At 39.5% G+C, this 144,179-nt stretch overlaps 1 long non-coding RNA gene across 4 annotated transcripts; it reads right to left on the reverse strand.

Moving 5' to 3' along the window:
• Positions 1-34,582: 34,582 nt before the first annotated feature.
• LOC127952328 (uncharacterized) lies at positions 34,583-103,456 on the reverse strand. Of its 4 annotated transcripts, none has more exons than XR_008152905.1 (4): positions 103,364-103,456; positions 62,993-63,565; positions 50,027-50,081; positions 34,583-35,110 (listed from the first exon to the last, which is right to left on the reverse strand). It is a non-coding gene; the product is annotated as an uncharacterized LOC127952328 (long non-coding RNA). The 4 variants fall into 4 exon arrangements; XR_008152904.1 differs by lacking the exon at positions 103,364-103,456 and adding an exon at positions 81,576-81,971; XR_008152902.1 differs by lacking the exon at positions 103,364-103,456 and adding an exon at positions 81,685-81,968.
• Between the last annotated feature and the right edge of the window lie 40,723 nt (positions 103,457-144,179).

Below are 144,179 nucleotides of genomic sequence, written 5' to 3' on the forward strand. Positions count from 1 at the left end.
AAAAATGGGTAACACTTTAGTATAGGGAGTAAATCTCAAGGCAAAAGTCGTAGTTAATAGGTAATCATGAGTTGGACCGGAAAAAGTAACCTGATACACAACGCTACTTGTAGTAATGCATTACCCCATCACTCGATCCCAGACAGCGTTCTGATCTAGAACCAGTTTACCAAGCCCAAAACCTTAACCTTTAAAAGTCACGTAACACTGGATTAGGTCAGCGCTAAAGGGAAAGTCTGCTCTGCTTTCAGTGTAAGCAGACACATGGGAAATACTCAGACCCGATTCCAAGGCATATGACATTTGAAAAGTACAGATATGAAGCTTTCCTCCTGGGAATGCGAGGGGAAAATACAGGCTGCAGCACAGGTTATAAAATGCTGATTCATTCCAACAAGCGTCGCAGTTCAAAACCTCGAGTAAGGAGAAAGATCTTGAGTTTCAGTTCTGCGCAGCCTTGACATTTTCCCCCTCATGCTTTGAGAAAGCCCTTTCAGTTTTACACTTCTCACAAGATAAAAATCATACCATTTAGAGTTGGTGTGTAGATCCTCAATTCATGAAACACAAGAACATTTCTGTGCAAACCATTCACACAACATAAATGGTCCCAACACAAACCTACATAAATAGTCACCCATGTGAAAGATGAAAGGCAGAGCAAATTTATATAACCGTTTAGTTAAATTAGCTAGTTGCTTATTAGCATGCATATCACTAGAATATTGGATGTTTATTAATTCTTACAAAGCACATATTAATGCAATACCATATTCTCGATCCTTTAACCCTAAACATAACTTCTACATCTACCATACTTACTATTAATAAGCAGAGGGAAAACTAAAAGTTAACATTGATTATGTTCCCTAATCTAATTTCTGTTGAAATCTCGAGTAAATATTTTGTTAAACCATTCTTAAGTACCATATTACGTAACCATTCTTGCATAAATTGCTGGTTTTACGAATGATTTACCCATAAATCAGTTCTGCTTTTGTTGGGGCCCAGTGAAAATATGACTGGTAAATCTGACGTTGGGTATAATAATGCACTGTAAAGCTGGCTGAAGTGACTCTCTGCGGGTTTCCTGCGTCTGAGGCAGTGGTCACCTTCTGTGGAACTGAAACTGTTGCCTTTGCCCTTCACACGTGATCCAAACTGCCCTTGATGAGCTTCTCTTCGCTGCTTGAGTTGACGCACGAGGCCTCTTGTTGATCACTAGTGATTCCAGCACGCCGCCGCCGCTGGGTTCCTGGACTCGTCGTTTGTCAGAGTGATTGACGGATGATGCCCCACGCCGCTGACTGACGAGTAAACACTTTCTCTGGCAGCACACCGAGCACACATCTTGACTCAATTTGACACAAGTGTTTTCTGAGCTGCTGTCGAGTTTGACTGCGCTCATCTCCAGGAACACGGGCAGGGATTCAACCGTGGGTCAGAAAGAGGAACACTCCCCTTCCACCCGTCTGCTCCCAAACGTTTTAATACCTCGCAAATTACACCAAGTTTCACTGCCGTGAAACCGAACCCTAACACTTTTATTTTAGGAGACAGGCCACTTATTGAAAAGCGAGTGGGAGCAATCCCAGCGCACATCATGAACGCTGTACTAATGGAAGAGGCGACTGGAAAAGAGATGCTCAGATTTATTGCCTGGTTTCTACACTTCCCTCAGACTACACATGAGCGTTAGCTTGGCCAACCAGAAGAATCTTTTTTGGTACATTTTATTGCTAATTTGGTATTTTTGGAGAGTTTGACACATTGACATTCACCACTTGAACCACTCAATGCAAAACCAATGCAACAGAAACAAACAGGCATAATCTGTAGAACAAACACTTGATTTTGTAAAGCAGCACTAAAGGTAATGTGATTTTCAGCTCCTGACACATCTCTTGACCTGCAGCTCTGTGGAAGGGCTTGGCGGTTGACAGGCTCTGATGGATTGGGTTTCACTGGCCAGCACTGAGCTGGACTCATCCATCAGACGCTCGTCAGATGACTGCTGTTGTGTGGAGGACCAGACACTGCTGGAACCACATGGGAAACAGATTCACGTCACACATTACACATCAGATGTGGATGTGATGCATGAATCACATTAGAGAAGGCGTTAGAGCTACACATACTTGGAAACTTGTGGATGAAATTAGCATGGTAGGCAAATGGGCGTACTCTTGAACTAGTCATCCATAAATATTACAGATACAGCAGTCTGGGTTATAATAAAAATCATGTTTTTTGCTGGTCAAGCCATGTGTCAAACAGGACTTTTAGCAGACTAACTGCCTCAGTATTTTCAGGCTTCAGCCAAACCTTGTTCTGCAGGCGTCCAGTATGATGGTGATCTCTGGATACATGAGTCTGTGTACTTCCCCACTGGATATCGTCACTCAGAGTGGTGCATTACCCAGCGGCCTGAGCCTGACAGGTGGCGCTGCTTATCAGCCGTCCAACACACGCCGCTCTAGATCACACGCGTCATATTTCCATATTAGCTGAAGGCACCTGGACTCATGAGCGAGTCAACAGCAGCTGAAGGCCTGCATTTGTCTCGGACCCCATCCACATCGCAACGAGAGTGGAGCATTTCACTCAACTGATCCTCTTTTACTGACACAATCACAGACTCAGGTTACACTTTACACATTCTGGTGCAACTAACTCTCGTTGGAGTACTAGACTCTTAACAGTCAGCAGAGACTGTCATAATAAAGTCTTAGCTTCTTTTGGGAAGCTTTAAGTGTCTCGTTTAAGCTCAGGAGTGGGAAGATGTGAGTTTTCTGACATTTGAAATGGTTTGGGATTTGGACAAACCTTGGCACATATCTCATCCCAACCCAGCTTGATTTTTGATTTGTTATGTAATCATTATTTTATTCATGGCTTATGTATTGGTCTATTATGTACAAGTCATGCCAATAAAGCTCAAATAGTAGACTTGAATTAAAAAAGGGAACTGAGCAAAATCTAGGGGTCAGAATATCATAGAGATATCAAGCAGGTTATTTTGATTTGGGTCAGTCACAAAGCTCTAGAAACCACCCTAAAAACACCAGAAACAAACCGAAAAACAGGCCCGGGTGGTGAGCGACCTTAATAGACAGCTTCAGAAGATTACTAACTATTAAAAACATGAATTCTGCTGGAGGAGTGTGAATGGATGGCAGTGTTGGACAGAGCTCTTTTCTATGCAGGGTATGGGTCTGTGCTGAGATCGGTGAGGGATTCAGACAGCCGTCAAAACCTCTTGAAGAGCATCTGTTTACACACACACACTGGAGGCCAAGTAGTGCAGAGAGCATGCAATGATTTCATAGCAGCTCTGGAAATAGATATTCTCTCATAACAAGGAGTAATCCATTACAGATGCTGAGAGAACAATCGCCGCTCAACGCTGCAAGCCTAACGGTAACGGTTTGATCTGCACTACCTAGGGGTCATTTAAGGCATCGTGAGTGCATGTGCTCCTAACGCAAACGTGTTTCCGAACAATCATCAGACAAATCCTGTTTTTGAGTGTTAATAAAGAGATCAGGCTATCCCAGAATGCATTTCAACAAGCTCAATGGAAAATCCAGTGCTGAAACATACAAAGGCATACAGAGTCTTAATTTGCTTTCCATTTCATGTCATTCCTGAAACAAATTATACATTTGCTCTCAGCTTTTATTCTGTTCAATTCTGGAACTGCGAAGGTTTCCACAGTTTTAATAGAGCAGATGAACATTACATAAGGAAGTGAGACGACAGAAATCAAGCCCCGCTGATCATCGGTATTAAACGTTTCCAGCTGTGAAGGTTAAACTGCAATTTGACACCATTAATGTCATTTCAAAATGCGTCCAGTTCCTGATATGGGGGAAATAAAAGCGAGCGATGAGGTAGTGTTGAATATTCATTTCTCTATTAGCATTTCCCTCTGTGTTTCTCACAGTGTACAGGGTTTGGTGAATTCCCATAACCCCCGTCCCGTTGAACCCTCCCACATATGACACTACAAATTAATCAAGACCCCAAAAAACCCTCCAGCCACTCCATCACAATGAGCCTCACCCCCACCGGCCCCGCGCCTGTCTCTACTGGCAATTAAAACTCACAGCAACTATGTGCTTTAACTCTGTGTGTGTGTGTGTGTGTATGTGTGAGAGAGAGTTTTTATTTGGTCATATTTTATAAACAAGACTGTCTCCAGAAGTAAGCTATATCTGACTAAAACTATCTTGAACACTCAAAACAACTCATTCAGCATCACTATTTACATGCTAGATTTTACAATGATAGTAAAGTCATTAAAAACTAATAAATAACGCACATGCGTGTATGCAAATGATGTGGTGAAAACCTTTCGATGAGTCTAGACTCCAGCTCTACACACTTGCTCAAGCAGCTTCATTATCTCACATTATTTCTTGCTTATACCACCATTAAAACAGAAGATTGGCGTCAGTAAGATTACAATTGTAATTTAATTTAATTGAGCAAAAGTGACTGTAACTACACTCCTAATGTAAAAAAACCCCATTAATATCATTTAAATATGGCTCTTCACAACATTAAATAAAAGCGAAAAACTAGTGCTGTCAAACAATCGCGATTAATTTCATCAAAAAAAGGTTTTGTTAATATAAATATATGTGCGTGTGCTGTTTATTTAATATGTATGTATAAATACAAACACGTACATATATATATATATATATATATATATATATATATAGGAAAAATATGTTGTTTATATATAAAATATATATGGTATAAAATATAATAATATAAATATATATATATTAGTGCTGTCAAACATTTAATCTCGATTCATTGCTTTCAAAATTAATTTTTTGTTTACATAATATACATTATGTATATACACACGTACATGTATATATTTAAGAAAAATGTTATGTTTATATAAATATATACATATAAATATTTTCAAAATATATGCTGTATGTGTGCGTATTTATATATACTTATTAAATACACAGTACACACACATATTATGTAAACAAATACCTTTGTTTTGGATATGAATAATGGCAATTAATCGTTTGACAGCATTAATAAATGTAAATATTTTCAAAATATACTGTATGTGTTTGTATTTACATATGTGTAACAAATAAACACAGTACACACATGTTATGTAAACAAAAACGTTTATTTTGGATTCAATCAGTCGTGTTTAATCATTTGACAGCACTATATAAGACTAATACCTATCTTTTATTGGAAAATTAAACAACATCTTTCAAACTTTAATAATAACCTTAATCTTTTAAAGAGCTGAGAAGAAAATACATGTTATAAAAGTCACCTGTCAAGTTTGTGTCTCAACATTTGAGAGTGTATTATGCACATTATTTTTTTGACAGACATCCATGTCTTAATATTCAAACGATGTAGATTTAAAAACAAGTGGATTGTATAATAATAATAATAACTATTTATTTATTGGCTTGAAAGTATTCAGTGAAGTGTGAGCGAGTGTTTTTGACAGACATGAGAACATGCATAAGGGATAAAAATATGTTTGATTTTGGGGTAATTATAAAGCATGCTGGAGACATTGCAGATGCTTTTTGCATAGTTTATTATACTTATTTTACGGAACAAAGTTTATTTCAAAGCTTCCATAAATGACGTTTGGCTTGGATAGTCAAAAAAATTTACATTCAGCCATCGCAAATGCATTGACTTCTGAAAATCAAGTTCATATTTTACCAGGAAAGGAGTTGTTTTGTTGTCTCATATAACACAAATCTTTTATTTAAACCCATGAATTGTCTTGTAAGTAATATAGAAAATTTTACATTTTTAAAACTATAGCACCATTATAACCTCTTACATACCATTGACTAGAATCACTTGATGTATTCTTTATTTGTAAGCTAATTTTTATAATAAAAGTTACTTTTGTATACCAATGTATGTTTGTGTACAGGTTGAGTGAACATGTCCGTGTGTTTTCTCTGTGTGTGTGTGTGTGTTATTGTTGGCAGTGAGGGGGGTTGGATCAGCTGTGTGCTGTCGAGTGTGTGTGTGTGTGTGTGTGTGTGGGCATGTGTAGGCTGTGTGTGGGAACCCCGCGCTCCTCTCTTCTCATACATTGTTCCGCTGCTCCTACAAACCGTTAATTCTACAAAAGATGCTCAGGCTATTGTAGAGCAGGACAGCTGAGGAGAGGACGAGGGGGGGGGGTGTGGGGTCCCCCTCCTGCCCCTCTGCACCGGCCCACACTCAGGCCCTCTCCAGCGGATTTGCTCCGGCTGGATTTTCTCCTACAAATGATGTAAGAGGCTCCCGCCACTGCAGCTCATCCGAGAGATGTTACATTTTCATTGCAGCCCGGACGGCAAAGAGCTCACTAATGGAGCCCATTGTGATGCAAATGACGATTACTTTTTTAATTAAGACCGGGGAGTGCAGAACTAGAGAGTGAGACGGGTGAAGAGGTGGAGCCGAGAGACATCTCATCTAGGATACTTTAAACTGCAGCGACTCACAATGTGAAGTTAACAGCTCTAGAAAGAAGCTCTGAAATGGTTTCTACCAACTTTAGAACAAACACTAATAGAATGTAAACTATAGCACTGAATTAAAAACAGATAGAAGAAATAAATGATGGTTGAAATTAATCTGTGGAGTGTTTTTTGAACCAGTTCACTAAAATGAAACAGACAGACTTCCAAAGTTCTTTTCTTGAGATGTCTCCTGAATAACAAAATAGTATATGATAATAAAATACAGAAATATCGTTAAGTTATGTTTCTGAATAAATAAAGCACACATCTGTTAGCCTAGCTAGCCTATCCTACAAATAAAAAAAAAATGAATTATGAAATATAATTTCATTTCAAATGGATAAGGAAAATAAAGTCGGATTTTTATTGCACTTTCTAGCAAAATGTATTCTTTGAGCTTTGAGAAGCATTACCAGCCTACTGACCAGTTTGACCATACTTTTATTTATTCAGCAAAGTATGCATTTATTTTGGCCTCTGGTTGTATTTGTGAGTAAACTTTCTATCTATATGCATTTATTTTTGATTAACCCAAACAGCTCCCATGAATAAGATCTCAACAACAAACTTCAAGCTGCAGCGCTGCACGCCAGCCATGGTAAACACTGTAAACACCGGGCAGTTTCTCCAGGGCAGGCGGAGCCCTGAGACTAAGGTAGCATGATGATAACGGCAGGTTAAACCCTGAGAACTTTCTCTCCCCCTGCAGATTAAGCCTCTGTCTGTTTTTGTCCCCAGCACAAGAGCCTGTGGCATTCCATGGCAGCAAAGCCCTGCGCGCCGTCACATGGTGGAGATTAGCCAAACTAAGACCTCAATAGAATGCTCACTTTACCCCCACCCGCCTCCATCCACACACACAAGCGGCCCGAAAAATAATACGTCTGCCTGCGTCCAATGCAGGAGTCTAGACACCAAAATGAAGCGATTGCGGAAGATTTGGGTTAATTGTGCCAGATCGTTCATTGTGGCATTGGTGGTGGCACACATGAATATACATCGAGAGGCATGTTTCTCACAGGTGGGAGGGAGGAGACGACATCAATCGGCCATCCTAAAGCTGCTTTAACTGAAGATTCAAGAACTGCTGGTGGCGTCATCCAATCGCTCCACAGTGCCCCATTTGCTAGAGGTTTGGAAAACCATGCTGCATCACGCATCCACAGAGACTGAGAGTTAATGCTAATTGGTTCTCTATAGGGCAGCGCCTCCTGCCCACTTCTAACTTGGCAGATGAATCCACCTGAGTCGGAGTTTGACCCTGACATGTAGATGATGCATTCATTGCTAACGATGATAAATGGGGCCATCGAGGTGGATCATTTATCCAAGAATTGACAAACTTCTTTAATTCATGGTTTCTCCAAAGAACATGTTCCCTCTAAGTTTTTTTTTTCTTTTTTCTAATTGGCAAATTTTTCGGCCCCCTGAGCAAAAACACACAAAAAAAGTTACTTTTAACTTTAATGTGATGTTTATACTTGATTTGACCAGTGACGAACCTAAATTATGCAAATTTTTAGGTTGCCTGAATAAACTTGAATAATATGAAAAAAATGAAACAGCTACTGCTCATGAATTCCCTTTTTGAATTTATTTATGAGGTTTATAATATAAATGCATAATTTTTTAATTTAATTTAATTTAATAACAGACTAGAATTGAAAACAAACCGCAGCATTCAAAATGAACTCTGCAAGCTGAATATTTTCAAAAAAGTGTACATTTATGTTTTTCTGATATAGTTATCTAAACATGCCCATGTAGGAGAGTTTGAAGACTACTGTACCCGTGCGTGACTGTAAATGTCTCTGAGTTTTGTTACCATTCTGTACCCATCATCTGCTATCTCCTACACTTAATCAAGCCACTTTTCTTTAAAACATGATGACCTTTTAATTCATATTTCATTGGGTTTGCGTTAGCTTTCATGCTCTTTTTCGTCCGCAACCATTAATAAACATCATTCTCTCTCTATGAAACCTGTTAACCCGCATTCACCGGTTGTAACTCTATTGCGGTTTAGCTGAGAATTGCAATTGTTTAGCATTTACTAGAATTCAATCAAATGGCTTTCCTAACTTATTTTTGCTTGTGCGTGACACATTTAGATGGGACATTGATTGAGTTTTGCTTCGTCTTTGTTTTCCACTAATTTGCTGGCACTACTGGAGTTCCTCTGGTGCCCCACATTAACCCTGTTTATTTTCAACAGCTCCATCATTCTTGATTTTTCTTCCCTTCAGTCCGTTCCTCCCTCTCCAGCCGCTGGCTGCTTTATGCGACTGTACCGGCCAAGGCTGCAGCGTCTGGCACTCTTCGTTCAGGTTCAAAAGACACCACGAGAGCCTCCACCAGCACCAGTTCTGTTGAGCTCACGGGCCAAGCGAGGGCAGTCCTGTGACGTCTGTAAATCACAGCGCTCACATCCACTGCGAGAAAAACAAGCCTTCTCATGGGTACATTCTGACACCGCAGAAGGTCCTTCTCTCCACTTTGGCAGCGGAGCACCGTTCTTAAAACCCCTTCATAAGTCATATTTGTGATGTGTGCTTTTGCAATGAGAGCCTATAAAGTCAGGCAGGGCTAATAAAGGTAGATGGATGGCAGTGATCGGCTTGGATCAGGGAGACTGTGGGCGTGTGAAAGGCAGTAAGGGAGTGGACGTGAAGGCTTTGCTCTTTTCTCACATTGAGTGTACGTCTCTTCTCGGCTGTAGCTTTGAACAGACAAGCCTTAATGATCGCCTCTTTGGCAGTTGACCCATTTCTCCCCAACTAAAGGCTGGCTTACCCAGACGAGTCACATATATTGTTTCTGCTTACCACATGGTAATCCTAATTTATTATGTCCTCTGGGAATGAGATTACAAAGCCTGGGCAATTGACGATTGAAGTAACTGGTATTTGAATAACTTCAACTATCGACCTTGCGGCTGACCTTAAATTACACCGTACACGCATGCTTGAAACCTTGGCAGAAACGCAAATGTTTGCCAGCTCAATTGCACACACATACAGTAGCATAGGAAAGTGTGGTCATGGTACAAACACAAATGGTTGGCCGCTAACACATGACATGGGGTGAAGCCAGGTACATGACCATGGGAAGTCAGCAACTGATAAAATATAATTGCAGGACCCAGTTAACACTGAATATTAAAAAACAAACTCTGTATTACCTCACCAACTACAGCTACAATGCTGCATTGTTTCCTTAATGAAATGAATTCACCTAACTGTAATGTACCCCGGTGGTAAAGCCAAGGGTACAGGCACCATCAGGAGCCGCTGGTGTCTGCGGCCCCTCCCTGTGTTTGGGGCTCCTGGATGCAGGACACTGGAGCTCACGATGCATTAGTATGCTTCACACATGCCACGCTTTGCTGCCTGTTTGTTATGGGCTGGGTTCTCACCGTAAATCTGCCTTGGGAACCCCCAAACAGCCAGAACATTTTAACGTGTCTAAAAACAAGCAAAACAAAACAAAAAAACGACACGCATGCGTTTACTCATAAATATGTATGGACTAAACAAACACAAACAATCTCACAACTGTCAAGTTTGATTATGGCCCAAAAACGGGGAACCCCACCAAACCCCCCCTCTGGTAGGCATGCTCTAGAGAAATATGGCAAAAACGCACAATCTGTTCACATGAACAATTAATTTCCCTTTCTAGGAATTACTAGGAAGATGATATAACCTCTTCTGATGTCTCTTTTGTTAATCCTAGAAACTGTCTACTTTGACCTTTAAACCGAGAGGCTGATACAGTCAAATTCGTGGGAAACTTCTCTTTCGCAGGAAGTTGTGGGGAAATGTCCGAGTGTCTGTGAAAGCCTGTAAGACTTTTAGGGGAAAAGGTTAAGGTCTCAGACATCCAGACTGGCTGAAGGAATATCCAATACCACATACTAAGCACCTCAAAAACTACGTAGAACTTCTCTTCATGTGCACTGGAACAGCTAACGTGACTGACCGATGCATGTGACAGGCAATGGGCTTTCTGCTTTCTAGAGCTTGCCTGGAGGAAAGCAAGGCAAGGGACATTATCCGGGTATATCAGGGAAGTGAAAGCTGTCGAGCGTGAGGCTGATGTCAGAGGCTGCTGATGCCTGAGTGACGGTGGTGAAAGGGATAGTCCGTCACGTTGACACTGCACTGATCTCTTGCTTCATTTTTTCTATCCTTCTTAAGCAGGAAGTTATGCCTTTGAAATGTTATCATTAACTAGACTTATTGGAGTTTATTTTTATATATGTGTTTTTTATTTAAATGGATGTGAAATGGTCTTTGCATATTTCATGAGACAGTTAATCTCTGGATTTGCATTTGAATCATATTGTTCAGTGAATTTGCTCGAGAGGCTTTGTGCTCTTATTCAAAGCAGATCATTCCATCCAATTACAGATCCAATCACTAATTCCCAGTTCGTTATGGAAGCAGAAAGTAAACAGACAAGAAACAGATGGATGAGGGTTTTTCCTGAAGTACGTTTTCCAAATGGAACTAATTGGTATTCTTGGAAAAGAGCCGCAGAATACACTTGTGTGAGCACAATTTATGACTGTCGACATCAATCGCTGATCTCTGAACAGTCTTGGCTCCCTGAGGCCAGCGTTTCTGGGGCCGTCCTCTCAGGCTAAAAACAGTTTTGTCCATTCGCACATTGCGCTATGATCAACATACAGTATATAGCCCATCCAAACCACTTTCCTGTGCAACTGGAAACAACAGAACATATGCAAGAATACCGAAGCTGGGGTTGGCTTCCCGCTCTCACAATCGGACAAATTGCGAAGAATGGGATTTAGGAGGTTTGGACTCTGGTTTGGGCTCCGGTTTGGGCCCAGGCGGCAGGCTGATTATGGGATCAGGCCTGAGCTCCAATCGAAAAGAAAAACAGAATCGCAGGGCTCCTGCTGTCAGGACCGAGTTCCTGTTATACTTGTTCTCTCCCACGCTGTAGAGCGCTGGATATAGTGATCAGGCATTGTTACCTGACTGTACAAGGAAATATTTAATAACAGCACTAAACTATACTGATTACAACTCTGTACATATTAGAGGTGTAACTAATACCTCTGCTTTCTATTTTTTTTTATCTCCAGCATGAGCACCGCAGCACAGAATGTGATGCATCGTGAAATGGACTGGTCTCTGGACTTTCGTTCACACGTCGCACCTGGATGATGCATCTCAAGCCACAGTGCGCCTCTGTGTTTTTATGGAGTGATTTGAAGGCCAGTGGGCAGATTTGGTCAGGATGACGCTGCCAATAATATATACACAACATTACCTCACCATAGTTGGCTGTTGGGCAAAGGCTTTTCCATTTTTAGTGTTGTGACACACCGAAATATAGTGAAATTAATGCCTTGCTGGCATTACATTTTATGTGGGATTTACATGGTTTAAGCCTGTCGTATCATATAGATCTGAATGTTGGCACTAGAGGCCTTGTGGGCAGTGTGCCGATGTTTAGCGCCATTACATATCGGGCGTCCCGAGTTCGAATCCCAGCTCACAAGTTTGACCCAACCATCTTCTCTCTCCCACTTCACTTCCTGTCTACATACTGTACTATCCTAATACAAGCATACATGCAACAAAAACATTAAATAATGAAAAAAAAAATGGCTCTGAATGTCAGTATGATGTGTTTTGGCCCCGTTTGACAGATGAAGCATGACAGCTAATGCAGCATGCAGTTGTGCTCAGATTGGCACCTACCTGATTCACACCTGCAATGCCCCATCCACCTGCAGAAGGGTTACACAACATTACCGACTCACAGGAAATAGAAAAGAAACCAGCATAACATAGAATCCCGTATCCTTTGTTTTATGCTTTGAAAACAAAAGCTTTTCTACTACACTGGGCTACTGGTGTTAGAGCCGTGCTCTTGACTTCAATTGTACCATCTCCATTCCCATGGTGCCGTTTCACCTGCCGACACACCTGACAGACGAGGTAGAGCCCTGATGGACTGTGAGAGAAACCCTCTAGACTCCTTCGGGACAAAGACACAGTTCAGCGGGGCAGAGTGGACTCTGGGATATGGTGTCTTTCCCATAGCAAACAAAAGCGTGAAGGAACCGGAGCTAAAGGCACTCGGATCGGTTACAACTTTAATGAGCACCTTAATATGCAGAATTACCCAGCAGTGGCCAATCGTCAACACGAGAAAAGGGTTAGATAATGCAGAGATTGTTTGCATCTGAGACAAACATCCGTTTTCTCAGAGAGCAATAAGAGTCCAGATATCTGCATCTGTATATCGAGCACAACAAAGACAAACCTCCATGATCTCAGCTCGGAGAAAAAGCCTCAAGAACGCTGGCTCTTTTGTTCTCTAGGCTCTCTGAGGGCCCAGATTGGTCTCAATGCAGAACAATACGGCCCGTCCCGAGCTCTCTGCCCCTCTGTAATATCGAGAGAGCGATCTAAACCCCTCCTCCTTTGGCTCGCAGATATGCTGAAGAGATAACGCCTCGCCATCTCTTCCGTTAACATTCAACCCAAACATGCAGCTCATTTGTTCTTCTTGTGAGTTCCACTCAGAGGACGTGAAATATGTTGTCAGAAACACAAAGAGTTGTGCTCTCGGATGCTCTTGTGTTGTACCCTAAGGGCTTTTTGCGGGACGGTGGTGTATTTGACGCTCGCATGTCTCCTCTTGGTAACATATGGAATGGAGAAGGTATGTGTTTGTGGTACATGTATCTGACAGCTGTCTTCTGTAAGAACGGCTATGCGAAGATAAACTTCACCTTCAGCTTAGCATATTATTAAAGAAAACATTCCAGTCGCCATGGAGATTTGTGCTGCAGGTGATGATGGATCTTTGTCGAGGCAGAATTCCTCTCGACCGAGAACCTGTCTCTCACTCTGTTCATACTTGGCACGCGTTCAATCACTCTCTCTCTATCTCACTCTCTTTGCAAAGACAGGCAAAAGCAGGTAGGGCAGCCTTGGGTTTCAGGACCCACCCTCACCTCTCACTTCCTGTTGCACGTACGCTTGCTGGCACTCCAGAAAATTCCTCACACTAAACGCAAAACCTCCACTGCATTGAAAATGACATAGAACTAATGCAATTGCATGTCTGCACAAAATCTGACAAAAAAATGTAATCAACTTGACATTATTACTCTTTTAAAAACTTTTTATTTTTTCCCCCACTCTGTGTATGTATCAGTCCAAAAACAAATGCATGTTCTCCAGAGTTTAGTCATAGATAGATAAGAATATTTGAGTTACCACTCTGGCAGATAATTTTACTTGTTTTAAACAAAATGCACTTTTTTTCTGGAAACAAGACTAAATATCTTATGTCATCTTGCTTATCTGGTAATTGCATCTTAATTAATGAATTTATAGATATTTTGACTAGAAACCAGACAAATATACAAAGATAAGCCTTTTTTGCAATGTAGACTTGTTTTTGTAATGCTGTGAATTATCTATGCTTTAGTTCGTCATTGTTCATGTTTTAGACTTGTTACATAAAGAGCATATATGCAACATGACTCAACCGGACCAACCTGAAATATACGCTTCTTTATTGCTATTACAACATTAATGGGACAGATTTTATTCCTTGATATTTCCTCATGCAACTGTATGAATTTGGCCTTGCATGCCCAAAATAGCTACCTGGAGGTGTTGCCAATATGGCCACAACTGAACTGACTCGCATCAAATTCAAGTTCACATCATTTTGTGCTTCAGTTCAAATGTGACTTTCTTTTTTAAGACATGCAATTTTTTTTCTTTTCTATATATTTTCTATCATAGTTTTTCCTAACAGTATTATGTGTGTAATACAGATTGTAAACCGATCATTCCTGGTATACGTTTCTGATCATGAAAAAAGAAACTCTTTAAATTTGACACTGGTTTTGACCTTTTGCCAAGAAGCTATGCACATGAAAAAAAAAAAGATCTTGTAATTGACCAGTATGCACGGCAAGATCACAAACACAAGAAATTGTTAGTTCCTCACATGCACGAATGGCGACATTCTTATAGTAATGATCATGCCACACCTGAAAATGATCTTGAATCTGACACCTCAGAGGACATAAGAGCATCTGACCATCCTTTGCACTGAGAACGCAGCGCCTGTCAACTAACCAGAGTTGCATGACTCTCCTCTCCCAGAGCCGACTCACTTCAGTGGAAAAGATTACGTGCGTGGCATAACATGTGCTTACACTTAAGAATGCAAAAAGAGCAGGACTTGAGAAATGAACGTTCGCAGGACACGATATTTGGGGCGGCTCCAGGGCTGTTTGTGGCACTCTGTGGACTCTTGTAAAGGTGGTAGAGATCTGCCCTGCCAGCGTCACAGGGCCAAGCAAAAGAGAACAGGATGTGCTGCAGAATCAGAACAGCCTGTTCAGTGTAACTGATAGCGCTCCGTGAAACACACACTAACGCTTCAGTCATTATCTGTCATGACATGAATGATGCTTCAAATCATGCAGCCGGTGGAGAAGAGGTGTACTTTTAAGATGCCTGAGAAATGGTGACAAACAACCCATTAAATCAAGAACAACTAAAGGGTGAAATACACTACACAATTTACAAGTGGATGCTAGTTGTGGGAAGTCAGGGCATGTTGGTGTATGATATCTTGTGTTTTAAAAATATGTTCAGATTTGAAAAATTGCAATGAATTTCAGCATTGAAGCAAGGAAAGTAGGCAGTTTCTGATGCAAAAGCCATAATGCTTTGTGTTCCTGTGATGTTCATGTTAAGAAATGTATTTTTCTTTTAGTTCTTTTAGTCCTAAACTCTTAACAGAGACATGAAATAGATCTGTCACACCAAAACGAACACACAGCCAAAAGAGGTTTGCAACGCCGCCTCGTCGCTACTAAAAATGTCTCTTTGGTCTGGATTTATCTCTGGCCGGCACTGTAGCTGGGGAACAGGAGCAGCCAAAAACTCTCTCAGGAGCAGCTTGGAGGCCTGCACTCTCTCCGCCGCGATCCTATCTGACTTGGTAGCGTCCCAGTGCCGCGTGTCGAGAGTGCCATCAGAGCAGATCAACGTGGATGCTGAGGGATTTGCTGCCACCGCGAGCGTAAGCTGGATTTATGAATCATTTTTCCACCGATGTGAAATCATCAGTTGAAGAGGAGGATGCCAGCCGATCCAAGCCAACAGCGCTCATCTAAATCTCTCCTTAGCCCTTCATTTGAGACTTGAGGCAGCACTGGAAAGACTGAAATCTGAGGACAGATTTAGAGAGATTTTAGGAAGAGGCCTTTTATGAAGCCCACAATGAAATTGTTACATTCTCTCATCTGCGGTGTGGAACTGCTGAAGCATCCAATCAGTTAACGACTGTCAATCTCATGCATGCAGACCCCACGATACGATCACGTCACACAAACCAAGCTTTATATTTGGTGACAGAATTAATTCTCACAAACGAGTCTCGGCAGCACGTCTGAAAACCCTCTGATTACACATGGCCTCCGGCAGCAGACGGGACAGGTAGGAGCTCGCTGGAAGAAACCAGCCCGGTGGCACCAAGTCTAAACGCATCTCTGCCTTTATACATAAAGAAGTCCAGGTTTAAGATACTCTGGAAACATCTTCCTGAATTAGACACTCCATGCACACAATACAGGAAACGGCGAGTTGCGCTGCCAGAAACCATCTGACAAACATCGGCCGTAACGTGCCACGCATTTATGATTTCCATTTCTAGAAGCACAAATGAAGGTCTGCTACAGTTTCACCTTAAATAAGAAACATATTAGGACTTTAATGAAGTTTGCAGAGATGGAATAGAAAATGCAAGAAAAAGCAAGGCCCGTTTTTAGCTATTTAGCTCGTTAAACGCCTTGAAAATACATTATTGTTCAGTAAAGGTTCATAGCTACGGTACATTTTGGGCTTTGGGCACCATTCAGGCATCTGAAAACTAGATTCGGTAATGCTAAAGTATGCGATAATTATCTTAGTGTCCAAATCCTGATAACCGTTTCATAATTTATGCCAGTTACAATATATTGATCATAGTAGCTTTGAGCTACGTGTGCTGAGTGAAACAGGCCTTTACGCTGCAAAAAAGGCTTTGCTCAGCTGCACGAATTCCCTGAACTGCTGCCTTGACTGCACAGGTATGAAACTCGAGCTGGCATGAACTTGTTTATCTCTTTCAGAAGCTGATGTGGTGACACTCGCTGCTTCACTGGCAAGCGCTCAGATATCGCCAGGACAGCATCTATATAAACGTGTCCTCCGTTTGAACCGCCATCTTCAAATCAGAGCGAGGGGAAAACAGCCCTCATGGCACCAGGACAGTTCTACACATCCACAGACAAGAGACTGTTTGTTCCAGACTGAAACATGACACTTCATATGCAGAAAGAATGTCTTACCGTCTGTCTTGCTTTCGTCCTTTCCTGAAAAGATTTACAAACACAAAGGGAGCAAACACTGGCTCCTTCATGTCTGAAAGGTGTTGTAAGTGCTGGGGGGTGATTGACAGCTACAGTTTGAAGCGAGTGTACTGTACAGTACAGTACAGTACGTGTGATTTAATTCCTTCCTTTGTTTGTATATCCAGCAAATAGGAGCCGGTGTTTTCTGCAAGTACAAAGCATTTAATGGAAACTTTGAATCAGGTTTCTGTAGTGCAACTGGAAGATCACCATCAATATTCTTTCTTCTGACAGAATGAATGAAAAAAGCTGACGAATGAAGAAGGTTTAGGCTTTTAGTCACATGTAAAACTGCAGCACCCATACACACAGCTCATCAAGTTGAAACATTAATGTGCACGTATGTATGTCAATTCAAAATATACTACTCTGGTCTCTAGATACGACTGGAGCCCCTTTTCAATCTAAGTCTAAAAGATTTTCTAGCTTTTAAGAAAAGCACTAGTAAACCTCTCCACAATGAGGCACAGGACTTGAGGGATAATTCGCGTGTGCTGCTGGGGATTGTTCCAGTCCCTTACCCTAAATATGGCTAATAATAACACTGATGTTTGCTTTAGCAGGCACCAAAGATAATGTTTATCAGATTGCTTGGAAACTGGATTGGGAAAAAGAGCAGAAATCTGTGATCTGCATTAAATGACTGTCTTCTGACCCCCATACAGGAGAAACATCCGTACAGGTGAATAATGAAGTAAAGAGTGATGGTGCAGCGGCTAATGGCCCGTCCTTATACTGCATGGATCCCATATGTGAGGCGCGTCCCATGCTGAGAGGATGAGAGACGTTGAGGTGTTGTAAGCTAGGGAAAGATGGGTTCCCATACATCAGTCCTGGACAAGGAGGTCAGCTGAGGCCATACCAGACTGTACTCTCACTCAAGAAAACCCAGATGAGGAGCTTTGTGTGTGGTGTGCAGAATTCCCAACTAGCACTCCTGAAATCCTGAAACAAGACCAACGGGCTGAACATCCAGCTGAGTGGTGGTTGGGTTGGAGGAGTAGATTGTCCAAGCTCAGGTGCTATAAACACATCTTGGTTATATTTGGGCCATAATTAGCCTTTGGGACAACTCATCTTCAGCAGATTCTTTACAGTATTTAGCAGCATGTTTGTTTCAATATAGCCAAAAGTATCCATACCAGCAGCTCCAAGTGGAGTTTTTAATGTAATTCCGGGAGGAGTACGCCCATCGAATCCTCCAGTTAATATACAGGTATGAAAACAGGCCTCTTACCACTTCTGATGATAGTTCTTTTTTCGTCATCCCTCCTCCTCCCCATCTCCACCTTTCATGCATATTTATCTTTCTATCTATAGGGGGAGCTCTCTGAGCCCTCCATTACAGCCAATTCGGTTGACCACTAATGCTAAGATTATATGGGCACACAAACTCGTGGATGTGTTCTTATTCCAGCGAGCGCTGCAAAATATTGAATCACTTTTGAAATCTTCAGATGTTTTCCCCATTTTGGCCTGTTTGGTTCTGCAACCAGTGTTAATTGAGTTCATCTCACGTAACATTAACCGCAGGAGGAGAGAGTGAGCATGTGGGGTGATGGGGTGAGAGATCTTACTGTTTGCACTACTTAAAACTTCACACAAAGGGAATTGCACAATGTTCTTTGCCAACCGGTTGGACAGTCAATAATGGATAAGAGGAGAAATGAAAACAAACAGGCTCATTCAGAGTTATTAATCTCCTGAAATCCATTCAGTTGGCATTTGATGAGATTTGCTGCTATTTTAATCTGGTGAGATCAAACGAACAAACACACAACTAGTTTGCTCTTCGCTCATATGAGCAAGAAGACGTAAAAGGTTAAAGTCCACCGTGGATGTGCTTGATTCAGACTCTGGAAACATGTTGTCATGCGTTATCACTCTGTCAGAGTCTTTCAGCTTGTTCTCAGAGACGCCGTGAATGCATCAGGTGACATACATGTTGAGCATGTGCCAGTGGATGGACGAGGGGAATATAATGAGGGTGGCTGCACACGGGTGGCTACGTGCTCCAGGAGAAGTAGCAGAGGGGCCTAGCATGGGGCTGATGGAGAGGAGGAGCACATGGTTCTGAAGACCTCACAACGGTCTGTTTACACAGTAAACGCACTACCGTAGCCCAGCACTTCATGCCTCAGGGAAGCAGGATTTTAAAAAAACATCCACACAAGAATTGGGGCGAGTCCCCTCAGTGCATAGGGAAGAAAACGGGAACATCTCAAAATATCTCTTACTTCATAGAAGTAAACAGAAAAAAATAAAAAACTGTTAGTCAAAACTCAGAGATCTCAACAAGAACTTAAAGAATTCTTCGCTTATTCAAACTTAATGTCTGAGCCCTGATATTCACGTTAGTTTTGTAGCTGTTACTGCATGTCAACAATCATCTCATTTGTGCATACCGCTGTCTCATGAAATAGATAAATATATCGTAACTAAAGAAGTTTGTTTCCGCCGCTAAATAAAAAAATAAGTTACTGTTTATCTCACAAGTATCAGAGGCTCTTTCTCGCAATTGTGTTTATATCTCACATTTCAGACTTTTCTTCTCAGACTGAGAGTTACGCAATTGAGAAGTTATGAAATCAAGACTGTGAGTTACCATCTTCACAATTTGAGTTATAAACTTGCAATTGCGAGTTAACATCTTGTAGTTAAAATGTTTTTCCTCAATTTACTCGTAACAGCAAGTAATAGTCACAATTCTGAGAAAAGAAAGATATAAATAATTATGAGAAGAATAGTCTGAATATTGAAATATAAACTTGCAATCCTGACTTTTGTCACCGTTCTGGCTTCATTTAATATTTCTGACTTTTTAATCTCACAATTCAGTTTTTTTTTCTCACAATTCTGATTTTTAATTGCATAATTCTGACTTCATCTTACAATTAAAAAATGTGTATCTCACAGTTCTGACATTATCTCACAATTCTAATATTTTTCCTCACAGTTCTGATTTTCTATCACACAATTCTGACTTTTTAATTTCACAATTCTGATTTTATCTCATAATTCAGACACAAGTTTCACTGTATCTCATAATTTTAGTATTTTTTTCTCACAATTCTGACCTTTTTATCTTACAAGTCTGACATATATAATTTCACAATTCTGATTTAATCTAATAAGTCTCTCAATTCAAATAAAAATATCTCACAATTTAAATTTTGAGATAAGAAGTTTGCAATTACTTATGTATTTGCTGTTGCAGATAAAGGCTCCCATAGATAACTGCAGAACTCCATTAGGTCAGTTACATTTTATTTGGTCTACTCAAAGTCCCTTTTAGGCTAGTCATGTCACTTGGCGGCCATCTTTGAAACAGCTTTCGGGCATGCAGTTGCAGCTCTTCTCTCTTTGAGTGAGGAAACATCAAAATCTGCATTTTTCTCCATTCAAAACTACGCAAGGGACACATCTTGGGTATTCTATAGTTTTCGGTCTATTTTACACATTCAGCTGACTGTGGGAAGACACGTACCCATCCCACCAGAGCCCTTGCCCTTAATCAGCCCACCAGCACCAAACTGCCTTCTGCACTCCTCAATGACATCACTCTTTCCAGAGCCACTATCACCATCATTACCCACAACCCTTTGCGGCAGCATGATTATCTAGGTGGGAATAATGCCTATGATTACCTGCGAGCAATTTGCTCGCTCACAAGTTTATACAGCATACAGGAAGCTGGAGAAGGCCCTGTATGGACATGCCCATGTGCCGGCCCACTTGGCAAGAACAGTCCCGTCACATCTACACTGTGCTGAGACAGAAAACACCTCCGGCTCCTGTCACTGCAAAAAGACCAAATCAAACTGGCACAACATGCGCTCTACCGCACTGGCAATCTCACGTATCGGCCGCACACACACACACACACACACTTAATGCCACAGTCATGGCGTAATGTCAAATGCACACACAGTAACGCAGGTCTGCCGATTTACAGATACTAATGCACAGCTATGAGTCATTTTCCGCCCCAGACAGAACCTTATCAGCATGTCTTACAGTCCCGATCAAACTCGGAGTTATCTAGACCGCCGTCCTGTCCCGTTCTCTTATTATTGTTTAGGATGATGTGTGAAGTCTTCCTGACTGTGTTCTTTGGTTACTGAAGCAGCAACCAGTTTATTTAGTTGAGTGTTGCCACATAGAAAGCAGATTCTTGTCTGCACAGGTGGATGACATCATGACAGCCGAGCGCCGGGGGCACACGAGTGAGGAAACGAGAGGATCGCAGCTGGAGGCCTCTGACTGACGAACTCAAGTGTGAGATTTGAGCTATTAAACACACACAGAGACTTACTTCTGTGCTCATTAGAGCAATGATCACTAACCTTTGTGAATGAAAGTACACTTATAGTTCACATTTATATGAAATGCAGTTTGATTTTTTTGACTCACTTGGCGTTTCATAATCACTTCTTCTTTTTTTTAAGTTGTACGTCGTGTATTTAAGTATTTGTAATTACGGATTTGTAACAATAACGTTGACTTAACGGTGTTCTAAAAATGAATATTCTGTCATCATTTACTCACCCTCATGCAGTTCCAAACCTGTAAGGGTTTCAAGATATTTTGGTAACCAAACAGTTGACAGTAGTCAATGACTTCCATACTGTGGAAAAAAGACTGCGCAAGTTAATGGCAACCAGTAAATGAAAACAATTGATTTGATTTTTGGGTGAACTAGCCCTTTAAGTAACATGGCAATGAGAAAGCAGTTTCTTTCATTAATATTAAATAAAATATAGGTTTTTAAGTACACAAGGTGTAACCCAATTTGCATATTGCATAATGCTATGCCTTTTTTAAATATGTAATGTGATGAGTACAAAATCCCAGAAGTGAGAAGTGCTCCTTAAAAACCTGGTTCTAGAAGTAAAAACTCCATAGGAATATTTTAAGCAATAACCTGTTTGCATTCAGCATTTCTATCTCTCATATTGTGATCTAGTACGCTGTAGTACAGTATCATGCAACTAGCTTAGCAACATGCTAATGTTGGAGGAATCAAAAATGTCATGGTGCAGCAACACATCGATAGTTTGATACCATGGTATGCATGTTGTACTTTAAGATACTTCAAAGAGTAAACCTAGCTTATCTAAAAATCTGGTTGGCTCCTTTCTACTGGACAAACATGAATGAACATTTATTGTGTTAAAATAATCACGAAGAATCAGATTTAGAGATGAGATACGGATGAAGAGGAAAGCGTCAGAACGATGAACTGAGGAATATCGGAGGTTTTGTTTGTGACTCTGACTCTTGATAGTGTTTGCAGACAAGGCTGAGATGCACAAGAATGAAACAAAACATGAAAAACAAGAAACCTACCCTGAAAAAAAAAAAACATCCCTGAAAACTTCCTCTCGTACCTTTAGCAAACACATTGATCTCGGGTGTAGAGACTTCTGCACAGTTCAAAGGGTGCATGTGTGTGTTTAAGTCTTAGCATGTGTGTGTGTGTGCGCATGAGTTAGCATGATCATAAATTACTGATCCAATGCCACCGTGTGTGGCTCTAGAAGTCTGCATTATACATATAACCCCAAAAGAGTAACTCTCTAACCTCGTGATATACCAGCAGAAGAGTATTTACTACTAGTTATAAGTAACTTTGTAACTACATGTCAACTAATTCTCATTAGTTTGCAACTACATGTGTCTACTAACTCTCACAACAGACTGTTAGGTTAGGGTTAGGGTTAGGGTTTGTAGAATTAGTTGACATAGTCAGTATGTTGTATGTTGTGGACCCATCAAAAGAAAGTGTTGGAAGATATTAAGCAGACAGTCTACTAATACTAATGACCGCTAGTTGACACGTAGTTGCAAAGTTACTCTTACTAGACTGTCTAAAATGGACTATCAAAATAAAGTGTGACCTATAACAATACCAATATTGGGAAAGCTCCCAATGGTCCATCATAAAAATGCCAAAGAATTCTGTAATGGTTAGGGTACAGCAGCTATAATTGGCTCTATATACGATAGCTGGTCCATAGGATGTGTGTGTGTGTGTGAGCAGGGCCAGGTGCAGGGCTGCTGGGAGGTGGAAGTGCAGGCAGATTATCTGGGGCTTTAGCTGTAAGCTGGTGGCGTGGCGGTGGGTGGGTGCTGGTGTTAGCCTGTGACAGGCTCCAGGCCGCAGCTCACACCACCTGACCTGTTTGGCAGGGGCCTTCATCCACATCAGGCCACACAAGAAAACCTGCGCTCTTCTGCAGGCTAAATTAAACAGCACTGCTCACAAGCTCACAGATACAGGCGAGAATCTGGCCAACGGCGTTGCATGCGTGAGACCCTCTGGAAATACTCAAAGGGACAGTTCACACACAAATTAGAATTCTGCCGTCATTTAATGTAACGTCATTCCAGATCTTTATAATCCACTTTCTTGTAAATGTACAGTGTTATGGAGTGAGTGCATGAGCCACACGCACGTTCGTCACACTAAGGTCCCATTCTCGCCATTGACTATAACTATTATTTGTTACTCATTAATAGATAATAAGCTAGCTGTTGAGTTTAGGTATTGGGCAGTATTAGGGATGTAGAATGATGTCAGGTAGTATATGTGCTTTATAAGCACTAATAAAAAGCCAATATGTTAATAATAGGCATGCTATTAAGCAAGATTTGGTCCCTATACTAAAGCATGGGGATGGAGCACAACAGAGAGTGTTTTTTTATTTTCACTAAAATATACTTACCGAATACATATTTTTTTGTCAGTCAACAACAAACAGATTTATTGAATTTGTTGCGTGGAGGAGAAAATTGACCTTTGGTATAATTCCATTTAAACAATCCAGATTGTGTCATTTATTTTGATTCACGCAGAATTACATTATGTATATAGCCAGAGGAGAACTGGCCTCTCGGTGTATCCTGGTTTCTTTCCAGGTTTTTTCTCTTCTCCATTATCCGACATCAAATAGGTTTTTTCATTCCTTGCCACAGTTGCCGTTGGCTTGCACACTACGGGACAAAAGATATGTCCTATTATGTATTCTGTACAAGCATTATGGGACAGCTTTAAATGAACTTAACAGTTTAACTCCTTAGAGCAGCAGCAGGTTCCAGCAAACAAGCGAGATGTTTAAACCTTGCAGATACTGGAATGTCAGACGCTATTAAAGACTTTGGACTGAGAACATTTGGCATGTGCAGCTTCTCATAAAAATGATCATTGCCTCTCTATAACCCCCCAAAGCGTCATTATGGCTGTTGCTGGTTTGCTAATGATCTGATATGCAGAGCGCTGGAGCGCTCTCAAACCCCATGACTTCACACTCATGGTCAGAGCGACCGCTGCTGCAGATCAAGTCAGTGACAGTGCCCTGACACATCAATGGATCGCTTCCTGGTTTAACTGGTCCAGTGTGTCCCAGTTTAAAATCCCTAATCTCTCCATTGGAAGAGCCACAGAATGGGATGAAGACACCTTTAGCGGGATATTCCAACTTATCAAAGTGCGGCTGAAGCCACTTTTGGGGGGACTTTACTGTAGCTGTTTTCACACTTGGTTTGAATGCTCGGTCCAAACATTTCACATATCGTCCGCACACCGGATTCCCACATGAGCTCGTTAGTAGATGGCTCCATGCACTAAATGAGCCATGTCAGATTAGTGAGATACTCAGAATGTGCAGCATAAGAATAGATTGAGAAACCCTGGTCTAGCGTGACAAAGGAGTTTATAAAAGAGATCTCCTTAAATGGAGAAAATCCCCAGCCAGTTCCCAAAGGTTTTACATACGAGTGGCTACAGGTGACACTCTGCCTGTGCCCTCCCTTTCTGCACTCATATCACAATAGACAAACGCTTGACCCCAAAAAGCCAATTAAATCCCATGGGTTCTCACACTGTCACTCTGACTATGATGTGGTCGTAAGTGTACCCAGTTGCACCACATAAAACTGACAGAATTACCAATATTCCAAAACATTGTTTACATGCAGGGTGGTCACTGGCTCAGTCTAGTCCAGGGTTCTTCAATCCTGCACCTGGAGGGCCAATGTCAAGTTTAGCTCCAACACACTGGCCTGGGCACTTCTAGTGAGTCTGAGTACCTTGATTAGATGGTTTTTGTGTGAATAATTAGGATTGGAGCTAAATCTGCAGTACAGTGGTCCTCCAGGAATGAATTTGGACTCCCCTGATCTAGTACTTTCTCATTGGACAATGATGGCCCATCCTAAAGGTCAGGGGTGTCGAAACCTTCTCCTGGTGGGCCAATATCCAGCCAACTCTAACTCCAGGCGCTGCGGTTCCCAAACCTGGTCATGGAGGCCCACCAACACGCCATGCTTTTGATGTCTCTCTCATGTGACACTGGCATTTAGTTCTTGAAGTCTCTTCTAATGACTTGATGAGTTGAATCAAGTGTCTTTGATTAGGGAGACATCTAAAATGTGCAGAGTTGGGGGCTCTCCAGGACCAGGACTGGGAACCACTGGCCTGTAGGATTATAGTTAGTCTTGTTTAGTTAGATCAGGTGTGTTTAGATCTTGAGCTGAACTCTGCAGGACAGTGGCCCTCCAGGAAAGAATTTGGACTCCCCTGGTCTAGAACTTTCTCGAGACCATGTGTGCAGTCTCATTCAGGTCTGGACCATCTTGTAGGTCAGGGGCGTCCAAACCTTCTCCGGGTTGGCCAATATCCTCCCACTCGGGGATGGCCCGTTCTACAGACCAGAGGTGTCCAAAACTGCTCCAGATGTGCCAATATCCTGCGGATTTGATCTCCAACACTTTCCTGGTATTTTCTAGTATTGCTGAAGAGCCTGATTACCTGGTTCAGGTGCGTTTAATTTGGGTTGGAGCTCCAGAAGCAAGATTGGACACCCCTAGTTTAGGTGATACACAGAATTGACCCCATGTGCCCCTTCCAACACAAGGACAGAGGAAGTGATCATAGTATTTTGACACAACAAAAACGTCCAATTAAATTGAGCAAGCAGGACCAATCTAGTTTGCTCATTTTCACACGAGGGATTCGAATGAGCATAGGCTTTAACATTTAACACTCAAAACGCACCTTTCAATCGTGACATTAAGATGACAGAAAGATTACTAAAAAGAAAGCAAGCACTCACCAGATGCTATTGATATTTCTATGTTCTGGGAATTTTTCACCGATGGGGATTATTTTCATTATACTGCTTAAGGTCCACAAACCCACAAGCCAGGCCTGGTCCTGCTCAATGGAAAATCACGCAGGCTGTCAAACTCAGTCATTGCAAGCCACCCACTCTCCTCCAGCACTTAACGTCCCAATTTAACATGTCCCTACAGCCCCCTCTGATCGGAACATGTCTCCGCATACAGACAGTTAAAAAAACACATTCATATTCATAGCAGCAGGGTGAAAGAAATCTTTATTACGGAGAACCATTTTGTCAATCCCAACTGGCACGCCCACCATGGGCTAGCGGACTTCCTGGCTACTTAGTTTGCGTCATGTACCGCACATCTGTGAGGATACACCTCTGCCATTCAACACCACTCGTCTGGACAATATCCACAGCAATGCATCTCCCCTCCAAATCAAACTGCCTATATTAAGCGAATATTTGTGTCTGCGCAGAGGAAATCATCCCTGGAGAGCAGGTTAGCGTAATTATAGTGTTATTTTAGCAAATGGATTTGCTGAGTCGTGTCCAGCGAGGCTCAGAGACTCACGTTATGTTAATAGACTCTAATGGAGTGGGTTAAAAATGATTCATAATGTCAAGTTCAGCAAAATTAGTCTGCATGGGTTATATTCCATGAAAGTGCCACATTTGTAAAAAATAAAAAATTATATATATTTCTTTTTACCTTGCTTTGATTTGGTTAGTTCTGAACCTTAATATAATCTTATTTTCACAACTTGGTTCCAAAGTATAAAGATCATAAACATATTTGTTTGCAATTACTTAGCAAGCATCAGATAAATCAAATAAAAAGAAAATATTGATCACTATGGTTTTTTTCTCCCATAACAAAGTTTTCAAACCACTGAGCATGACAGAAAGGATGTTGAAATTAAAAAAAGAGAGTTGAAACAGAATCAGAATGGTCCAGGAATATGAACACCCACTTGTTTTAGTCCAAGTATAAAATTAGCATACAGTAACATTTCACTTTTTCACATCTCACTTTCATTTCTCTTTGAACTGTCACTACAGAGAGGATGTGTTTCCTTCCTGTATTTCAGGAGCTGTTCGGAGGCCAAAACAGCTTATACATAAGCACACGGAATACACACACATACATACATACACTCACATATACAGTACGTGTATATATACACACACACACACACAGGACAGAGCTAAAACAGAGGGCAGGGTAGATTGGCAGTGGCACAGAGCCGTGTATTGTTTTCCAGAGCTGCCCATCTTCATAATGAGCTGTCAGAAGAGCAATATCCGTTTCAAGCTGTCATTCTCACATTATTTGATATGAGGTGGAATTTATTTTTTACACTGGGATGAGATGAGATTTAAAACAAAGAGCAGAATAAAGATGATGAAACATGCAGCATATCTCCGATTTCTAATAAGAAGCAAGTGGTTTAAATTACAAGAGAAGGGGTATAAACAGGGTGAATCTAGAGCCTGCTGATAACAATCAGGCAGCATCAACTTTCTGGGCACAATTTCAAGTAGGTTGCACTGAAGGACAAAGATGTCTTTGAACACGAGTAGAGAGAGAAAAATCCCTTAGTCGTCATTATTTTAATCACCCTTCGCTCCCAGATTAAACACTGCATCGGGACAGATCTGAACGTACAAGGCAGGATGCACAGCAGTACACAGATATTTTTGATTATTATAGAAATGAGCTGGTCACGTTTGGGGACTCGTTCTCACTACTGACTAACTGTGAACTATGACTTTTGCCTGAAAACTCCTAATTTCTTGCTTATTAATAGTTGTTAAATTTAGGCTTTGAGTCGGGTCAAGTGATGTAAAGTATGGTGATGCATTATAAAGCATTAACATAAGTAGTTATAAACAGTCAATATGCTAGTAATATGCAAGCTACTATTTAAAAGGTCTCATTCATTTACTATACATGTGAGCAAGATCTGTGATGACTCAATCTGATTAATCAGTAATAAAACCTCTTCATTTGAAGTTTAAATGTTTGTAATTGTTTAGACCAATATAAATCATGCTCATGTATTAAATTCTTTAAATATTCTTGAAAAAAATCATTTTTTCTTTTCTTTTTTGGGTGGAGTGGATATGTTTCAGTGAATAGAGAATGAAAAACAAATAGCCAACTTCTCTAAAGATTCATAAATATGGTTTAAAGACCTTCCCAGAATGCACCTGATGAGGTTATCTGAAAGAAGCCTAGTGTGTGCAGAGCAGGAATGTGTAACCCATGTAAAAGAAGAAAAAAAAAAACTAACATGTAAGAATGCCTTGGAAAAAGCAGGAATTTTTATTTGTGTTCGATTTCTATAAAGACATACTGAGTTCTGTGGCACTTCTAGATGTTTTAGTCAAAATCTACCAGACACGGGCTAAAGAGTTTAATGTGCACTTCCTGCATCTGACCATGAATTGCAGGTAATGTCTCTGAGAGTCAACATTCCTCTGCATGCAAACAATCCTAAAAACACCGAGCATAGCGCTGGGCCATTAGGGCGTGCTTTTCCTCGAGTGCATGACCTGACGGCTCAGTTCAATATGTGTGAAAAAGAAGGAAAAACAGCTCAATCAGGCGTCCATCACCATCTGCAAACATGACCGCTGTTTACCCAGATAAGAGGATGGCTATCGACCCGCTGGCCGACCCTGACACCATTTATCAGGGCACAGGGAGCTACCGTGGGAGCCAGAGAGCGTCCCCACGACCCCAAGAGAGGCGAAGCGGAGCACAGCGTCCGTGTCCTTAACCTGGCCAGTGTGTCACCTAGCTGTCCCCGATTGATAGATGGTTTCCTCACCTCCCCGTCAGCCCACTACACCGCCTGTTGAAATTCAAGTGCTGCCTGTAAAAAAGAGCTGAGAGTATCCCGGGGTCAGTAGGTCAGAGCGCTCCTCATGACCGCTGGCTCCTTGAGAAGCACTGAACAGACCTGAAACTGCTAGCTTGACACGTACACAAGCCACGGTCTAGGCGCCTCGCTGCGTAATCCATTCACTCAAAAACATGACCGGCCTGATAGCATCTGTCAGATACCAGCATACACGCTGAAAACAATCCCTCATGCATGGCCTCCTTCATTCATGCAGCTCCAGCCTGCAGCTTAGGTGAAATGGTTTGTATCTGAAGTAGACGGAGGTTGTTAGATACTTTATCAGAGCGGGCCTGAGCTCACAAACCACACCTGAATGAGTGAAACCACCTCTCCAATCTACAGGAGAGAAAGCACAGGTGAGTCAGAACACTCAAACAGAATTACGTCAAATATTGTATGTGCTAGGAGACAGTTCAGCGCGATTACGTTTGAGAAAATCTGCCGGTCTGTGACAATGGTTCATAGCCTCCTAACTGAACCTGTATTATATCAAGACACTGACTCAACTTCCTGGACCATAAACAGCTTTTGACCTCAAAAGGATCTTCCTCAGACACATGTACCCTCTAAAAATAAAGGCTCTTTTATTTGGTATCTATAGTTCCATGAAGAACATCCATGGATCCTCGAAATGCTAAAATATAGTTGAAAAGGTAGGAAAAGCCGTCCTTTTATGAGCTCAAAGGTTCTTTGGGGAACATAAAATGGACCTATTATGGAACATCTCCACAAATAAAAACACAATTTGTTTTTTATGCAGGCTGAAAAGTTAAATATGACCATCCGAAGCATGCATTTTGAGAGGTGTTTTGACAATTCAGAGCCGGTGTACAAGCGATCGCCTAAATTCTGGAATGGTGATCATCAAGTTCATCCACTTCGTCTCGCAGCGCACAGCTCTGTAAAGATCCTTGTACACGAAGTTCTCAGACATTGGTTTTCTTTTTAATATGTGGCTCGAGTAACACTAGAAAAGCATCAAACTGATCCACTGACATCCTGAAGTAAACTTTGAATCGCCCAAAATAATCGTTAAGGAGGGGGAACTATCCTTCCTCTCTATATCTGAAGATTGGATGGACCCAATATTTCCTTTCTTTTTCTCTTTTTAAGACAACAAAAAGACAACTCCATTTAGTAGTGTTTTGCTAATTTTTTTGCACCGGATTCATTAATACTCATCGGAATCAGTGTACAAGGTTTCTGTGCGTGACAAATTTTTAGAATGAGGAATACGAAAATACACATATGAAAATTTCAGACTCCGTATGCGAGGACCTTTACGTTTAAGAGGATGCAACTGAATTATAGGTCAGTTCTTCACTTAAAAAGAATACTTTTAGCTTAAGAGATACAAAATACTTTGAAATGGACAAACAGATAAAAGAATATACAAATGAAAATGGTAATATCACTCTTGTGGCCAACGCTGCAGAAAAAGGGGAGACAACCGGACCGTCCATCCAGGGCCCAGGCATTGGGAGGACTAAAGGATCAAGTAGGGGATGCCCAGAAAGTGAACATGATTTTGACCAATGGGGACTCTCCAGGGAAGCCACCGTGCCAGGTAGAATGTGATGAAGGATTTGTACTGAGCTTATGTGGCTCTACTTGGGGTCTGAAGCCTATTAGCCAATCGCAGGTGTGCTCTCATTAATCATGGAGAGTGCATGCACTCCTAGCGGCACCAAACAGGAGTGCCATCTTTAGTTTGAGCACCCAGATTTAAGGTTTCAGTTCGTCTGTCTTCCAAGTTTCCCCTGCCTCCACTGGTCCTCCCAAAGCTCCCCTCCTCCTCCCCCTCCCCTTCTCGCTGTATTGATGGAGATAATTACTGCTGAATGGAATTCCAGATTCCCATGGATGTCAGTCTAGCCGCTGGCCGCCGCACAGCATCCCCCCACCCTACCCTACCCTACCCCGCCTCCCTCGCTGTGAATGAGAAAGACACAGATACCATGGGATGAGTTTTAAACATCCAATTCTGGCAGGTTTTTCCTGCTTAGCTTTGAGGAATCATATGATAAACGATCAGGCATCCACATGGGTCAGCATTAGTGAAGCATGCCATCTATACTGTCTTTCATTTGATCATTATCCCAAAGTAATCCCAGACAGGGTGATCAGGACGCCGAAGCAAAACGGATTATATTTACCAAATAAATAAATGACTTCAGTCAAACTGAACAGCGGTTTCACGTCAGTACCACGTACTTTAGCCAGACCTGTAATGACTGTGGCCCCGGACCACATCTGTTTTATGAAGAATAAGTGCACAGTGACGAAGCAAGAGATTTCTATTAAAGGTCAGTAGATTGAGGGACTGCTTTGGAAAGTTTTCTCATGCTCAGCGGTGTGGTTCATATTCCTGTACACCCACACACCCTCCACCAGCCAGCAGTAACCGATACATGTGCGGCCCATCCAAACTGGCAGGCCTCCGCCCGCAGCGGCCCAGCCCAACGCCCGCAGACCTGCGCTGCCAAACGCCCAGAGCCACACAGCGACACCGAGATCAGTGCTCTCCTGACAAGCAAGAAGTCTTGGCTAACGACTGCCCTGGGCGTTAGTAATGAGTCCACTTAATAAGCCTATTAAAAGGAATAAATCACAGGAGCATACACATGTGAAAAGAGTACTGGCTGAACATCCGTCACAGTGGCACCAGGAGATGTGTCCAAGGTGTCTCGCGTCCTCGGTTCAGGTATCAGATGAAAGATGGGAAAGTGCTAATGAATGGTGGAATGTCTTCAACAGCTTGTCTCTAGGCATATCTGTGAGGTCACAGGAATATTGTACAGTCATGAAATAAAGCTTCAACTGGCGCTGGGGCCGTTCAAGTGGCTGAGGAGTAATTGTGGACTTTTTTTCTCTTCTGCTGTCATTCTTTGGGAGGCGGGAGCGTTTTGAGGAAATGGTTTGGATGGAGCTTAAAGCGTGCTGTGCGAGCGTTCACATGAAGCGGGGTTTGGCACCGGGCCCCGTTTAAGCTTCAGCCTCAAATTATTCTCATTAACGGCTTCTCCAAGGGGAAATGGCCATTTGTATGTGTGTGATTCGTGTACCTACGAGGCTGTTGGGGTTTGGCTCCACCAATGAGAAAAATACATTTCATTGCACAAGGTCAGAGGTCCCCTGCTGGAAAACCCACGGATAGGTTTTGGCCAACAGAGCCTTCGAAGGCCTGGAAGGCTATTGCAGAAGAAAAAATGGGAATTTAGACATTGACGTCACATGCTTCTGACAGCAAGACAAACAGCTCATAATCAAGGTCTCCTTATGCAACCGGTGTAAAGTGATTAACCAGCAACCTTTATCACACTGAATCAGTTTCAACTGCTCCCTCACGTCACTTCAAATCCGTGGAGCAGGCTGAAACTCATGTTGTTGTCCGCGGAAAAGCTCAAATCCCATATCCCATGCTGGTACACTGTAATCAATCATAAAAACACATGTGAAAACCCATAATGTTTGGCATCTAGTCGTGCCCTATTTGAACCCAAGTAGAATCTGTGAATTGGAGAACTACAGAAGGGAAGATTTCAGTCTGTTCCACACAAAGCTTTCATAAACTGCTTTTGTGTAACTTTAATGGTACTTTTAATGGTAAGTGATTTTGTTCTTTTTGCAGATTGGCAGCTGTGGTCACCGTACGGAAAAGAGCGAAAGGAAGTCATGCAGATTTTGAATGATGGGGTCAGTACATGCTGACAGCTCTTTCAAATTTGGACGAAGTGTTCCTTTAAATGGCAAGACAGGAAAAAATAGATCTTGCCGAAAAGAGAGCTGCAGTTGAGCGAGGGCTGGAGATTTACGGGTGTGACTTAGGGATTTAATTCCTGTCATGCGATTGGACGGAGTCATGAGGAAACAAAGAAACACAGGGAGGGGTGCTGGAGAACTGAGAAAATCCCCTTTGGCACAAGATTCTGTAATTAATCCAGGAAAAATTCATTGGGCTTCTCCCAACACACAGCTCCTTTAATCACTTCATATCCTCCAAGAGACACGCATCAACCCCCCGTCCACTGACCGACGGCCACTTCCATTTATTTATTTGCCTCCTCAGAAGTTGCACGCCACACATTCATGGCTGACTTGGATGCACCGTACAAACGTGTTCATGTGGATGGCCCATGTGAAAGTTCCTGCAGCAGCAGGGGTGTAGGGGTGTCGGATGTGCCCTCCCTCACTGTTTCCCAGGACTGTTTACCACAAAACGCCGCCATCTCTGCCCGCACTCATTAACACCAGCCAAACAGGCCGATGCCAAATCCTGCCCACCGTAACCCTGACGATCCAGCATCCAGCAGAGGAGGAGGGGGGGCATGATGTCATTGTGGGGCACGCTGGGGGCCAATCAAAGCCTGAGAAAATTATGTCAACCTTTGTTGAGTTTGTCCATTCAACGCTATAGAAGTGCAGTGAATTGAGATTGGCGGAGAGGTCATTTTCTCTGCGTGTGAGAAAGAAAGAGAAAAAAGAAAGGCGCGCGAGAAGGGGAAAGCATTGTGGTCATGCTAATGGTGCTGAGCGGAGATAGCGAGCGCCATAAAGATGTCATGAAATTTAATTGCCAAAACATCAGCGTGGCCATTGTGCGCAAACCCACGGCAGGAACTTTTACTGGCTATGCAGGAAGACTTTGATGAACTTTGCGGAGGTGAAAATGGCGAAATGCTTCTGTATGTGCGCTCTTCAACAAATACAACCCACAAATAATAGTCCTTGCCCTGTGGCACCCCGCTGGCCTCGTAACTTCAGCAGACGGGTGTTATTGAGCCCCGCTTCTGGCCGACGTTGAACGACACTTGAAAAGGAAATTATCATGGAGGGAATCCATAAGATTTGACTGGATACACAATATGCAATCCATCTCTGTCTGGCACATACGCAAAAACACCGCAAAGCTGGATCTCACAAAGAAAGGCCACGATGAATCATTTAAGAAGGCTACATTATCATTTTTACATCCTTTTCGATGAGCTTTATTGTTTTTTTTTCCTTCAAGTTTCAACAAGTTTTGACCCATAAACACATGGAAAATGAGACATTTATTCATGACGCAGTAATGTTGTTCCTTTGAAATACAGTCAAGTGCAATTCCTGACTGTCTTTCCTCAGAATTTTCGATCTGTGCAAAAATAAATTCCAGCCTAACAGGTAGTGAGTATTTCCGCCACATGACCAGGAAGAAAGGTCAGCAGTGAAATGATGTGCAGATACGACATGACTTGTTTAAGGTTAATGAAGCTCAATAAATCGGCAGTAGACAGCGGGTAAACAGGATGTCTGCCACACATATATTGATTGTAGTTAATCAATGTCAGATAAGACTAACATTACTAATTAGTCAATGTTTATCCTTTGTGAGCTGCTGTTTGCATGTAAAGATGTTGATAGTCTTGAGAACAGCATTCTGGGGGAATTTCCCACTGGGATGTTATTACAAATGTATAATAAATATAAAAACATTTGTGTTTACTTTTAATATTCTGTGTGTCACCACCAGTTTAGATTTCTTAACATCATGACATGATAGACTTTGCTTCAATCCACCTTTTTATTTAAGCAAAAATTCAGGACAGTTTAAAAAAATAATATATCATTTATACACACCTGTATGTAAAAAAATATTTCTATATTAAAAGGTAGCAATATTGTACAAGAGGGTGCATTATATTGAGATATACTGTAGTCATTTACAACAAAGTGCCTCATATCTTTATAAAACAACATTGCTATATTATTTAAATACTGGCACAGTTTACATTACACAAATATTTATTAGATCTAGTCCCTGGCACATATAAACTTTAGTTAGTAGGGCATGTATGGGTGGAGTATACAGGAGTTTCAACATCATAACTACTCCATACGTGTATTGTGTATTTTAACTTGACAGTGGAACAGTGTACTGACAAACCAGAAGAAAACACATGACGTAAAGTAGAAAAGAGTCCGAGTAATCCAGTATCTGCAGTCAAAGCATGTCCACACAACTGAAATCCACCTATGATATCTCTGACCAATCCATGATGTGGAGAAACCAGCCGTCTGCTCAGACACTACCTGTGGAAACAAGCAAAAAACACATGGTCAGACTCCCTTAACACCAATACAGATGCAGTTTGAAGAGTCCCAGGGATTCAGGAAACATTCTACATCACAAATAAATAAAGAGAGAGAGAGAGAGAGAACTGAATCAAAGGTGAACATTGAGTGTAAACAATGAGAACTTTTTATATTCATTCGAGAAATGCTTCTAAATCCAAATTCTTTGACTCCACCTAGAAATATGTATTAGCTGGGGATAGAAAGCATCTCCTCTGTGTTATAAGTGCTATACTTTATAACAGAAATCTAGACATCAAAACAATTTAGAGTCAATGGGTTTGCCCGTATGTGAAAGAATGTACAAGATTTTTCAAGATTATGAGGTCAGATATTTAAAATAAATAAATACAGTTGGGTTATTGGAAACAGAGCTTGGGCGCATGTAAAATCCACAGACAAGAGGGAGGCATTGATATACAGGTACAATTTTACTGCTTTACACTGCCCACTATAGATGCTGCTTTATTTGCTCACATACGACTCTGATCTGTTTTTCAAATGACAGTGTGAGCAGCACAAATCTCATGGAATCAGATCTTTTCGATTCCGATTTGCATCACCTCCATATTTGGACTCTCCCGGTCCCGGACAATCAAAAATGGGCAAAAAGGCAGGAGCTGGTTGCTGAAGCCACGCCCACATAGCTCGACAGCGGTGACCGCAGCGGCACTCCACCTGTCACACTAGTGGCCACGCCCCTTAATTATGCAGAACTTTAAGGCTTAATTTAATTTAAATGGATGAGTTTAAAAAAAATCCCCTGTTTATATCATGCTTTTGCACAAACAGGTCAGTTCAGAACATTTAAAACACCAATGTAGGGCCCTATGAAAATCACAAATTCCATTACCAAATTCCATTCCAAATGACCAAATTTAATTTTCATGAAGTGACTCTCAGAGCAAGTTCACGTGTTCACTTCTTTACGTCGTAATATTCACCGACACTTTCTATATCGCAGTTCGATTTAAGTGTACTGACCTACTTTTGATTCATTCGTCCAAAACTTGGCAAATTCCGTGACATTCCGCGTTATACAGTATATTCCATTTTTATGACTGGATTCCGTCTGTGTTTGCCGCATCGTAAACACAACAATGTAACAATGCAAACAGCAACACAAAAAAACAGATCGGAGCAAAAATCAGGACTGAGCAGTAAGTGTGAAGGCATCCTCAGAGGAAGCTCTGATGTCAGCCGGCCGAGCATGAGGTGACTTCATCGCTTCTGTTTGAGGTGGCAACCCCAAACAAAAACACCTCCGCCATTACATCACTGTTGTTGCTCCACTGCTTGCGCTGCCATAGAGATGATGCGCGGTCTGTCTGTCTGTCTGCGCAGACCTGCGAGGAGTCACGTTCCCCCGCTGCCTGTCTGGGCCTCGCGCCCGAAGCTGTACCCGCATGGCAGAACCAGGCTCAAACCTGTCTGCCTGCCTGGGGCCAGGGCTAATCAGTCCATCAGATCCTCCGGCTGTCTCCTGGCAGTCTGCCCCGCGTCCACATACTTCACTCCACAGCTCACGGCCAGACCCTCAGTACATTCACAATCGAGCTCTCCATCAGGCCACACACACACACACACACACACACACACTCATCTGATATCGGTGTCTTCTGCCTTACGTAAATCAATGTGAAAGCTCTGCGTTACATCTAACCTCAGCGACTGACAACATGTCTGGCTCATGTTACACTCCGAGAAATCAAAAGACAACCCAATCTGTTTTTAGGGTCATTGGGCCGGTGGAATGCTGACATTATGTTCATGCATAATTATAACACAATGCACATAATATCAGATTCAAGGGCAGTTTTGAATTCTCACCTCTTCACTCGGTGGTGCATTTAATTCTATTGCGAACACACTATATTAAAAACGCTCGTCTGGTCTTGTCTGGACACGCAAGCTTCCCGTTTAACTGACTCCGGTTCCTCTCTGTGTTGTTGCACAACAGCTCAAGTTCAGCGTTTCCCACACATCTGTAGTACGAGGATCCTACGCTGCCTTATTACAGCACTGCTCTTCAGAAATAAGCATACACAGCCCGACAGTGTCAGAACTTGCAGACTCACATAATTCCACTGATATTGTTCCTGTAAAACATGCTCAAATTGTTCTGGGATGTTTTGATTCGTTGAAGACTGAATGAACTTTCCTGACCTACAGTCAAAATTAGGTCAGTACTCTTAAATCAAAATGTCATATAGAGTATGTCTGTGAATATTTAGCTTTGCACTCCTGTAACTTTCATAGCTGCATATTCACTTGTTATATTCAAAACCTGTAATACTACATAGCCATACATAAAGTGAGGCTCGAAAGTTTGGGAACCCCTTGCAGAATCTGTGAAAATGTGAATAATTTTTACAAAATAAGAGATCATACTAAATGCATGTTATTTTTTTATGTTCTTAATACTGTGTGCTGTTAGCTGATGATCCAAGACTGTCTAATAGCACACAGTATTAAGAACCAAGGGTTCACAAACTTTTGAATGTAAACATCTTTTATGTCCAAAATCTTACTCAGGACAGTACTACATAAAAAATAACATGCATTTAGTATGATCTCTCTTATTTTGTTAAAATTATTCACATTTTCACAGATTCTGCAAGGGGTGCCCAAACTTTCGATCCCCACTGTAAACACACTCAGTTGCCTGCTGTACAATGAAACTAACTTGACATATGTGTATAGAAAGAATTAATAAAAGATCCAGGGCTTCTCCACCCTGCTAAACATCAAAACACAAGCAGAACAGAGGCATATGGACGAGGGCCCGCTCCACAAAGGCTATGATTTCAATGATTTCATTTCATTTCTGATGGTCCAATAGTTCAAAATAAGGCTCTTGTGAAGAGACGCATAAACAAAAAGCTGCAGTGCGCAGAAAGCCAGAGTAAAAGCTCATGTTCAAACACATGGACACGTCAGATGCACTACAGGAGTAAATCAGATGTGATCCTGCTTCACACACACCTCACAAACTGGGTTTCCTACACCTCTTTCAGTCTCAGGCAGATTAATCACTCGCAGTTGCTGAATCACGTTATTAGAGCCGTTTGCTACGACAAGTACTGGGAACTGACTATGTGCTAAATATACTGCAGCACGCCTTGAGAAAATATCTTACAAATGCCAAACTAGATTAGAAAACGTACTTCAGAGGGCAAGACAATACTTTACAGTTTTGAGTGAATGCAAACTGTATCTTTACAATGTGACAAAATTATTATATACATTTACATCAGGAAAAAATATAGTATTCATTTCTTTTAACAAATTGAAAATACCCTATGACCATTAGTGGTGACTTTGGTAGGGACAAGCACTTACAAGAAAGCACACAAAAATCTAGTGAAATAATCTAATAGCAGGTTTAATTCTGAAAGCCAGCCATAAGCAACTGATTATTCAGATTCTGTGAGTAAACAGGATGTGATTTCCTGCCATATCTGATGTGGGGTTTTGTCCCAGAGCACCAGTTTAGAATATGAACGGATTGGATTCCGTCAGACTTTAATAAAAGTACATGATTTCAACCGCCAAACCGTCTGGCATCGTGTGACACGTCTCCTGATTTCCGACTCGCTCCTGATTTGATCTTGATTGGCGGTGGATGTTTGAAAGCGTCTTCTCTCCTGAGGCCGGTTAAACTCGATGTGGTGGAAGCGTGCTAATCACACACAGACAATGGAAACAAAACCACGGACCTGCGGGCCACTTCATTAAACCCGTTCTGATTAACAACCAACAGAGCCAGTGGCGCACACACGATAACATCAGCTTGATCTGAATCACCTACAATTTACTGAACTAAGAACTAACTCAAAGTCCATTTTTTACTCTACGTCGTTAAAAACAAAGCTTGCAGACGGTAAAGCACAGAGTTCCCGATACATTCTACTGAGTAACTGTGATTTAAGGTCAGGTTAAGTAAAGAGCGAAGTGTTCATTCCAGCAGCATCCGGGCACAAAGGCTCAGTAAAGGTCAGAGGGTCACAGAGACAGCTCTGAACAACAGGTGATATGGGAGCGGTCGTCTCTCTGATAAGACCCAATGACAGAGCGGCGGAAAGGAAAAGTGAGCCGGAGCCCTTCTGCCAGCCCTGTCCAACCTCAGCTGAAAGAAGTGACATCTAAGAGCTCTGTGAATACAGACACTGCTGAAGGCCTTTTTCTACCATTAAATAGTTACTACATGCTAAATACTTGGTTATGTACCCACTACTCGCGCTCGTGATTCTTTAGCTCCGCCCACACGTCACGCCTCCAACCGGTCGTGTTTTTCCGGGAAAAATCTGTACAGACTATCTTTCTCTTATGAATATAAAAACACCAAAGACTTTTTGGAGTTATGTAGGATGCAGTACTACTCTATAGGTACTCAAGATTAACAGGATATTGAGTGAAAACAAGCATTTCACCTTTAAAGATTTTACCTTTTATTTTTTATCAAGTGAGAGCAGAATTTATAGAGCCCGCCTGTGGTCTTATAATGTTCTAACCTGAAACTAAACATTTTTTAAAAATGTATCCCTGAAACATAAATAATATACTACTAGTCTGGCCACGCAGTTTGCTCTGGACCAGAAAAGGCAAAGCCAGTAGAGCCCTCTCATCTGGATTGTGTTTCCTGTTGGCTGGATGACGAACACCCCACTGGTAATCTCTTACATGCTTCTATCGTTTTCAGATGACTGTACGCTTGAACACAAACATTAAACATGGAAGCAAGAGAGCGACCTTTCAGACTGACAGACTACAGGAGGAGACAAGAGGACATGCCAAGTTCAAGCAAGTGGTCTGCAGAGATACGCGATTCTTTATCACACAATATTTCAGTTTCCCCGAAGCCAGCGCTTTCACAGTCATCGATATCCACCCATTAAAGGTTAAGATCAACCTTCGTATCTTGATCGTTTAAATGCATTCATAGATGTATTAGCTACAATAAAACTAATAAACTTAATAAAATGTGGGTCAGTTTCTCACTAGGGTTGCAAAAAGGTGTACAATCTCCAGCAAGTTTTGGAAACTTTGCATGTCCAGACAAGACCAGACGAGCGTTTTTAATATAGTGTGTACTAAATAGAATTAAATGCACCACCAAAGTTTCTGGAATATTCCAGGGATTTTGGGAAATTTAACGGAAATGTTCCACCCCTTTGCCGGCCTATTTCTCACACAAAGTTATTATATGTCTCCAAATTTCAATATCAAGGTCAGCACTGATAGCCTCATGGTTTGTGCATGGACACACAGGGCAACTTTGCTCGCAACGTCCTGAGTTCGAATCCTGTCTCTAGCTCCTCTGCAGATCCAGCTCACCTCTCTCTCCAATCTCGAATCTTTCTTGTCTACTCTCTACTCTCATGTCCCGATGAAGGCATAAAAAAGACCAAATTCATTTTAATATTGTTGACTTTCATGATACTTTCTATTTGCTTTCTGGACCCTGAAATATCATTTGCTTTCCTTTGGCAAAGAACAGCTTGAACATGCTGCTGATTTTCCCCTTTTGTGTTCAACAGTAAAAAATGGTTTAGAAGTGTTCCAGTTGTAGCCAAGATGTTGTCACTGAACTGTAAAAGACTGTATTATACAGGAAATATATTTCTGCCATACTTCAGATTGGGCCTTGGCGTGGTTACATAACATGGCCACAACCGTCTTCCTTCACATAGTTGTTGAAAACAAAAGGACATCTTGCACTGGACGCACAAGCCATGCCATGCTGTTTTACTGGGATTAGAAACAGCTTCTTCCATGGTGGGCTCCGATCCCACAAAACGCGAGCACATGGTTCCCATTGTGGTTTAAAGCAGACCAGGAGGGTTACGCTGCTGGTTCCTGGCCTCATGGTGTGAAGTGAATGCCTTCAGGTCCAGGGGAACACTGCTGATCCGAGCTGAGGTCCAGGGGAACGAGGTCAGGAGGGACAGCGGAGGCAGCAGACGTGCTCCTGTGTTGATGGAGTGGCCTGACACAAACAGTCGGTAGGCGAGGGGATATGAAACGGCGTTGAAATGCAGCGGATCTGGGTTTTCAGAGCCCACCTGACATTGCGGAGACACCAGAGAAGGGAATACCTTTGAAGAGGGTATTATGGAAATGGGAGAAAGTTAAAGATGACAGGAGGACTGCTGAAGGACAGCGGGATGGTGGGAAATGAGAGGACTGAGTGTGTGTAAACACTTGTAAAATGGTTGGCTGTTTTCTTTGACAAACACACACACACAGAAGCACAGCAGGTAAAGGGTTTAGTCACTCAGTCAGATGGTCCAGAGTTCTTCAGGACTGATTCTTGTGTTCTCGTGACAAAGAAGGCACAATGTTTGACTGCCCGTGTCATATGGCAGCAACAATTACAGGCAAGGTTTTAAAAGTTCACAGAGTGGGGTCTCCTATAAGGACATGCACAGTGAAGCATATCTAGTCCCATTCAGTAAACCAATTAAATTCCCCCAGAACCCCAGAGAGACCAACTGACTGTGCGATGCATTTACTGTCTAAGTGAGCTACACACATTTACAGACGAGAAATAAAAATGACACTTGGCATCTGTATGTATAAGTAGTGTAACTATTTCAATTACTTTGTTAAAGTAATATAACTGATTACAATGATTACTTTAAGATTATTTTTCTAAATCTCTCATGTTTTCAACTGTTAATCATTTTCAAACATGATATATGACAGGAAACACTGGCATCTAAACATGCCTTGAAAAAACTGTTAATCTTAAAAAAACAAGGCATATACATACACCCAAATAGAAAATAAAAACAGTTATTAAACAAGTCCGTTAATGAAACAACGGTTATAAAATGGTTAATGAAATTTGGAAATCAATAAATCTGTATGTGAAAATATTCATATGCACCCCCCTTTGTAATTAACATTTTCATACGTTAATTATGGTTAACCTCAAGCCCAAGTATTAGCCTAGACTTCAACACACAACTGGCCTGTTGACAAGAAGAGCATTTGATAAAATGAGTGAAAATCATCCCAGTTACTTAAGTTGGAGATGGTACCAAAGCCATATATTAAAGAGACCTCGGGGTGGGCATGTTTGACCACCCAGAACACGATAGCAACATGCTAACACTCAAAACACCCTAATAACTGCATAACAATGTCCTGGAAACCACATACAATGCCATAGTATTATGGAGGCAAGTGTTATGGGCAATTGCTATTTACATTTTCTCTAGGAAATTCCAAAATCTCTCATGTACCTTTCTCTTTTTCTTCTTGTGGAGATGTCTTAATTTACATTCTGAGATTAAAGGTCAAACAGGAGGCAGCCTTGTTCTGACCTTGTGTTTCCAGAAGTCAGATGGGTCACTTGACCCCCACCAGCACTCGGTTAAGTCTATTGACCATTTCCGTTCATTACCGCCCATTGCCCTTACTCTTTATCCCCTTTTTCACTGAGCGTGATGTCATGTTTTCCCTTTTTGCTTAGATAGGAGAGAGTAGGAGGCAATGGCTTTAATTAAATGCCTCCTGAAGGGCTTCTGCTATTTTCCATTCAAGAAGCGCTTACATAAAACTTGAGTCATTGAGTCCCAACACTCTTCCAACCACTGAACCGTGTGCTGAGAGGCTGGCCAAGCACCAGAAGCACCTCACGAGTGTCTTCGGTAGTCCTGCTAGCAATGCTGGATCAGCGGTTTTCTTTCGACATTCATACTGATGATTACTATATTCCTGTCTTCAAATCACACACCAACACTCTGCTTCTTCCAACGAGGGTCAGTCAAAAGAGATGATTTGGCTTTAGTCCCAGTAAGGACTTAATCTGACTAAATGTCACCCATAAACAAGTGATTCAAAGGTCTGGTCTAGGCGGTACGAGATCCCCCCCAGGCCAACAAGCAACTACATCAGTGTCTGCTTCTAATTTGCCCTGTTTATCATTGCGAATGGAGTCAGCCACTCTTTGTCCTTGTCAGAAAAATAAACATTGGCCACACTTAGAGCATATTGCTCCAAAACACTTCGCTTTCATAAACACTATTAGGCTTTATCCAGGTCTTGTCTACATGTCTGAGGACAGATCATAAAACCATGGAGTAGATATTTTGAATAAACACTGCGGGACGAATTCTAAACTTTAAGCAACTAAATCCTATGTTTTATTGACCAACCACTCGTAGACCAATTTAACCAAGCACTTTGTGAAGTCATTAGGACTTCTTTCGATAGAATAAGATAGGTTGATGAACATCAGCCAGTCACATGTATAATAGTGCTACTACTGCCAAAGGCAAGCTCTTAAGTCCAGTGTTTTTTAAAATGGATGTTTGTGTACATTTTTTTGTGAATATGGACAAGAGCATTATAATAGCACACATCCAGTCAACTTTAGACATTACTATAAGTTACTTTACAACTATGGCTGCATTTATACCGGCACAAAAAACAGATTTTCTGCTCTCATTTAATACAAATCTGAATTTTTTGCTCATGCGTTAACACAAAAATCAGCATGAGATCCAATTTGTTCGCATTCAATCTTTAATGGGATACATATCCGATATCTGGACATCTGACCTACATCTAAACAAACATATCCTATTCCCCTCTGAACTCTTGAGCCAACCCAATGCATTTTATGAGGCGGGAACAATATGTAAGAGATTACGTAACATTCGGGAGCTGGTTTTTAAAACCCTGTCCTGTGAATTTTGCATTAAGACACGTCAACTAATTCTCATTAGAATATTGGCAGACTGTTAGGTTTACGGTTAAGGTTAGCAGAATAAGTTGATGTATAGTTGCAAAGTTACGTATAGTTCGAAGAATGTCTAAAGGGGGCCATCAAAAAAAGGGTTATCTTCCTTCTTTTAGAATTTCGTATTCACATTTGGTATATTGAGCATTAAAATAATGCAATCAGCATGTACGAACAAACCACGCTAACAGCAGGTGCAAGTGATTGTTAGCGAAATTCCATGCTTAGTGTTTGGGCCTCTTCACCATTGGGTTTATAACAGGATGATGAAGTGTCCCAATGATCAAGTAATTAAAAGGGTGCATCTTCACAAAGCAACACAGATCAAAAGAAGACTTCTGCTCAACGTGGGATAACGCGATTTCTATAGAAAGAACAGTGCAGCAACATTCTTCTGAGACTTTGCTCATCAGGTGTCCCCATGTCCAGCAAAATGCTTGGACTGACAAGGCTTAAATGATGTCTCAAACAGCTGAGGGGGTCTGGATATGTGCGAGCGGGCAAGCCGAGGGCCCACTAAAGCTAATCCATCCTTTCTCTTCTACTGAGTTTTCCTAGGGTGTGTAAAAGCTGAGGCTGACACTTTTTCCTCTGGTTGCCCTTATGCCCGTCTTTGAGGAGGGACAATACCCGACCAGCTGAGCTTTGAGTGCAACTCGGTCCTGTGGAAGTCTAGGTGCAGACAAAAGCCACGTGTGGCGAGGCCGAGAAACTGGAGCCACTGGCCATGAGGAGCTGTTTTAATGCGAGCTGACTGTCTGTACCTCCTCCTCCTCCTATATGTCCTTCTTAATCCTCAACTTCATGAAAGCCCCACACGCCAGAGCCGACTGCCAAAACCTCAGCCAACCTTTGTAGGGAACAAAAAAGCAAAAGTTGCCGAGGTCGCAGCAGGCCTGGACCACCTGCTCGCAGAACTCAATTGCACTCGGCAACAGTGAAAGAAAGTAAGTTGCGGTCACTCTTATGATCTTGCCGTACAAAGGAACAAATTGCGTTCCTCTGGCCTGTCCTCCGCGGGTCAGGAATCAGGGTGAGAGCCTGTGATTGGCGCTCTCAGGAAGTCTATTTGTTTGGCGAGCATGCCTGTAGCCAGAGTTCCATTCATAGCTCCTTTCATCTCCTGCTTTTCTATTCTTCTGGTGTGCATTTGTTGAGGCACTTCTCTCCAAATTGAATGTTATTATTCCAAACAGTCCCGATGGTACGTCTTATCTTTTATTTATTGTTGAGTGGCAGAGGCCGGCGGGTGGGTGAGAGCATCTGCTGTCCTTCTGTAGCCTAGATTAAAGGGATGGCCCGAGTCGGAGAGCGACAAAGTGCTTCATCATCATCATCATCATCATCTTAATTGCAAGGCTTTTTAAAGTTCTGATCATTGCTAGCTTTAATCTACAGGCTCATGTAAACAAGGACCAATAGGAAGGCTCCTGGAGAACATATATGACCATTAGCAAGGGGCCCAGTCACAGACCAGCATTAGATGAATGTCGAGTCGGGTGTAAAGCATGTTACCTGATGTAAAAACTCGTCCATAATGAAGCATGCATGAGTAATGAGAGTCTGACTTTACAATGCTACATTCATCATGTGTCAGAGCGCTAGTGTAGATAGCTGGAAGCTAATTCATGCAGGTGTGACTGTGTGGTGGTTAAGCAGAACTGGACTATGATGCATGTGCTGGAGGATTACAGTCTCGCCGGCCCGGGACGACCACCCAACATGAGGCACACGGCAAGACACAAACATGTCTGCTCTACATTCACAAGCTCACATAAAAATAATACTGCACTTGTCCCATGTAAAATATAAACGCATATACACTTTACTTTTAACTAGTCACCCTGGTAGCACAAGTCAAGCTAAAAAATAATGGCTAAACCTTACTAAGAATAAAAACCAACAGAAATGTGGATTAAAAGGCATCCATTTCAATAGTGCAGTTTTGTAGATGGTGTGTCCGGTCACTAGATGTCAAGTAGCACCATTCAGCTGCTAATTCCTGATCTGCTCTCTCAAATCCTGTCAGCGGACTGAAAACCTAAATCATCTTTTAAATCCATTCTTTTTCTTTTAAAGCTTAAAGGGGTAGGTCAGCCAAAAATGAATGAACTCTTCTTATGTTGTTCCAAACCCATAAGACTTTTGTTCACCTTAGAACCACAATATAAGACATTTGTAACAAAACCGGACAGATTTCTGTTTTTCCACTAAGAAGTCCAGGCAACCAAAACTTTGATGCTTCAAAACATTCATAAAGCGATCGTAAAATAAATCCATACGAAGTTTTCATAATCACCTTTTTTTTATGATAAACAGGTTTCATTTAGGCTTTTATTCACATAAAAACTTTAATAAACACACATAAAAAGGCATCATTAAATATATTAACCCCTTACTAGTAACCCCCCTTTTTTGGCATGGAGACCGAAATTACATACCCAAAATAAAAAGGTTTCTGCTCATGATTCTTTCTGACTAGATACATAATCAACCTTTGTTCACAAAGCTGACACTTTAAAGTTTACTGTTCAGGAATCAGAATCACTCAGACTGTTATGATAATAGAGATATATAAGCTCAAACATAAAAACAAAAATAAAAATATTAAAAACATATGTTTTAAATGTATTTAAAAAAATGTTGATGTAGGAAATGAGTTTGAAAACACAGTGTAGCTAAGGCCACAAGTCTTCCAAGACTTCATAAAAAATTTCATAATCGAATCTGTAAAACTGTGAATTTTATGAAATATTTTCTAAGGCCATGTCATGTGTGTTTTTAGAGAAGGCTAATCAGATTGATTTATGGCCCTTGTCATCTCTGTAAGATCTCACATGTAAACTTTCCTGTGCTCTTTGTGTATGTATCACTGTTGAAAACTGCCCGAATCATGATTGTATTGTTCTCACCAAACGGTTCTTTCACACCTCCGCCAAGTATGACACATTATCCGCATTATTCTTTTATCATTATTCTTTTGTTTTTATTCCACCTTTATTAGCCTTGATTGTGGTTTTTCAGGCTTTACAAAGCAACAAAGCAGCGATCTCACTTCAGTCTCTCTTTGCATTTAGCCCTTATTTATCAAAAGTCTTACTATAAAAATACAACAAAACATTTTCTTACGACCTTACGTGAATTATTGAGACAAAAATGCATTATGAAGAAGAAAAGCACCTGCTATTAGTAGCATTGGTGCTAACGTTAGCATCAAGCTACATCTGACAATTTATGAAATTATTAGTACACTTTTACTCAAAACTCACTTTAAACCCCGATCGAGTGTTTATAATAACTTCCTTTAGCGATCAGGGGTGGAATTTGGTCGTTTACTGTTGTAAAAATATGTTATTTGTAGCCTTTTTCATCGCTGCACAAGTTAGCATTTCCGATGTACATTTTCGATTTTTTTTATAAAAACGCCCCAGATCTCAAGAAATTCTCATACCAAGCTTTACTATCGTAATCGCGGGTTTATTATTCGGATATTTTGTGTGTACAGAGGTGTTTCAGTGTTGTTTTGGCCAGATAACTACCAGGAAGTGTGCAGGAAGCATGTGACACGATGGGGCGGTGTCCAGATATGAAACTCTAAGATTGATGTTTGAAAGACCCAATCAGAGTCTGAGTCACACACCGCACGAGCTGTGACTACTGCACGCACACAGAGATCGCTGGGAGAGGCTGTTTATCATCTGATCGCGTAAATCCGTGGAAAATGAATAGAAATGACGATTCTGTCTGAAGAAATATGAAGTAAACAAGAGTAAATATATCCATATATCTCCGCAGATATGCATCTTTGGTCTGTAAATCCTTATTGACGCTGTTCAGTGAGTCTATGTGAACACAAATAAACCGCTCTTGACGTGACTGAATATGAGTGAGTTGTGAATTTCTATTCAAAATGTGGCATAATACGGATTTATTATTTTGCACTCCTGACATAAATCACTAAATATCTGTCACTGCAACAATGTTTTATCAAAATATTGGTCAAATATCGAAGCTTGAGTCTTTAAACTTTCCATTGATGCACAGTTTGTCCAGATGAAGTAAGACAGTGATGTTTAATGTGCTGTGAAAGTGAAACAATAATAAACTGGGGCCGTCAGCGATGTTTGCACGCAAAGGGGTTAAACAGTAGCTAAAATGTGCTGCTTGATATTTTGGTTTTGTGGACTTTCTGTGTAGGGACAGAAATCTCCAGGTTTCATTAAAAATATCCTTGTTTGGGTTTGAAGATGAACAAAAGTGATCGGTTTGGAACTACAGGAGGATGAGTGGATGATGACATAATTTGTTTGTTTGTTTCTTTTGGGGGGGGGGGTGAACTAATTAATATGACGGTTAATATGCAGGTGAATATCTTGCACAAAAAATATAAAACTGTTCAGAATAGCAAATAAAAAAAATTGTAAATAAAAAAAATGTTGTGCTATTGAGCTAGAAAGGATGATGCAGATTTGTTGAGATTGGAAGAATGGTGGAAATGAAATACAATCAATTATTATTTTCTTATACAACATACACCATTCACATTACCAAACATCTTGTCTTTGTTTTTGAGTGGCTGTGATATCAGTGCGACTCTATGAAAGTTGTGAGAGGTTGGCATGAGTTTTGAGGGAAAATGTTTTTATAATGTTTCCCATCCTGCTTCTTGAATTTGTTGTTTCTTTCAGAAATAAACATCAGTGCAATCACAGAGTCACAAATACTGTACCAATTCTAAGTAACTGTCAGATTTGTACTTTACTTATGAGTTTAGGACTATATTACAAAGAAGAAAATGTTGAAAAAGTGTGCGAATGCATAAAGCGCAGTATAATTTGAAATCCTGATTTTATAGTCCAAAGCATTCAATTCACACAGACTGACCATCACGCAGAGAACACGTGATCATGCTGGATACACACTTCACAATATCACACAGCTGGATTCCACTAAGTTTGCAAGGTTTGTGAAATTAAATGTTTATTAGTCATTTAAAGATTTGTTTAAATTATATAAATACATATTTGCTTGATGCTGACGACAAACCAGAAAGTATTATAATTGCCTTTCTATTACTAATGGGACTAATATAAAGATCCTGGTCTACACTGGCGTTTTCACTGCGTGCTACACAACCAAAACGTATGCAGGAACAACCATAGATATTATAGGTAGATTTCCTTATTAAGATGACAGATATCTCTGTGCTTGGAGCGGTTGTATAGCTATGGGGGAATCTACTTATACATATCTATGGGTACAATAATGAGCATGATGTAATTGTTTACCGGTCGTCAAGGTTAGGCTGAGGGAATGTGGGCGACCACGCCCTCCTTTTCAAAAGTTTCCCTTTTGGTCCGTTTACACTGAAATGCAACCTGAGTTTTCAAACCAAAACGGGGTCTGCAGCGTTTTTAAAAGTCTCAGTTTCAGAGGGTCGAAAAACACATGTGTAGTGTAAATGATAGGTGTCAACTAACAAAAGTTATGGTAAAAATGCAGGGCCTATGTCCATCAGTGAACCAAGTCTCCTGACATGGGCCCCAAGCTTTATTAAACTGGTAAGCTGAGCCTCTTAGAAGATTCTTTTCACAAATAGGAGGACATCACAAATCCATTGTAATTGTCAGATATCTAGCTGTTGTGACAGCGCCTGCTAACAGTTATCCTAGCACACAGTTTGAGACACAGATGAAAGGAGCTTTATCACAGTAATTAGCCTGTAGAAGTATTACATCACAGCGGTATGAACTTCATCAGGTAAACTTCAGACTTTACTATGATTACCCAATCATACTGTACCATCTCCCAACAACTGTCACCTGTCCTATTACCTTATTAATAAACTACTGTGAATCAGGCTATATGGTTAATGGTGTTCTGGTTTAAAAACGGCAGCTAAATGAAAACAGTAGTGGATTTTATGATCATGATCAGAACCACACTCCCACGGTTTACTGATCCCAAGAACCATTACAACCAAATGCCATGAGCATGGGTTGAGGGATCTCCAAGGAATCAACAAGAGCGGCTCTCTTCTGAGTTTGGAGGAGCACACGGTGTTCACACAGACCTGATGGAACAACACTATACGCTACAGAAACCAGATTTTAAAATCTCACCGTGAACATCTGTGTGAAGCATCACATCTGACATCCTGGAGTTCACCTCGCCCAGCTTCAAGGGAAAGAAGAAAGAGAAAAACACTGTTAGCACCTTGATTAACAACACTGAATCTATCTCTGAAGCACATTTAAATACTGAAATGAACTAAGTAGTGGTCAAACAGTGGACATTTTTATGACTAATAGCTAATATACCAACAAGTAATCAGGATAGTTGATCAATGACATCATATTTACATGCAATAATGGGCTAAAATGATTAGATAACAACTGAGAACAACACAAACCGTATACAGGATACAAAATAATGACTCATCATTTGGAAGATGTGAATACTTTGTAAAGTTACCAGACAGTGGCCGGTAAATTACAATGTTTTAAACTCCGTTGTAAAATTGATAGTGTGCCCCTCACCAATGTAGGCATTTCAAATCAAAGCATCTGAGAAGGCGATACAACCTCATACAACTTCAGATGACGTTTAAGCTACTGGAAAATGGACCATCAGAGGTTTAACTTGGATCTCTGTGCATGTGGTGACACGTACAATAAATGGATATTCCCAGATGGATACACTTCATTATTATAAAGCCTCATGTTATGTATGGGCAATAGGAGTGTGCTCACTTTCTCAACTGTTTGGATACTTGTGGTCTACAGCATATCTTTGGCTTAAGACTTCATTAGGGTTATGTAACACACCAGCACTGATCAGTATCAGCAACAGCTTTCCAAAAACTGTCCTGTCACACTCACTGTAATGGCATACTGACCACTGAAACCCATCCTAACAGACAACAAACAGCTGGCAAGCTCAGACTGAGAGAGATCAACTGTAGTCTGGACAGAATACAGGCGGGGTATCTTGCATCCAGTGTGTGTCATTCAGGGATTTGGGGAGTAACTCGCAGCTCAAGCCAGAGTCTATTTCTAGAAGATTTCCAAAAATAAAGTCCTGAGTTCCCAATCTGGCAGCAGAGAGCCAGCATGAAGTCAGCGGTGCCATCACGTCACTGCTGACGAAACACTGATCTCGTACAGAAGGTCAACAGACCTCCAGCGAGAACCGCTGCAAGTCATTCGATTGGCAAATCAAAGCCACGTCAACGCAAGACAGCAAAACCACCGAGAACAAGATGGTTCATTAGCACATGTTTATCAAGAGAGTTCAACCTAAAATCATGTTGCTCCAAACCTTTTTTTCCACAAAATGAGCAGTGATCAAGAGCTGCCAATTTACAGAAACATGACCACTGAGGTATTACGAAAGTAGTCCATAAGACGCACGCAGTGTTTTTTAACATCCTCTGAAGTCAAACCATAACTTTGTCTATGAAAGTATAAATATATAATTATAAATATCTGACAAAAAAAAAAAATATATGGCAGCGCAGCGCAAACATCCTGCTAAAAGTCACCTTTGTGTTCCACAAAAAAGTCTTGACTGTTACGGAAAGTTGCGCTGGGCTGCTCCTGTGTTTCTGTCGTTTCAGAAGCGCCACCTACTGGCAGAGAAAGAGTTTGTATTTTCATTCAGCTGGTCTCAAGTGTCTATGTCCAGTATGAAGGGCACTGCCACTGACATAAGAACAAGTGAACATCACTTCACAGGAAATGGAAAGAGAAATTTACCCACGAGCCATTGCGTATTATTCTCAGTTCTGCTTGAAGTGTGGCTAAAATAAACATGGTGAAAATGAGTCAATGCTCCAGTATTTTGCAGTTGTTTCAGGTATGCTTTGGAGGACACACAGCCTTAGGTGTTTTGCAATGACCAATTAGGATAGTTAAATTTTAATTTACATTGGTCATTTATGTTTATTTGTTTGTACAATTACTTTATAGCGCCATAGTCTTACTGTCTGTCAGCAACACCCTCATTTTACTTTCTCCTTATGGATATGAAGTCCATGGATCATAACTGAGAGCGATCTGTTATCAAACACTCGCTCTACGTCAGATGCTTATGGAGCAGACAGGACTGCTGCTCGACACCAATTAGTCACGCTGAGTGACATGAAAATGTTTTCTGGGAAATCGTACGTAGGTCGACAGGAAAGCTGCCAAAGAGCGACTGCACATTCAGGTGTGGTGAGTTGATGTAGCATGCTCGATATTTGATACGGACCAGAATGCCAAATGTGCTTACTGTGTGTCACTTCAAGCGAATGTGCTGATGTGCACACAACTGAATCTGCACTAGGGGTGTGCGATATAGATCACCTGCGATAACATTGTAATTGTTGTTTTAACGATGTGTGGTTTGACAGAGTATTTTGCAAAAACCATTCAAAACACATCTACAGCGCGCATGCATGCATTTCGTGAAGTCTAGTATAGTGCGTTTAGAGTACGCCATTCACTGCATGATTCAGTCTTTTTAAATACATTTTGAATGGTCACAAAATTCATATACAGCATTTCATATAGTTAACCAATTTCACACGTTGAGTGCAGTTTTTTCTTCAAAAATTACCATCATTACAAATGTGATATTGATTTTGTAGAACGGTTCAATTAACAAATTTTAGACACCATATTTCCTGTTTTTGCGCAATTTTGACAAGAAAAATAATTCATAGCCACAGCACTGTTTTGCGTCTCTGAGCGACATGACAGTGTTTCGTTCCTGAATAATTCAACTGTTTCAATTATTCATTAAATCGCAATGACTCACTAATTAACGGTGACTTGCTGCCACCTACTGGTAGTTTTAATTTCACATTTAAAGTGTCTTTTAATTATTTAAATAGTTTCAAATAACAGTATTCAATGTTTTCCGTTTAATTTGTCAAAACATTATTTTTACATTTGTACTGCAGGTTAAATGCATTCATGTCCTGCATTAAACAATGTGAAAACACATCTATAAGTCCCTTCAGATGCAGTGTCTATGTTTCCTCTGCATTGCAAAGATGAATTTTGTTGATAATGATTTCATTTGTTTGATAACATCACAAAAGTCTTATTATTCTAATTCACTGATTAAATTTAAGAATTTGGCTCAAAAGATAAGACACTTTTTAAAAATTGTCTTTATAAAGGTAAATATGTCCATAAAATGTAAAATTCAGTTTATAATCCACACAGAATATGAAAAACTTCAGCAGCCATTAAGATACCAGCACAAAATGTGCAGAATGTCATCTAATTATCATCAATAAAATGACAGAAAATACCTGAGATCTAATTTTTTGTCAATATCGCACACCACTAATCTGCACCATATTTTTTAGCCATTTTGTGTGTAACTTAGTTAGTAAGGTTGTTAAGTTTAGGTATCGGGTAGAATATGGTCATGCAGAATATGTGTTTTATAAGTACTAATAATCAGCCTCTTGGCATGCTAATAAACAACTATGCATGCTCCCTACACTGTGTTATGTTAGCTGTTATTGAAATATCTAATATTGTACGAATGTAAAATATCACATTATGTATTATGCAACGTCACACTATACTACCTATTTTGTCAATGTTATGTGCTGGAACTTGGTTACACCCAACTAAATATATGTTTATGAGTGCATGAGACCAGTACGTGTAGAAGTGCACAAACTGCACACGAGAAGTGAGTTCTGTTGACATGAAGAGTGTTGTCAGAACACATCAGGTGATCAGATGATGATGCAACCCCACAGATAAAACTGCTCAACACATGCCCATCACCGGTGTCAAAATGTCTGGGAGAAACCAGACTGTGTCAACACAGAGCAAGCCAAACCACAGAACGATCCGGTTCCACCTGAAGAAACGGCGACTTTCGCTAATGCCGCGCGTGGGGGGCCGTGCAGACAGACGTGGACGGTGGTCGGCGAGCAGGAGGCCCTGTGCACCACGATCACGACCCATTGTTGGCAAGGAGGAACCAGAGGCTGCATCTGGAACAGACACACTCGACCGCACCTTCCCGTTCCCAGGTGCCTTGCCACTCTCGCTTTCAGGCAGGACTGGACCGTCGCACGCCAAAAACAGACTCCTGAGAGTCCTGAAGTCATCCGGGCTTCAGCTAGTAGTCTGAAGAGACAAGTTTAGGCTGCTTGTCAGCTTTTATGTACAAGACAGATTGACAGGCTGATTTGGAGGCCGTAGCTTTAGTTTTAGGAGGAATTTTAATGGGAGGCTAAGTGATTTGGGCAATATTTGATCTCAGTCTTAAGGAGTATGTTGAGTTTGGTGGCTGTAGCTGTTATCTGTGATTTTATTTCACCATTTCTACAATACCAGCACCATGGCTTTGTTAAGCCAACATAAAGTCAAAATATATCCAATGTGGTATCATTGTTCTAAATAAATGGGTCACAGGAGCACAAAAGCAATCTTAAGTAGCACAGGTATATTTGTAGCTATAGCCAAAAATACACTGTATGGGTCAAAATTTTTCATTTTTCTTTTAAATCAAAAATAATTTCCTACTGTAAATATATCACAACTTAATTTTTTATAAGTTCAAACCTCATTTGGAGATTTTCTCAATATTGTATTTTTTTTGCACACTCAGATTCCAGATTTTCAAATAGTTGTCTCTAAAAGCTAAATAAATAAGCTTCCATCGATGTATAAATTAAACTGGTTTTGCGGTCCCGGGTCACACATCTGATGACACTAAATTCAATCGGACACAGGGCCCCTGAAGGGCTCGACAGGAAGGGGCCCCTACAAACAAAACTTCTTCAATTCATGAAGAGCCCTTCTACCTCACCATTAGTGAAGCAGACATACAATGTTTACTCTTATCAAAGTCATTTTGCTAATGAAAAATCTTAGATCATTAGACTCTTTATTGACATTTGTTTTTTGTTGGTTTAAATAGATTAGAAATGACGCAAGATGTACGATACTCCTAACATTTAGCTGCTGTATCATTAAATTGACTTTAAGATTTACGATGTAGTTATGGTGAAGTATGGACTTAGTTGATCAATTTGGACTCCATTAAAAAGGACTGTCTTTGCATTACAGATCAAAATACCTAAACAAGCTGCATTCATTTCAGCACAATGTCTCGTTTTTCAATCCAACACATTTCACTAAATGAGGTTTGCGAAGCTTTAAAATACGAAGCAAAATGCATAATGTTCAAAACTGTTATGAACTACACCAGCAGTTTACACACAAAAATGACTTCAACACCAAATGGCTAGTGATGAACGGCTAAATAATGGCTAATTATGAGTGGATCTATTTTACACAGATGCATGACATGGGAAGCCTTCCGAGCTTTACTTCCACACATATCCACTCATTCCCATTCACCTACTATAAACACAGTCCCAAAAACCATTTGAGAGCAGGTTAAATATTAGATGTGTGGCTGACGGTAGCGGTGTAAAATGAGCTGTTGACATGGAGACATAAGCCCTGGAATACGTCACATAACTCAGGACCGCAGAAAACAGTGACGATGAAGGAGCTCGCATATCAGCACAATAACATCACGCTCTGGAATGTGATCACATGCTATAATCTAGTTCAAATAAGGCTGTATCGAGTTAAAACCGCATCAAACTGCATGAGCTGAAAGTTTGCTGAACAACAATGATAAATGTTACCTAATGCCAAACTTATCAATAGTTCTAAAAATATAATTCATGCAAAATAGCATTTCATTTCTCCTTCGATTCTGAGGTGTTGTTTTAATCAGTTTTTTTAAAAAAAGAGATCAGGCCTTGTTAAGCTGGTTATTAGGGCTGTCAAAAAAACAAAATTTCATTTTGAATATACATCGACATTAAAATAAATATGCATAATTGAATGCAAAAACTTTGCGTTCTAATTCTAAGCAAGCGTCAGGCAGCCTTATTAGTGGTACACAAGCTACGATGACGATGTAGGTGTCACTGCATTTTAACGTTTTTTTTTTTTTTAGGCTATTCAGTTGTAGCCACGGGATGCGGCGCTGCTACATTGTTAATTCAAAATATTGCGCAAAAATACAACATGAATGCGGAGAAGATCTTGTCAACATCAAAAGTGAAACCCAAGTCGTTCACACAAAACAAGTCGCGAGAATTTATGCCGTTTTTCCCCATTCCTCTGCATCTCATGTTCACAGTTGTATTATTTTATTGCTTTCAAGGAATGTGCATTAGTAATATTTACTTGTGGCCTCAGGAGAAAAGACAAAAACTAGTTCCCACCAACTGAAAAAATGCATTTTAATTATATTGATAAATGTTGATAACATTTAGGTACAAAATTCGAATTGAGTTTTAGCCATTTTGATGTGTTTATAGTCCAACCATTGCGCTTTGTGGACCCTCTTTCTGCAGACGGTTCTAGTTGATTCATGTGATCACGTCTCTGAAATGCTCTCCAGTCTCGGTCAAACCGGTTACCGTCCTGTCACTAATGTCTGTGATGGACCGTTCTCATGGAGACATCTCTGTGTTGATGTTTTGAGCCATGTTCATTTTTAACACTGCATGTTTGGTTAAGCATTGCACAGGTTTCATGAGTGAGAGCTCATAATGGAAAGAAAGCACCAGCCCATTGGTCCGGGAACTGTGTCGGAACAGGAACAAAAGATGACTTCACAGGCCAAGAATCTGGAGTATGTGAACGAGAGACAGTCATTTAGTGAGCGTTAATGCACACCTACTGTAGATCCGAGACACCTGTGAGGAGCGTCAGCTGGGAAAAACCCTCACCGCACACCCACAATGCACTACACAAGACAACAGCCTCAGACTGATGCCCAGCTGTAGGGACAAAAGACAAGAAACCCTAAATGGTGGGACGGATTACGTCTCACAGTGTTTCTGCTGTGGCTCTAAACAGAAAATGCACTGATTTGTGGCTTACACTGAGAATTTCCTTCGCAATCAATCAGAAAATGTTTTTTAGGATGGAAACTTTTTCATAAAGGAGGAAGTACATTGCCATCATGTAGCTCAATGAGAGGCACACTTGGGAATACTTTAAAAAAGTACTTCTCACAGAAACAATACACTCAAGTGTGAACTGAGCGTAATGTTTTCAGACATTTGACGTCTGCAACTGCAAATGTGTTATAGATTCAATTTAGATTGATGCAATTAGCTGAACTTGCAATTTAATTAAATGTAATATCTAATAACACTACAGTTGAAATGACGTGCTTAAGTATGTTAGTCAACACATCAAAATATGTGCTTATGTACATTACGATATAATCTAGCAATTTAAAATCAATATTTTAATTTGACCATTACAAACAGCACTTTTAAAAGTGTACTTAAGTGTACGTAAAGAGACTATAGTTTCTTAACACGCTTAAGTGGAAATTATTTCATTAATATTAGGGACTTTTTTGATACACTTTTACACCAGAAAAATAAATACCAAATATGGTACCAATATGTGCACTTTAGGTCGTATAATGTACCAATATACATCTTTTAGGAGTAAGGAAGCTACAAAAGTATAACTTTCAGTGATAACTTCTGTACCTTGTTTTCAGAGTGTGTTCAGGTGCACATTTAGTACAATTTACAACACTTCTTTTCACAACGGCTGATTCAAAATCCTAAAATATTCACAATATTTGGCTTAAATGACCTAGATGCTAGATTTATATACGAGTGTGGTTTACAAGTGACCTGATTCATAGCATTGAACATATAATTATATTGTATAAAATGATTTTGATGATAATTTTCTTTAGCGAAGCTGTTACTTGCGGCTGTGAAATGAGAGTGAGCAGTCATTTAGTCATTATTACGGCTCATCCGTGTCAACAGGACGGAAAGACCCACTCTGTGGTGGCGTGACTACATCCTACTTCTTTTTTCCCGAGTGTTTGTGTTGACACCTGTGTGGACAGGGGCTCGGGAGAGACAATGGGCCGTGTGTTGATGCTCTGACAGAGAACCACACGGGGTAGAAGCGCTCTGACAGAACAGGGAAACGAGCGCACAGGCGGCCGGTGTGGTGAGCCCACAATGGGATCCAGAGCCCCGTCTTCCACCTTTATTGTGTGCGTCGGTTCACCACATGCCCGGTTTTCCTTCCCTGAGACTGACAGCTCAGACAATCAGAGTCATTGTGCTGTTTCCGAACACCGTACGGGTAGCACTGCAGCGTACGCCGTGTGTCACACTGCAGGACGAGACCATCAGCGCACAAGAGAGGGGACCGAAACATTAACATGATGTTCGCATCACCTGATTCTGGATACAAATAAAATATCACGCCATGCACACAGACTGTCCTGTCTCTTTGATTCAAATAGATCCAGTCACACCAGCCCTTGAAACCCTTGAAGTGAACACACTTGCCCCCTGTGTAATCTACTGTACATTTACTTTTAAAAGTAGTACATTACAAATATTGCACTACTCCATTGATAAGTAACTAACTGCATTACTCGGTTACTTTTGATGGATAGTAATGCATTGGGGTTTTTTGTTAATAAAAAGACATTTGCGCAAAAGTAACAAAGTTATATTTTTGGCATCTGTAAAGGCCATTTCACAACAAGAATGAAATTAACAAGCAACAGGCTGAAGAAAACACGTCTGCACTGACAGGAAAGGTGTCAGTTGAAAAAACAGTAAAACTAAGAAACTTGCGTTACTTTTTTGAAAAAGTAACTCATATTTTCTTGTTAATTTAGAAGTAATGCATTACTTTTCTTTTTAACTCCAGTAACTATCAATGCTTTACCCTCAACACTGGCAGAATGCAAACAGGACTTAGTGTTCATCAAAGAGACTGAAAACCATCGGCCTCTCCAGTGAACGCCTGCTTCGCAAAGCAGATTCTTGATTTATCGCTCATTGTTGTGTGTGTGTCTGCGGAGGCACCACATGCCCGCGGACCACTGCGCAGTCATGTCCTCGCCCGCAGCAGCCTATCATTACAGCCGTCATGCAGCAATCCCACAAGCCCCGACAGAGACCGACACACACCTGGAGGCCCAAACATCCTGTTCCCAGCGCGGCCGCCGCACACAAACATGGCAACCCCTTCACGGGCGGTTATTCAAGCCCTCTCTCCTGGCAAACCGCAAATGTTTTTCTGCTTTTGCATTGGTGCTCATTGTTACTGTGCTTCATGTCTGTGCAGTGCCTCGATTGGAGGGCTCTGGGTGCCAGCTACCACAGGTGCTGCTCCCGTGGGCTAGAGCGAGCGAGCGAATATTGACACTGCCTTGTGTAAACATTTAACGCCTAAAGACTTCAGAACACAATCTGAATCTTCCTGTATTATTCACTGCGAATGACAGATTTACAGCTTTTCATCTTTAAGAAAACATGCTCATTGTGGGTGTCTCATGACTTCGCCCAGCCTTACAGCACATCCATCTAATCTCGTCTGTCCTGCAACAGCACACATGCTTGAGATTCCGGACCTTGGGAATGGAAGCGGCAAACACATGTGGACGCCCCTGCGAACAACGATTCGACATGTTGTCAAACCGTCACGTAACCCGACACGAGTGGATTTCCAGAAAGTATGTTCGCCAATGCTCATGGTTTTCAAGAGCACCAGAAGTATCCATGAAGCATAAAAGCCTCAGACCCATTTTGTTCTTCTGCAATTGGAGATTGAAAGTCAAAGTCGTAATGAATGTTACATAATTTAAACGAATTAAAGCAACACATTTTTGAAGATTTTGCTTTTACTTAATTGTGTCCAATTTACTTAAATACATAAAACTTAAGTTTACTTTACCTTTTACTTAACTGAAAAGTTGACGTGTTTTTTTTTAGTTCCCGGTATGCTTTGTATAGGGCTGGATCAGGAAAGGTGATGTTGAAATTAAATGTTATTTTATGTTTCTGAGCAAAGACAAAGGCCTGTTTGTGTAAAATGTTCAGTTATGTTGGGCATTTCAAATAGTTTCTGTTTTGTTGACGTTTCTGTGGTGAAGAGTAGAGCTGTGGTTAGGCTGTGGTGATAATGTGCAGCACTTAATGACAATAGTCAAAAGCCAAATTCAACTCTTTCTGATTGTTGCAAATGTTGGCTATGCTAGCTGCACTGGTTACTTTATTTGCATAATTATAATAGTACTTAATTGTATAATTACACTTTACGTAACGGGTAACAGTAATTAGTGCTGTCAAATTATTAATCCCAATTGAATCACATCCAAAATAAAGGTGTTGACTGTATATATGTATTATGTATAATACAAACACATGCATGTATATTTTTAGGAAAATGTTATGTTTATATATTAAATAGATTTACAAACTTGTTTTGGATGCGATTAATCGTTTGACAGCATTAACGTTAACAAAATGCACTTACTACAGTGTTAGGACTGGGTTTGGTTAAGGGTTAGTTTGTAATTACTGTTTATTGACATGTAACAAATGAAACAAAGACACTGTAAAATAAAAGTGTTGACAGGTTAAATAAATGACAGGTTTTACCTAACAGATTTATAGTGGGCTTCGCTGTTAAATCTAGGTAGTCTTTACTCAACATCTAAGATGAAATCGGAGTAAACTGGGTGCACAACATTGTACCGAGTAGATTCTATAGGTATGTTTTCACAGTGGAGCTACATAAACATTCGTCATTATTCTACAGCAGTCAGTATGAATCTTCCTGTGGATCTCTCTCAAAGCATCCTGAGCTTTGCAGGGCCTTTTTCCATCCAGGAGCCAACATTTAAACAAAGCAAGTTTGGTGCGCACTCCCACCCTGCTGCGTTCAGCACCATAACACACTTTAACAAGCAAAGCTGCTTTTGATGCATGTGTGCTAACTGCAGCCCTGGCTCCTGGAACGACTGCTCCACCTGACCTCAGTGTTTAAAACCACCCACACACACCAAATCCTCTTAGAGACAAGTCCTGAACTTTTCTGTCACAATGTGTGTGTTGAAGCAGAACTTCATCCACGTGGATTCTGGGACACAGGGCTCCAGCCATCATGGACTAAACTGCAGCAGGTCGCATATGGTTTCAGTAAAACTAGGTACATTTTTAATGAGACAGTGCTACTTTCTATTAATACTAGAAAGGATTACAAAATATTGAGATTTTCCAGAGAGCTACTGAGATTTGTGATGAAACTTCACTATAAAAAGTACTGAGGTGGATCCGTGGTCCAGTGATGGTATCAGATGGTAACCACGTTACTGAATGACTACCATGTACCGTTTACACACATCACAAAAAAGAAGTAGAATGATAAAGCAGCATGGTTGTGTTGCCTACTGTCTGTAAGAGCCTTCAGGCGTGAAATGTTGCCGAGGTAGGCACCTCTCGTCTGGAACAGAGCTAATATCAGTTTTTATACATCCATCCCACACTTGGGGATTTTTGTGACAGGTAAGGAGAATTTCAAAGCCTTGAGGGCAGAAGCGCTCTGGATGTACAATGGCCTGGATTGTTTTTGTATTTCCCATACAGTACGGCAGGAATGAGTCCAGTAATGGGTGTAGGGGCGCACCGCGGTAAAGGCGTCTGACTGTTATGAGAGGAATGCCGAGCTGAGGGATCAGAGGAGCGCTGGGATGTGGAGGGGGTTAGGCATGATCAAACACGGCACACAGGTACGCCAGCGCTTCGCTGATAAAAGCAGCTCTGTCTTCACATATAATCCCTGCACATTTACTCAGAAAGCTTTCCATCATGACACACCTCCCTCCACGTAAAGCTACGAGACACATCTGTGCGCGAACAAGACACCTGATCTGCTAACAAGAGGCTTTCAGAGCGGAGACACAATGACGTGGACGACATCAGCAGAAAAGACACACGACTGAGGGTTTTAGAGACAATTTTAGTCTGCCTCTCATAACACACGTGCATCACTGCAACAAGTCTACAAGCTCTGCTGAAGAAAAGAGGAAGTGAAACGGAGACGGAGGCCACAGGTCAGACTGGTTCGATGTAGCAGCGTGTCTTTCAGAGAAAACGTGTGCGCCAAGACAGATGACAGGCATTTACACAAAGACAATGCACATACCTGTCTGTCACACACTTAATCAATTTCTGGTTTCACCCTAATTCACCAGGTGTTATTTTTGGCTATCATAATAAATTACTGTCATAATTCAGCAGGTTATTTGCATAGAAAGAAATATGAGCAGCAGTAACCTATCAGTGTCTCTCACAAAGACGTCATTTGAGTTAACCTCATGAGCCATTTGCAAGAAATGGCATTTAAGATAAAAAAGTTTTATTTTAGAGACAAAACTCTAAATAGTACTTGTAGTTGTATGATATGTACTTGTACAGAAAGATAGATAGATAGTTTCACCCATTCCTTGCTCTCAAATCGTCAATCAGCCTCCCCCGAAAAACAGAGCTATCATAAAGTACTTAAGTAACTAGCAGGACCTCCATTAAACAGGAAGAAAAACAATTTAACAGTGTGTCTGAAGCTGACACCAGCAGTAAGAGTGAGAAAAATTCATCTTTTTGACGTGTTCATATTGTGCCATCATTTCCTGGTAAAGCTCTTATTTAGTCCTTGTTCCCTTATAGCGGATTCCTCAAAGGTTTAGCTCAAACCCTGATCAAACTCCCCTACCTGTATTTTTGTAATAACTCCAAAGAGCTTGAATGGCTTGCTCAGATGTGTTTGGTTAGGACTGGAGCTAAACTCTGCAAGGCACTGGCTCTCCAGGGCCAGATTTGATTCTGCTATTAAGGTCAGGTCATTATGCTGCCCATGGTGCTTAGCCAAGGGGTCATATCCCATGAAGATTGAAGCCTGTCCATTAAACAGGCCTCAAAATGTTTGTATAAGCAAAATACACACTCCGCTATCATCTTCACTCCTTTTTTTCCTCTCAAAGAATACATAAATGAATACACATTTCAAGTGGTGACAGATCAGAACTGCAGAAGGCAGCAAATGTTTCCCCCTCCCAAATATATGGCACATTAGCTTTGCATATTTAAACAAAAAGATATTCCAAAAACACATTCAACCCTTCACATATTTAACACATCTTTAAGCAGAGATGTGAAGAGGAAGTGACCTTTGACCCTTGAGGTGGGCTACTGTACTCACCCCATAACATGAGCCAGAGCTTGAAACTCGTACAGGGGCCCTCGGAGGATAACAACCACCTTCGGAGACCGGACATGGGAAAGTTCCAGCCTATTAAGCCAGGAGTCCCACGGAGAGGCTCATTTGGGGCTGGGAGAATGAGAACGCAGCACGGGAGAGGGGCAGTGAAATGGATCCGTCCAGACTGCTAATGCTAGAGGTGGGCAAAAGCAGCTAACCGGGTGCGAGGACACATGGTTTGAATTTGGTCCTGTGTCGTAACAGGAGGAGAGAGCCGACTGGCAGCAGGAACCCTCCGACGCTCGTTTCCTACTTCTGGAGAAAGACGATCCTTCCCTGCAAAGCCTACTGTAGAGTTTCCCTCTCCCTCCCCATCTCCTGAGTCCGCCGCTCAAGATTATATCCAATCGGCTCGTCATCAGGCTGAAACAGAGCGGCCTTTGAGTGTCTGAAGAGGGGCCGAGTGAAGACATTCGGACTCCATCACGCAGCCCCGGCCATCAGCTCAGGTGACAAGCACATCAGGGCTTTTCCTTTCTTCAGGAAGCACGACGCGAAGTCAGGGTGGACCCACTGTGGCAAGGGCAGAAACAGAAGGGATATATTACTAACCCTTCTAGAAATTGAATCTGGCAGAGTGAAAAACAGAGTCATATACGTTTAGGTAAATGACAGATCTGTTGTGGAGAGATAAAGCGTCTCAATTGACACTTAGTGAACTTAAATTGAAGCTGGTGACCAAGACGGTATTTTCAAAAGGACTTTTTACAATTCTCTTTGATCAAATACACCTGATTCAACTCATCAGCTCATTAGTAGACTGGGTCAGATGGGTGAAAGAGACACAGAATGCATACTACTAAGGAGGGGGCCTTCAGGAATAGTGTTGGGTGACACTGGCTTGAGTTTATAAAAGATTTGTTTTTGCCTTTATTATTACAGGACAGATCAGAACTGACAGGAAGTAAAAGTTGAAGAGAGATCAGGGGCGGGATTGGCAAAGGTCCTTGATTTGTAATTCGGACTTGGGATGCCCAAAGCACAATAGCACTGTATGTTGGCACACGTCCCACATGGTTATCAGTGTCGACCCAGCCTGCAGAGTTGGAGCAGTTCTTTTAACACAGGGGTGTCCAAACACGGTCCTGGAGGGCCAGTGCCCTGCAGGGTAAAGCTTCAATTTACCTCAGCACATCTAACAGGAACTTTCTAGTATGCTTGTAAGACATTGATTGGCTAGTTTAAGGTGTGTTTAATTGTGGTTAGACCTAAACTCTGCAGGACACCGGAACAGGATTGGATGCCTCTGTTTTAACCTCCATTTGATTTTTATCCTGGTTGGTCCACAGGAGCAGGGTTGAAGACCTATGGGATAGAGCACCCACAACTGCTTGACCAGAGATGTGCAAGTCCTGTTCTGGAGGCCCACTGTCCTGCAAAATTTAGCTTCATCCTCAATCAAATACCGCTGACAAATCTAACCCAAGTCCTCACTAGAAAATTACATGCAGGTGTGTTAAATTAGGAATAGACTTGCCCATTTAAACCAGCCGAAAGCTCAGCTAAGACCACAAAGCTCAGATGAGTTTTTGAACTGTTGGAATTACCACAATTAACAACTCAAACGTTCGGTTTCACGCACATTATGCAAAAATAATCTTGTGTCACTAAAACTTCATCAGTAATAAGATTATAGGAAATATCAAAGACATTGTAGTGTTGAAGCCACTGCAATGTTAGTTTTAGTTCTTGCAGGAGAAAGGAGGAGCTTTCCGAACACTGGCAGCAAGGTGAGGTGGTCATTGAGATAAAAATGAAGCATTACCGCTGCGGGAGGGTGGGTGACTGAGGAATGCACTAGTTAAATTCACATACAGTACAGTAGAGAGCTAAACACTGGTGAACTGTTAGGAACCAACACACACAAACACATCGGAGTACTTCTGCACACCATCAGTGCCAAGTCAAACCCATTCCTGGCCTGATCCTAAACCGGGTTGAACTGGATCCTGGCATAGCATAATCGTCACCCTTGTCTCAGTTACACTGTCTCTCTGCTTTGCATGTTGAACAAGATGCAGCACGCTCATTCTGAGCTTATGAAGAGGTGGAGAGATTAACTTTATTTTGAATTCCTTCCTCTTAATATAGCAATTATCCCCCATTCGCCCCACCTCACCGCAACACCGGGCCTGTTCCCAACATTTAGAGTAGTTTTGTACACCGAAAATATTTCAAGCTTACTCTCCAAAAATCCTAAACTTCAGAGCAGCATGGCTCTGTTCTTAACTGCTGCAGAAAATTCAAGCCTTTTCCAAAGTGCATCGTAAGAATGTGCTCTATTCTAGTTCTCAAGGAATAAATCATTGAGTCTCATTTTAACTTCTTCTTCCTCATTGCGATTAATTTCTACTGAAGTGTGGATCGAGATCAAATCAGCACAGCTCAGGTTTTACCTTTAACGCGTCATGTGAGAGATCACTTGATAGAAACTCTCCTTGCGGAAAGAAATGTCTATTTGTTGAATTTCTCAAAATAACTGAACGTCACAAGTGGGAGTAAGGGCTGGAGTGAAGCCCATTTTAAGCTAAAGATTTTAATGCCCAAGGACAGCTTCTGTTACACCCTCTACTCCACCGCGTCCCACTTTCTTAGCAGTAGAAGAATTTGGATAAAGGAAAATTATCCTGTTATATAATTACCCATAAGTTTCTATAAGAAAATAAAGATAAATAAGACATAATAATGCAGTCAAATCATATGAACAGGCCACCTGCACAAATGAAAATCACTGTTAATACAAGTTAAGTCAAATTCAAATGACTGAGAGCGTAATATCTGTTGTGGCTCCCAAGTGGTGGGAGTTTGGGTGTAGGAGCACCCACTGACACGGTCTGTCATTGAAAATAAACTAGATACTTACTCTTGCTGTGTGAAACTGTGTTTGGGTCAATGTGGCACTGGCGGCCCAATTAATGGACGACCCACTGGGAATTCTCTTGATTAGCCACTCTGGGCCTTGGGGAGTAAAGACGTCAGGATCTTTATTTTTGGGCAAACTATTCCTTTAACTATTTTAGAACAGAACCCAAACAAGACATGCAGCAAGAAAATTACAATATCATGGCCACCATTCAAAGATTTATTCCCTTGACATATTATTAATCTGTTCCCCTTAGTTTAGTTAAACTGTTGCGAAGCGGTTCTTATTCGCTCCTTTGTTTTCATTTATTTTAATCAGTGGCCATGTCATGTGTGAGGCGCCATATTTTAGAACTAGACTCTACTGTATTTCAAGTCCCAACCTGCCTGCTTTCTTGGGAGAGGAAAGTATTCTGATACACGGTTTTGTTTTTGCAAATTTGCATACTTCATCCCAAGTCTTCACTGGCCAAAACGAGTCTCATTTCAATCACTTACATTAATGAAATTCCAAGAAAATCAACCAAACAAAAAGGAAATGAATTCTTAAATTTACATTTATTCATTTAGCAGGCGCTTTTATCCATAAATACTTAAACAGGGCTGGCTACTTTGGTTTACCTTCCTGTCAACTGGGTAAAAATATCTCTTAGAAGTAAAGTGAAGGGAGCGAGAGTCTCTGCGATTGCTCCAACACAAACCCTGTGATATCTGGAACTATCAAGGTACTGATCCCTTGGGTTGGTCACAGGAAGAGCCCCACAGCGGGGATGCTGAACTTCCTCTACCATTGGCCTCTAGCTTTCTCTGTCTCACAAACATAGCTGTCTTCCCATTTATCTATGTAGTTTTTAATATTAACACTATTCTGGCTGTGCACACTAAATTTGGTCACATCTATAAAAAGGAAACGGCACTAAACAATGACACAGGAAGCAGGGTCGCCCACAAAGTCTCTCAAGCAAGACGGGTGAAAAGTTGAAGCTTGTGAATGTCTTGATTTACAGGTGTGCTCGGTATCAGCTTACAGATTTTGTTGTGTGCACATTAGCTGTAATGCAAGATGTAAAATGTTCAGACGCATGGCAGTGATCTAGACTTTGTAACTGAATGCGTTTCCTCTTCCACGCTAGTTTTCAAGCCCAGAGACAGGAAAAAGGCAGCATTTCTCACCATCCCCTGATTTGTTTTAAAGCTTCAGGACTATGATTTTTACATCGTCTCAGATCGTGGTTCTTCCCTCTCTTCTTTTTCGTCTGACTCACAGATAAACTGCTCTTCACAAACACTACACAATAGCGTCATTAAGCAGCGCAGCCGGCCGCAGAGACGCATAATTAGGCTAAAACAAAGTGGAAACTCCGGTTCCAGGGGAAATCCAGAGTTGCTGGTTGATGCCACTGTCAAAAGAAAACTGAGCTGCATCCATTTTTGACAGATTGGTACAGACGGGGTAATTCAACACAGTTTTTTGTCCATGGGCACATATCATATTCAGAAGTGCAAGCATCAGAAGAAAAGGCCCTTTCCGTTCACAACAATGCCAGAACTGTTCTCAAGGCTTTATGTAATACAAAGGCCTCTACGGGGGGGGGTGCGGAGAGAAGCGTTTAATGTGCCACTGGCTCTCTCTTCCTTCCAGCACCGAGAACACACACTCACTGCAGCGGCCACACACACCTGCATGAGGACGACCAGATGAAAACTAGTAGCTTCAGGGATATCATCCCAGCTGTACGCCAAACCATTTGCATTTCAGTAAACAGATCCAGCATGATGCTGGGAGAAAGGCTGAAAGGTTTACAGTTCAGTTATGAATTGGCCAAGTTAATTCGGCCGGCGGTGTAAATGAGAGAAACAGAGCCGTTTACCAACATGAGAGATAATGGCTGAGAAATAACAGGCTTTATTTTTGATATGAACTGTTAATCAAATGAAGATGGGCGACCGGGGCGCTTTATTCTCACACATTTGTGCAGCAGATGTCTCCAGCACAGTAAATCATGGTTTGATTTGTGCCCAACAGCGAGATGGATCACATGTGTTTATGACAGTTCATACATGGAGAGAATCAAACAGACATCCTCCGGGAGAGAATAAAACCATAACTGAGACCTCAGCATGTACACTTCAAGAGCAAACACCCCAAAGAATCAGCAGCTGTCCGTCAGTGCTGATGAGGGTCGAAACTCTGCTCTACTGACACTGCAGAAAGACTGCTAGTTACACTTCAGTGGTAAAGTGCCAGTATGTGTGACACTCTTAAGACCTACAGCTTGTGTGGCAGTACACTTGAGTTCATTTGTGGTTATAGCCAGGCTCCCATATGGAAATAAAGCCAAAACATCGCTCCTGTCTGCTTAGATGGGCACACTTCAGAGGGAAACATTAATAGACACACCATTAAAGCACAGTCTCGATCTTCTCTGGACAGTGTGCACTGTTTCTACACTCATGAAGGAGAGCACACAGCCAAACTGAGAGACTGAATGTCATGATGATCAGTTCATGAAGTTCAAATACAGACTTGTGGTCTGACAGACATAAAGACATATTGTGTCCAGCTGGGGTGAGAAGAAGACAGAAAGAGAGGGACGCCCCATGGACAGAGGGCCTCTAACATAAACACACGGGAGCCAGTGCTGCGTTTATGAACATGGACGAATCTGTGCCAACACTACAGACATACACATTAATGTACTGACAGTTCCCATGATTGTAGATCAAAAACTGAAAATAACACCGATATGAATTCATTTCTGTAGCTCAAATAGTAGCACCGCATTTATAAAATGCACAGATCGTCTTGGACAACGCATCCCATGTTAATAGGGCTGTCAAAATGGCTGAAAAACTGAATTCGAATTTTGTACTTAAAATATGATCAATATTCAAATTAAAATTGGGGGGAAAAAGCTTTTATCTTCTCTCGAGGCCACAAGAGGGTGCATCGCGCAAAATATTACTAATGCACGATTTTCAGAGTTGAACTTGCATTAAGTTGTGCGAGACATGAGTGCGACTGTGATAGATGTCCCTCTAGAAAATGCACATTCTGTGTGAACGGCTTGGTTTCGATTTTGACGTAAACAAAATCTTCTCCACATTAAAGTTCTCTTTTCCCGCAATGCTTCGAATGAACGACGCAGCATTGCTGCATCTAGTGGCTTCAACTGGACAGGATAAGAAAAACATTATAATGCTACGACACTTACATCGTCTTCGCACACCCTAATGTACACCTAAAACTTGAATGTAACGTTTTTGCATTCGAATGTGGATTTTTATTTTAAATTCGACTAATATTTGATGATTATCCTAAATGCGAATTTAGTTTGACAGCCCTACATTAACAGTGGAAAAGCGTAAAAGGCAGAAACTGATGTAAAAGGGTTTGAGCAGTACTCCACCTACAAACCATATAAACCTTTATTTAATTCATGCACACGGACTTGATTAACGGAGTAATGACTGCGTTAATAAACTTGGTGAAAATAAAAGAGAAATTATCTGCAAACTACATGTGTCTATGAATAATTTTAAGATCTTAAACATCGCAGACGGCCCCAGTTTATTATTGTTTCACTTTCACAGCACATTAAACATCACTGTCTTACTTCATCTGGACAAACTGTGCATCAATTTAAAGTTTAAAGACTCTAGCTTCGATATTTGACCAATATTTTGATACAACATTGTTGCAGTGACAGATATTTAGTGATTTATGTCAGGAGTGCAAAATAATAAATCCGTATTATGCCATATTTTGAATAGAAATTCACCACTCACTCATATTCAGTCACGTCAGCAGCGGTTTATTTGTGTTCACATAGACTCACTGAACAGCGTCAATAAGGATTTATAGACCAAAGATGCATATCTGCAGAGATATATGGATATATTTACAGATGTTTACTTCATATTTCTTCAGACAGAATCGTCATTTCTATTCATTTTCCACGGATTTACGCGATCTGATGATAAACAGCTTCTCCCGGCGATCTGTGTGTGTGCGCAGAGGTCACAGCTCGTGCTGTGTGTGACTCAGACTCCGATTGGGCCTTCCCAAATGTCAATATGAGAGTGTAATATCTGGACACCGCCACATCGTGTCACATGCTTCCTGCACACTTCCTGGTAGTTATCTGGCCAAAACAACACTGAAACACCTCTGTACACACGAAATATCCCAATAATAAACCCGCGATCACGATAGTAAAGCTTGGTATGAGAATTTATTGAGATCTGGGGCGTTTTTATAAAAAAAATCGAAAATGTACATCGGAAATGCTAACTTGTGCAGCGATGAAAAAGGCTACAAATAACATATTTTTACAACAGTAAACGACCAAATTCCACCCCTGATCGCTAAAGGAAGTTATTATAAACACTCGATCGGCGTTTAAAGTGAGTTTTGAGTAAAAGTGTACTAATAATTTCATAAATTGTCTGATGTAGCTTGATGCTAATGTTAGCTCCGATGCTACTAATAGCAGGTGCTTTTCTTCTTCATAATGCATTTTTGTCTCAATAATTCACGTAAGTTCGTAGGAAAATGTTTTGTTGTATTTTTATAGTAAGACTTTTGATAAATAAGGGCTAAATGCAAAGAGAGACTGAAGTGAGATCGCTGCTTTGTGTCTTTGTAAAGCCTGAAAAACCACAATCAAGGCTAATAAAGGTGGAATAAAAACAAAAGAATAATGATAAAAGAATAATGCGGATAATGTGTCATACCTGGCGGAGGTGTGAAAGACTCGTTTGGTGAGAACAATACAATCATGAATCGGGCAGTTTTCACAGCCAAACACACACAAAATACACAGGAGAGTTTACATGTGAGATCTCACAGAGATGACAAGGGCCATAAATCAATCTGATTTGCCTTCTCTAAAAAACACACATGACATGGCCTTAGAAAATATTTCATAAAATTCGCAGTTTTACAGATTAGATTATGAAATTTCTAATGAAGTTTTGAAAGACTTGTGGCTTTAGCTACACTCTATTTCTAAACTCATATCTTACATCAACACATTTTTAAATACATTTAAAAAATATGTTTTTAATATATTTATTTTTGTTTTTATGTTTGAGCTTATATATCTCTATTATCATAACAGTCTGAGTGATTCTGATTCCTGAACAGTAAACTTTAAAGTGTCAGCTTTGTGAACATATGTTGAATATGTATCTAGTCAGAAAGAATCATGAGCAGAAACCTTTTTATTTTGGGTATGTCATTTCTGTCTCCATGCCAAAAAAGGAGGTGCCTAGAAAGGGGTTAAAATGTAAATTAATAAGTTTAATTAAGCATTGTGTTAGCAGCGCAACAGGTCATGGGTTCAATTCCCAGTGAACACACTTACTGGTAAAAAATGTTTTAATAATTTATAGCCTGAAAGCACTGTAAGTCACTTTGGATAAAAGTGTCTGATAAATGCTTGAATGTAATTTTAAGAGAGGAATAAAAAAAATACATAAGCTAAAATTACTTCAAATTAATATTTGAACAGCCGTTCAACCCTCTGAAGTTGGACCATAATATGGACCTTGATCAGAAAATTGTGCATTTAAATAACGGTCAATAATGAATATGTTAGTGATTATGAAAACTGATCACTGATTAACAATTTGAACAAACATTTCAGAAAAAAAAAAACACATGCAGATGTTTACATGCTTGTAGTTTCTCGTTCTGTGCAGGTCTTTATAAATGAATAAATTAATAAAGTGCTTGTGCAGTCAAACACTGAGAATGTTTGCTTGGAAACGCGGAGAGTTTGACCCTGATTTACAGTCTCTTGAGATACAGCGTCTCATCTGACCCTGTTCTGCTGAGCAATACCAGAGATACGCGGATGGCTTTATGGTTGCGCAAATATCCAGTCGTCTCAAAGTGCCGCTTTTGCGGCTTCGCTTTTATGTGGAGGCCAAATGTGTCATTTTATGATAACTAGACTAGACCACTGGGAATTTACCGTCTACAACATTAAACCAGGTTTGAAGCGGTAGATGTAAGACAAATGACTCGTGATAAGACTTGTGATAACCTGCAAGACACAAACACAAGCGCTTGTTTTCAGAGCCATGATGTCAGTGTGCTGTTTGAAGTGTACCCAATCATTACACACAACTGAAGATACTCTGATGGACATGTACTCGAGTAAAGATGATCGTTCTGTCATCATTCCACACCATTAACAGCTTGCTCCATCTTCTAGATTCATATAAGAAACAAATCACATTCAAACAACAACACACACTCTGTATCAGAAGCTCACGCTTAAGCTTTCCTGTTTAGCACGTGATTCACTCTGTGTATGTTTACTTGTGAATAAAATACTTAACTGGATGTATATATGGATTGGTTTTATGACGTCTTTTAAACTTTCAATGGAGAGACAGAAGCCTGAAGTAGCCCATGAGGAAATAAAGTTTATAATAAAGGCTTTGATATTAAGTGTACCTCAAGAGCACCAAACGTACAAATACATTGTGCACAACATAAAGAAAAAGGAAGGAATTAGAGCTTCACTGATGATAACTGAACTTTGTGAGACCTGATGAACTCAGCTTTCAGATGTTATAACGGGAGCATGCCTTGTGCTCTTTCTAGAATTAAAGAAGTGTTTTGGTCCTGAATACATATCTACATTCATAAGCAGTTATCTTAGCAAGTCATTGGGTTCCTGGATGTTTCATTCAAGTCACTGGCTGTGTGAGGCCTGGGTCAGATTGTGCGGTGTGTGTGTGTGTGTGTGTGTGTGTGTGATAATCCTATTAAAACTGCCTGACTGCTACAGCAGCACCTGCTCAAAACTTCCCAAGAAACTCCTGGCAGCTCGTGAACACTGTCAGCACGAGTCGGTTCACTTCAGTCCAGAGACCTGAGCCACATCAGAACCAATCATGCTTTCTGAAATGGAACATGACGACTAGATGCATAAATAAAGTCTGAATTAACTTTAGTGTTTCAGGTTTAAGGTTAATCTGCACTACAATAAACGTTTTCAGCCTTGTGATGACAAAATATAATTTAAAATATGCTCAACAATTGAACCCAGCTCAAAGTCATTACAATTAGCTTTAAATGTTTTAATAAGACGTTTCTTTGAAGACAGCTTAAAAAAGTAACTAATTAAGAAAACAAAAGTAAGTTTAATCTCAAGTTTAAAGACATACTGCTTTAAATATAACCGTGGAGCAGCATGTGTAGAGCGAAATGTCTTAATCATTAGCTAACAGTAAGGAGGACAAAACACCTACATGAACTTTGACCTACAGTAACTCAACCACACACACACACACACGCGGAGCTGCTTGATACAGCACAAGCTCCACTGAAGCTGTACTGTTTTGTTCTTGAGTCCAGTCTAGAGAAGAACTGCATGAGGAACAAAGTTCCTCCAATAATCTGACGGTATAGTATTTGCTTTGGGATGCGTGATAAGCTTTGATTGAGTGCCCTCATCTGACTCTGTGCCACGCTCTGATTGGCTGCCGGCCGTTCAGCCGCTGGATTCTGCGCTGTGATTGGTCAACAGCGCACAGCAAGCTCTCGTTGGGTTTCTCGTAATCCCTGGAACCTGTGTAACCAAGCATCGCACCAAATCTGATCTGCTGAAAGCACATTTGGGCAAGGTTCAAGTATGTGGCGCTCCGAGCTTCTTTTGGGATTTGCTTCCAACGGCCTCCCGAACAGAGCTCAGAGAAACTCATGTGAGAGTCAGGATGAGAGTATGACTCTGCTCGGGTGGAACGGAATCAGTGAAGGATCTCGAGACGGGATTCTAACTCGGGTCAAGACAAAATCAATGCCCTCAGTACAGGAGCTGAAGTCCTAATCCCACTCAATCTCTCCAGCCAGTGCTTTCCTGTCTGCTGAGAAAATACAGACGGAATCATCAAATCCAGTCGTTAAAATGGCATTTACGGTACAAATGTACAGAATTTGCTCAACTTTGGATGAATAAATCAAAAGTAGGTCAGTTCACTTGAATCAGAGAGTGGCGTGGATATTAAGCAGCAAACGCGTGGTTTTGTTCACTACACACACACTGAAGCGCTGTGTTTTCAGCTTCTATATCATACGAGCACATGAACGTTATACCACACACACAGAGAACCTTCGAGGTCTTCACCGGACAAAATAAAAGTTTACTACTACTACTGCTAATACAAATACTATTGAAACATTATTAAGAAATATTTACCAGAATTTAATTATCAGATCGCATCAAAAGAATCAAAGTGATTTTCTGTCCATAGAAAGTGTCTACATTTAAGGTTTCAATTAGGTTTTTGTGTAATAAAATGTCATGATTTGGTTAAAACCATGTTTCATTGTCATTCAGTCTAACACTTATAGCTATGTAGAAATCAGTGCTTATTCTGACGTGTACATATTAAAAATGATAAGAGTAAGTGAGCATAACACATTTCATTGGGTTTTACACGAGTACAAACATCTTACTGACAAATGGGCAAAACCTAGTATAGTGGCACAATTTAACAAATGTCAAATAACTAATTAGTATTTGGGGTGAAAGTTTATTTTATTGAATTTTTTAATAGGTCATAGGCTTTTGTTGTAAAAATGCCTGACACGGCTGTTAGACTGACAGTTTAGTCTGTCTCTTCTGTAAATCAGCGGAAATGGGAGAGATTTATTATCATTTATTTGTGCTCAGATAGCAAGAATACAATTAGATTAAACTCATTTTTTTTAACTCTTTGGGAAAAACAACAATTTAAATCAGCATTGTTTTTTTGCTTAAACCCTTTTTCATCTTTGACCCTTTGAACCCATTATTTCAAAAAAACAAAAAAACATTTATTATAAAATTATTAAGAAAGGCTTTTAATTATTAAAATCTAAATGAAATCATAAGTACGTTTTTGTTTTTATAAACTATTGTTAAATTGTGTAAGTTTCACGATTTGAATGAATTACACATGCTTTGTGATGAATAAAATGTAACCATTAAAGCAGAATTGAAGCAGAATTTGTCCACTGATAACTCGTGAGCTACCCATCAGCCCACACGTGGAGCCGAGCTGGATCAGACTGACAGTGAGAGAGACAGAGCACGCTTTTATAGCGCTGCTATTACTGTCAGCCAATCAGGAGCCGGTCGACACACACCTGCATGACATGGCAGAGGTAACGTGTCTTCTGCTCACACACACACACACCAAACCGGCCGTTCCAGACGCCCGTCAAGCCAAACAAACGCCTGTCCAAATGATTGACTGAAGCTGAACCTTTCACACCAACATGACTGGAGCAGATTCCTGCAGAAGGCCTGGGCCCAGCGAGAGGGGGAGGAGCTTAACGCCAGCATTCATCATCAGAGACTGAGCGAGGCTTTCTGCAGAGTCACAGCGCCATCTAGTGCTCACCGCTGGGACCACAGAACAAAACTCTGATCTGAAGAAACCACACGGTGCCATCGTGAACAACGACCAAAGCCCTCACCGGACAAACAGCAGAAGAAATCACCTAACTTATTTAAATAATAATATGATTTCAATGCTTTTATTCTACTGAAAATCAGCAGAGGTCTGTTCACTGTCAATCAGGTAAAACACATGAACACTGAGCAACAATCCAGATTCAGTTCAAGATTGAGACCAACTGGATTGATTGACTATAAATATATATAACACACTGGGTTCATTAGTACTATCACATTCATCTTATTCTTACTTGTTCCAGTTATTTGTGTGCATCACATTCACTTTATAATATTCAAATATGTCACCCTTGAGCACAAAACCAGTCATATGGGTCAATTTATTTTAAAATTAGGATTTATCCATCATCTGAAAGCGGAATAAATCATCTCTCCATTGATGTACGGTTTTGTTAGGAGGACAATATTACAACTATGTGAAAATCTGGAATCTGAGAGTGTAAAATAAATCTAAATATTGAGAAAATCATCTTAAAAGTTGTCCAAATTAATTCTTAGCAATGCGTATTACTAATCAAAATGTTTATATTTAAGGTAGGAAACTAACTAAAGATCTTCATGAACATGATCTTTACTTCTTATCCTTATGATTTTGACCCATACAATGTATTGTTGTCTATACAAATATACAGTACCTGACTTATGACACTCCAGGAACACATATGTGACTTATAATATGATACATATCAAATCTCCTAGTAATAAGCAAGCTAATAAACAACTAGCTAACAGAGATGAACTAAAGTGTTGCCTCGAGTCACACAAAGCCTGATGAATGTGGCTTTTAAACCTGTTTTCTTCAGATAGAGCCGTGGTCTCAAGCCCAATCTATTTGATTTCATCTCCCAATCATCACAAATGATAGAAAGTGGAACAAGCACTAATAACTTCAGTCCTGTCACCTTCTCCAAATCAGAGTAACCATGAGCCGGTCATGGTCCTGAAGCCAGCGCTGTTATGATCCAGATGGGGATCGGACTGGGGTGTGTGGCGTGTGTAACCTGGGCACTAACACTGCTCCACTGAAGCAGGTCCAACCCAGATAACTCCAGAGAAATCCAAAGCAACACTCCTTGGCAGCATCATTCTCAAAAAGACTTGAGGACTGAACAAGAACAACAGTCAGTGAGGCAATACAGGTGTGCTACAAGTCTCTGATAAAGAGGTGATGTGCGGCTGACAGTACGCCACCCAGTGGTGAAACTCAGGCAGAACATTACAGGCACAGACACTGGTGTGTGCTGTGACCATGAGTCTCCAGCAGAGGACGCCCTGGAGCACTCCAGAAACACACACCACCTCCACAACAACACACACACACACATTCTTTCTCTTGCCCCTTTGACACGTGTTTGGCTTGTTTCACACAACCAGAGAACATCTCAACTCATTTTCCATTTCACTTTTTTTTCATTGGCCTTATGAAGTATTCTAATTTGTAGAGATAGTAAATTGGAGGGTGTTTGTTAAATGTGAGTCAAAAACATCACAGTTAAAAGAACCAAAGACTTAAACTACTTCAGTCTGTGTGCACTGAATTTATTTAATACACCAGTTACTGAAATAAATGAACTTTTCCACGACGTTCTAATGTATTGAGATGCAGTAGATAACAAAACTAATAACACTAAAGCTAGAAATTCCTTCTTATTCTTCAAGGACATCTCCACACTGTGACTGCGTCTGTCTCAGACCTTGTCTAGACAGCATTAGCGGACTCATTTCCATCATATGATGAAGACCCTGCACTTTACCCCTCATTTATACTGAGTCCTGCTCAAGTGCCCTGGGAAGTTTTCTGAGGCTCCTGGTTCTGACACTGAACGCACACCAGGTGGCGACACAGACCCAGAAATCATTCAAGCACAGAGTCCTCTCCTCGAAGCGTGTGTGTGTGCATCAGTCTCATATTTCTGCTAACTTCAGCGCTCTGTAACTTCAGACACACACCGAGGAGGACCACTTCATCTGACAGGTCTCATCAGAGACCTGAAACATGTCCCTGAATCACAAACCAAGTCTTAAGTCCCTCAGGTATATTTGTAGCAATAGCCAGAAATATATAGTATGGGCCAGAATAATCCATTTTTCTTTTAGACAGACTCTTAAACATGGAGTCTCCAGGAGCACTGGGTTAAACTACAGACAGAGAAACTGCTGGGACAGTGGAAAATCCGAAAGGAGCCGGTCACACCTTCTGTCCTCCCTGGACTCTCTGTGCAGGAATCAAGGCAGAGGATTCACTGTTTCCAGTCCTCTAACCTTTCATCCGGCCGTTTGGTTTTCTCAGACACATTCCCACACACTCACACACCTCCGAACAAAGCTCCTATTTTGCTCAGGAAGGGTCAGCAGGTCCTCCATCAGACAGACGCTTGTTCTGGGCCCATCCCAGACCCCCTCTCTCTCCAGCATCACCACCCCACAGACAAGCTGCCCATTGTTCCCTGAACACACACACACGGAGAGAGGACGGCTACAGAGATGGACTCGATGTGTTAGACCGGCTGGAGAACACATGCTAACAGAGACCCTGGAGCACAGAACCAGTCCCAAGCAGCAGGTGTAGCTCTAGCGCGTAAGGATCAAAACTATACGTTTATCTTTAATGACAAAAATCTCCATTAGGATATTAAGTAAGAAGATATTTGGTCAATTTCCCACAGTAAATATATCAAAACCCAATTTCTGATTAGTAATATGCATTGCTAAAGACTTCATTTGGACAACTTTAAAAGAGATTTTCTCAATATTTAGATTTTATTGCTCCCTCAGATTCCAGATTTACAAATAGTTGTTTCTCAGACAAATATTGTGTTATCATCAGTGGCAAGATGACTTATTCAGCAAAGAAAAATCCCTTTCTGACTGGTTTTGTGGTTCAGGGTCACCTGACCCCGTCCCCATCTCTCTCTTCCACATCACTTCCTGTCAGCTCTACACTATTCTAACCCAACTTTGTGAGACCCAGCAAATTGTGCATTTATTTACTGTAAACCATGGCTTCACGGGATTATTGGTTTTATAAAACTGCTATTCCACATACATAGTAAGGTTTGGGGTTGCAAAAGGATGGAAAATTTCCAGTTAATTTAGGAAACATTACAGGATTTTTTTTGGAAAGGTTTCCGGCAATGTTCCACCTCTTTGCAACCCTAGTGAAGTTTCACAATATAATGAAGTGTAATGATATCAACAAAAACCGTATTCTTCAGCCAAACAATGTAGTTCCTCAGAAACGCTTGTGGTAACATCAAAGTGGTTGCAACACACAAGTGTAAACAAAGGTGTGTGTTCCTAATTTACAACAGCTTCGAACGCGGCTCAGCCAATCAGAACCAAGGATTGAGCCATCAATGTAAGCCACAAATGTATTTCAAAAACAAACGTTTTTGACCGGGAAACCTAACATTTCATATCGTCATATGACCATATAATAGAGACAATTTTACTATCACGATATTGATAATATTGTTACATCCCTACCTAAACACCTAAATAAATCTTACAAACAAATAACAGAAGTGTAGTTGTTCATAACTAGTCACATTTTTTAAAAGCATCAACACAATCATGTTGCTGCAATAAAACTCATCATTTTATATGGTCAGTCTACTACTGTCACAAAGAACGGATTGAAGAGAGGGTTTGGAGGAGAGCTAATTACATTTTCAACATATATGGAAAGTCAAGTGATTACCATTTTTTTTTTATTAATAAATGGCAATTAGTTACTCTTACTGAACTAAATGTACTGCACATCTAGTGAAACATCACCATAAAAAGATCATTTAAAGCCGTTATTGAGTTAAATGGGAAACGTACAATGTACAAATAGTTGCTTCAAACTAAATATTTTACTTGATTCCACACAGAATTATGCCTTAAATATTATTGTTTTTTATTTTATTAAATGATCCTCTGAACAGGGTCCTCAAACTGCCGTTAGGTGGCAATAAAAGTCATTCATTCATTGAATAACGAGTCATTGATTGGATTCATTCAAACGACTAACTATTTCGGTAACGAAGTAAAAAGCTTTCTTTATGAATGGGTCGCTGAATCATTGGTTCACCGGATTCCTTCAAAAGGTCAATTAATTCAGAAACTGCATTGAACCGAGTTGTTTCGAAGATGCACAATTTCCATTGAGACAATGTATAGTCACCAATCAAAATGTATATAATGTAAGAAGTAGTATTGGCACTTTCGAAACTTCAACACTTTTGTGAATCATTTGTTTCGAAAGAGTTGTTCTGAGCACGATTAAAACTGCCAAATTCACAAACTACGGCTTCGTTATGTCACAACCGTTTCGTAATTTCAATGGTTCGCCTCTGGGGGCAATCTCTGTGAACAATGCCAGTTTATTGAGATCGCCCCCCAGTGGTGAACCACTGAACCAGCGTCTATGGTTTTTACCTGATATCCATTTTTAGACATTTTTAACGAGACATTCGCTTAATTAAAAGGAAGAGAAGTAGTTAATAGTCTCTAACGGTCTTCTATACTCAAATAGTCAATAAAATATACAAAGCAAGCCCTGCAAAATAAAACATTTTATACAGTCACTTCATATTTAAATGGTATTTGATTATTGTTATTGCATTGAATGTGTCATACTTTCAATATGACATTTTTAATTGTCTTTCAAAAGCTGTTTTTAAATAGCATGGTTTAGCCAGAGTTTTTGTTGCGTTTACACACTGTTGACCAGCAGGCGTCACTGGCGTGCGTCGTTTCGAGCGCTTCGAAGCAGTGAATCACTTCCAAAAGCTACAAAGTTGTTTGTTTCTCCCATCACTAAAATTAGGTATGGCTAGGATGAATGCGTTAAGAAACTGTAATGCGCTATTTCTTCCAGAACTAATTAATTATAAGAACGTTTCAGTTTGACAGCCGTACATTTCGCTGCCTAAGTAACACCTGGTTTAAAGGCACGCATGCACATTGTCAGGTAACTAGCGGTTTCTAAAGTAGAAGTGTGGTCATCTTAACTGAACATTATAGTTTATGGCTTTCCTGACAGACACACACACACACACACACACAGACAGACGTAGACAGCGGTCCTGTCTGGCGGCGCATGTACGTTTCTCTTGCGGTTTACCACAGATGTGTTGGATGACAGCGCAGTAAACACCTGCAGCGTTACTGGCACACACACACACCTCCTCAGCCCTGTTAACTACATGAACACAGCACCGGGGGACCAAAGGGTCAAAGTACCCCCGTCCAGGGGTCAACTCATGAAATGAGCCCAAACTCAACGGTCCTCGCTTCACTCGAGTCGCTAGTTTACCAGAAGAGCTGCTTCTTCTGAGCACAACACGAACACGTGCTCCCCGCTGCTCAACATACGTGAAGAGAGACCCCGGGCCGACACACAGTGTGTCTTTGTCCCTCTCCGGACGGGACAGAGAGGTACTCCGAACAGCCTTATTGACCCTTCAGCCTCTTTTGTGCAGGGAGCGTCCTGAGAGTCACTTGCTGGGGGACACAGGGTCCCTCTCCAGAGGAGAAAGGAGGGCTTGTTTCTGGAGGAGAGGGGGACGCTGGGCACACTGGACCTCTGTCTAGAGCCCAACAATAGAGGCCATTCTGAGCGGCTCTCGAACACACTCACACACACCTCGTGATGAACCTGACGGAGACACGAGAAGATGCTGCATGCCATCTAGAGGAGACGACTTCACCATCAGTGAGGGCTCTTATATCCTCCCACCAAACACTCAGAGCATCCGTTCGATTACTAGAGCTGAGAGAGGAGTGTGACCTGCCTCAAATACTGTTATTATACTGTTACACATGACGGCTTCATTACGACTTCATTACGGCTCCCTGTGTTCATGTTCACTGATTTCACTGCAGTGGCCCAGAAAGGGCTGTTTTCATTGACATCACACTCAAATGACTGAACATGAACATCTGAGCCTGAGAAAAATACTCATTTTAGAAGAAAACTTTTGCACCTGAACTCTTCATAATTATATACTGTGTGTGTATATATATATATATATATATATATATATATATATATATATATATATATATATGTATATATATATATATATATATATATATATAAACAGTAATTAGAATCAGAATAAGTGACAGGCAAACAGGTGAAGGGCAGACGTATAACGCCTTCCCATCATCTTATAATAACTTCCATTACTAACTCGTTAAAGGCATTATAAAGAGCAGATGTGTTTCTATATATGATGACGCTCGCTGTTCCGCCAGAAGCCCGTGATAGAGAGAGTGTGTCCAGAGTCAGAGGATCGTTACCGGAGCACTGCTGCTGCTGCTGCCTCTTCTGTCAGTCCTGATGAGGGAGAGAGTTTATTCCACACGTTATGATCCTCCAGAAGACATACACATCTCCAGCGGACTGAAACACATCCACAGCGCGTTAGATCCAGAGAGAGAGTCCTCGAGCGAACACACACACACACACACCTGCGGCGGTGTGTACGCGACAGACAGAGAGACTCTGCTCAACACACACGCTCACTGTGACTGCAGTGTGAGAGCGCCTCTTCACTCTCACGCGCACACAAGTCACGTGACACACACCCACCGCACTGCACTCTGGGACATGGAGTCCGCTTCATCTGATTATCTATGAACTTAAATGAATAGTTTGACACAATGCACATACATTCGTGTTTTTATCTTCTGCTTATACTTAAAAAATACCTGCATTTTACTCCCTGCTTTTATTGTACTAGTTTTTATTTTTATATTTCTTATGATTACTGTTTTTTGGAAAGCATTTTAAATCATCTATATAATAAACATGCCTCGCCTTTTTTTGCCCTTTTATAATTATTGACGTATGTACATAGCAGTAAAAACACCTAAAATTGACACATTTGTTTTGGACAGTTTAATGACCAACGATATCACACAGGCAGCCGTGCTGTTATTCTTAACGCCAGCACATCCGTGGCAGACTATAGTCAAAACTACGGTACAGCTTCATTCTGCACTGGGAGGTGGAGTGGGACATTTGTTATTAGGACATGTCCTATTATTTTTTCCTTCTCTGCCAATCACAGCAGACTGGTTTAACATCACAACAAGACCGTATTGTGTATTTTACGGCATTTAATGCATGCCAGCAAAGATGTTAACTGTTAGCCTGAACTGTGAATAGGCGTCTGTTTGAGCATCTTCTGGATGCATGTGTTGTTTTTGGAGTGCGTGTTAATGACAGCATCGCGTGTGAGCAGCCGAGCGTGAGTCAGATAAGATCTGCACTCGTCACACCACACAAAAGAGTGAATCATGGTTTCGTTAATGTTCTTCCGTCAGCTCCAGACATGCTTCCAGTTCACACCTTTGCACTCCACCGCTAAACTGAGGAGTGGATTCGGGAAGAAGGATCGGTCAGTTATCAAAATCACCTAAATACTTCAAATTCACTGAAAATAACTGGTATTGAAGATGTGCATAATTTATTGACAATACCGCACAGTTTGGAGCACAAGGCTAAATGGCATCATCTGTTAAAGGCAGTAAACGGATAATGCTAATAATCCCAAAAATCGTAAATTATTAAATGCAATATCAATCCATCAGTAGTTTTATGCATGAACAAGTAAGCTAATACTAACTGCAGAATCACTGTCCATTAGTTGCGTCGCACAAAGGCTAAATATGTAGATTTGTTGCAGAGGAACCAGTTGAAAGTGAATTGGTTCCCGATCCAGCACTCGCTTTAACAGCAACAGCTCTTCTGGCAGGACTCCAGCTGAAGCCAGCGGTTCCTGAGCCGCACGCAAGGCTGTCAATTACAGGCCAGCCATAGGAGCTGCTGCAGGTTTGCGTGACTAGAGCCCTGAACCAAAACACAAAGACATTGTGTTCAGTCAAACCCCCTTCACGCTAACTCAACGGCATTCCTGTCTCGCATTCCTGAGTCACATTTCTCTTTTCTTTCCTTCTGCTTTTCTGTGAAGGAGTGATGCACATTACATGCCATTCAATAGCTTGCAGCGTTCACAATAAACAGGAGAACAAACCCGTGCATAATGATTGCACAACAAATAAATAATAGGACTCTCAGAGTGTTATCATAGGACTAACATTATTTAAATAATGCACGGTATAAGACAAAAGCAAAGTATAACATAGTCTACTGAGGGCATATTATGTTCATATTACATACGTTCAATCCATTTGCATCTACTAATTAAAAAAAAACATGTATACACCTGAAATCATGTTATTGCCTGCTATTGATTTCTTCTTATTTCCTTGTTATTCTGAGGAAAAATACAATATATTGCAAAATGGTAATTAAAAGAGCAGTTCTTTCTGAACATCTTTTCTCAAGAGGGATTTTTTGCATCATCTTTGGCAAGTATATTACATATGTGTCTAACACAGTTTTGCTGTAAATTAAATAAATAAATTAAATAAATTAATGTATTTCTCCACTGGGATTTTTTTTTAGTTAGTAACTTCAATAATATGATTGCAATTATTTATTTGAAGTGTTTATTGTAGTATAGCTGTTTTATAGTTGTATTTCTGTATGAATACATTTTTTATTCTTTTTAAAAAAAATTTACAGCAAAATTTGAGGAAAAGGGCAATAGGAAGAGTTCAAAGTTGGCTCTTCCATATGTGTCTGTATGTGCGTATGGCATATGTTGATGAAAATTAAGATTGGATGCATCAATTTTTTTTTATAAATTTGCATTTCAATTGAAAAGACAATTATAATTGTATAGAAAAAAAATCATTTTTTTTTGCTATTTTTCATTGTGTTACACTGTTGCCACGGTTTTTCTTAATACACCCGTCTTGATTTTTATAATTGAAATTAACATCCGAAATTTTGCACGTTGATAAATAAATATGACCTCATGTTGTGTCAATCATGTTTACACACTGCCTCTGAAAATTTTGTCCGTCATATAAAAATTGTCCATTATTTTAAATTGCACTTTTTAAAGTCTACTTAAGCGTGTTAAGAAACAGTAAACAGTGTCTATTTAAGTAGACTTAACTGTGTCATTTGATATTACATATATTTTTATTTTACTGAAATACTCCATTATAAACGTGCAGTTGCAATATATTTTACTTGGTGTTTTACAAGTTTCAGAAGAAAAGACGAGGTTTATTTTAGTTTATTTTAAATGTATGTCTGTTTATTCTGCAGTACACAGTACACATAAAGATGTACTTTAGTCCTACTTAAGTGGGTTAAAAAAGCACTCAAGTTCATTTAACTGAATTTAATATAAATGTAAACTATATTACATTTTAATCAGTCTACTTCATCTATCCGCCTGACCGATTATCGGCGCCGATATTAAGAATTTTCAAGTTTTTCAGATGGATTAACATTTTTAGACCGGACACATATATGAGTTCAAAATATTGCACACAGACAGATTAGAAAGAATAGTATATTAGGGCTCAACCGATTATCGGCCTGACCGATTATCGGCACCGATATGAAGAATGTTCAAAAACGATTTGCCGAAGAATTATTTACAAACCTTTAAAAAAAATACATTTTTGAGATGAATTTACATTTTTACACCCAACACGACACATATATGAGTTCAAAATATTGTTTATCAGTCTACTTGATCTGTAATGACTGTTATCTGCATCGGCCCTGAAAAACACATATCGGTTAACCCCTACAGTATATATTATACTATTTTCCTGTATGTAGCATAAAGTTAATACAAGCTGTCAAAACACAAGTCAATATGTGTATAAATAATTTAGCCAGAAACCACATCCTGTATCGGGAACAGGGCCCAGACTGGGATGCTCACACAAACAATGCTTGTCAATGACAAGTGTGGGTGTAGTAAAGTGTTATGCACACACATTAGTGTAAAAATGAATCTTGCCAGGACCAAACACAGTTTTATAAAGAAGGCTGTTCATCATTGATAAACCAGTCTTCTACTATTGGCTGAACGTCAACTCTATGTTTATGTTTTTCCAACCTGCTGAACAGACTACAGCTGTTCCTTCTCACCTAATGCTGCTCTGATATATATTTCATCATATTATCAGTATCACACTATGGGCATTAATTTAAATCAGGGGAGATCTGGTCCCCAAAGATGAACCTGGTTTCTCCTGAGTTGTTTTTTCCCTCCATTTCTGTCACCTGATGGAGTTTGGGTTCCTTGCCACAGTCATCTTTTGGCTTGTTTAGTTGGGGACTAAAATACAGTTAACTGGTCAATCTAGCCACACTGACTGACCAATCAGATGAGAGGACAACTTGGACTGAATTGATCTGGATGATGGGACTATCGTCTTCTGTAGAGCTGCTTTACAGCTGAATCATTTCTTGCAACACCGAAACTGTTACTGAGCATAATCAAAACTGAACTGTCTCAAGCTGAAATACAAACTGATTTCAGCTGAATCAAACTTCACCAAAGCAATGTTTCCATCCAAAGTTGCGAATTTAACTTGTGTGCAAAACCGGAATATTGAGAATTAAGCACTTCCATCCAATGAGCCAAATAAATTGCCTTCAAAGTTATCCAGATGAAGTACTTAACCATGAATATTAAAAATAATAAAAAAATACCAAATACTAAATAATATTATATATATATATATATATATATATATATATATATATATATATATACACACATATATATACTGCAGAAAAACATTACTAAATATCTTCGTGGAACATGGTCTTTACTTTATATCCTAATCATTTTTGGCATAAAAGAAAAACGTACAATTTTGACCCGTAAAATGTATTGTTGGCTATAGATGTGTCTTTGTTATTATGAGTGCTTTTGTGTTCCAGGGTCACAAATCATAAATTACTTGTGAAAACAAAAAAAAACAAAAAAATGCTTTTGGAGGTGGATGCCTGTTAATTCTACAGAAACACTTTGACGACAGACTTTGCTCAGGCATTTCAGAATAACCAAAACATTTTAAATGCTTTGCAAAGAGGTTAGTCAAATTATCCCGTCTCAACGTGCAAAATCACATGGAATTAATTTGGTAATGAAAAATAAGTGAAAATAAATGGATGGAAACAAAGCTAATGTTACTGGACCAACACTGATCTGACCCACAGTTGGGTTTCATAATTCTGCTATATTCACAGTTTATCACTGTGAAGCTGCTAATATCCTTGTAGTCTATGGAGGATCAGAGAGCTCTGGGATTTGATCAAAAATGAATCTTAATTTGTGTTCTGAAGATGAACGTAGGTCTTACAGGTTTGGAACGACACAAAGGTGAGTAATTAATGACATAATTTTCATTTTTGGGTGAACTAAACTTTTAAAATCCTGTGAACATCTTTTGAAAGTCCCCTCATTTTTTGACTGCGAAAAATATCAATGAAGGAATAAATAAATAAACCAGAAGTATTGATTAAAATTGTACAAAAGAAACTACAACCTAATGCTACTAAAGCAATATCTTAGTTTCTCTCTTGAGGGTTATCACAGAATAATGATATTTCCGAATTTCTCCAGTGTATGGTTTGAAGGTTATTGATGATACTGGTGAGCAGGATCTCCTGCAGTGGGATGTGCAGGAATGTCCAGCGCGGTGAAGCTGTGTTTGGCAGCGTGGCTGTGCGTGACTAGCAGAGATACACCTGTCTGCCGCTCAGGTCGGGGAGGGTGTGAGCACGCAGGGGCCTGCCTTTAGAACAATGACTGCCATTGTGACGAGCGCCGACTGCAGACGCGCAAGAGGAGGAGAGCCCAGCCCGGCCCGGATCATGCACACACACACACACACATGCTTTATTTATAGTGCTGCACTCACCTCAGCTTCTATGGAAATAGCGTGAGTGTCAACACTAGTGTAAACATCTGTCAGGGCTGTTCATGACTGTCTTTTGTTTGTTCTCTTCATTGATCAAGGTGTGAATTCCATTAAAGATCTATTCAGTCAGGACATGGTTTGACAAGCACATACAATGCGACAAACTACCATTCAACAAACAATCAAGGATGAGACAAGAACCGACACATGGTAGAATAAGCCACAGAAATATCCATCAGTCAGCATTAGCATCATCATGAAGGTTAACCGATATTTGCATAAAGCTTGAGAATAGCCGCCGGGATTTATGTGGCCAAGAGTAAATGGATATATGGTATATAAAAGATATTAAAACATATTATAGGAAAACGGACACTCGGTTGAATAAGTCGGCGTTACACAGAGATGCATTCATGTGTACAGATGTGATTTGTATTGACATTTCCCATGGTACAGCCTTTTGTGATATCTATGATGATATTGTGAGGATTGTGCAAGAGGCTAGTAGACCATAACTTTTCTGCCCTGACAAGAAATATCATAGTAAGCCAGGGTGGAACAAGTATGTATCAGCATATCATAAAAAAAGCAAAGGAAGCATTTTAGGCACAGGGTTTTAGTTGGTAGGCCCAGACAAGGACCACTTTTGGAGCAGAAAAAGTTAACTAATGGCGAGTATAAATATGCAGTGCGTTACATTTGTAAACATGAACGTGTGATTAGAGTTGATTCAATGATGGAGGGTCTATTTTGTAGTGATGTGAATGCTTTCTGGAAGGATGTAAGATCGATAAATAGAAGCAATGTGACTTTAGCATGCTCTATGTTTTGGCAGCTGAGAATATAAGCAGAATCGTGGAGACAACATTGTCAAGGTCCATGGAAGTAAGAAAAGCATCGTCAGAATAGTCCAGCTGCCATCAGTGATTCAACCATAACATTATTAAATGACAAGAAGACGACCTTTTGTATACGAATACGACTAAAATGATGACTTTATTCAACAATTCAAAACTTTATTATGAGCTGGACGTAGGCAGCTTACGCTCTTCCGTGTCAGCCGAGCCACAAGGATACGCTGTTTTCTTTCAAATCAAATCATAAATACACATAGAAAAAGTATCCTTGTGCCACGACTGCTCCTTTGTGGGTTAAGTTTAAGAAAGAAAGCCTATGTAAGCTTCAGGTTGTGTACAATGAGTGTTTGAGGTTCCTGCTGAAAAAAAACCCAAGATGGAGCAGTGCAAGTGATTTATTCTGTAAGGCAAGAGTACAATCTTTCCCTGCTTTAATGAGAAATTTGATGTGGAAATGTACAGTCAGCTGGACGATTCACATAATAATATTATAATGTTGTTGTCAAATCCTAGGCTTACTGATGTGAGATATCAGTCCTCTATGAGGAAGTATTGGTTTTTAAAGTGTGTTGTTTTGGTTTGTATTGTGTGTTTCTTGATAATGGACCTTGAGTCTAGAAATAAAGCTGAAGGAACTAAAGTGTTGCCATAAATTGTTTGTGTAAATAATCCCATACTTTCAAATATATTTGCTAAAATATATAATAAATATGTTATTAAATATATTTTGAACCATTATATTTTTACCCATTATATATTAATATATAAAAATAAATTAGCTCTCCATATATTTCAGTCATAGAAAATACATTTGAAGTTAACATTTTAGTCGTCTGTAACACATGTGAACATATAACACATTTGAATAAAAATATTGAATAATAATAACAATAATATATATATATATATATATATATATATATATATATATATATATATATATATAATTTATGTGTGTGTGTGTGTGTGTGTGTGTGTGTGTGTGTGTGTGTGTGTGTATATATTAATGTTTGTTTTAGGTATATTGAAAGTAGGTATATCAAAGTTAACAAAAATTTTTTTATGTAAAAAATATATTTAATTTAGCTTCAGTGTTCACAACAGATATTTATGTTTTTTATTAATTGTTTTCTTGGCCAGAATTATTTTTTTTTTTTCATATTTTAATAGTTTTAGAAAAAATAAATATGATTTGTGTAAAAAGACCCTCATGTATGAACGTGAGCGTTAGCCCAAATCCCCCGTTCTTGTATTCCTGCACTGATTTGACTGTGTGACCTGTGGTTTGTGATAAGTGAATACTACCACTGAAATTCCACTGACATGAAACCCTGGAAGACTTCCTGCAGGAGTGTGTGTGTGTGTGCGTGTGCGGTCTTCATAAAGGTAGTATTGTTAAGTTGCGTGCGAAGCTCATGCTGGAGGCTCTGTTTCTCCGCCCACTCCTGTAAACCACAGCCATTTCTCCTCTCCTCCCCCTCTGTCTTTGTTACAGGTAAACATTTGATGTCCGCACGCAATCCCTGGAGAGTCTCCGCCCCTCCTTCCCCAGATGGCTCTCAGCCGTACTCACACACACTCGCTCTCACGCTTCTTCCCCATTCCTCGGGCATTCCTGTGCTCTCTGACTCAGCACCTGCTCTCCCCGGCGCTCGCTGCCTCGCTCTTCAGTTCAGAGCTTTTTATTGGACACGATCAAATATTGGGACTTCAGTTGTGATGGCATTTGTAAAAGCCAGACTGTCTATAGTGCTAAAATAATTTACAGTGACATCTGATTTAACAATTTTAAAAGAGTCATAAGGACATAGATTATTTTTAATTATTTGAATACGCTCTTTGAGGTTTACTTAATTTACTTAATTGTTTTGCACATTAAAAACAACTAAATATGTGAAAAAAATATTTTTAACCCTTATTTTGACCCTCTGTTTAAAACGACCTGTTTTAAAGGAAAACTCCACAATTTTTCCATATTCCACTATGTCCTTCCCTCTACGGAGCCCCACATATGACACGCAGGAAAAAATAAAAGGCTAAATCGTGTGCACGATTTACTAATTCGTTCCCTCGATGTACTAAAACGTGCACACAATTACTATAGTGTTCCCTCAATTTACTATTGCGTTCACTCGATTTATAAATTGTGCACACGATTTACTAATTCGTTCCCTCAATTTGTTAAATTGTGCACACGATTTAGCAAATCGAGTGAACGCAATAGTAAAGCAAGGGAACGCAATAGCAAATGTGTGCACGTTTTAGTAAATTGAGGGAACGAATTAGTAAATCGTGCGCACAATTTATTTATCAATTTATGTCATGTGCGGGGCTCCGTATCTCTCAACTTGACGAGTTGATACATAACTCTCCCGTCTCAGTGCGTACACTCAATTGCTGTAGCGTGCGACGCCACTATGCTAGCATTTAGCTTAGCACAGTTCATTGCTTAGGATCCAAACAGTGATGAATTTAGAAGCCACCAAACTCTTCCATGATTTCCCTATTTAAAGACGGTGCTAAGCTAAAAGGTAACATAGTGGCGCTGTGCGCTACAGCGATTGAGTGCACGGATTGACACGGGAGAGGTACGTATAAACTCATCTAATTTTAAGGAAGAATATAGTGGAATATAGAAAAACGTTGGAGTTTTCCTTTAAGTGGCAGGTCTTTTAAGGCTTGTCATTAATTGGCCGCTGTTATAATTGGCTCACGTCACTGCATGGAAAACAGTATCATTGCCCCCTCACTCAATGTGAGTGATTTGACAACATGATCAAAATAATCAATATTAAATAGTAATGCGACACATATTTGCAAGTAATGATGAGTCGCAACATTCCCTATTCTGCCTTCTCTTAAAAATGTTTACATTTTTAGGAAGGTAAAATCTACATATAGTTCCCAACAAAAGTATTGTTTACAATATATAGTGATATTCTCAATGTTACCCAGAAAACAGGATACAGGTTTAACTCTTTTGAAATACTAATGCTAAATGTTACTCTGTCAGACATGCAAAAGAAATCTAATGTATCTCTTGCTCTGGCTACTGTGTATAGACCACCAGGGCCGTATACAGAATTCCTAAAAGAATTTGCAGATTTCCTCTCAGACCTTCTAGTTACAGTTGATAAGGCGCTAATCATGGGAGATTTTAATATTCACGTTGATAATACAAACGATACATTAGGACTTGCGTTTACTGACCTAATAAACTCCTTTGGAGTCAAGCAAAATGTCACCGAGCCCACTCATCATTTTAATCATACACTAGATTTAATTATATCGCATGGCATCGATCTTACTGCTATAGATCTTGTACCTCAAAGTGATGATATTACAGACCATTTCCTCGTATCGTGCATGCTGCGTATAACTGATATTAACTATATGTCGCAGCGATACCGTCTGGGCAGAACTATTGTTCCAGCCACCAAAGACAGATTCGCAAATAACCTGCCTGATCTATCTCAACTGCTATTTGTACCCAAAAATACACATGAATTAGACAAAATTACTGACAACATGGGCACTATTTTCTCTAATACATTAGAAGCTGTTGCCCCAATCAAATTGAAAAAAGTTAGAGAAAAACGTACTGTACCATGGTATAACAGTAATACTCACTCTCTCAAGAAAGAAACTCGTAGTCTTGAACGCAAATGGAGAAAAACTAACTTAGAAGTTTTTAGAATTGCATGGAAAAACAGTATGTCCAGCTATAGACAGGCTCTAAAAACTGCTAGGGCAGAGCATATACACAAACTCATAGAAAATAACCAAAACAATCCAAGGTTTTTATTTAGCACAGTGGCTAAGTTAACAAATTACCAGACGCCACCTGATTCAAATATTCCACCAACGTTAAATAGTAATGACTTTATGAATTTCTTCACTGATAAAATAGATAACATTAGAAATACAATAGCGAATGTAGATTCTACAGCATCTAACACTTCAGTTTCATCCATCGCACCCAAACATAAACTGCAGTGCTTTACAACCATAGGACAGGAGGAGCTAAATAAACTTATCACTGTATCTAAACCAACAACATGTTTATTAGATCCTGTACCCACTAAATTACTGAAAGAGCTGTTACCTGTAGCCGAAGAACCGCTTCTCAATATCATTAACTCGTCGTTATCTTTAGGACACGTCCCAAAACCATTCAAGCTGGCGGTTATCAAGCCTCTTATTAAGAAACCAAAACTAGATCCTAGTGTACTGGCAAATTATAGGCCTATTTCAAATCTTCCATTTATGTCTAAAATTTTAGAAAAAGTTGTGTCTGCTCAATTGAGCACCTTCCTGCATAAAAATGATCTGTATGAAGAATTTCAGTCAGGTTTTAGGCCCCACCATAGCACAGAAACTGCACTTGTTAAAATTACAAATGACCTGCTCCTTGCGTCAGACCAAGGCTGCATCTCATTTCTAGTCTTACTTGATCTTAGTGCTGCGTTCGACACCATAGATCATGACATACTCATAGATCGATTACAAAACTATACAGGTATTCAAGGGCAGGCTCTAAGATGGTTTAGATCCTACCTGTCCGATCGCTACCATTTTGTGTACTTAAATGGGGAGTCATCTCATTTATCATCAGTAAAATATGGAGTGCCACAAGGATCCGTCCTAGGTCCCCTTCTATTTTCAATATACATGTTGCCCCTTGGTAATATTATTAGAAAATACGGAATTAGCTTCCACTGTTATGCTGATGATACTCAGCTATATATATCAACGAGACCAGATGAAACTTCCCAATTATCTAAGCTAACAGAGTGTGTTAAAAATGTAAAAGATTGGATGACAAATAATTTTCTCCAATTAAATTCGGATAAGACGGAGATATTAATTATTGGACCAAAAAACACTACACAGAATCTTGTAGATTACAATCTGCAACTAGACGGATGTACTGTTACTTCCTCTACAGTCAGAAATCTGGGTGTTATATTAGACAGCAATTTGTCTTTTGAAAATCATATTTCCAATGTTACAAAAACTGCATTCTTCCATCTTAGAAACATTGCCAAGCTACGAAACATGTTATCTGTTTCTGATGCAGAAAAGCTAGTTCATGCATTCATGACCTCTAGACTGGACTATTGTAATGCACTTCTAGGTGGTTGTCCTGCTTCGTCAATAAACAAGCTACAGGTAGTCCAAAATGCAGCAGCTAGAGTCCTTACGAGGTCAAGAAAATATGATCATATTACCCCAATTTTACAGTCTCTGCACTGGCTACCTATTAAGTTCCGCATCAGTTACAAATTATCATTACTTACCTATAAGGCCCTAAATGGTTTAGCTCCAGCGTACCTAACTAGCCTTCTACCACGTTACAACCCATCACGCACCCTAAGGTCACAAAACGCTGGACTTTTGGTAGTTCCTAGGATAGCAAAGTCCACTAAAGGAGGTAGAGCCTTCTCACATTTGGCTCCCAAACTCTGGAATAGCCTTCCTGATAATGTTCGGGGTTCAGACACACTCTCTTTGTTTAAATCTAGATTAAAAACACATCTCTTTCGCCAAGCATTCGAATAATGTATCTTTTTAATTGTGAGTGTAGTTGCATCTGATCAAAGGTGCATTTTTATTCATTAGCTTGGGTTAAACTAATTTTACTTTGTTGGATCAGCAGCTATGCTAATGATGTCTGTATTTTGTTTCTATGTTTTGCCACGGGATTCACATCCCGTGGTAACTAGGATTTACACAAGCTCCAGTCTGGATCCAGAACACCTGAGAAGAGATGATGCTGACCCTCAGAGGACCTCAGATGATGCTAACCCTGAATCAACAAACAGAACTAACAATTATTCCTAAATGTGTGACTTAATCATATAATAACTTAATTAATAATATTGATAGTTCATCGTCTAGCTGACTACGTCTTGTATTATTATTATTATTTTTTTTTTAGTTTTTCTAAAATCCTGTCAAATGTGCACAAACTACTAGCTACTACTAAATATTGTAGAAACATAATTTTCTGTAAAGTTGCTTTGTAACGATTTGTTTTGTAAAAAGCGCTATACAAATAAACTTGAATTGAATTGAATTGAATTTAGCATCAAACATTGAAGATTAGCTGATAGGTTGTTGATTCATTAAATGATGAGCTATTTCTTCACAAAAGTGGTTTGTTTAGCATAGTGAAGACCCTACTACATTGACATCCATTTAAAAAAACAGCCTCTGGTATTCTTACCTGCTTACCAACAAAGCCACAGCATTAGCCTTTAGCTTTTTTGGCTCAAGGTCACAGGCTTGCCTTCCAGTGACTAGAAACTTCCAGACAAGGGTGTTGGAGCTGAACTTTGCAGGATGTTGGAGCGAGTAGGTGCTTCAGGTTTGCTTGATTGGTGTGGGAAAGACACTCTGCAGGACGGTGGCGCCTGATATAAGCTGTAATTGTATTCTGTGTTTGTATATGTGAGGTTCAACAGAAACCCAACACCACACCACTACCCTTAAACCTAACCAAAAAATGAAACAGAGTTTGACCATGGTACAATAGCGGAGGAACCTCAGAAGTGAAAAGTTGAAATTACACACTGACAAAAAGTCCTTTCAAGATCCTCACACAGAAATAAAGGTTTGAAATCTCTCCGAAACTGGAATAAGATCAATCGCTTGTATTATGTAAATTAGCTATCTGTTACACATCAACTGGAGAATAATTTTTTTAATATTTTCATTGTGTTAATGATTTTATGAAGAATTGTAAACCAATTCTTAACTTTTTTTTAGAGCATGAATGCTTTGATGAATGAAAAGTTAAAAAGAGCATCTTTTATTCAAAATAAAAAACTTTGGTAACATTATATACTCCCATTCAAAAGTTTGGAGGCAGTACATTTTTTCCTTTCTTTTTATTTTTTATATGAAATGTATCATTTTATTAATATATATATATATATATATATATATATATATATATATATATATATATATATATATATATATATATATATATATTTCACATAATTTCACCCATTAATATTCCACTCTAGGTGCTCATCCTATCCAGTCATAAATAAAATGGGTTTTCAACACTGGATACAACAGAGGCTAGTAGTCAACACGGACCTATTTCATCATTTACAAACACGAGTTTGCTCATGAATTCTTTGCTGTGAAGCTGTGCACAGTGAACATTGGATTTGTTTCACTTACAACAAGTTGACTATTGTTTGGTTAGCCTCTCGCTGGTCTGGAAAAGCCATTCAAACCAGATAATCTGTCTGCGGCTTGTCAATGCACCGTAGTGTTTCTCGCGCTCTGACCAGGGCCTGAGACAATAGGCCCATTTGATTCAAGAATATGAAGTTATTGAAGGCAGAGAATAATGGAATAGTTCTTCCCCTGCTCTATTTGTTCAGCGACAAACAATATTGCTCTATAATATGAATAGTAGCCCTGTTTATTTCTCTCTCTCTCTCTTTCCTATTTTGTTAAATCAAACACAGCCAAGAACAATGGCCATTGTCCAGGCTGAAATGTATCAGTTAGTGGCACAAGCCTATGTAGACCAAATTAAGACCTGCTGTATTAATATATAAGGTTGGTTTTGCATGTGAGACCTTTAAGAGCTGAATGTCAACTGGTGTTTTAGTGTTTTTCACTGTACACAAAGTTTTAAAGCACCTTAAAGGAAACTGTAACAGAACAGTTATACTGTTGTAGTGTTTGTTTCGTTTGGTGCCCAATGCAGCTAGCATACTCTGCGTTTAAAGTATATCATGGGTGTCACTTTGTTAAAAGAGGGAATGTTTGATTTGATACAGTGGATCTTATTCACTTACTAGTGCACAGATGAACAAGTGACACATTCAGTTTCATATACAGTTGCGTATAATGTATATCCTATTATAGTATATCCTATCTATATCATGATCTGACACTGGCCTAAGGCAACCCAAAGTCTGTTTGATGTTCAAATATATCATTTCATCCAGATCCAGAGGGCTGAAATGATATACATTTGAGCAGATGCCATTGCCATTACAGTATACTGTAGATGACTGAGAGTCAAACTACACGAAGCAATGGCAGACATTCAATTTTATTGGAACAGTTTTCACATTTACTTGGAGAAAAGCAACACTGATATCTAAAGGGCTGAAAGCACTTCTCTACGCTCGTACACAGGACAGCACAGGTATTTTCTCACCACTTGCACAAGCACTGGAAGATGGCTTTGATTAGCGGCCCAGTACATAATTACGATCTCGTGTCTGGGAATCACAGGCTTTGTTATATAACTTGGAACTTGCATTGACACACTCAAACAGTGGAGCCAAGTCTGTGGTTTTCCCGCTCAACTGGGTGACTTTCACACTGTTGCCGAGAGTTGTTTTTCATGTCCCCAGGTTGAAGTGATTCCGATAATATGATATTTATTGGAATGCATATTTTATCAGGGGAACCCCACCAAAAACTTGTATTTTACCCCCCAGAACGCAATATATAACTGGGGACCCCCTCGAAAGTCGAAACACAGTTGGGCTAGTTTTGAATAACGATTGGGTAGGTTTTTGTGTGAAGACCTGACAACCCTGCATTTGAACTCCCTCGATTTCTTCAACAATTTCTTTCAACATAGTCAAGAAAGATGCTGTTGTTGATTCACTTGTGTCTTTTCAAGACTGTTTTTGTTGTTGTATGATATCTAAAAATAAGTGACATCTACCAACCACATTTTATTGCGAAAATGTAATGTACATGTGGGAACTTTTTCCCAAAACTGAGAATACGTACCAATAAGTATGCATCACGGCAGTTTCCAACATAAATGAACACTAGAGGCAGTAAAACAGCAAGCACTAGAAATCTTTTTCTTACACAGTTATGATAACAGCTCCATATGTTTCACTTTCCGGATAAAAGAACCTTGCTTGGTAGCTTAGCCGGCACTGAATTAGACGAATCCCATGAAAAAACATGATCCCCACGATGAAAGAGCTCAAAGATGAGAGATCGAAAAACAAGCTAAAAGGGCATGCTTGTGATTGCACGTTTAAGTCACATTCACTGTTGTTTATACCATCGGGTAGGGTTTAGGTGTAGTGCAGATGGTACTTTTATTTTTTTAAATGTCATATAGCATTACAGTTATAGCGCCACTCAATGGACATTCAAATCAGAACTGCGTTGACGCGTACAAAACCAACATCACTTAAAACATATGTATAAAACATACCATTTATGTACATTCATCTGTTCCAGGGTGGGAAAAACTAACAATGTTTTAGCATTTCACATTTATGGCACAAAATGGTCCGGTACTGAAAATCATTTTCTACAATTCCACAGTTTTCTTAACACTTATGAACACTTATGCTTTACATTGATTTTTGTGTTAGTTTTTTGGACATTCGTATTATTAGAAACGGCAATAAAATAATCACAGGTCTTTATAGAAAACCCACTGCGTGTAACGCACTGTTGCATGGACAGAGCTACCATCCTACAACTTTGAAACGTAGCTTGCCCATTAGTCAATTTAACAGGATACGTCGATTTTGTAGTACTGAACAGTCATATATATATACTGTACAACAAAGTACTGATTTGGTTTAAAAATTTAGGGAGCGAGGTTACAATGACGATTGGATATAGTCTGCAGTTAGGAGATTTGGAAATTAAAGTCAAAAGACCTCTCTAAAAAAAATTTAAAAATTGGTTAAGATCAGAAAATAAATAAATTGTATGTACTGTTTAATATTCTTCTATTTGTTTAGATATAAAAAAGTATCATAAATAAACAGTGGTATATCTTAAAATCTGATCCTCCCCTTAGCGATATCTTTGAAAAAACACCAAGGTTTGTGTATAAAGGCTCTCCATCAGTATGTACATCAAGGTACAATATCAAGAGACAGCCTCTGCTAATCCATGTGTCAAATATGTAGAAGCCCTGATTGGCTGCTTGAATCTCAAATGAAAAGAATGTCCTGTTCGCGGTCTTTCTTTTGGTGGTTACTCATGTTCTTACAGGGCTTTCAACCGAGGAGGTCCTTCAAAAAATATCAGAAACAGGTATAGAAGTAACCAACGTCGAGATGAAATGGACTTTCAGGCAAATGACACTTGAAAGGGAAAGTCGTGACATTTGCCACGTATGGTAACCCATACTTGGAATTGGCGCCCTGCATTTAACCCATCCAAGTGCACACACACACCGTGAACAAACCCCCGGGTGGAAGAGAGCACTGTTCATTCACTCCTCTCCACCTACAACTCCTGCCAGCACCAAGACTCAAACCTGCATCCTTCAGGTTACAAGTCCAACTCTCTAACCATTAGGCCACATCTGCACCAAGAACTTACTCAGTTGATGATCATTTATATGTCACAGTTAGACATTGTGTTTAAAGTTATTTTTTTGTGAAAATGAAAAGGATTTAATAAATTCAGATTTTAATTCAGCGTGCGTTTGTGAGATATATAATATTATAGTCAATGATTGTACCCTGTCACAGCCAATTTTGTACACTTTATGAAGGGTCAATTTTTGTAGTTAAATTAAGGTACCAAATTTACACTACAGGTACAAAACTGGTCCCTTAAGGTACAAATGTACCCTATGCCAATTATTTATACAATTATGTACTTTATTTTCTGAGTTTAGGAGAGGTGGCAATGTCAACAATATCTTATTAAAAATAGAAGCTTACTATATTTACACACTTAATACTCTTTCCCTTAACGGCTTGAATTTAGAACTTGATTTTAATTCATGTTTATAATTGATATCTTTGTATTTTTGATATGGTCTCGTTTTTTTGTACTTAAAATGTATTTTATATAGATGAGCACTGATCAATTCTAGGACTTGAAAAGTAATTAAAAAAAGATGGGGGAGTGTTTGTGTGTTGTCTTGCAGTGTTTTAATGTGATATACTATAGCTGCTCATTTGATTGACTTTGTTAACAGGTGTCATTAATTGAAACTGTTTGAATCTGTGAGTACTTGATGAACTATCACCTATGCTTGTGCGTGTGTTTGCCTGGTGAAGGTCTTAGTCCTAATTGTTTCTGGTTTTAACTTTTTGAAATAAAGGAAGCATAATAGTGTGCAGATCCTTTTTTCTATTTTTTGATTCATCCTTTGATCTTGCACCTGGTAAAGACTTTTTTGGATGTGCATATTTAAATTTTTCTTTACATACAAAATGTACATGATATATTGTCATATTTACCAGCCATACTACTTCCATTATCATAGCTTTGCCCAGGGCAATTTGCCAAGTCCAACCTCAAGTCTTGCACCATTTTTATTACACATTCTATAGAGGGGATCGAATCCAGGAAATCACTTTACAACGTCGCCTTCAGCAAAGTCAGCTGGTTTATGTCAGAAAGCTCTGGTGTTGAATCTACAAATACTGAGAAGTTTTGGCTTGTTGGATTTCAGCTGCTATGATTTTCTTAGTTTTTTAGTTATGATTTTCTTATTTTCTTTGGTTTTTAAATATTCTTGTAAAAAGGGGTCAAACTTGGCAATCAGGTTAGGCAAACCGAGGTGTGCAATGATCCCAGTTTTTAATCATGGCCTCGGTATACAGCATGCCTCAACACCTCCTTCCAATAGTTATCTTGTACAGATAACGGATATTTAACAGCCCGGTTCTGATAAACTGCAGGCCTGCATTGTTATCAACAGGTACGATGAATTAATGCTTGGTTTCTCCACCGGAGACTGGGTGCAGCTTGAGTCTAGTCTTTACTCTTTAGCAATGTCAGGGATCTTGATTTCAGTGCACCAACTGGCAGCAGGCAATGGCACAAAAAAAGTTGCTAAATGTACTTCTTTATCTTTTTAAAATTTTCATTAATTACAGTGATCTGCCAGTTAGCTGCTGATGCTGGTCCACTGTCCAGGTTTCCACATTATAAACATTGCTCGTCATGCCCACTCAGCACAAATGCATCCTAAAGTCCTAGCGATCATGTGCATTTTTTAAATTGGATTTTTTCCAAGGGTCTGGCTTTAGAGGTGCACCTGCACTCCCAGACACCCGCTCCTCCACAAATCATATAACTTGTTTTTTTATTTTATGAATTATCTTTTAATTGAATCTCTCAGCATTTTACAACAGTAGCCAGGTGGTGAAGACAAGAAACTAAATTCTAATGTCACTTTCAATCGACACAAATTGTGCGAGTTGCCAATTGAGACAAGACGCTGTGGGGATTAAATGATTAAAACTAAATTAGGACAGTAATGTATAGGGTCCTGTGAGTCATCTGTATAAGAAAAAGACCTGACCCGCAAGTCCATGGCCACAGAACAGCAGAATATGAACATATGTGAAAAGTCTCTCGTTGATGTTGCTCATCAAAATTCCTGGGCACTAGTATTTCAAAGGACCAGATATCGGACACTCACATAGACTCCATTGTTAGAAAAGATCTTTAAGGCTCCTCAATCTGCATGTTTCAGACTACAAGGACCATCGCAGTGCTGTAAAAAAAGCTCTTTCCCCTACTGCAACACAGTCCAGCACAGTAAATTTTTACTTCGGGTCTGATGAATGCTTGAACCCATGGCAAAAGTAGTTCCTGGCAGGTCCTGACCATGTCTAAATCACTTCGCCAAATGATTTCAGTAATTTCAAAGGAACAAAAAGAACAAACCCCACAAATACAGACCAAGCAAATACATTTAATGAACAATCATATAAAAAAAGTCCAATTATTTTCATGTTTTTGCCACACACAACATTTTAAGGAAAAACGTGACGAATGTCTTGCTATACATCTTTAGAAGATTGTCTTGTGGTTTGGTAACTATAGAATAAGCAGAATAACTGATTCTGGTCCACTGAATTATTAGAAAATAATGCACTTCTGAGGTGTAACGGCCATCTTTGGTGTGCATTATTTTCTAATAGTTCAACAGGCTGTCATTGATTATTCTTTGTGTATTGTCAGTATATATTTATATAATTTGCATTAGATGTTGCATAGATGTCTCTTTCTTCAGGATCAGGACAGTTTCTTGTTTTCCACATACACAGTCCAGATGGAAAAAAAATAAGAGGGCTGAAATCAGAACAAACAGGAGAAAATGTGACCAGAAGAACACAAGTTAAGAGCCTGGATAAGAGTATAGATGCCCATCCACTCAGGTGCGAAAAGGCACACACACATCCGCTTCAAACATGAGGTCATTGAGTTAGTTGTGAGCGTTTCCATCAGCTGTGACTAGAATTTAAGATGATAAATTGTGTAGCATAGGCTATGACAGCAGAGACTGATTTACAGCTGCTACTAAAGCTCACGGTGATCTTTTATGAGTACGGAGGATAGAGGAGTTTATGAGTGCCCCATTGTTTCTGAGAGCTCCTCGGTGTCAAGTTAACACAGAGTCCAGAGTCTACTGCCAACAAGAGAGAGGTGACATGGCCAGGCAACAGGATAAGATACAAAAACACAGAACTAGACCGTGACCTTTCGACAAACTGTGTTTAACATATGTGTGTTTACACTTACATATTAGACCCTTCCCAAGCAACTTACAGAACATTCGATTGAAATTCAAACAAAATGCTGTCATGTTTTGATATTTTGCAATAAAACCTAGTTCTAATACCATTAACACCAGAAATTTAAGTACAAGAAAACTTCTAAAAAACTTTCCAGGTGTGAGGCTTCCTGAAAGACTAAACCATAAGGATCATAAAACAGAGAATTTCAGCTATTTGACCCCAGGTTCTGTACAGATGATCCAAAAGATTTGCCACAGATGTTTGGTGTTTGCAGTGTATGTATTCATTCACTAAACACGTGATAGCTCATACTAGGTTTTTACATTTTCTGAAGGAAATGAGACTTGTGGATTGTGTTATGCATAGCCATCTCATGTTTGTTGTAGTATAATATGTTTCAAAGCAGCTTTACAGGAAGGTATTGTAGCAACTGCAAGTCATTCTATATGCTCATAATATCCAGATTGAATAGTAATAGTGATATCACAATACCCGTCCACATCCATTCATGTGTGTTTTGTGTCTTGCAGCTCCCAAACAAGAAAAGCTGCTCTGTTTTTGGACAGTTCTTTTGCCTTTTGCAGAGTTCTCACTGGCATGCTGTCAAGATCCTGCCCCTAGAGAGTAGATTAATGATGGTAAGTCACGGAAAGAAAGCAGAGAGAGAGAGAGAGAGGAAAGGTACATAACATTAGTGCTGACTGTTTAAGAATGCTACACCGTGAGTCAAATTTACTTAAGGGTTACGCCACAGTAGATCAATATTTTAGCGGTCTTATTCACTATCCACCCACTGTCCAGTTTATCAAAGCACATTTTTGTATTGGACATGGAAGGTCATTCTATAAGTAAATGCTGTTATCTTTCCTCAAGAATGATAGAAGATTCCTTCCAAACTCAGGTTGCCCCAGAGGAGCAAGGGGATGTTCACACAGAGTGCGTCTGAAATGGAAGACGTAGCACTCAACGCAGAACACGAGGGTGTCAGGATGCGTTTTTTTTTAGAAGTGATGCAATAATGTAAACAACAGAAAAATAATCACACTTGCTATAGCATCATGACCTTGATAAAACTTGTGTGGCTGCTCAGAGAACGACAGAACATCCATTTGGGTTTACACCATCATCAGACGCAGATATAAATATGGGGAATACCACCAGCTGGTTAAAGAGCTAAAGATACATGGTCCTAGGTTTACCGTCAATAAAATACAACTGCCGTGCCAACTTGCTACTGTGAACAAAGCAGCAGCACTTGCCCCACCTCTGGGGTCTTCTGATTGGTCCACTGTTTAGGACCTGACATTGATGAGCAGTGGTGTTTGTAAAAACTGAAAATCAGGCATCTTAAAAGCATGGTCATGTTCCTGGGGCGCTAGGACCCACACAGAGCACAGGGTGAGCACCCCCTGCTGGCCTCACTAACACCTCTACCAGCAGCAACCTAGTTTCCCAGGTGGTCTCCCATCCAGGTACTGACCAGCTCAACCCTGCTTGTGTAGTGGTTAAAAAGATCAATATAACAGCATCAATATGATTCAAGTGGAATATAAAAGGGAAACCAGGTTTAAAATCAATAGGATTGATGCGACATGATATGATTGGTGTGGTTGAGTTTATTTTTGTTCTGAATTCTGTTAATTAACTTGGAAATAACATGATCAAAGTGGATTTCAATTAATATTTCAAATCCACTAGGGGAAAGTCAAAAGCTGCAGGTAGTACCTGAGATGAACAACACTATGTGTATCACTGTCAAGGTAGTGCTATTGTGTTGGAAGGAGGAGCACTTACTCGGAGTTTCTCAGAGAACCTCTTTATCCATCCAAATCAAGGTTCACATGGCACAGGCAGGAACACACATGTAGCAGGAGGGTTAGACGTACAATACCGCACGCTAGACTGGGAACAACACAGGGCTTTAGTAATAAGGGAATAAATGGGACAGACCTGGGATCAATATAACTAAACAGGGAACAACCTGGAAACAAATTACACAATCAGGACAGGAAGGAAACCAAACATGGGCATAAAAATGAACATGGAGCACATGGGGGAGGAAAACACAAGATGCAGACAGCAACACGACTCTGTCTTCTTTTATTAATATCTTTTTTCCCCCTTTCCAGGGTGCACCACTTAAAGTTAAGTACATTTTATTTGTTTGATGTGACAATATGATCAATTTAAGCATTTTAGATTAATATATATTAGTATTTATCACTTTATGAGAGGGTTTTTAAGTATTAAGGTGGCCAGATTTTTAACTGGGAACATTTCCTAGTTAAGTGGCCAAAATAGGATTAAAATCTCTCTTATTATGCACAATATATTATCCAAAAACCATTTGTGTGTGTGTGTGTTTTAAGTGATAGCTAGTGGTCAGAGGGCCAAACAGACAAACAATTGTCCATTTTCGGGGCAAGGATGTGAGTTAACCCAGTTCGGCCATTCCTGGCCCATGGATGACGAGTACAGCAGGACAGGATGTAAGTTCACATTCCCACCATCTAAGATTGGGCACCTCAGCAACTCCCAAAACCTCACTGAATACTGCAACAAAAGAAGGTCTTCTCAACCAAGCTCAAGAAAAAGCCAGTGATAGCTCTATTTATTTCTGTTCTTCTGTCACGAGTGGTTCAAGACAAGAGAAGACTTTAAGCGTAGATCTAGTTGTTAACAGTATCTTTATTAAACCAAACAATAAAAACACTGGCACTGAGATGGGAAACTCACTTTCTTATTTTAATTTTTTCTAATTCCATTCTGTTTGTTATTTTTCTTCTGATTGTAGCACATATGTTTGAGTTAAGTGCTGTTTATTCACCATCAACATTTCTTAAATGCATCAGAATGCATCCCAGATCAGTTTTTCACTACTATGCCTCATTTGGTCAAACACACAATCAGAAATAATTTGACACACAAAAACTAAATTGAAACTGAATTGAAATGAGTGATAGAATTACATATTTAATTAATCTGTTCTCTATTTATGAAGATTAAAGCACATTAATGCCTATGAAACTTTATCAATACTGTGCTTTCTATCAGTAGCATTTAGGCTGAAAGCTTGTTCCTGTATCTCAAATAGTGGAGCATGGAGCTAGCAATTGTGAAATCGATTCGCAGGGAACACACATAATGGCAAAATGCTATGTATGCATTAATGGTGAGTGTTTGTGTATGAATTACAGACAAGGCTAAAGGTATAGGTTCAGTGCTGTGCTGGCAGTTGAGTCATCTTTATGGTGATTAGTGTCTGTATTACACTGCAGTTCCAACATTAGACATGCATTGTGATGACTCACACACAGACTCCCAATGAAAACATTTGAGCTTACACAATGTCATGACATGTTGTATTTGGTTGTAGTTCATGTCTTTTGAACACAGACCCTTGATGCAACTAAAAGAAAACACAATTAGTCAGTTTCAGAATGATACCTCAATGTGAAACATGTCTAGACGTTCCCTCAAATTCAGATAAACAGAACTGTAATGATGCACACGCAGAAAGACATTTTCAGACATATGAAAGTATTAGATAAGAAACCCAAAAGACAGCATTGTTTAATCATCAAAAAATTAATTATGTTCTACAATTGTTCTTTAATGAACAAAATTATGAATAACCTTGCACCTTCACCCTTGAAAGAATTACTTTCTTTACATACTGAAAATATAAGACAAACAAGAGAGGTGATTGTGGAGCACAGAGTTACTGTTTTTTTTGTTATAGCTGTTTATAATTGGAATAATTTACCAATTAATATTAGACAGTATCCTACCTTAGAACAGTTAAAACGCTATATTTAAAAATATGTGACTCTGGACCACAAAACAATTCTTAAGTGTACATTTTTATCATATTAAAATCACCTGAGAGCTGTAAGGTTTGTTAGGATAGGACAATATTAGTGTCATGTTCTCATGCCTTGTCCAAATACCCACACTTGTGGTCTTGGCCACTTGGGAGCGTGTGCACACGACAGTTAGTAAGTGTTTAAGACTATCCAGATGCCAAAACGCAGTACCCTTAACGCACACTAAATCCACACTATCTTGAAAACCACTCCAGAGCAGTATTCAAGGCTTATTGTATCCCATCATGCATCATGCAAAGTTGGACACACACTTGTGGCCTTCATCCTCACTTGAACACTTGGACCAAATACAGGAAATACGTCATATAGTCAAGTGCAAAGAGCTTAAGTGTGTGTATTTGGACAAGGCTTCAGTCACCAGCCCAGAACTACATTTCCCAGCAGCCCGTCTGCTTCACACCTGTTACTGATCACCTAATTTCCCCATGCTATATATACACACTCACCTCGATCACTCATCAGCTGGTCTTGAGTTTACAAGCTTCTCAGCGGGTCTCTTGTATACCTGGGATCCTCTGCCATCCAGTGAAGGACTGAAAGTTTCATCCCAGATAAGACTGCTTACTCTGCTGCCGTTGATCACCTCAGTTTTGATTCTCCTATATTGGAAGCTTCTCCTCAGTTGTCTTAATAAACTTACCTGCTTGTTTGAATCTGCCTGTTTGCCTCCTTGATCAGCTGTGACAATTTGGCAGAGATACAACTATTTGAAAATCTGAAATCTGAGGGTTAAAGTTGTCCAAATCTGCTCTTACAATTGCTACAATTATACCCAGATGACTTTAGGACTGGTTTTGTACATCTTACATTGATGTTTTTGTAACATAATGTGTTTTGGTACTCTCCTGCCCAGGGACAGCAGATGAACATGGATGAAGACATGGGTTACTTCTATTAGTTCTGCTGTATTTTTATGGTTTTTTCTAGTGCTCCGGAGGCTCAAGGTGTAGGTGTACTAATAAGTGACTAATATTATAGTAATATGCATGCTAATAAGCAACTAGTTAAGAGACCCTAAAATAGTGTTACCGTGATGTTAGTGTTGATGTGTCAAGAGTTTGTGATCTGGGGTATGCATGGAGATTTTAATTGTGTGTGTACATATATCATGGAATGAAAAGATTATCTGTCATCTTTATGATTGTGTGGAACTATGGGCGGAGAGGCCATGTATTCCTGGAATAAATCTGAAACTGACAGCAGATGAAACTTCTGTTCTGGGGCAGTCTGTTAAATAATGAATTAACCAAAAAAGTGAAAGGGCAACCTATATTCAATATAAATAATAATAACACTTTAGTTTGACTGTCGGTTCTCACTATTAAATAGCATGCATATAACTAGCATTTTGGCTATTTATTAGTACATATTTATTCTGCATGACATATTATAGATCCCTTAATACAACCAATACCTGAACTTCACAACTAACTGACTAGCTAAAAACAGTAAGAGTGCATTGAGACAAAAATTGTAGCAAATAATTAGTGAGAACTTGTCCCCAAACTCAAGTTTGATAGTATTAAATAACCTGATTTCTTTGTAATTTAGTCTCTTTGGTTGTTAATTAGGCCCACATCTGTCCTGTTTCTTCCTGATTATGTTCTCTACATTTAAGCTCTCTGTTTCCCTCAGTGCTCTGTCTGGTATTGACATGAGGATGTTGTAGTTTTGTGGATTTCTGTGGATACTCCTGTAATTTGCATTAAATAATCTCATGGACTGCTTCTTAATCCTTTACTCAGTGCACTTGACTGAACAGCCAACACTTAACAAAACCACATGATGATAATTTGTCCAGAAAATAAAGAGGCATCCATTGATCAGCCATTGAAGTTCAGTGTTCATTTGTTCTTCCTACACCCATGTGGGATCAGTTATACTCACAAGAAATACTTCTGTTCCAAATGCATAAACCCTCTTTTATTTATTACTAACATCTCCATTTCTGCTGTTTCACTTGGCAATTTCTGAAAAGCATCTTTAACCATTTCCAATCTCCCAACACTGACTCTTGAAACTGCTCTTCTAGTTTGACCTCTCGCTCCATTTGTATTAAGAAAGTCTATTCTCATGACCTGCATATCAACAAATGAAGAAAGGATAGCAAAGATCAGAAACAATATGTTAAGAATAAACACCAAATGCACAAGTTTTATGTGCCACCTACTGGGCTGAGCTTCACAGCGTTACATGGTCTCTATGTCTTGTCTTGTTTTGTCTTGTCTAGGACTTTTATGTCACTTTCTGTTTCCTGTGGGGGTTTTTGGCAGTTTGTAGTCTGTTTGTTCAGTGGTTCTTCTTGATTATTCTCTCCAAGTGTGTCTTCCTATTTTGATAAGCTTGTGTATATACAGCCCTTGTGTTTCTTTTGTGCCTTATGAGTTATGTAATGATTGACTGTTGGTCCATGTTTCTGTTATTTGTTCTCTGTTTTTACTTTGTTGTATGTACTTGTTTATTTCATTTAATATCGAATATATTGAAAAAATTTTATTGCAATTGAAAAAGGTATATTAACAGTGTGGTTGTTTTTGTAGTGCTTAATTTTTAGGGGCTGAAATGTAACATTAGGTAATATTTAAATTTCAAACATGCATTCTCACACATTTTCATTATTTAAAAACTCAGTAATCCATAAACACCTTCCAGAGTTCACTTACAAAATATTTATTGTGTTTATGTGCAACCTCTTTAACAGGCATTTTTCGGTCAATTTTATTTTGCTCTACAAACACATCTTTTATATTCGTGCAGTTAACCAGAACCTTGCTGATCCAGACTGAATCACAAACTGACTCATTCAGGAAGCAGTAGGCCCAGGTTCTTTGGATCCACTCCACCTGTGTATGGCACATTGTGACACTTGAGAGGAACTCCAGGTCAACAAGCTGGAGCCACTGAAATAAAGCAGCCCTGATCTGGCTCTAGAATGAAGCACAGCAAGGTAAGTCAGGTATAATCTCCATGATATCCTGGATGTGCCTCCTCATTTCCTTCGTCTTTGGCATCCTTTTCTCCCAGGAAGAGCATGGTTAGCCATTGTGCGTGTCCTGGCATGGCAGTCTGAAATGCAGGCAGACAAGTGCTTGCTTCTCTCAGATCCTGCTTGAACATTTCTTCAACGGAAGTCCTGATCTCAAATAGTGTTTGACAACCAAAAGCCAGGAGAAAAACTCTTTCTTCAGGCTGTCATCAGTGCTAAAGGTTGTGTAACATACAACAACCATCTTTGGGGCAAATAGAGCGTGGATCTCCAGAGCCATCAGAAAATAGACCCCAGTGTGTTTTCCTAAGCCACTATCAGTTCTACAGTTCAGGGGTGATCATGGCTACAGGATGATGTAGGCAAGTATCATCCTCATCTTCAAGAAGGAAGAAGCCTTCTGGCGTGAAAAGGAATTCCTTATGCAGCGTGTACCTTCGGAGGACCGGAGCATCATGGATATATCCTGATTTACCAACACAGATGTCTAGGAATGCCTTGGTACGGTCACAGATGGCTTGGAGAAAAATGGATGGCAACAACTTTCTATGAATACAGCATTGTTTCTGTTGTCCAGCTGGTGAGCAAATCCAGATACAACATCCATTAAGTGCATGAGGAACTCTTTATAGTGGGTTTCCCAAAATGGGGTTTAAAACCTAAACAATCAATATTAAGCTAAAAATATAAAGTTATTTTATTTGTTTACTTGCATGGTTTGTGACAAGATCAAATTATTGAAAGATAAAAATAAAATGTCAGGGGGGGGGGGGGGTAAAAAGTATTCATACATTAGCAAATAATTAGCATCAAAGGTGCACCACTTACAAAAGGTTTGTGAATCCCTGCTTTAAAACACTGTTGAAACTGCTGCCATCTACTGGGCATTTCTTTTCACACCACTCTAGTAACTCTTTTACTATCTAGTTGTGGGGCTTGTTTTAACATAATAAATGGAAACCTTTAATTATTAGATTACAGTTGTTTTATTGACTTATGATTGGCCCCTAGAAGAGATGCTAACTTCTTGCTAGTGACAACTCTTCTTACTGATGCAAGGATGAGGGTCGCCTCCTGTCTAGCCGTCTCAACATGCCTTAAATTCTCTGCCTCCAGATACAGCTTATCTGCCAGAATGTACTTCACTTTCACATTTTTTATTATTCAGAGATATCTATAACGTGATCTGTGTTCTTCTTTAAGAGTTTCCCACCAGAAGAATGCAAAAGTGTGATGGCTGGTGAAAGTAACCGTTTGTTTAACTTTTAATTAAAGGTGCAGTGTGTAAATTGTAGCGGCATCTAGAGGTGATGTTGTGAATTGCAACTAATGGCTCAGTCCCCCTCTTACCTCTCTACCTTTAGAGAAATTACGGTGGCCGACACAGGTAAACAAAGGTAAATTAAGGAATTATATTTACTTTATTATTCAATAAAACTATATGTTATTGCAAACATTATTGTTGCTTGTTCATCAGTGTGTCAGTGTTTTATTTGCACATTGTAACATTGTGACGAAGGGCTACTGTAGAAACATGGTGGCGAATCCATGTAAGGGGATCTGCGGTGTAATGCAGATATAAACTGCTCATTATAAGTTAATAAAAACATAACGGTTCATTGTGTAAGGTCTTTATACACCTTTGAAAACATAGTTATGTATATTATATTGCATTTTTGTCAGTAGATCCTCCTAAATGAAACACTACCTTTAAGTAATAAACAGATGGTCAAGTGTGCATTACTGAAATTCAAATGTAGATTTTATTGGTAGAGTACAAATAATCTTTACTTAAAAGGCATTTTACAGCATTATATATATTTATTTTATTTACATAAATTTTTAATTTTAAAAAAAGTCTAAATACAACAATAAAATGTAAAATATATATTGTAAATGCTCTCTATGTGTGCAGGGAGAAAATGCAAGAGCAAATTCGCTGAAATAACCAAGCTTTCACACACACATGCAACCTGCTGAAACCTTTAGACAAACAACGTGGATCAATCCAATAAAGCATGTTTTTGACCATATATACTGACAATACTACAATATATTACAATTAGGGGTGTAACGATACGCGTATTCGTATTGAACCGTTCGGTACGACGCTTTCGGTTCGGTACGCGGTACGCATTATGTATACCGAACGGTTCGTTGGAGTAATTAATTATATTTGAAAAAAAAAAAAAAGAGAGAGAAAGAAATATAATGATATGCGTTCAACAAGGTAGCCCAATAACCCAAACAACGTAACAGGCAACGCCCCTGACACTCCCGAAGAAGAAAAAAACACCATCTTATATGTTTATGTTAGGCTACTCAGCAGGCGCTCGCTCACTCAGTACACGCTGAAGGCTCGTTGCAAAATAGCCAATGCGTTTAACAGACTAGAAATGAGAAGATCCTCCAATAACCAACAGGTCTGGTGTTTGGGTGCACTTTGGATTCCCTTTAAGCTATAATGGTGATGGCAAGAGAGTGGTGGATAAAAAAACAACGGTATGTCGCATCTGCAACATGACAGGGTACACCAGCGGGATTACAAAAAAAAAAAAAAAAAAACACCAGCGGGAATATCTGGGATATATGCGTCAGTACTATCTGGGAAAAGACGAAAAAAAGGAGAAACATGCACGCAGCAAACTATCCCTGCAGCATTTAGAAACTATAGCTTACAGGGAATCCAATCCAAACACCAGACCTGTTGGTTATTTTAGGATCTTATATTTCTGGTCTGTTAAAGGCATTCGACATTTTGCAACGAGCCTTCAGCGCGTGCTGAGTGAGCGAGCGCCTTAGGGGCCGTTCACATATCGTGCCTAAAAACGCATGGAAAACGCTAAGCGCGTCTTTCTCCTCCTTTCCAAAGCGCTTGGGCAGAAGCGCTCATGAGGCGTCTGTCTTTGCTAAGCAACAATGACGTGCTCTCTCCATGAGACGCGGAAATTTCAGCGAAGGATAAATGGATTTGCAGCTCTAAAAATCGCTTGCAGTAGCTCTGCTACTAAATTTATTTCAAAATTGCAATCCATATACAACTATGATCAGCTGATCCTTCATCTTGGCTGAGCTCTCAACGTTGTTACAGGAAAGGATGAAGCTGATTGGTTAGTTCTTGTCACATGACCCGCGGTGCGCTTGCGGCATTCTGAAAAGTTGAGATGTTTTTACATTTTGCTGTATCTAAAACGTATCGAACCGAACCGATCCGAACCGTGACATCAGTGTATCGTATCGTATCGAACCGAACCGTGAATTTTGTGAACCGTTACACCCCTAATTACAATACACATCACCATTGTTTCACTGCCACTGATTGTTCAAGAATGGTTCATTTAACTCAAACGTGCCAAAAAAAAAAAAAAAAACCAAGACACAAACACACTTTTCCAAACATCTGACTTCCTAAACCACATGTGCTCTAACTTATCGCCATCATCATCATCATACTGTCACCCAGAGGCCGTTTATAGTATTACAATAAAAATGGTAAACACAATATTAATTACTTTAATGCTGGAGCTGAGTTTTCCTAATTTGAAATTTGCAGATGTACCTTGATGCTTTCTCTTTAAGTTAGGAATCCAGGTGTCTCTTCCCCACTCATCTAAAAAAATAAAATGAATAAGGAATAATTTATTCACTAATAACAAAGTGTAGTTCTCACAAAAAAATTCTGTCATAGTTTTCTCACCTTCAAGTTGAAAAACCCAGTGTTTCTCTGTTCTGCCGAATACAAAAGAAGATATTTTGAAAAATGTTGGCAACAGTTTCTAGTGCCCATTGACTCCCACAGTATGTTTTTTTTTCTTCATACTTTGAAAGTCAGTGAAGTCCAGCAAATGTTTAATTACCACCATTCTCTAAAATACCATATTCTGTGTTCACCAGAACGAAGAAATTCATACAGGTTTAAAACAACTTTTGAGGTAAATGATGACAGACTTTTGGGTGAATTGTCCCTTTCATGTGACATGTTTTTCATTTTTAGCCATTTTTTCTGAGCTTATAATGTTCTCATACCAATCGCTGCTGTCTTCGAATCTGGTTGGCGCTTTCTACAGAGGAATTCAGCATTTTTACTCCACCTTAATGCCCTCTTGAAATCATCTAGGGATGAAATGTTGATGGAATTAGGAAATGTCATCGCAATTTATTTCAGTAATAATCCAAAAATATTCTGCCATTTATTGAACTTTACCAGTTTAGGCAAAAATACGGATTTTTCGTCTGCTCCATGTCTCTTCGTCAGGGACGACTTCTTTTTTTGCCCGTTTTGTCTAATTGTTTGGGGGCCAGTAACTATATTGTGGCTGAAATTCGTAAATAAAAAGTTAGTTGTTACCTAATTCGTTTTTCGTCTGCTCCATGTCTCTTCGTCAGGGACGACTTCTTTTTTTGCCCGTTTTGTCTAATTGTTTGGGGGCCAGTAACTATATTGTGGCTGAAATTCGTAAATAAAAAGTTAGTTGTTACCTAATTCGTTTTTCGTTTGCTCCATGTCTCTTCGTCAGGGACGACTTCTTTTTTTGCCCGTTTTGTCTAATTGTTTGGGGGCCAGTAACTATATTGTGGCTGAAATTCGTAAATAAATCAAAAGTTAGTTGTTACCTAATTCGTATAATTTAAACTTTCAATATAATATTTATGTAGGTTGGACTTGTGGATGGTTGTACCCCATTAACTTTGAATGTCCAGCATTCTGTTACAATTCCAACCAATGTTTCTTCTAAAAATTCTAGAATATAGTACATGCTAAGAAAAAAGAAAAGCAAAGTTAATTTAGTGAAAATGTCACCTATTCCACATTTCTTCTACAATATATGTGACCTTGAAGCGCAAAACAAGTCTTAAGTAGCATGGGTATATTTGTAGCAATAGCCAAAAATACATTTAATGGGTCAAAGTTATTTTTTAATATTTTTTTCTTTTATGTCAAAAATCATTAGGATATTAAGTAAAGAGCATGTTCCATTAAGACATTTTGTAAATTTCCTACCGTAAATATTAAACTTAAGTTCTGATTAGTAAAATGCATTGCTAAGAACTTCATTTGGATAGGGCCAAAGAGCTGGAGCTATCGATGCTGAGGCTCCAAACAACACCAGAAATACAGCAGCCCTGATCTGGCTCAAGTCAATGAACAAAGGGATAATAATGAGTCACAGCAAGGTAAGTCAGGTATAATATCCATGATATCCATGATAGTGTTCCTGTAGCTCAACTGGTAGAGCACTGCGCTAGCAAGCAAGCGCAAGGTTGGGGGTTCGAATTTAATTTAAAATTTTATATCCTGGATATACCTCCTCACTTCCCTCATCTTTGGCGTCCTGATTTGCTAACACAGATGTCTGTGAATCCCTGCTTTAAAACACTGTTGAAACTGCTGCCATCTACTGGGCATTTCTTGTCACACCACTCTAGTAACTCTTTTTTTTCTATCTAGTTGTGGGGACTTGTTTTTAAATTTTAAATTGTCTGCCTTCAGATATAGCTTATCTGCCAGAATGTACTTCACTCTTCAGCGGTTTTATTATTCAGAGATATCTGAATATCAGAGAGATATTTTCCCACCGAAAGCATGCAAAAGATGGATTGTGAAAGTAAACATTTGTTTGTAAACTTTTAATTAAGTAATAAACACATGAAAAAGTGTGCATTACTGAAATTCAAATGTAGACTATATTGATATAGTAAAAAGAATCTTCACTTAGAAGGCAATTAGCAGCATTATATATATAAATTTTTAGTTACATTAAATTTGCATTAAAAAAACTAAACAATAAAACAAAAATAATATTGTAAATGCTAAGTTTCTAATTGTATGAGTGTTGCAATGCTCAATTTATTGTCTACTGAAATATGCTGGGATGGTCAGGTAACAAGGAGATCAAAGCACATCTCAGTTCTCACAAACATGTCTTCTGTATACTTAATAATAATGAAGGATATAACTAGGAGAAAATGGTAAGATTTCTTTTCTTTTTCTTTTTTTATACTTTGTCAGTGACAAGCCAAATCAGTCAATTGTATTTACACTGCAATAAATATGGGCCTATCTGAAAAAAAAAAAAAAAAAAGAATGGGCCTATCGGGTTCCACTAAAATTAGTTAAAAGTTGTTCATCAGCAAAACTGCATAAATTTATTTTGAATTGTTTAAAACAATTTAAATACTATCTGGCCAGTGTAAAAGAATGAGATCAACTCTACTCCTAACTATATCGGAGAACAACTTTGAACCATTTAGTTTTTATGGATAAGGATACTGGATCATTTTTAGTAATAAAAATGAATCTGTATGGCACAAATGGCACATGGTGTCACTTGAATGGGAATATGCATGGTAATTATATGTAGATGAAGTTATGCATTGTAAAACTAGGTGTTGTAAGCTCATATGTGGTGATTTCGGGGAGAATTCATGGTGGAGATCCACGTATACACAACCTTCCCCTGACTGAGATTTTTAAAGGGATTTTTATGCAGGTTCTGGTGTATGCATGGTTTTATAAATCTGAAACATTTTGTGCGTATGCAAAATCTAGCTTTTGTGCTTACGTACACTTTTAGAGTGAAATCTACAGAGAGTTTTATAAATGATGAACCAGATGCAGTCATATTGGAGATACTTGTTTTTCTACTAATTTTTGAAGTCTACGTTCTCATCCACACAAAGCCAGAGCTTTCTCTATCCGATCTTTTTGTAGTTTTCTGATTTATCCACTCTGGGACCCAGTTGAAAAAATAAATAAATAGCAGTTTGAGGCTTATAAAACACTGGATCCATCTGGACAAAACCCCAATACATTACAAAATCTTTACATTTATAGCTAAACGTGTCTATGTATCCATGGTGCCTAAACCATGGAAAAAATGTGTGGATGCTGCCAAATCATATAGAGAAGGATTAAGCAGGAAAGGGCATAATTTTTTTGACAAACTTAAGTTAATAGGTGGTGATTATCCCTGCGATTTGTATTAAAGATATTAACCTAATATTTCACCTACCTGACAAGAAATGATAAGAACAAAAATGATTGTTGTCAAGATTCTTGCCCAGGAAATCCTGGTTCAGTGTAGCCAGCCACAAGCACATTCTCTACCTATTGGCAGACAATTTGAATCAGGTGTGTTGGATTAGAGAGAGACATAAGTCTGGACTTGGGTTCTCTAATCAATTCTCCATCAGGCCAGCATAAGAAATTAAGTCAACTTTTGTTTTTTTTTAAACAGTACATGGCATGTTAGGTTCCTGTGTACACTGAAAACTAGGGATGTGCCGAATGAGGCTTCTGAAGCAGTGAGGCTTTTACAACAAATACCGCTGATGCTTCGAAGCATTTGACACAGTGCTCTACCTCTCCATCTGGTGGTCAATAAAAATTACTACACCACCTGTATCATTTAGAGCAGTGGTTCCCAATCTTTTTTAACTTGCGGCCCACACAACCAAACACATATGTTTGCGTGGCCCACTGCAAAAAAAATTAACTGACCCCGCTACTGTTGGGTTAATAACTTAGTACTCAGAAGCTAGATTGTTAACTGTATTTATTGAGTGAACAGGCAATGAACAGAAAATAACTCGGGCTGACACTGCTCAGCAAAACTCGAAAACCAGATCCAGGCAGAGCTCGGCAGCGGATAGACAGTCAGCTCGAATAGTGGAAGCATAGTTACAGTTTAGTATTTACTTAATTATTCATATGAATTTTTACATACATTTTTACATATATTAACAAAATATTTATTTATTTTAATTGTAATTGGCGGCCCACCTGCAACACCACCACAGGTTGAAAACCACTGATTTAGATGTTTTGTTCAGTGGGATGTCATCATAAGGTTTAATTGTCTATTTAATAAGCATATGTGTCATAACAAGGTTGACATATGATACAATGACAATACACACTTTATTTTCATCAAACTTGTATCTTTTCAAATAAATCAGACCTACGTCATTTTTCATTACATCATTTTTTAGTCTAGTGTCACGTGTCATTGAGGAAACAAAAATTTGTTTTCACAGGTCAAATGACAGCCTCATTTCAAGCAATTGCTCTGGAACACTGTTTTGAATCACTAGAAAAACTACAATTACTACCAAAACTCTACCCATCCCTATTCAAAATGTATTAAAAGTATTGCAGAGTAAACCCCTGAAATAAACCAAGCATCAACACATGTACACTGCTGAACCCTTTAGAGAAACAATGTGTAGATTATTGTTGGAAGAGAAAACCTCAATCCAGTAAAGCATTTTTACTGACTTCCCATTAAATCCAGAAGGTACTTAGAAATGGAGTATGAGCTAGTAATTAATGTAATGTAAAAATCTACATTTGTCCAGAAAGAAAATATTAAAATACACTTCACTACTGTTCCACTGCCAATGATTCTTCAAGCATGGTCCATTAAACTCAAACATGTGCAAAAGATGCATTTTATTTTAAAAATGCAAATATTTTAGAATATCTTTCTTTGTCTATTCCTGCTAGTGAATTAATTTCAGCTCAACGATTTGATTCTAGCTCAGCCGATTTATTTGCTGGAGCAAAGAGCACTGAAGAAATGCAAAGTATTGCTAACAGTTACTTTATACAGTATGGGATATTCGTTCATGGACTTTATGTAGTGATAAAGCAGTGGGCAATATGTTTTTAAATTGTAATACCCACTGATTTGTGTGCTATGGTAGTACAGTAGGTGGCCAGCCTATCTGGGTCTTACCGCCGCGGCACTGTAATTCAGTCGCGTGTTGAAATCATTCGCGAAACTACCGCCAGGTGGCGCAAAGGGACGGATTGCGAAATGAATGTAATTATAAAATGAGATAGCAGTAAAAAAACAACAATAACATTATGATATAACATTGTAACATTAAAAAAAAGAACATACAATTTGTTAATTTTTAAAATGTAGGATAGTCTTAGACAACAGTCTAGTAAACAAAAATTTAAATAAGACCTTTACACAAAGGATCATATGTATGCTATTTTTATTAAACAGTAAATAAATATAAGGCCTATATATATATATATATATATACATATATATATATATATATATATATATATATATTATATATATATATATATAACAGGGTCAGCTACACAAGGAGCTTAAAATGTCGTCTTGTTGTGTTGTTGGTTGCCAGAATCGACGGAGAACAGGCAATTTGAAATTTTATCGGATACCTGCTGCCACTGCCAGACAAAAAAACGATGACAGCTGTGGTTAAACGCAATAAAACGAGCGGACTGGACAGAAACGATCATCAAAAATGCTCGCGTATGCAGCGCACACTTCATATCAGGTAAGTTAATGTAAATAAACTATTGTCTTTTCGTTGGTACGGTATGGATTATAGTTTGGTTAAGTAACGTTATCTACAGATTTCTCATAATGCTACATGACTTGGTCATAGTTAGCGAACTTAGTTTGTAGCTCAACTAGCAGTTTGCTAACGTTACATAAACATACAAGTTGGTGTCGTCCCCCTTTCAAACGTTGCAAGTCTTGCAGTTGTAGAAAGGGAGATGATACAGTGAGAAGGTACAGGTGTGTGTTCAAGTAGTTTTAGCAACGATTTGCTAACGTTAATTACCCTCTACAGCCGCGAGAGGGCGCTCTATGCTGCTCAGTGCTCCTGCAGCCTACCCCAGAGCGCCCTCTCGCGGCTGTAGACGGTAATGTTTTCTCTTGGTTCAGAATAAATGCGACTTCATGCGTCATCATGATGTATTTTTGGACTGATGCAACTTATACTTAGGTGCGACTTATAGTCCGAAATATACGGGTAACATTATTATTATTATTATTATTTATTTTGAGAGTAATTGACACAGACTAGAACTTTAATGTTTCACCAAATTCAGCTCAGATCTTCAGACTCGTCTGACTCACGTTACTGTATAACTGGCCAGACTTACCTTCCCATAAAATCCTATTTAAATTTTATTTCATAAATGTAACTATATTTATTTCCACTTCACTGTTATCCAAGGAGACAGAACTATTTGCACTGTATTTATCAGTGGGACAATATTCATACAATACTACAACCTAGAAATAATTTGCAGGTCGCAGCAGCACGAATTATGTGCCCATCTACATCTGATTAAAATATTATGCTAATTAACAGTGAGTGGTAGTTTCAGACATTACAGTTCTTCACTCACACTGACTCTTATTCTGCCTGAAAGAATGAAAAGACAGAGTTGAAGGTGGAGCGATTCGACCAATCAGATGAAAGGAGCGTTTCAGCTCCGCCCACAAGTGCGAATTAAATATTGAAGCCATAAACCGAAATGATCAAAACGTACACGGACCAACTGTCTTGTCCATGTTCTCTCACTTGAATCCTCTTTTTGAGTATTGAGTCTCTTGTCTTTCTTCAAGCCCCGCCTTGTTCACGCAGTGATTGACGTGGCGGGAAGGGGCGGAGACGTGATCGGCTCGGAATGCATTTTCAATGTGCACATTTAATTTTGCTCCATTCATTGCGGGACATTGAATGAAAATGCAATCGAAGTGTCTTGACTGTGAGTGTTAATGCAATTAAGAAAAATATCATTTGAATGATAATTTTGCCACAGTTTTTGCTTGAACATGTTATACATATCTAATCATATCTGTAATACATTTTCATTTTAATTATGCAACTTATAAAGTGTTATAATTAGTATTCATTGTACATATTAAAACTAGTGTATGAAATGGCAAATGAAAATTATGTAATTTAATTTTCATTTTCATTTTGCACCAAACGTTGCACAAATGTATTGGAAAATGTAAATGTAAATACAGAAATGCATTGCCATTTTTCATATTACATTACAAATTGAATATTGCTACCCAGGGGCGGCTTTAGGGGTGGGCTAAGGGGGCTGGAGCCCCGAATGTTTTCAGTAAAGCCCCGAATGCTTTTATTACCACCATGCCATCAATGAGTTTTCATGCCCAATAAACTAATTTATATTAGAATTTAAATAATAATAAAAAAATCTCTGGACTCTCAGGTCTACAGTGTCTGTCAATTTACATGTTGTCATTCACAACCGACGAAAACCGCCCACTGAGTCTAGTGCTTCTGACTGACATGGCCAAACCTGGCCAACCATCGATGAGCGTACGATCAGCCAATGAAATGAGATCTTTTGGAGGCAGGTGGTCTGTTGGTGTATAGTATTTTACTAGATCAATTTATTAGAAAATTAAAATAGATATTTCGAAATTCTTCAAAAAGAGCAAGTAAAACTCCCCCAGGCAACACTTGAATGCCAAGATACATCAGCTTCAGGTATCTGTACATTTTAATCATAGTATTATATTTCTTTTTCGGTTTTAAATAGTCTCTGATTTAATGTTACATTTTGAACATCTAACAGTTAACGGTTGCGCAGCACAGTCTTTAGGACACACACACACACACACGCACATGCACACACACACACACACACACACACACACACACACACACACAGAGAGCGGTTATAATGTTTGGTTAGCATGGTCTGTGGCAGACTTTTCATGTCAGGGCAACAATGCAATAAACAAGATAACAAGAAAAGACATATTTCGCCAAGGAAATGGTTCCAAACAAAGCATGTTGTTGTGCTCTGCAGCAACACACAGCGGTGTTTACTGAATAAATTTGCTTGAGTAAATGATCCACTGACCCGTTCATAAAAACAGTTGCTTACTTTTTTCTGAATGAATCATCCGTTTCTAAAGAATCCATTGATTAAATGACTGACCGACTCACTCATTAAGGCAGTGGCATGCCGCCACCTAGTGGCAAAGTACCATTAATTTTTTTTTTCATAATTTCATATTTCTGTATTCCAAATTTTATATTTGATGGATTTTTCTGGGCTAAGCCCCGGATCTCCACTCACCCTAGAACCGACCCTGTTGCTACCCATATGCTTCCATAAAAAATTAATGTAATGGGCTTGTATCTGCATTGCTGTTTTCATCCTGGCCTGCAGGGGTCACACTCCTTGAGTATTTCTTGCAGTATTCATGTTCCCTCCAGAACTGCAGATGCTTCTTGCACTGAACTCTAGTCTCTCTGCTCCTCCAGAGGTCGCCATCGCCCTGTACCATGTTCAGTGTTCTACTCATCAGCTTTGATTCCTCACACCTGTGTTTGACCCTTTATAAGTCTTTTCCCTGCTATTGTGTTCAGTCATGACCCTATGCTTCCTGTGTATTCAGTTGCCAAGTGAAGTTTGATTGTTCTTGTATTTTTGGACCTTTGTGTCTTTTTTTGTTTTAGGGTAGCTAAGTTTGCTACGTTTAATTTGTACTTTGTTTTCTCTAGAAAATATTTTTTTGTTACTTTTGGAAGATTCAAGTCCCTTGGCTCCTTTTCTCTTGGGTTTAACCGCTTAACCCACACCCTGACGCAGGCATCCTGAACTCCCCTTGTTTGCATGTGTCAATGTTTACAAATAGATTAAATGAAACAGGACAAATTTAATCTTGACAAACAATATATCATTATAAAGATCTAAGCCTCAAGCATCGATGACGGATTGCTGTTTTTTCAATGAAAAAGAATGTGTTTGCTAAATTTGTGTAAGCAGTACACATCAATACATTAAGAATAAAAATGCAGAACATATCAGATTCATCGTAATAAAGATTCATAAACTTAGAAAGGTAAGGGTCCACTGAATGACATCTCATGGAGCACGTTTAGTCCAAAGAAGCAATAACGTTGTAATATGGACCATAATTCCTTTGCTTACGTTTCAGTTCTTCAGGGAAAATAATTGTTTGTGTCCATTGTGGAATCACTCACGCTCAGAAACTGCGTCTTGTTAGTTAAAAAAAAACAGCATGGTTTTGTTGCGTACTGTGTCACAAACCAACTGAGAAGATCAACAAAAAAAAAAAAAAATTTAAAGATAGACGGAAGATTGTTTATCAGATTGCTCTGATGCACCTGTCTTTTGATGGAGGCGAAACTTATGTTGAATGTGCCTGTATCTGCATGATTACCATCTGTTTAAGTGGAAATCAGCTCACTATTACTCTGTAATCATGGCTATCAATGTGAACGGCATCTATATGAATAGACTGGGCCGCATTAATCCACAAAAAAAAAAAAAAAAACACTTGTAAAGATTATTAGAAAAGGATACATAAATATACATAGACATGAAATAGATAAAAATACATATATAGATAAAAAAAAAAAAAAATTTGGGACAGTATTCTCTACTTGATTTTTCCAACGAATGTCAAGAAGGGTTGCCAGATTGCATAAAATCTCTGGACAGACCCTTGAAGAGAGTATCTTATTTTCTCTACTGCATAATCTCCTTAACCCTTAGGGGACTAAGCCCTTTTTGGTCCGTTTTCTCTATTTTTACATTTCGGCTTATAAACCATATGTAATGAGGATGGACCACCATGTATTTGGTATCAATGAATTCAGAAGACCCTAAGCTACCATAAGCATGCATGCAATATGTCTATAAAGGAAGTATGAGTGAAAAATTGTACAATAAACTAGAGAATTTCAAAGACGAAAATGAGATTTTTGTCATTTATTACTGAAAATCCTACCTCACACAACAATAGTTAAAAGTTTTTGACCCAAAAATATATTTTTCAAACTCTTTGCTTGACAGAAATGGGTTATTGTTTAATCAAATGTGTAAAGAACAATTAAATAATTAACTTTTTTTAAAAACAGTCCTAGGCATGCCAGTGAGCAAAGAAACGCCTCTCCAGGCCTTTCCAGTAATTGTTCCAGAGCTTGTTCTGCCGTAAATCTTTTACTGCTTGCCATTTTGATAAAACAATTCTGTAATAATGCTGTATCTCTCTCGAATTTATCTCTTTGTGCTCGCTAACACTCCGATCGCTTTCTGCTTTCTCCACGTGATGCTGATTCTCCGATCGCTCGAATTTAGCTCTTTGTGCTCGCTAATACTCCGATCGCTCTCTGTAACACTCCGATCGCGTTCTGCTTTCTCCACCCTGATGCTGATTCTCTGAACGCTTATTGATTACATGTCTTTTACTTTAGTCCAGCCAGCTTTTACAAGGCTACAGCAGAGCTACAGAGTCCTCTGAATCGCTAGAAGACATAACCTTCCTCTGATTGGGTTAGAAAAAGACTCCTCCCAGCGGCAATTTTTCCATTGGCTGTTGCGTGTTGAATCTGCCTAGCACAATCGTTTTCATTGGCCTGTTTACGCAGTGGTATTGCGCAATAAGGGAAGTGTTTAATATACAAACTGGACACCGCTGTTTTCAGCGGAATCTGAGGAAGACGGCAAAAAAAAAACGCATCTCTCTAGCATTAATAGTTTTTGAGATAACTACACATTTGTAAAAGTATGCCATTTTGGGCGGTACCGCCCAATCCGTCCCCAGAGGGTTAATCCAATGAGAAAAAGTGGGAGGAAGAGAGTCCTTCCATTTAAACAATATTAATCTTCTGGCAAGAAGTGTGCAAAAGGCCAACATTTTACAATTATAGCAGCTCAGGTGCATGTTCTGTGGTGTAACACCAAATAAAGCAAGAAAAGAGATGGTTTTATTGGGAATCCTATTGTTTCTGAAAATGCGTCAAAAATCAATCTCCAAAAATTATACAAACTTGGGCATGTCCAGAACATGTGTAAAAGGCTTGCAGGAGCTTGCCTACATCTATCACAAATAGGATCTAATTCTGGTCTGAATTTAGATAACCTAACCTTCGACCAATGGAGTCGATGTACCACCTTAAATTGTACAACCATATGACGTTGACAAATAGATGATGAATAGATCCGTTTAATAATTTTCTGCCACATTGTCTCTGAAATTCGTTCGTTCAAATCTTTCTCCCATTCATTTTTTAGGTAATCTAAATCTGTCAGGCAATGCTGAATCAGGAGATTATAAATTATACCAATGGCTTGTTTTGGATCTTTCCCTTTTACTAACTTAAAAATAGAGTCTAATAGAGATGCAGGAGGATGTGAAGGAAAACAATCAGTATGTGAAACCAAAAAATTCCGTACTTGCAAAAATCTAAAGAAATGGGACCTGGGAATCTTAAATCGATTAACCAGCTCATCAAAAGATGCGAAGGTGTTCTCAATATAAAGATCTTGTAATGTACAGATCCCACTCTTAACCCAGATATCGAAGGCTTTATCTAATATTGAAGGAGTAAACATAAGGTTTTTACTTAATGGGGCACATAAGAAAAGGCTACGGAGAGCAAATGATTTTCTAAATTGATTCCAAATTTTCAAGGATTGTGACACTATAGGATTAGAGGAATAGTGAGAGGCAGGTTCAGGCATTGGAAGTTCAGAGCATATTAAAGAGGATAAAGAGACAGATTTGCAAGAGATTTTCTCCAAATTAAGCCATTTAGGGGTGTCAGAGCTATCATTATACATCGTCCAATAAGACAGTCCTCTAATATTGGCCGCCCAGTAATAAAACATAAAATTAGGGAGTGCCATGCCACCTAAGGTGTGAGGCTTTTGTAATACACTTTTCCGAATCCGAGGATTTTTGTTGTTCCAGATAAAGGCTGATACAAGTTTATCTATGGAGTTAAAAAAGTATTTGGTCAAAAAGATAGGAAGATTTTGAAACACGTATAGGAACTTAGGCAATACATTCATCTTAATAGTATTAATTCTACCACTTAAAGAGAGGGGCAGCAGGTCCCAGCATTTGATATCCCGTTTCAGACCTTCTATCAAGGGCAGGAGGTTAGCTTTATAGAGGTCCTTGTAATTATGTGTTGCCCAGATCCCCAAATATTTAATCTTTTTGGTGGTAACTTTAAAAGGAATCGAATAGGGAGAGATAAGTGAAGCAGCTGCATTGATTGGCATTAACTCGCTTTTTTGAAAATTTATTTTATAGCCAGAAATCTTACTGAATCTTTCCAAAATGTTCATTAATTTAGGGAGACACGACAGAGGATCTGATAAATACAAAAATAAATCATCCGCGTAGAGCGAAATTTTGCACTCCACATCTCCCCTATGAATTCCTTTAATAAAAGTGTCTTGCCGCACAGCTACAGCCAGTGGCTCGATTGCGATGGCAAATAGAAGAGGGGATAGCGGGCAGCCTTGCCTGGTTCCTCTTTGTAAACTAAATGGGGCAGATCAATGATTGTTAGTGAGAAATGCTGCCATTGGGGAGGAATAGAGAATCTTAACCCATGATATAAAATTAGGACCAAATCCAAATCTACCTAGAGTGTAAAAGAGGTAGTCCCACTCCACCCAATCAAAAGCCTTTTCGGCATCGAGTGATATCAAAATCTCTGGTATGTCGGGTGAGGAGGGACTGTAAATAATATTTAAAAGATTCCTAACATAAAAAAAGAATAGCGATTCTTTATGAAGCCAGTTTGATCTGTGGAAATAATGGAAGGAACAAGCGCCTCAATACGTCGGGCTAGCAGTTTCGCAAGAATCTTAACATCAGCTGCACTGAGAGGGATTCTTGTCTTTCTTCAAAATAAGACAGATAGTTGCTTCATGCATCATGTGAGGGAGAGAATTTGAGGACAATGATTCTTTGAATACAGTGAGGAGCAGAGGGGCAAGTACGTCTGAATTTTTTTTAAAGAACACGGATGGATAGCCATCTGGTCCTGGGGACTTGCCATGTTGCATACTTTTAATTGTGTCAATAATCTCTTCTACTGAAATTTCTTTCTCTAGATCGGATACCAAATCTGAGTCTAACTTAGGAATATCCAGGTTGTGAAAAAACTTATCAATGGCAGATTTATCGTCTGGTGGTTCTGAAGTATAAAGGGGAGCATAATACCGACGAAAACATGAGTTAATCTCCATATGTCCACATGTTTTTGACCTTGTTCATCATTAATCTCCAATATATACTGATTAACCGTCTTCTGACGCAACTGATGTGCAAAAATTTTCCCAGCCCTCTCTCCGTACTCATAAGAAACATGCCTGGATTTTAATAAAAGGTTTTCTGCTTGACGAGTTGAGAGGAGATCAAACTCCGTCTTAGGCAACAGACGATGTTTAAGTATATACTCAGAAGGTGAGTGGCTGTATATAATATCTAATTTCAGAATATCGTCTGTCAGCCGCCTAAGACGTTTGATGGTGGCTTTCCTTTGCATTAAACCATAAGAAATGATCTGTCCCCTCAGATAAGCTTTCAATGCTTCCCAAATTGTTAAGAAAGACATGCCCCGGGGTCTTATTGTGGGATAGAAAGAGATCAATCTCTGATTTAATAAATGAGGTGGTGGGTATCTACATTGGAAATTCGGGAGAAAGTATGGGTGAAAAAAGTATTATCATCCCAGTTTGGGGCATAAATGTTTACTAAAATAACAGGGAGTCCATACAATCTTCCCATCACAATGATATAGCGCCCCATGGGATCTGAGTCTATATTGGACACCACAAATGGTATATTCTTACACACTAGAGCCGCGTTTCCACCGTAGGAACTTTACCCAGGAACTAGGGACTTTGGCCTGGTACTTGGTGTGTTTCCACCGCAGGAACAAGGAACTAAATAAAGTTCCGGGTAAAAAAAATGCCCCTCAGAAAGTCCCTGCTGGCGAGGTGGTACTTTTTCAGAGTTCCGGAACTTTCGGGGGCGGGACTTTGGCGCTAAACATTCTGATTGGTTGAGTTCACGCAGCATTGGTTGAGTTCAACCACCATTTATTCAGATCAACATTTTCAAAATATTACTGTTATTGTGTCCTTAAATGTAATTTTAAAAGTATTTCAGGCGAGAATGTAGTTGTTTAAAACTCAAATCTGTTGTTTATTTATAAAGACAGCGCCTATTTAAAAATGTGTTTCAGCGGGAGCTCAGTCCTCATGTATCCGCCGAGAAGCAGCCTCACCTGGGATAGACCTTCTAATATGTGCCGCTGGCTCTGATATCTCTTTAGTGGTTAAACATAAAATATAATTCAGCTGCGGGGTAAATCTAAGAGGTTTTCTTTGGTCTGTATTCAATTTATCTATATGTTAAAATGAAAATAAAAAAGGCAAGTCTATATAATATTTCGTTTCATTGTAATGGCTGTATATAACGTTACACATATCCCTGAACTAAGTACATTTCTGCAGCTGTTATTATGTTTAAATGAAAACGAAAGGAGGCAGTGGTATTTTATATCCTTTTTCGTGTTATTGTAAATATACTGAGGGGAAAATTTCAGTAGCCAAAGCGATCTGAGTTCACGCAGCATTGGTTGAGTTCAACCACCATTTATTTGGATCATTTTCAAATATTACTGTTATTGTGTCATGAAATGTAATTTTAAAAGTATTTCAGGCGATAATGTAGTTGTTTAAAACTCAAATCTATGGTTTATTTATAAAGACAGTGCCTATTTAAAAATGTGTTTCGCCGATCTCTGAGACGGAGAGCTCCACTTGATCAGCGGGAGCTCAGTCCTCATGTATCCGCCGAGAAGCAGCCTCACCTGGGATAGACCTTCTGATATGTGCCGCTGGCTCTGATGTGTCTTTAGTGGTTAAACATAAAATATAATTCAGCTGCGGAGTAAATCTAACAGGTTTTCTTTGGTCTGTATTCAATTTATCTATATGTTAAAATGAAAATAAAAAAGGCAAATTTATATAATATTTTGTTTCATTGTAATGGCTGCATACACATATCTCTGAACTAAGTACATTTCTGCAGCTGTTATTATGCTTAAATGAAAACCAAAGGAGGCAGTGGTATTTGATATCCTATTTCGTTTTATTATAAATATACAGTAGGGGAAATTGCAGTAGCCAAGACGAGCTGACTGAAGTTATCAAGTATAATATAGATATATGGTATATAGTTACTGCTGTTTATAGATTTACCGGACTTGCGTCGTTGCGGACATCACACTCCCCAGTCGAATGCACAAAGTCTGAACTAACTACCGATGATGCACTTCCAAAATCAGCATACTTTATTTTTTTTTTTATCAGCGGTACTTTGTATTGAAAAACGCGCGCGGACCTGCGTCACCAGTCATTTGCCTAATCTACCCGGTACTTTACACCACGGTGGTAACGCAGAAAGCAACAGGTCTGGGGGGAAAAAAGTTCCTGGGAAAAAAGTTCCTGGTAATTTCGGTGGAAACGCGGCATAGGATTGCTGCCCCCCTCGTCTTGGAATTAAATCTGGAATGGAATGTTTGCCCTATCCATCCTCCTGTTAGTCTAGTCTGGTCCGCCACCCGGAGAGAGTCTCCTGGAGAAACGCTATGTCAGCCTTCAGATAATCTAGGTGCAAGAGAACCTTTTTCCGTTTCACAGGATGATTTAAAGATTTCATATTCCAACTAATAAAATTAATCATGCACCCTGCATTTCCCACTGAACTGGTGTTAGCCATTCGGAAATTTAGTTAAGGGAACACTGAGAGCACAACCCCACAAGATATGACAGTGAAATACTAAAAATAAAATAAAACAAAACAACAAAATAAACCCTTCCAGAAAGTCAAGTCTGATAAGACCCCTAACCCAACCACCTAGATGAACCTGGTGGCTGTAAAACCCATTGTAAGATGTGCCATACATTATATTATGGCAAAGGAGAACCAATTTAGTGTCAGATAATGAACCAGCTTCCATCTAGCTTTAAAAAAAAAAAAGTGATTTTTTTTTTTTGAAAAATTGAAAAAATATATATGTATAGACACACTCATTATATATATATATATATATATATATATATATATATATATATATACACACATACAGAAAAAAATTAATAATAATAAATAAATACAAATAAATAAAAAGCGCTTCACACTGTAGCATCAGCAACATCGAGCAACATCAGTAAAATATTATTACTGCATCCATAAGAAGGACAATTGCCATCGAACATTACCGTTTAGATGAACCAAAGGGTCCCAAGTTGAACTCTTATTACTAGTATTGAGCCAAGGTAAGTGAAATTCCTGCACTCTCAGTTTTAAAAAAAAGAAAGTCTTAAGTGTATATATATATTAATAGTACTTTACTATAATACTAAAGCAAATGCCACAAGATGAAGAATTGGTCCTTTGGTCTGTGTCGACGTAAAGAAAAGGCAAAGTCCAAAACAAAGTAACGTTAGTAGAATGGCATATTAAATTCACATGTTTGATGTTTACTCTCCTTGAATCGTGAACTTCACGTAAGCCATTGCTTTCTCCGGGACCAGAAATTCCTTGTTATCACCCTTGTAGGAGATTCGGAGACAGGCTGGGAACATTAGCCCGTAACGAACATCACGTCGGCCTCGAAGAAGGTTCCTGACATTGTTGAAAGCGGCCCGTGCTCTGGCCACACTTGCGGTGTAATCTGGGAAGATGGCTATCGGTTCACCTTTATAACGAAGTGGGCCTTGTTCTCGGGCTCGGCAGAGAACTTCAACGCAGTCCTGGTAATAATGGAGCTTCGCGACAATTACCCGGGGCTTTCCGTTAGGCTTTTTAGGCATCAGGCCTCTGTGTGAACGGTCGATTAGGATGTCTTTCTCCAGGTTTAAAACTTACTTCAGCAGCTTAGAGACAGCAATGGTAGAGCTCGAGCCGGTCTCCTCTGGAATCCCCACAAAGCGTACGTTACATCTCCGCATCTGTCCCTCTAAATCGTCATTTTTTTCCTTCAAGTTAGCAAGCTCTGTTTAAAGTTCTGCAACTGTCGACTGTAATGAAGTGATCTCGTCCGACCATGATGATATTCCTGTCTCCACATCGTTGATACCAGCCTTCATGTTATCGATTTCAGCACGTACCGCCGCCGTATTGTTCGCAATTTCCGATTTGACTTCTTTTAACTCATTCTTAAGGAAGCTAAAATCTTCAGCAAGAGCATTTTTAAGTTCTGCACGGATGTAAGAATATCTGCTTTCCAATCCGTGTCCATCACCGACTTTGACTGCGAAATAGGGGGGGAATCAGCGGGGGCGGCACTGGCTTGCGTCGAGGCTGTCTCCGGCCTGGTGCTCGCAGGGCCACTGTATTTATATTTATGCAGGTTAGACGCCATTGCAGAGACTGATACGGGTGGCAGTTGTTCAGAGGGGTGTCACGAATATTAGAAAACGGCGTCCACAATAAATTCAGCGAAAATGCGCTATAAAATAATAATTTTAAAGGAAGCTAGACAGGAGCTAAGCTACACACGTCTTACTCCATTGAATGCTCATTAGCGCCCCCTCTCTCAACTGCTATTTGTACCCAAAAATACACATGAATTAGACGAAATGACTGACAACATGGGCACTATTTTCTCAAATACATTAGAAGCTGTTGCCCCCATAAAATTGAAAAAGGTTAGAGAAAAACATACTGTGCCCTGGTATAAGAGTAATACTCACTCTCTCAAGAAAGAAACTTTTAGTCTTGAACACAAATGGAGAAAAACTAACTTGGAAGTTTTTAGAATTGCATGGAAATACAGTATGTCCAGCTATAGACAGGCTCTAAAAACTACTAGGGCAGAGATATTAATTATTGGACCAAAAAACACTACACAGAATCTTGTAGTTTACAATCTGCAACTAGACGGATGTACTGTTACTTCCTCTACAGTCAGAAATCTGGGTGTTATATTAGACAGCAATTTGTCTTTTGAAAGTCATATTTCCCATGTTACAAAAACTGCATTCTTCCATCTTAGAAACATTGCCAAGCTACGAAACATGTTGTCTGTTTCTGATGCAGAAAAGCTAGTTCATGCATTCATGACCTCTAGACTGGACTATTGTAATGCACTTCTAGGTGGTTGTCCTGCTTCTTCAATAAAAAATCTACAGGTAGTCCAAAATGCAGCAGCTAGAGTCCTTATGATCATATTACCCCAATTTTACAGTCTCTGCACTGGCTACCTATTAAGTTCCGTATCAGTTACAAATTATTATTACTTACCTATAAGGCCCTAAATGGTTTAGCTCCTGCATACCTAACTAGCCTTCTCCCACGCTACAACCCATCACGCTCCCTAAGGTCACAAAACGCTAATAGCAAAGTCCACTAAAGGAGGTAAAGCTTTCTCACATTTGGCTCCCAAACTCTGGAATAGCCTTCCTGATAAAGTTCGGGGTTCAGACACACTCTCTCTGTTTAAATCTAGATTAAAAACGCATGTCTTTCGCCAAGCATTCGAATAATGTATCTCTTAAATTGTGAGTGTTGTTGCATCTGATTAAATGTGCATTCTTATTCATTAGCTTGGGTTAAACTAATTTTACTTTGTTGGATCAGCTGCTATGCTAATGATGTCTCTATTTTGTTTCTATGTTTTGTAACTAGTATTTACACAAGCTCCAGTCTGGATCCAGAACACCTGAGAAGAGATGATGCTGACCTCTCAGAGGACCTCAGATGATGCTAACCCTAAATCAACAAACAGAACTAACAAATATTGTTACATGTGTGACTGCATCATATAATAATTATTAATTAATAATATTAATAATGTTCATCGTCTGGCTGACTACGTCTTCTATAAATTTTTCTAAAAATCCTGTCATACGTGCACAAACTGACAGTGACCGCTTATAAGCTACTACTAAATATTGTAGAAACAAAATTTTCTCAAAAGTTGCTTTGTAACGATTTGTATTGTAAAAAGTGCTATACAAATAAACTTGAATTGAATTGAATTTCTTGTAACTCTTCCCTCTCAGTGACACCCAAAGGCTCATTATGCAGCTCATTATGCAGGTGTTTGTCTTCTCAGGTGTAAATCACAATAATATTCATGATAGTTGACGCCTACTCACATATGCCCTTTAGAAACAAAAAGTGTCTTAGAAAATTTTAATCAATCTATTGTTTTCTGTAAGTGAGTAAACAAGATGATTTTCACATCATTTTGAAGCAAAAATTCTAGGCTACAAGCTCCAGGTTTGACCGTCTTGTGAAAAAAAAATAGTTGTTCAAAAAAATTTTTCCACTAACCATGCATAAACATTATTTTCTCAAATACACATTCATGTACATACATGCTGTTTACATATTATTTTAGCTCCGTTTGTACTGAATACAGTGTTTTCTTTCTTTAGCCATGTATATGAAGGTGATGGTCATTCATCCACTCAGACAGGCTGAAATGTCAATTATCATGTGCTGATTGCCAGTAGACATGGTTATCATAGAGATGCACCATAAAGTCAGTAATCACACTCTATTCATATAGATGGCATTCACATTGATAGCTGTGTTAACACAGTAATAGCATGCTGATTTGAATTGAATTGAATTAAATATATGGACTTTAGAAAAATTGTTGAGGATAAAAACACAATAAAGCCCTTGGCTGCGGCCCTCGATGTTAATATAAAGGTTATGTGTATGTGCAGAACAGACAAAGCAACAGTATCTCCTAATCATAATTAATCACATTTATAAAAATCACATTTTTATCAATATAGTAGAGATAATTTACCAAAATACAAATCACAACTGACAATAAACACACCACTAAATGACACAATTGACAATAAAATCACCACAAAACACACTAACTACCCTCACCAAACAGCCATCTTTTTACCAATCTTTTAAAACTCAAAAAAATCTTTTACTCCCTTTATTGAAACTGGTCCCTTTATTGAAACTGGTTTATTCCATGCTATAGCAATAGTATATAAAAAAGATTTATTTTTTCACACCAAACTCTTAAATTTACATGGACAAATACTAAAATCTCTACCCTTAGTTTTATAGGAATGCTGCTGACTCAACATATAAAAATAATTTTCTAAATAACTTGGAACCACATTATTGACAATTCTATGTGTCATACCCATTTTTAAAAATATAAAAAAAAATTCCACAGTTAATATCCCCAACTCTTTAAAACTTTCACTATGTAAATGCGCTCTAGAATGTACTTTTAAACTGATCTGAACTAATTTATTTTGAGCCTTTTGTAATTAATTCTTCATAACTTGGGAACAACTACCATACCAAAAGGAAGAAGCATAATCAAAATGAGGTTCAATCAAAGTACCTGCTAATAATTTTAAAGAGTGAATATCTAATAAACCGGCTTGCCTCACTAAAAACTTTTTATAAATGCCTTTCTAGCCATAAAATCACCCATTAATTTATTATCTATTAAACAACCCAAATAGTTTACTACAACTTTTACCTCTATGGCCTTACCATTTATCATCCTCATTTATTTTCATTTTAGATGCAAAAAGAATGGCCTCAGTCTTTTGTGCATGTAGGGATAGTTTATTATCTAAAAACCATTTAGACATCACCTGTAGCTGCAAAATCATCTTTTCTTCTGCGACCCCCTTATCCTGATGAGATATTAACACTGCTGCATCATCTGCGTACAGAATAAGTTCCTCTGAGGATGCTGCTTTAAGATCACTTATATATAAAAGAAAAAAATAAGGTACCTAAAATACTCCCTTGAGGAACTCCACAGTTAATAAATAAAGGACTAGACAAAATACCCTTAATGTCTACCCTCTGGCATCTATCATCAAGGTTGGACTGAACCCACCAAAGAGAATTCTCATCAAAACCTGCCTTTAACTTGTACAGTAAAATTGTATAGACTACAGTATCGAATGCTTTCTGTAGGTCCAACATAACCATTCCACAAAATGTACCATTGTCAACCGCTTTCCTTATTTTATCAGTCATATATAATATATAAGTCTCAGTTGAATGTAACTGCCTAAAACCAGACTGTAAATCATATAAAATATTGTTTTTAACAATATATTTTCCAATTTGGTCATGGATAACTCTTTCCAATATCGTAGATATTGCACCCAAAATAGAGACAGGCCTGTAATTAGCCATATTTAACTTACAACCCTTCTTATATAATGGTATAACTCTAGCACTCTTAAACTCCTTTTGTATTACTCCTTGTTCATTTGCGCTGATTTGTGCTTAAACAGATGGTAATCATGCAGATACAACCACATTCAACAAAAACACACTCACACATATAAGCGAAATGTTGAAAAAAGAAAAAGCCATTCGCTAGGTTACGCCTCCATCAGGTGACAGGTGCGAGAGAATGCCAGAATTCAAATAAACAATCTTCGGCCTATCTTTCACTTTTTTTAGTGAATCATCTCATTCTGTTTGTGACACTGTACCTTACAAATCCAGGCTGTTTTTACTACCAAGATGCAGTTTCCGAGCGTGAGTTATTCCATAACGGACAAAAACAATACTGTCCCTGAAGAACTGAAATGTAAACAAATCAATTATATAATCCATATTACAACGTTATTGCTTCGTTGGACTAAACCCGCTCCATGTGATGTCGTTCAGTGGACTTGTTACCTTCCTAACTAAACTGGGATTTATAGCTGTGGATGTGTTTATGAACTGTTATTTAGATGAATCTGGTATGTAATGCATTTTTGTTTCTTACTAATTTTTTCTGCTTACGCAAATTTAGCAAATACATTCTTTATAAGCTTTGCAAATGGTAACATATTCTATGAGAGAAAGAAAAACATGCACAGAAAAATCCAAATTAAACCCTGCGGCTTGTGACGATACATTGATGTGTAAAGACAAAAAATAATCCATCTGTGCAAGAAACTGAACAGTATTTATATAGTTCCTTATCTGTCAGTCACTATGAGTTATTTTGAATGACATATGGGGTCTTACTTGGTAGCCCAATCTTCTCTGAGTTAAAAAAAAAAACGCCAATGAAACTTGGCTAGTAGATTTTGCATGCTGAGCCACTTCCCGTGCCCACGGGTATAAATAGGTGACAGGTGCATCCACTTATTCAGATTTTTGCTTTGGAGCTGAGTAGGTGATGATGTTATTCGCTAAAAAGCCATTTTCATTTTCATCTCGTGCCCCTGGGCACGGATGCACTGGCACACAACTGGCCTTTGGCTGTACACAAGTATGCATTTCCCCCAGTGAGCCTGCTCGCACAGACACTCTGCAAGGTCCTGTTGGTTGCGCCTTACTGGCCCATCCGGACCTGGTTTTCAGAACTCATGCTCCTCATGACAGCCCCTCCCTGGCGCATCCCCCTGAGGAGGGACCTCCTCTCTCAGGGGCTGGGCACCATATGGCACCTGTGTCCAGATCTTTGGAACCTCCGCGTGTGGCTTCTGGACAAGACACGACAGACCTAAGTGATCTGCCACTGGTGGTGGTAGACACTATCACTCAGACTAGAGCCCCCTCCACGAGGCAGGCCTATGCTTTGAAGTGGAGTCTGTTCACATATTGGTGTTCTTCTCACCGAGATGCTCGGTCAGAGTCATGCTTTTTTTCCTGCAAAAAAGGTTGGAGCGTAGGCTGAAAGTGAATGTGGCTAACATTGCAGCCCATCATGATGCAGTTGACAGCATGACTTGATTTTTTGTTTCCTAAGGGGAGCCTACTCTCACGTTGTTCTGAGACCTTGGCCTGGATACATGCCCAAGGTTCCCACCACTCCCTTCCAAGACCAGGTGGTGAACCTGCAATAACTGGCCCTGGAGGAGGCAGATCTAGCCTTGACGTTGCTGTGTCCCATAAGATCGCTTCGCATGGGGGTGAGGGCTCACTCCACACGGAGTGTTGCCTCCTCCCATGCGCTGGCGTCTCTCTGGCAGACATCTGTCGACCTGCGAGCTGGGCGGTACCACACATTTTCGCAAGGTTTTACAACCTTCATGTAGAGCCGGTTTCTTCCCTTGTGTTGGGTAACAGGTTATAGGTGGGAAGGTCTGGCTCAGTCTCACGCTTGCTGCGCCGTTCCCCCTCACACAGGGATGCAAGTGCTTTTCTCCTCCCAGTATAGTTCCCCGGTTGGCATACCCTGGTTGAGCATCCTCCAGCATTTTGGCATTTAGACTTGGTGGAACAGTCTGTCGCCAGGCCCAGTACTAGTGTTAGCATGCCCGGAGTCCCGGCCAGAAATAAATAATTCTTAGTGACCAACAGATAGGGAACGTATCATTTACGTACGTAACCCTTGTTCCCTGATGGAGGGAACAGAGACGTTATGTCCCCATGCCACAACCTTGAATCATTCGCTGTTGCCAGGATACATTCTCTGCTCCTCAGAGTAAAACCTGAATTTCACGAGTTCACACTTACATATAATTAGCTGAAGTATTATAATGCATATTTGGCGTGCTGTCCGGGGAAGAGCTCCGAGCTCAGGAATGGCCCAAACCTATAGTACTCCCCCGTATATAAAAGTGTAAAATGAACTCTAGTGGCGGAGATGGGGTGGAGGGGGATGCTGATAAACCGTCTATGGAGACAGGTAGGCTAAGTCAGCAGTATTTATATCCTAAGGTTGATTATCTTAAGTGGCTCCACCTGTGCTAATTAGGCTAAGTATCTGACGTGCTCCTCTCGAACCTTGTTATGAAACTACATTTCACGAGTTCACACTTACATATAATTAGCTGAAGTATTATAATGCATATTTGGCATGCTGTCCGGGGAAGGGCTCCGAGCTCGGGAATGGCCCAAACCTAAGTACCCCCCAAAAAGCAATAGCGGAAAGGACAGCTGCCAGACTAAGGACCCCCCCAAAATAGCTTTGAGATCTGGCGGGGACTGATATTTAGAAAGTCAGCTGGTTGGCAGGTCGGAAGAGCCTATGTACTCCAGTGGGCGCACCTTTACCTATTTGGAGAGATAAGCCCTACTGGCTGCTTGTATCGGACTATGTGATTTGGGGTGCCCGGTCGGGAGGGCTCAAGCCGTTGCACAACCAGAGCACCTCACTGCATTGGAACGGATGAGCCCTACTGGCCGATGGAGGAGGAGCAACGTGATTGGATAGCCCGACCAGGAAGGCCCAAGTAGGTCACAGTGTTGGCGTACGGGCCCTACTGGCTGATGAGTGCCTGCTAATCAGTGGGTAACCAGGGCAGATAAGTTTTGACTTGATCCAGGCTTGATGGGCGGTGGGAGCTAGGCCTAGCACCAGAGGACAGAGGAGTACGACGAGGCGTATCTGTAAGTTGGCCTTTCTTTTTACTCTTCTTTTGGGTTGGGGTGGACTCTGGAGAGATGTTACCGATTTGCAAATTAGAATATAAGTCGTATAATTCTGCCTTATTTAATTTGCTTGAAGGTTGGACGTCTGCTTAAGCCAGCGCTTGCCTGAGCCTCGACACCATCCACTTTTCTTTTGGCGGTATCGTAGGCCTGGCTGGGATGGCGGGGATTCGACCGGGGTTCTCGTCGGGGGCGGCGTAGGTGAGGCCAGGCGTCTCGGGAGGCGAGTAGCTGCTCGCACCTTACCGATTGGAGTGCCATGCCGGGAAGGAGTGGCCTTAGAGCCGGCTGGTTGTGGCGGTGGAGCCGAAGGCGATTTGGATGAGTCTTCAGATGAAGAGCTTTTGCTTTGCGGCATGGTGCTGTAGAGGCGAACCAGAATGTTGATAAACCGTCAATGGAAACAGGTAGGCTAAGTCAGCTGTATTTATGTCGATTATGTTGATTATCTTAAGTGGCTCCACCTGTGCTAATTAGTGCTAATAAGTATCTGACGTGCACCTCCCGAACCTTGTTATGAAACTACATGAGTGGATGCACCTGTTGCCTATTTATACCCATAGGCACGGGGAGTGGCTCAGCATTCAAAATCCACTAGCCAATTTTCATTGGTGTTTTTTCTTAAAACTAAGAGATAATTGGCCTCCCAAGTGAGACTCCATATGCCGTTCGACATAACATCTTCGTTCTCTAAGGAACGATGTTGTTCATCAGGAAACAAGGGTTATGTACATAACAGAGATGTATTTTTTTTTACCTCTGAATCGCAATAGTGTCAATGGTCCACTTAAGAGATAGGTGATGGTAATGCACTTATAAGTCTGCAATCCGTCATAAAGCCACAAGAAGAAGATTATGCCGGCTGCTGTAAAGCGCATTCACAAGAGTTTTAACAGTTCGGACATTCTGTGAATCAGATTCAAATTGTTTATTGTCATATACCCAGTAAGGAAAAAAAGTTTCCTTGAACTTTGCTGTTCATTGTGAATTACAAACGAGGAGCATTTGTTTTCCTCCTTTGTAATTCTCTTTGGATAAAAAATGAATTACAAAGGAGAATATAAAATAAAGAATTTAATACTATTATGAATAAAATATACGTTTATGAGATTTGTAAATTATTCAAATCTCATAAACTTATATTTTATTCATAATAGAATATAGATAATATCAAATGTTGGGACAGTTAGCAATAAGGCTGGAAAAGTTAAATGTATATTTAAGGAACAGCTGGAGGACCAATTTGCAACTTATTAGGTCAATTGGCAACATGATTGGGTATAAAAAGAGCCTCTCAGAGTAGCAGTGTCTATCAGAAGTTAAGATGGGCAGAGGATCACCAATTCCCCCAATGCTGCGGCGAAAAATAGTGGAGGAATATCAGAAAGGAGTTTCTCAGAGAAAAATTGCAAAGAGTTTGAAGTTATCATCATCTATAGTGCAAAATATCATCCAAAGATTCAGAGAATCTGAAACAATCTCTGTGCATGTACTGCATCACATACAGGAATGCTACTGTGTTGGAAATCACAAAATGGGCCCAGGAATACTTCCAGAAAACATTGTCGGTGAACACAATCCACCGTGCCACATAAAAACTGTTCATGTAAATTCAGCCCAACCTGGAATCTGTATCAGTTACTTGATTGAAACTCACAAAAGATCTCAACTGTTATCCGCTGACAAACAACAAAAAAAAACATTTAAAATCGATTTTTATGTACTTGTAAAGCAGTACAGCAGTATTTGCACATAAACAACCAATGTTTTTATATGTGTTTAGGATGAATACTATGCACTGTTAAAAAATTTCAATGAAGAGGCACAAGTATAAATATTTGTACACACCTGTAGTCCAGTTTGGCTGAATAAAGGTTAGCTTATATACTGTTCTAAGTAGTGTGGAATTAAGTCCCTCCTAAACAAATCCAATTTGCATTTATGGAACACATTTCTATACCATGTGTGGTTCTTTAGGAAAATGTGCACTTAAATGTATTCATTTAACAGTAACTTTTTATACAAAGTGAATTACAAAGGAGGAAAACAAGTGCAAATACAAAGTTTCAAACCAAGTGTTATGTTAGAACATGGGAGATATAAAAATAGTAAAAGCTTATTAGATTTGCATAGAAGCAGGATGCAGTTCTCATGAAAGAGATAAGCTTTCAGTATGATTGATAAACGTCTGAACATCTGATTTGTTTATCAAACAATGTTGTTTCACAAGCATGCAACTTCTTCATGGATACATGAGAAAAGTAAATAAATAGCTATTTATTGTGACTGTTATTAATAAATTACCAATTAAAAATAATGTTAATTATTTTGTCAATAATGATGAGATCACCTTTAAAAATATATCAATTAGGTTTAGAGTTAGGAGATGCAATATACAGTTTGAACACTATAAAAATGTATGCAAAGCCCCCATAAAACATTGAAACTCAGCAATTAAGTAATGATATTTTTCAATTATCAGTGACCTACAGTGAGTAATACTGTACATTATTTATATGGTTAATTTGTTAAAGCACAAGAACACTATCTATTAGTCTATGAACTAGTCAAACTATATATGTATTTTATTTTTATTTTTTTGAAGTGAAAATGAATGAACTGTTCGTATATATACTTTTTATGTACTAACACTGTATAGACTACAATATATAAACTATGAGCTAATTATAATCTGAGAGTTAGATTTTGTAAGTACTTAATTTCTTTATTATAAAGTGGTACTTATTGTTAGTCAGTGTTGAAATTAAACATTGAAATTAACAAAACAACTGAGATTAATTAATGCTTTTTTATTGTATTTAAGCTCTAAGTATTGCCCATAAGATTAACAAATATAAACTAACAGTAAAGCTTATAAAAGTACAGTAACCTATAAAAGTACTTTCATTTTAATGCAGAAAAATAGTAAACATTTTCTTATATGCACACAAAGTGCTTGCTGTAAGCCCATCTGATGACATTTAAAATGAAACTAAAATGCATCAAGTTATGCAAACATTATGCAAACAATACTACACATTGTACTCACCCTTTTGTTCCCCTTGGTATCAAGGTCAGTGAATTTGTGCTGGGGCATTAGGAAGGTTAAGACCTTAGTGTAGCTTTTGTGATGCCGCAGCTTGTCGACAATTGCAGTGCCACAGGGTTGTGTCGGTGTTCAGGTTGAGGTATTTTCCATAGGACCCCATATGTTGTTAGAAATAATTCTTAGTGGCCAACAGATAGGGAACGTATCATTTACGTACGTGACCCTTGTTCCCTGATGGAGGGAACGGAGACGTTATGTCCCCATGCCACAACCTTGAATCATTCGCTGTTGCCAGGATACATTCTCTGCTCCTCAGAGTAAAACCTGAATTTCACGAGTTCACACTTACATATAATTAGCTGAAGTATTATAATGCATATTTGGCGTGCTGTCCGGGGAAGGGCTCCGAGCTCAGGGATGGCCCGAACCTATAGTAACCCCCTCCCCCCCGTGTAAAATGAACTCTAGTGGAGGAGATGGGTTGGAGGGGGATGCTGATAAACCGTCTATGGAGACAGGTAAGCTAAGTCAGCAGTATTTATATCCTAAGTGTCATGATTCTGCCTTCATGTCCTGACTTTTCTCTAGTCTTGAGGCAGGATCATGACAGACCCGTGTTTTGTGTACAAGCACATGGCCTTGTCTTTGGGCCATGTGCTTGTGTTGTCTCGTTCCCTTGCCCCACCCCCCTTGTTATCCTAGTCTTGTCGTGATTGCAGTATCTGTGCCACCTGTTGTGTCTTAATTAGTTCTCCTATTTAGATCCCCTTGTGTGCTCTGTCTTTTGTTGGTTCATTGTTTCTCATTGTTCTACTTATGTGTTCCACACTGTGATTGTTCCACATATGTGTTTCTTCCTGTCAGCCTCCTGAGAAATCGTGTCCTTGTAACCCCTCTAAGAAGTCTTTGTATAACCGTGAGTGTTTGTTAGTAGTTAGTGTTCAGAGTCTTTGTTTACCTTGTTTATCGTCTTTGGTAAGGTTATTTAGTGTCTACCCTAGTTGTTGTTTTCCCCCTCGTGGGTTTTGTTTTCCCTTTTTGTGTAATAAATCCTGTGTTCAGTACATCCTGTCTGCACTTGAGTTCCTCCCTACCCCTCCACATAACACTAAGTTCAAGTTCAATACCTTTATTTGTCCCCCAGTGGGGCGATTAGTTTTACAGCATAGGAGCACACAAACTTACAAACACAAATACACATAGTATAATAAAAAATAAAATAAATATAATACACATTCTGATCAAATAAAAAATAATGTGTAAGCTACCTTACCCTCCTAGCATTAAGAAAAGAGACAGCAGACGGAACAAAGGAGTGTTTAAATCTGTTTGTTTTGGCAAATGGGAGTCTGAGCAATGAACCTGATGGTAAAAACTGACACTGTAGATATAAAGGATGAGAGGAGTCAGTCAAGATAGAGTTTGGTTTCTTAAACAGCTGTTTTTCGTAAAGATCCTGTAAAGTTTCTTGTGGAAGCCCTATAATTTTACTACTGACACTAACAACCTTGTTCAGTAAGTTCCTCTCTTTTACCCTCAAGGATTGAAACCAACAAACAAAAGAGAACGTAATAATAGACTCAATAAAAGAACGATAAAACAAAATCATCAAAGTAAAGTCAACCTGGAATTTAGATAGTTTTCTAAGACAAAAAAGACGCTGCTGGCTTTTCTTATGGATCGAGTCAGTATTTTTCTTAAATGACAGCTTGTTATCGAGGAAAGTGCCTAAGTACTTATAAGACTCTACCGATTCGACTGTCTGACCATCAATCACTATAGTGTCAGGGGAAGGCTGAGCACGTCTAAAATCAATGCACATATTATTTGTCTTTAAAACGTTTAAGGATAAAAGATTACTGACACCATTTTAAAAAGTAATCAATCACAGGACCATGCGAAGTTTCAGTGCTATTCAACAGACTCACTATGACTGTGTTGATTATCTTAAGTGGCTCCACCTGTGCTAATTAGGCTAAGTATCTGACGTGCTCCTCTCGAACCTTGTTATGAAACTAAATTTCACGAGTTCACACTTACATATAATTAGCTGAAGTATTATAATGCATATTTGGCATGCTGTCCGGGGGAGGGCTCTGAGCTCGGGAATGGCCCGAACCTAAGTACCCCCCAAAAAGCAATAGCGGAAAGGACCGCTGCCAGACTAAGGACCCCCCAAAATAGCTTTGAGATCTGGCGGGGACTGATATTTAGAAAGTCAGCTGGTTGGCAGGTCGGAAGAGCCTATGTACTCCAGTGGGCGCACCTTTACCTATTTGGAGAGATAAGCCCTACTGGCTGCTTGTATCGGACTATGTGATTTGGGGTGCCCGGTCGGGAGGGCTCAAGCCGTTGCACAACCAGAGCACCTCACTGCATTGGAACGGATGAGCCCTACTGGCCGATGGAGGAGGAGCAACGTGATTAGATAGCCCGACCAGGAAGGCTCAAGTTGCCTCGACTGGAATAGGTCACAGTGTTGGCGTACGGGCCCTACTGGCTGATGAGTGCCTGCTAATCAGTGGGTAACCAGGGCAGATAAGTTTTGACTTGATCCAGGCTTGATGGGCGGTGGGAGCTAGGCCTAGCACCAGAGGACAGAGGAGTACGACGAGGTGTATCTGTAAGTTGGCCTTTCTTTTTACTCTTCTTTTGGGTTGGGGTGGACTCTGGAGAGATGTTACCGATTTGCAAATTAGAATATAAGTCGTATAATTCTGCCTTATTTAATTTGCTTGAAGGTTGGACGTCTGCTTAAGCCAGCGCTTGCCTGAGCCTCGACACCATCCACTTTTCTTTTGGCGGTATCGTAGGCCTGGCTGGGATGGCGGGGATTCAACCGGGGTTCTCGCCGGGGGCGGCGTAGGTGTGGCCAGGCGTCTCGGGAGGCGACTAGCTGCTCGCACCTTACCGATTGGAGTGCCATGCCGGGAAGGAGTGGCCTTAGAGCTGGCTGGTTGTGGCGGTGGAGCCGGAGGCGATTTGGATGAGTATTTAGATGAAGAGCTTTTGCTTTGCGGCATGGTGCTGTAGAGGCGAACCAGAATGCTGATGAAAGTGACGTGACATTTAGCCAAGTATGGTGACCCATACTCAGAATTTGTGCTCTGCATTTAACCCATCCGAAGTGCACACACACAGAGCAGTGAACACACACACACACACTGTGAACACACACCCGGAGCAGTGGGCAGCCATTTATGCTGCGGCGCCCAGGGAGCAGTTGGGGGTTCGATGCCTTGCTCAAGGGCACCGTCAATGGATAAACCGTCACCGATAAACCGTCAATGGAAACAGGTAGGCTAAGTCAGCTGTATTTATGTCCTAAGGTTGATTATCTTAAGTGGCTCCACCTGTGCTAATTAGGCTAAGTATCTGACGTGCACCTCCCGAACCTTTTTATGAAACTACATGAGTGGATGCACCTGTTGCCTATTTATACCCATAGGGATGGGGAGTGGCTCAGCATTCAAAATTAGCATTTAAAAACTAAGAGATAATTGGCCTCCCAAGTGAGACTCCATATGCCGTTCGACATAACATCTTCGTTCTCTAAGGAACGATGTTGTTCGTCAGGAAACAAGGGTTATGTACATAACAGAGATGTATTTTTTTTACCTCTGAATCGCAATAGTGTCAATGGTCCACTTAAGAGATAGGTGATGGTAATGCACTTATAAGTCTGCAATCCGTCATAAAGCCACAAGAAGAAGATTATGCCGGCTGCTGTAAAGCGCATTCACAAGAGTTTTAACAGTTCGGACATTCCATGAATCAGATTCAAATTGTTTATTGTCATATACCCAGTAAGGAAGAAAAGTTTCCTTGAACTTTGCTGTTAATTGTGAATTACAAAGGAGGAGCATTTGTTTTCCTCCTTTTGTAATTCTCTTTGGATAAAAAATTAATTACAAAGGAGGATATAAAATAAAGAATATAATACTATTATGAATAAAATATATGTTTATGAGATTTGAATAATTTACAAATCTCATAAACGTATATTTTATTCATAATAGTATTATATTCTTTATTTTATATCCTCCTTTGTAATTAATATTTTATTCACAATAGAATATAGATAACATCAAATGTTGGGACAGTTAGCAATAAGGCTGGAAAAGTTAAATGTACATTTAAGGAACAGCTGGAGGACCAATTTGCAACTTATTAGGTCAATTGGCAACATGATTGGGTATAAAAAGAGCCTCTCAGAGTAGCAGTGTCTATCAGAAGTTAAGATGGGCAGAGGATCACCAATTCCCCCAATGCTGCGGCGAAAAATAGTGGAGGAATATCAGAAAGGAGTTTCTCAGAGAAAAATTGCAAAGAGTTTGAAGTTATCATCATCTATAGTGCAAAATATCATCCAAAGATTCAGAGAATCTGGAACAATCTCTGTGCATGTACTGCATCACATACAGGAATGCTACTGTAATGTAAATAACAACATGGGCCCAGGAATACTTCCAGAAAACATTGTCGGTGAACACGATCCACCATGCCACATAAAAACTGTTCATGTAAATTCAGCCCCACCTGGAATCTGTATCAGTAACTTGATTGAAACTCACAAAAGATCTCAACTGTTATCCGCTGACAAAAAACAAAAAAAAACATTTAAAATAGATTTTTATGTACTTGTAAAACAGTACAGCAGTATTTGCACATAAACAAC

Source organism: Carassius gibelio, chromosome B3 (assembly GCF_023724105.1).
Source record: "Carassius gibelio isolate Cgi1373 ecotype wild population from Czech Republic chromosome B3, carGib1.2-hapl.c, whole genome shotgun sequence".
In the NCBI taxonomy this organism is placed as follows: Eukaryota; Metazoa; Chordata; class Actinopteri; order Cypriniformes; family Cyprinidae; genus Carassius; species Carassius gibelio.